This window comes from Calliopsis andreniformis, chromosome 1 (assembly GCF_051401765.1).
Source record: "Calliopsis andreniformis isolate RMS-2024a chromosome 1, iyCalAndr_principal, whole genome shotgun sequence".
In the NCBI taxonomy this organism is placed as follows: Eukaryota; Metazoa; Arthropoda; class Insecta; order Hymenoptera; family Andrenidae; genus Calliopsis; species Calliopsis andreniformis.
Window position 1 is genome coordinate 491,451 of NC_135062.1, and position 144,179 is coordinate 635,629.

The 144,179-nt window shown below is 36.1% G+C and overlaps 4 protein-coding genes across 6 annotated transcripts; 2 read left to right on the forward strand and 2 right to left on the reverse strand.

Annotated features, from left to right (window-relative positions):
• The first annotated feature begins 5,406 nt into the window (after positions 1 to 5,406).
• Positions 5,407 to 99,453, forward strand: LOC143186858 (cell division cycle and apoptosis regulator protein 1). Of its 2 annotated transcripts, XM_076390712.1 has the most exons (15): positions 5,407 to 5,542; positions 6,115 to 6,242; positions 47,330 to 47,601; positions 47,675 to 47,950; positions 61,597 to 61,857; positions 62,174 to 62,399; positions 64,304 to 64,581; positions 65,567 to 65,822; positions 68,067 to 68,132; positions 70,330 to 70,533; positions 94,795 to 94,974; positions 96,039 to 96,389; positions 96,478 to 96,841; positions 96,943 to 97,286; positions 97,370 to 99,453. In XM_076390712.1, the coding sequence occupies exons 1-15, from the start codon at positions 5,485 to 5,487 to the stop codon at positions 97,652 to 97,654; spliced, it is 3,549 nt and encodes a 1,182-aa protein (XP_076246827.1). In that variant the 5' UTR covers positions 5,407 to 5,484; the 3' UTR covers positions 97,655 to 99,453. The 2 variants fall into 2 exon arrangements, with proteins under 2 accessions (XP_076246827.1, XP_076246914.1); XM_076390799.1 differs by lacking the exons at positions 5,407 to 5,542; positions 6,115 to 6,242 and having other exon boundaries at positions 47,428 to 47,551.
• Positions 42,894 to 45,362, reverse strand: LOC143180031 (uncharacterized). The gene is made up of 2 exons (XM_076379543.1): positions 45,202 to 45,362; positions 42,894 to 43,686 (listed from the first exon to the last, which is right to left on the reverse strand). The coding sequence occupies exons 1-2, from the start codon at positions 45,360 to 45,362 to the stop codon at positions 42,894 to 42,896; spliced, it is 954 nt and encodes a 317-aa protein (XP_076235658.1).
• Positions 99,454 to 116,577: 17,124 nt separating the features above from the next.
• LOC143180342 (uncharacterized) lies at positions 116,578 to 117,006 on the forward strand. The gene has a single exon (XM_076380005.1). It carries the CDS (start codon positions 116,578 to 116,580, stop codon positions 117,004 to 117,006), a length of 429 nt encoding a protein of 142 aa, XP_076236120.1.
• A 6,865-nt stretch (positions 117,007 to 123,871) lies between these two features.
• Positions 123,872 to 132,773, reverse strand: LOC143178966 (golgin-45). 2 transcript variants are annotated; one of them, XM_076377914.1, is made up of 7 exons: positions 132,546 to 132,773; positions 132,383 to 132,446; positions 128,322 to 128,866; positions 126,531 to 126,730; positions 125,923 to 126,051; positions 125,579 to 125,804; positions 123,872 to 124,940 (listed from the first exon to the last, which is right to left on the reverse strand). In XM_076377914.1, the coding sequence occupies exons 1-7, from the start codon at positions 132,549 to 132,551 to the stop codon at positions 124,782 to 124,784; spliced, it is 1,329 nt and encodes a 442-aa protein (XP_076234029.1). In that variant the 5' UTR covers positions 132,552 to 132,773; the 3' UTR covers positions 123,872 to 124,781. The 2 variants fall into 2 exon arrangements, with proteins under 2 accessions (XP_076234029.1, XP_076234037.1); XM_076377922.1 differs by lacking the exons at positions 132,383 to 132,446; positions 132,546 to 132,773 and adding an exon at positions 128,943 to 129,043.
• Positions 132,774 to 144,179: the final 11,406 nt, after the last annotated feature.

Genomic DNA, 144,179 nt, shown 5'->3' on the forward strand with positions numbered 1-144,179 from the left:
ATAAAGTGTCTTGTAACGCAAATGCGATAGTGCAATACACGTTATAATGCGTATGGATAAGAACGTTATTATAGCATGTACGTAGTTTCGATCCGTTAAGTGAATTGGCTATTTCCTATTTGACGATATACAGAGTGTTTCTAAATTCGTGGGAAAATTTGGAGATGCAGGTAGAAGACAAGAAAATAAACCAAAGACTTCATATGCAATATTCTCGGAAACGCTTAGTTTGTTAGTTATACGCGATTTTGTATTTCGTAAAATACCGATGTATGTAACAGTGACCCATCTCGTTTAAGGTCAGTGTCCGGGCTTCGACGATGCCTCGAGCTTTTGAAAATCTAGGCATTTCTGGGTCTAAGTGAGTCTCTGGCGACTCGCAACGCGTGTCGAGAGATACTTCATCGAATGGGAAAGCATACTTTCTTATTGAAAATACTATTGATATTTATCTACGATTAAGGGGTTGCTTTGGCATTTTTAGAAAGTCGAAAATTTTGCTCTCTCATAAAGGGATAGCTTGTACCTTTTTAAATAACGTGTAAAAAATTTCATACTAAAATATTAAAAATGAAATTCGGTTTGAATGCTCTGTCGGCACGCGCGCATGCAACCTCCCTGATTCGCGGCACGTCCCTCCCCTGCGCAAGCGCTCCAGCCGCTCGGCGTGCTCGCTATGGTCCAGGCGCGTATGCGAAGAGCGGGGCCCCCAGGTTAGGCCGCTCTTCTCCGGCAACGATCCGTATTCCTTCGCATCGTGGAGACTTCCCCAAGACTTCCTGTGGCTCATGCCGCCTGAGCAACGATCTCCGGGCTTGCCTCCACTCTCGCCTTCCTCTTGAGTCATTGCAGAAGGGCAGCACCGCGGGACCATCCCTTAGTTTGCTGTGGGCAGATTTTCCTTCGGCGCCCTGGTCCACCGCAGAAGCGGTAAGTCTTTGAACTCCGAGGGTGGAGGGCCCCTGTACCATCCGGTGTAGATACGGCGCCTGAATCTGGAAACTGCATGGCCAGGGGACGGGGTCGGCCTCAGGGTCCCTCAGGTTTCTTCTACGGCTCCGAAACGTCGTGCGCGTTCGGCACGGAGGCACCCGAAATTAGTGGTGATTCCAAATTCATGATGTTTTCCCCCAGGAGGCGTCTCTCGGCATGTGTTCCGCAAGTGGGCCGTATGGTCCTTCTTTTCACTAACTTCGCGTAATCTCACAAAACGGGGACGGCGCTATGCGCAACGTCACAACGCGTAAAGAAGATAAGGTTAAGATTAGCGGATTCGTGAATTCGGATTGGGTAGGAGATATAACAGATTGAAAGTCTACTACCGATTATATTTTTGATATATAAGGTTGCAGTGTCTCTTGGATTTCTCGTAAACAGAAAACGGTGTCTTTGTTGTCAGCAGAAGCCGAATATATTGCGTTAAGTCAGGCGACAAGCGAAGCATGTTGGCTACAGAATTTGTTTAATTCGTTTGAAACGGGTGTTTAAAATCGTGTGATCACTTTGTACGAAGACAACCAATCGACAATCCTGTTATATCCGGCATTCACCCGGTCCCCTTTTTCGCTGCCAATAAGCGAGAAATGCTGATGCATTTCACAACATTGTTATGCGAGCGGTTATAACCGACACCGCCGAGTTGATGCAACAAATCAATGCGTAAGCGTTTTCCTTTTGGGTATTACGAAGAATGACCCAAAAGGAATATTATAAAGAGAAGGCGAGTCAATCAGTTGTTAGTCTTTCAGTCAGGATCAGTCAATCCGGGATCAGAGCGAATCTCTGACCATCTGTAACACTGTAACAGCGAGGGCGTATCGCGTAGTAACGGTAAATCGCGTGAAGAGTCGAAGGGAATAGCTAATAATTCCGCAAAGTTCATATCCGCCTCCTTTTACCGCGTAGAATAACTCCGCGAAGTACGAAATAGGGAAGTGCGTGAAAGAAAGGAACTCGCGACGCGAAGCATTCCCGAGTGACCAGCGACCGGCTACACTAGCGAGGTAACATCCGTAACTTTGTACTCTCAATTAAGAAGAAGGAGTTGGTATGTAACTTGTGAAATACATATATATAATTGTTAAACCCAAACAAGATATACCAGTTCATTTTCCTCCCTCTCCTTACGTTACATCTCAGAGAAATGTTAATCAAGGTGTGCTTTAGCACTTTAAAAGAGCAAAAAACCCTAAGGTTGATCTCTGCCGCTCGAGACGACCTCCGTCTAGTTAGGGCGTAACAATCTGTATGGCAAAAAACGCGGACAGCCATAAGCGAGCGAAGCATGTGAATATCAGATATCATTTTGTGAGAGATAAAATTAATAAGGGAATTATACAAGTTGTCTACATTTCGACAGAAAACCAAAGAGCAGATCTGTTTACCAAACCATTGACCAAAGGAAAATTGGAAAGTTTGCGTTCTGCGATAGGCGTGCATCGAAGGTAGAATTATTTTTTTAAGATTGAATACTACCATAATATGTTAAGAGTTCCTTAGTTAAGATAGTATTAGATATACTATCATAATATGTTAAGAATTCCTATTAGATATACTATAATGTGATAAGAGTCCCGAACAGAAAGACACAAGCAATCCAAACTCCATTGAGGAAGAGTGTTAAAATCAACGTAGGTTCGATTTAAGGCGCCATGCGCCACATGAGCAAATCGGAACTTCCGATTTGCTAGTTCACAGAAAAAAGACATACAACGAAATTCCGGTTAAATTGAGTGGAAAGCAAGCGTTGCTGCATAACCGTGAAAAAGATGTGGGACTATATTTTATAATTTAACAAAACTCATGTTAACACTCATAAGTGTTCCTTAAAAAATGAACTAATTAAATCATAAACAGTGTTGAATATTTTAACAGAGTGACCCTGTATATACTTTTTCACCAGAGCGGATAATGTAGTTTTTCTACACACAAAGGTAAAAGTTGGACTGATAAAACAGGCACTCTTCTTTTACTGTCAAGCTATATTCGATTGCTACGGTGCGAAGTGTTTCATTCTTTTCTACTGGAATAGATCAAATGGCGCTTGTTCTCGAAGCATAGATTCATGACCCCTCGAAAACACAGAGATTGGGAGTCTTAAAAGCATCTATAATCACTGCTCTAACACAGCTAGGTAATATAGTTCCCATAGACATCATACTAGACTTTACTAGAGTTTACTAGACGTCTGCCGGCGCACGAGCCACTTAATATGCTATTTTTTCTGTAATGCATACACTAATTTCACTAATACTTGCATCAATACGTAGATGAAGGTTCATAGAGTTATAATCAATTAATTTTCGTTGAGAAAAACATTTTCTAAGGTACTTTTGAAAAAGCTCAAAATTTCAAAATCTCTTTCTTGACTTGTGTATATGCAGATAGTCTTGGCGAGAGCCTGTCACCAGTTCATCCCCACCACTCGTGGTGCGAATGTGCTTGTCGCGAATGTACTGCGACTCTTGATGTACAAATATATCAAACAGTATTAGAGATGTGGTTGCAACAGGCCTGCATGCTTCAACATCATAAGGAACTCAGTGATTTGAATAATGAACTTCAGAACGATGAACATATTTGAAGTTTCTATTATAATTTATATGAATTGTAACATCGTACATTATTTTTATTGCATTATATAAATACAATACATATATACAATATATATATATATATATATATATATATATTTGCACTTCAGTAAAATTCAATTTGTTTCAATTACAATAAAAAATTATATTATTAATAAAAAGTATTATTTTCATCCAATATGGTACTAGGTTATAAAAAATTGACTTTTACCATAAGTACATATTTGAATGGATGTTCAAATTTTAGCGCTTCTTTTGCACTTTCTCGCCGTGCATGCGATTTAGTATACAAAATTGGTACATATGTATGTATGTACATAAAAGTTGGGACGCCTCACAGACACGAGTTAGTAGTCTAGTGTATTATACAGGATGTAACAAAAATGTCGCAGTTCCTTAAAAGGGGTGATTCAGGGGGTGATTTGAAACAACTTTTTCCTTAGCAAAAATGTAAGATGAGACTTCGTTAAGGAGTTATTTCCGAAAAACACCGGCCAATGAGAGCGCGAGTTTGCCGCCCGAGCGACCGCGGTAGCGTTGGGTACGCGCGTTAGATGCTACGGTTGTACTCCGAACAAGAAAGTCGTCATACATCGAAGAAAATAGCATTAGTATGAAAACTGAAAGCGACATAATAAATAATACCGAGTCCTTTTTTTGTGTACCACTTGAAGCGAATAATTACTTAAAATCGAGGAAAACTACGCGCAACGTAAAAACACGAATATGTAAATTTCTTATTCGCATAACGTATAAACGAAAAAGCAATACAACGAAAAATAAAGGAAGAAGAGGACAAACTTCACCTGTAATTTGTAAACCTGTGTCACTGGGTCACTGTACCGATCCTGGTCATCGACCGTCGAAATGGTTTATGCTAGGGCACGCGTTTAGGTAATTTATGGCTTTATTGCTTTGGTTTCGAAGGAGACATGATCTCGGAGTGTCCGAACAAGGAAGGTCTGAGGTGCTTAAACTACGTGGGGGGTACAAGAAGCTTCCTTGAAAAAATTCTACCCTACCATAAACCATTTCGACGGTCGATGACCAGTATCGGTACAGTGACCCAGTGACACAGATTTACAAACTACAGATGAATTGCATTTAATTCATTAATGATTATTATTTTTTAAATCTAACGCAGACTACTTTCAACGTTTCTATCTTCAACGTTAATTCTCCAAGTCTCCGTTCATTTCTTTTGTTGCATTGCTTTTTCGTTTATACGTTATGCAAATATTTTCATACGAATGCTATTTCTTTTGACGCATGCCGACTTTCTTGTTCGGAGTGCAACCGTAGCGCCCAGCGCGTACCTAACGCTACCGCAGTCGCTCGGACGGCAAACTCGTGCTCTCATTGGCCGGTGTTTTTCATTAATAACTCGTTAACGAAGCCTCATCTTACATTTTCGCTAAGGAAAAAGTTGTTTCAAATAACTCCCTGAATCACCCCTTTTAAGGAACTGCGACATTTTTGTTACACCCTGTATAGAGTCTGTACCACGGACAATGTCTATTACATTGGAAGACATAGAGTACATAGGGATTAGTAGAAATACTGCTCTTGTGCTATGGTCTGTGCCTGATTGTGCTTACGGCATAATCAAATTAAATTCTAATTTGGCATTTCTTTTATTATTGAAATGTAATTTACAAAATATTAATCACAAATTGTGAAAAATTAATGTGAAGCAAACATGAAAAGTATTTAGAATGTATTTAATTTAAGGGAACTATTTTATTCAAAAATTAAAATTTATTTATTGTGTAAAGATTTTGACTTCAGCAGTCATCGATGAAAAGATGGCGTCCGAACGTAGGACGCTGAATTAAGTGTGTGAGATCTTGTTAAATTTGTATGGTTAATAATATTACATATTACGTAGAAAATGAGTAATCTTTCACCGTTCGGAGGTGGTAAAAATCCACCATGGGTCCGTAATGCAGGTAAATCGATTTTATTGTACTGTATGATTTATTGTCGTTCCGTGTGCAAGAAAACAATGTTGCCAAGTTTCTGTTGTAATTTGGGTGGTTGATAAGATGCTTTTGTGAAATGACCTGAAATAGTATTCCATACGTTGTTAGAACATTAAATAATTTCCAGCTTATTCTATTAGTTACAAAATGTGAAACAGCTTTAAAAATTGTTATTAGATTTATTCGAAATAACGGATATTGAGAAAAATATTTTCTTTTTCTTTCGAAAGAAATTTAATTTTTATGTAAATAAATGTTATACTTATGAATAACATAAGTTTAATATAGAAATGTCAAATAAATATAGAAAAAATATATTCTTGTATTTTCCCTTCTGGAATTTCAAAATAAAAAGGTCATAAATACCACGTACATTTTCATAAATAGCTTGGTACTGTTTGTAGAGTACATTATGTAGTAATGGAATACTTAACAAAATAATTCATAATATAATTTATACAATATCTATTATTATGTAAAAAGTGAAAGATTAATCATCTATAATGCATTCAGCATGTTTTACTTTCATGTTTATATAGGTCAAGGAATTCAAAATATTCAGCAACAAATGTTAGGCCAGGCGATGGGTAGCATTGGCGGACAACCAATGGTTCAATATCAACAGCAGACTCAACAAGTTTATCAACAAAGTTTGGGATTACAACAGGTTAGTAGTCAGCAGGAATCAATAGCGATAAATCAAATGTGAAAATTATAATGCTATTTGTCATTTTAAAGGCTTAGTTTTATATATGTTAATCTTTTCAGTCATTTTACATTTTTTAAGTATTAGTTACATTGATATATAAAATAATATAAACAGGTCAGCTATTAGATGAATATTTTTTAGAAAGAGTCTAGTTTTAATTTTTTCCTTATAGTGCATGTAGACAATAATTTATCTTTATATATTGTTTTGCAAGTCTACTTGGACTGTTGTATTAGAAATAAAAACATCTTAAGTATACAAGGTATCCAATTGTTACATATTGTCCATAACAATTAACAAACTTAGGTTTCATAATTGAAATTGACAGTTTTTTTTTGTCCTTTATTTTCTGTTCTGATGCTTCTTACAAATTGACAAGATTCGAACGTTTGACTTTGGAAATGCTAACATCTTCCTGGAGGTGTAGTTTAAGTGTAGAAAGGGAAGTCTAGGCATAGGAGGGATAATTCCATTTTACTATAAGAGAGGAAAATGGTTCTTGTAAGAATCCTCTCAACTTCTAATATTAGTACTAATGGTTAACAACAAGCGTGTTAATAATAGTAGTAGTAGTACTATTAATAATACTATAACTACTACTACTACTACTACTACTACTACTACTATTACAATGGTGATGATGATGATGATGATAATAGTGTTAATAGTGATAATAATAATGATAATAATAATGATAATAATAGATACTATGTTACAAGATAGTGAGTTCCTAATATCCATATTTTTTGTGTTCTATAAATAATACATTGACTGTCATGTCACCCATAAGTAACAGTTTTTATATGAATGTGTATAACAATAAGTTACACAATTATAAACGATAGTAATATACAAAATTCTGACAACAGATAATACAAGAGGGAGAATTATAAGAATAATTTTTTCTGAAGGTGGAATCACTGCTAAAGTGATAGAATTTTTAGCGAATTCAATGTGGTACAATTAGTGTAGTAAAAATAAAACTAAAATGTCTTAACAAAATGTCCATAAACGCTTTTGTTAAGTTGTAACAAAGATATAAAATATGAAAAATATAATCCTGTATAATAACATGAGAGCTGAAATTTTTGATTGAATATGAATTATATCTGTATGACTAAGAACTTATTGTAATTTGCATTGTTTACAAATTAGTGATTATTTTTTTAAGGTATATACAGGCTGTAACATGTATACATTTCAATATTTTAAGGGATGGTAAGATGCTTTAATTGGACCACAAAATGTCCTAGAACATAATGTCCAATTTACTATTGTTTTGCAGTAATAACACTTCAAAGTTAGCACTATATTTTGAAACAAAGAGTAGTTTGTGCATATTGGTGAAACAGACACATAGAAAGAGTCCGTTAATAAAGAAAATTCAGTTGTTTCAGAAGGTTGCGTTATTTTGGAAGACCCTGAACATGTGTTACGACTGTCATAGACGTAAGTCCCTCAACGAGACTCCTATTGTAAACAGTCCCTGCTTTGTCAATCATTGAGTCAATCTTATACAGCTGACTGTTGGCAGCTTTGGGTTTACACTACATCTGTGTGTATTACCTACGTTCTTTTCCGCAAGTATTTTTGATATTTAAGTCTTTATAAAAATTAAACTCAGAAATACAAGAAAATGTATAAACATTTTTTTCTTCTATTGCTTCTTAATATATCTACAAGATTAGAAAGTCCTCCGACTCGTGGTTTATTCGTACAGACTAGGGTGGACCTTAGCTATACTTGACAAAAGTTATTTTGCTAGATTCTTTTAGTCTCACCCCTCAGAATTGTGACACTTGCTAGGAAAATGATCTGGAAAAAATTTGGGGTCAATTGGAGCATGAGAAATGGACGCGCATCAAATTTGAAAATTTTTTAATTTTAACATAAATATATGTTGTGATATATCGTTGAATTTGCCTTTTTTTCTCTTTAAAGATACACAGATAACATAAACAGTTATTAATAGAAAAAACACCCGTGACCTTGAAAACTCGAAAAAGTGACCTTGAAAAAATTTTTTTTTGTCATTATATTCATATTCTTATATCCTACAACTTTTGCTTAAAGAGTTTTTTAATATATTCATAACTAACAGAGATATTAAATTAATTAATTAATGCGCACCAAAAGAAAAAGAGTTCCAAGATCGAAAATAAGAAATTATTATAGACATTATGGAAAATATGAAAAGAGATGACATCAAAGTATTTCGTCCAAGATTTGCTGACGAACTCGTCAGTAGGGCCAGCATATCCTGTCTTAATTCTTGATACAACGTCTTACGTTGCTTGCTTGGAATTGAAGGCATCATGTAAGTTTTTAAATTATGTATACAAATGTAGTAAGCGTTTCGTCCCAGATCTGCTTGTGGACGTTCGGTAAGACCATGCAGGTCCTGCTCTAGACGCGACTGTGTTAACCCTTTGAAATAAATTACAAAAAAAAGTGTAATGCATACATCAACAATAGCTTAAAAACCCTAGTGAGACATATCTCGCTGATCACGAAAAGGTTAACAAGCAATCTTCAATGCGTCTCAAAAATTCAATTAGTCACGGAGGGATTGATCAGGCGTTTGTATGTATTAAAAATGCTTTAGAAATCTTTTGACAAATTTTGCTTTGTGATGTCAGGATAGTGTTTTCGGTATTCCATCACATTTTGTAATATGCATTGTTTCTCCTCTTCGTTTTTAGATAATATTTTATTATATTCTTCCATAAGTTTAACGCCCCGCTCAGCGGTGTCATTGACAACCTTAATGCCTTTAACAATGTTTAACCCAATTTTGAAATCAGTGTCATCATTCAGAAGGGTCTTTTTCCAAAAATGTTGTCGGTATTAAAAATCTTTGGAAGAATCGTTTAGAATTTGGAGAAATAAAACATTCCATTTTTTGGAAAGGATTTTATATTTTTTAATGCATTCTTTATCGTCACTATATGTACTGGCATTTTTTATTGCCTCTACCATTTGCACTTTCGTTTCATATGGTACGGTACTATCGAAAAATGACAATGCAGCCGTTTCTGGTGCCAAGTACCATAAATGGTTAATTAATTTGTTCATCGCAGTACGGCTTATTGTATCATCAATTTGACGATAAGCGTACAAATTTTGTAAAAATTCTAAATTTTGTCGCAGAGCTTCTACTGCGATTGGAGCTTGCATCCACGCTTTTAAGTATAAATTGACAAGGAAAATACAAATGTCCCGAATCCCAGTGGTCTCTTCGCTAGTCAAAGTAAATTCTTCTCTGAATAAATATATTTTTAAATAATATATTGCCTTGGCCATCCATCGAGCGTGATGAAAAGCTCCCGGAGCTCGAAAAGCATAATTTTTTGCAAAATTTTCGCCTAAGAAAATAATTGTGAGTTCCAAAAATTCTCGGTAATCTTCCCGTGGTTGGTGTTCGTGTTTTAAAGTTTGCATTGCAAACTCACATTTCAATATATTTACGAATTAAGCATTTAAGGAACAAATTTGATGCGCGTCCATTTCCCATGATCCAATTGACCCCAAATTTTTTCCAGATCATTTTCTCAACAAGTGTTACAATTCTGGGGGGTGAGATTGAAAAAATTTTTTGGTCCAAAAATAAGGTCCACCCTAGTACAGACATGTTAACTTTCAAGCATTATTACTGCAAAACGGAAGAAAATCGAACACTATGTTATGGGAAATTGTAACCCACTTGGAATCCCCTATCACCCTTTAAAACATTGAAATGTATACATGTCACACTCTGTATATATTTCATTAGACAACAGTTGGAAGAAAATTTAATTAATTAATTAATTTATTTATTTAGGGATATTTCTTTGTAGTATACAATAAAAAAGTAAAAATACAAATTAATAGATAGACAGGACATTAAGAATATTACGTCTGTAAGTAGATTCGGAACTAAATAAATTAATCGATTCACAATATTTGTTGACGTGTAATATAATACGATTTATGCAGTTATATTCACCGAAAAGTGTGCAGTGAGTTTCGCGACCAATAAAAATTGGATTCCAAGTTGAAGACAGAAGGTTTTAATTTGAAGTATGTTAAAATTTCGTTACAGATAATAGTAGACTGGGGAAGTTGGAATTTTCATAAAAAACTAATCTTAGTCGTTTGTCCACGATTTGTCCAGATTTGTTCAACAAAAATTTTCGTTTGTCCACCCTCCAAAAAAAAGTTCTGACGAAATTAAAAAATCCGACAATAACAATCGCGAACATTTTCCAAATGTTTCTTAGTGCAAAACGATTGTTTATGTATCGTAAACGTTTGTCCACCCCTCAAAAAAAAAGTTAATATTGAAATGTTTTTTTAAATTTGATTGTAAATTCCATCGATCATTTCTAACACAAAAATTTAAAGTATCTGATGATAATTTGTCAGAAATTTGTATGGCTACTTCTTTTCATACTTTATCCGAGCGACTTCTTAATTTTTTATTGTCGTTGAAAACTTCACATGTTCGAAGTACGTCTAAAATAATTCCACTGCATGCAAGAGCCTGTCTAGGCATTTTTCGCACACTTCGAAAATAAAATTGGGAGACAATAAAAATAGTCTGAATTGTTCAACACTGTTCAACATGTATCTGATTCTATAAACTTCAAAAAACATTTCTTATCAATTTCCACATGTTGAATACGAATCTGCAAACCTTTTTTTGCCAGAATGTACAGTTTTTGAAGGAAAAAGAATTGAAAAAAAAAAATGACAAATTTTCAAGTTTGGAAGTATTTTGTGCTTTTATAGTAATAGTTATTGAGTTGCTCTTGACGCGAAATGATTATGTAGACTCGCCTGAATAAAATGATGTAAATAGTTATTAGATTATACACATCGAAATATGTTTAAATAATACTTAAAGTGATAAGGACAGCTAAAACGCACCTATTTTTGCTGATATTTTTCACTTTATTTCAAAAAGTAAGGGTCTAAGAGTAAATCTGATCATACCACGCGATAGAGCAAACCTTTCTACTAAGGAAAGCATCAAGCGAATGTTCAAAATTATTTTTGTTTTCAATATAGAAATAAAATAGTTTGGCGAAACGCGCGACGGCGACAGTGGTACTCAATGACAGCGGAGCGCGCGGAAGACGTTTCGCCTACCGCCTGCCGTTCAGCGGTCCCTATACGCATTGACGTCATTGAGTATCTGTCTCCGTCGCGCGTTTCGCCAAACCATTTTATTTCTATATTGAAAACAAAAATAATTTTGGACATTTACCTGATGCTTTCCTTAGTACAAAGGTTTGCTCTATCGCATGGTATAGTCATATTTTCTCCTAGACCCTTACTTTTTAAAATAAAGTGAAAAATATCAGCGAAAATGGGTGCGTCTTGGGTGTCCTTTTCACTTTAATTGTTATTTAAACCTATTTCGATGTTTATAATCTAATAACTATTTATATTATTTTATTCGGGAGAGTCCACAGAATGATTTCGTGCAAAGAGCAACTAAATAACTCACTACGGTAAAAGCAGAAAAAAATCCCAAAGTTGAAAATTTGTCATTTTTTTTCAAAATTGATTTTTTCAAAAACTGTACGTTCTGGGAAAAAACGGTTTGCAGATTCGTAATCAGCACGTCGAAATCTATAAGAAATGTTTATTCACGCTTAAAAAATCGAAAAAAAGTCAAAATTTGTCGAACAGTGTAATTGGTCAAGGCTTAATGAGTAGGGCGCGCATTGCATGGGAGAAGTACCATTCACGAGCTAGAGTAGTGACAACCTCGCAAGTAAAAGGACCAGGCCACCAAGTCTCAACTTTAGAAAATCGGATTGTAAGCTTTGCAAGAATCTAGCTTTGGGGGAATAATGCTCATTAAAGTCGCTGTCTGCATGGAGTGCTATAGAATTTCATTGCAATTATATGAAGGAAATGCCTCTATGTCTGTAAATACGATAGCCTTTACATTCCATAAATATTTATATTATAAATATACTGATGATTTGCTCATCAATGGACTCAAAGGCAATAAAACTGCTTAAACGCTGTGGAAATAGTTTTATATATGTGTACGTGAATTCAAAGTGAAAGTTTGTTGACAAATCACATATGTAGAACGTTCCAAAACTGATGGTACAAGCGGAAAGGAAGTGATTCTACCTAAAAAAAGAAGTCGAAAATATAGAGAAAAATTTTTTGGGCTGCTCGTACAGGAATGATCTTTCGACCGTTTTTTAGCCGTGAGGATGCCTTCGTCAGTATCACCCTTTTCTGTGTTGCACAAGAACAGCGTCACCCATATTTGGGTGACAGGGCCCCTATGGAAGCATACCCACCCGTCACCCAGATATGGGTGGCGACGAACGTGCTAAATATTTTACCGATACTTCATTCCTTTCCAATAAGTTTTTACATTTACTCCAAAATGCAAATAATTTGATGTATTCATCTTCTCCATGCCATTCATTAGCCCTACTCTTAGCTGTTTTGAAGAGTTCTAAGGTATTTCTATCTATATTGCTTTCTATAAATTGTAGCATATCTTTTTTATTTGTTTCAACTATTGATTGTGTCTGTGTTATGTTCTGTTGATTTTCTTCCTGTGTTACATGCTCATGGGTTAATAATTTTGTATAGTCAAGTGCGTCTGCTGTGAATAGTAAAAGACCACAAGCAGTAAAACCATTTAATAAACATTTGTCTGGATGGATTGAATCAATAGCTTTTTATAAAACTCCAGCAAAATCGCACTTTTATAAAGATGCTCCATTATTTTCAATTCTCCATTTTGTGACTGCATTTTTTCATGCATGTTTCAAAGGCCGAAATAATGCAACATCCATGGGTTGTGTTAAATATGTAGTATTGGGATATAATGAAATCAATTCTATTTTGTGAAATATTCAAAAATTACTAAGTGCCATAGTGGCATGGGAAGAGTGTCCATCCACATATAAAATAATGGGGAACTGTAGCTCATTTATGAGGCACCACGGATAGAATATATTTGATATATATTCGAAAAATGACTCCCCAGTCATCCATCCAGTTTCAGATCTGCCCATGCTCCAAACATGTGGTGTTTTTTCTGTGATTACGGTTGGGAATCTCTTATATGAAAACATCACCATAGGTTCCAGCATTTAACCAGCTGCATTGCCTTTATATTTAATGAATTCAAGAAGTTTTTTATAATTAGCTACAATTAATACATATATTACTACACATATACATATACTCATCATATGTTATATTACCTGTAATTAATACGATCAAGCATTCTTTATCATCAGATCCTACTAAATTATATACAGATTTGGACTTTTTGTGAACAATGACCTTATTTTCCTTGGGATTTAGAAGAAAGGCAGATTCATCACAGTTGAATATCCCAGACCTATAAGTATCTAACAAATTTTTTGCCTTTAAGTAGTCTCCTACATTATCGATACCATCCTTTAAGCCTTAAGCTGTTCCTCAGTAATGTGTGCTCTTCGCTTATTTAAATTTTGAGGTGCCCTAATTGATAACTGTGGGTGGCGCTTTAAAAAACTTTCAAACCAATGTTGTCTAGGCCTGTTTCAGTGAATGGATTTTTTCTTTTTAATTCTTTCATTAATGACTGTACACTGTCCAAAAGCCTGGTTTTTGTTAAAGGAAAACCTTTACTGCCCACACAAAGTATCCAATGAACTAAGCGTTGTTCTTCTAAGTCTGTTAATATTGTACTTGGACCACTTCTCTTTCCAATAGGATATATTCCTTTAGATTTAAAATATTGATAAATAACAAACTAAATACTTTTAAATAGAAATAGAGGATACACTATACATTGAATTTTGAGGTTACTTTACTAAAATTTTAATGAGTAGAAATACGGACATGACGGTAATTTACTTGTCCCTAATCCTACTCACCTGTTTTTTATTTTAAAAATATACAATGATAAAAAATATAAATTTAGAGCAAAGTTTAGTGAATGTTCCTACTATTAAATACGAGTTGACGATGACCTCACGTGTACTTTTCCCGATTTTCGAAATAACTAAAGTTGCCGTTCCTTAGCCCAAGCATTAAGAATGCGATCAAAACGAGATAGGTTTCTTGATTTTACTTTTTTTCATTGCATATGTTGCATTTTGTTTGTAAAAAAACTGTGTATAATACTCGCGTAAATATTCAAATAATTTATAATAATTTGTTCATATCTATAGTATAAACATAACATTTCTATAATAAGAAGAAAAATACAAAATGAGTAGAAATTGAGACATTCACCTTACACGGTCAACATTCAAACTTGATTTTCCCGAAAATGAAGCGTGATAGCAAAAATTTGTATTTTACATTTTTGCTTTATTTTTTCATGTAGAATTATCCCCTGTCCGTTTGTACCATCAGTTCTGGGACACCCTGTATAGTTAAGGTGTTATCGCCACTTTATTAAGACATCGACGGTACTACCTTTGAGTCCACTGGCAGCAGAATCACTCTGTAGTTAATAAGTGGAAGCTCAAATACAATTTTGTTATCCTTGATTTTTGTCTTATTTGGTGATCTACAGTTATATTCTAAATTGTTTCCCATCTATTGTCAAACACCGTCTGTATAGAGCGTAAACTATACATGAGATACTTCAAACCGTCGACGCGAGGGGAGGGTGGAAATGAAAGTGTAGCGAAGCTACCGTACGTACAGGGAGGAGAACCAAATAGGCAGGCGATATTAGAAGACTGTATTTTTATTACCACGTAATTTTATTAATTAACGAACTAACTCGATACATTCGTCGTTTTTTCCATGTCGCTCACTGCGTACCACGCTGCCTCTTTTTCGACGCCAGCGCCTTATGCTGCGCGCTCATTGGTCGCCGCCATTGGGCGGCTTTTTATGGGGACTCGGCCTGCTCGGCTTCGTCCCTACAAAATAATTTCAAGTTTAACTGTTTTAGCATCACGCAGCGCGATCGCACTGTTCGCGTACTGTGGTGAAATGTGCCGCGATGTTTTGTCACGATCGTCAATTCGCAATGCGCTCGGTTCCGAATGTAGCTCGTCGCGAGTCATATCAGAGTTTGTTCTGATATGCCTGATGAAACGAAGCGCGAGCGCGGCGAGCGGCATGTTTCGACGAAAAAAAGGAACAGCGCGATCGCGACGATCGGCATTACTCGCAGATAAATGAACGAAGCGTTGTCGCGCTGCATGGCACAATCCGACACGGATTTTTAAAAACCCCTGGCATTAAAACGGTTAAACAGACTAGGAAAATCATATCACAGGCGGAAAACGAACAAATTAATCACAATGTGTCTCAATGTTTGTTATTTTATTCAGATTTCATTAAGAGTAATTATTGGTGTTCTTAATGAATGAAGAAACTTTACGTAAAACTGATAATGCTACGACTAAACTTCTGACCTGATGATCTAAAATTTGAATGGCTAAAATAATATGAAAAAATTACCAATAAGGTAATTGTCTATTATAAGAACTCCATCTTTGATTTTGATGATTTTCTAATATGTTATAAAGGGCATTATTTTGAACAACTTTTTCATTTGAAAAAATTTTTGGACGGTTTTAATTTCCGAGATATTTGCAAAAACTATTGTTATTACTGCAGCGACTTCTGCCTGTACATGCACGTCCGCGGCAACGTATGCGTAAGCCCGATGCCATCGCTTATCTATTGTTTCTATGAATACGTCGTGACAATCGGCAGGCAGCTTGTACAGGGTGTAACAGATATACGTTTTAATATTTTAAGGAAGGGTAAGGGACCCTAAATGGGTTAAAAAATGTCCTATGACATAGTGTCCAATCTGTTTCCGTTTTGCAGTAATAATAGTGCCGTAAAGTTTACATACGTATATGCTAAACTAATAGGAACAAAGATCTATATGTTAACATATGTAGCATATAACATATGTAGCATATGTTAGATATTTTCGCAAACTGTTGCTAATAAGATATGATGTATATGTATGCAGAAAACAGTAATGTACATGAAACGAAAAATAATTTAAAATTACGATAATTATTGTACTATATTATATATTATCGTTATTCATGCCTATAATCGAAAGCATCTTGACATGCTTAGGCTGGAGCATAGCTCTCTTTGCTGACAATATTTCACCAGCGTTAGAAAACACCCGTTCACTAGGAACTGATGTCGCTGGTATAGATAAATATTTAAATGCTAACGTTTTTAGCTTTGAAAATTGATTTCCTTCTGTACTTCACCAGGCGAAAGGATCGCGTGTGCGTTCTAATAACGGCGTTTTGAAATATCTGTAAAAAATGATATGCATAGTATAAGTAACTATTTTAGCTGTAAGGGAATTATTATAAATGTAATGATGAACATGTGTTCAACCGTTTTAATTCTGTTTTAATGGAGGACAACGAATTTTTTTTTAGGCCTCCTTTTTTCACTTTATAATCAAATAAAGCCCAGAGGTCATCATCTGCAGTTGATAGGTCTTCGTTGTTAGGTGATGCAGTATATATGTTGTCATTCTCATTTTCTTCATAAAACAGAATAATTTTGTGTTTGACCATTTCGAAATAAACAGAAGACTCAAATGGAACACTTTTATAACGTGGATCCAGAATGATTGAAACAGAATAAACAGAATTAGCTTCCAAGTGTTCAAATCTTTTTTTAATTTCAGCTAATAAATTATTTCGCAATTTCGCTACACCTGGTACATCAGAGCCATGTTCAATACAGGATACCACACAGTGAACAATAGGAATCACTTTAGCTGCTGTTACATAACCTTCTCCAGACATTTCTTTTGCGGCTAAAAATAAAGGTTTCAGAATATTTCGAATATGTTGCAGTAATTCTAAATCCTCAAACGTAAAAACAGGTGTATTCTTCCGTTTCAAATTTACGAGCACAGATGGAAGTATTTCACGAAGTTCTAATACGCGATCAATCATTAAATAAATCGAATTCTATCATGTTGGCACATCTTTTTTCAGACTGAGTGGTTTTTCAATGCCGTCAATGATTTGTTAATCTCGCAAAGCTTCTGTTGTTACATTACTACTTTCGAAAACATGTACAATATTTCGAACTTTTGAAATTATGTTTAACATTTGTTCTACTTTTAAAGCAGCATGTGCAATAAGGTGAAGTGTGTGTGCAAAAGCAAGATAATTGTTTCCACGGACTACGATTAATAGCTGCAACTATGTTAGCACCATTATCGGTTACTATAAAACGAACCTTCGAATAAATTTCCTAAGCATTTATCGTATGTATAAAAGCCTCGTTCAAATTATCTGCAGTATATTGCTGTGGAAAATATTCAACGTTAAGGGCGACATGGTGCAATTTGCCATTCGTAATATAATGTGCTGCAACTTCCATATGACATTTGACGATATGTGTTAGACCACAGATCAGTCGTAAGGTGTACATGTTCAGCTTCTTGCAAATGTCCCTTTCTATTCGAATAAACTTCTGTATACATAATTAAGCAGTTTTACTGAAAGATATTTTCTCGGTATTTCGTATTTATTATTTAGAGTATTCACAAATTTACCATACTCTTTTTTTCTCTATCATTTTAAATGGTTGTACATCTACTGCGATCATTTCCAGCAAGACTTCATTTATTTCTTTTGCTCGTTTCGAGTCTGTAGGGTACTTTTTTTTGTTTTTGAGAAAGAGATGCCTGACCGGAACCATGTCTAATATCTTGATGCGAAGACAATTGATTAGATGAAGGTCCTGCAGTTGCTTCAGGAACTATTTTATTTACTACTGAATTTTTTAGTCGTTTTTCTAATGGTGTATCTAATTCTTCAACAGATAAATCACTTTCTAAACACAATGGATGTTTGATTTTAAGATGAGACCACATATTTGACGTATTTCCACTGCTAGGTATGAATAGATTACAAATATTGCATTTCACGTGGAAATTATTGTTATTGCCAGCTGTATAATACGATCATACCACACTTCGTTTAGCACGCGTTCTTTTTGAAGCCATATTCAATTAATTGTTCAAAAGCACAAATGTAAATCGTACGGTACTCTTCAACACTCAAACACAAACTACTGGGTTAATACTGATAGTATAACGGCACTATTGACGTACAATAGAATAGAGACCAACGCAGATACGAATAAAGTAAATACCAACAGCTCCTATCGCTGTATGTAAACATGCGTACGAAATATTGTTATTGATAATCTACTAATTTTTTAATCTTTTTAAAATTTTAATCTTTCGTGTTAAATATCTTCTTTTTGTCTAATGATGAGTTACTTCTTTCTGTATAAAGATAAGTATAATTTCTGTTAAAGTCATTTAGTAAGTACGAATATTGTATTTAAAATTTATTTATAACTCAATTTGTGGTTTCGAATATGAAATTTAATTGGTTAAAGGGAACAAAAATTCTGTGTGCACCCAGGGGAATCGAACCCTTGGTCATCAGCGTGGTAGTTTCGGACATTAATGTCGAGTCATGCTGACTGTTGAAAATTCTCTTCGCTAACATTGTGTTTTAGGTAATGCTGAAACTTTAAATCCAAATATCTCAAAAACTATTGAGTGTCTGACCCTATAATGCTATATTTTCATAAACAAGATGACTATATCTACCACTATGCAAAGTTTCAACCAAATCGGTGACCCGATGACCTTGCGTTCTCCCTGTACGGGACAAGTGCACGGTAAGGTATCGTAAAAACACGGTTCCTTCACCTTCTTGAAGAAAATCATTTAAAACCATATCACATTGGAGATATGGATACTATTTTTTTATGGCACCTAATATGAGCTTTATCGAAAACTCAAATGTATTATCCTATATCGTATCATTATAAGAGTGACTTCTATAGGTTGGTGATGTTTTCCTGATTAAAATGATACCAAACTTAATATAAGTTCAACAATTCTTATGAAAATAATTTCTACATATTGAAAATTAGCTTTTTACGTAATATTCTTAAGCACAGTCTAAATTATATCCTTTTTGATGTCATTATCACAAAATCACAAGCAAGTATCATTACGCTGAAGATATCATGAGAAATAGAGAATTTAGCACTTTTTCATTAGGGTCGCTCCATACAAAATTGATCATCTTTTGGAGTAACATTTGTATTCTTGTTCAAATTTTAATACGATATTGTTAACTTCAATTAACCTTCATAGAGCCAATTTTAAAATATTCATATTTTTAAAAAGCTGTCCGTAATGAGCACGATTGGGGCTATATTCTCACTTTTTCGAATTTTTAAATTCGTGCCAGCTACAAAAGAATCGCATTTGTTTAATTTATTTGCAAGAAATATAATTAAAAACTATTTTTTTAAAAACAAATTTTTATTCAGTACTTTAATTTCCTCGCTGAAAGCATACACAAGTTGATTCTCATGCGTTTATTAATTCAAGACATATACATTTTTGAAAAAATGTTAACACTACTTCCAATAGAAGTGCAAAGTATAATATGGTTAGGAACTCTCATTTGCTAACCATCTGAGGAATTCCGGAAATAAAATATGACCGGTGACGGATGTAAGGAAGGGCTTCTTTGTTTGAAGTGAAATTTCCAGGAAAGTCGGAGTGAAATATCGCTTTAAATTCTAAAATTAATTATTCGTGATTGTCAAGAAGACTTCAGTTATAGAGATGTTGCCAAAAAATCCGTATTTCGAAGAGTTCTGTTGCAAGAGTTTGGAAGAAATATACAAAGTTTAATACTGTAGCGGAAAAGGTTGTGCGATGTACGATATCGTAGTAGTAACATACCGCGGAGGTTTTCGAATCGAGAATATGTTGATATTCACTTTATTTATGGTTTCACAAACGAAAGTTTGTCTATCAATAAATGAAAAGGAACGAAGAGGAAATTCACAACGTAGAACGTTTAATTTTTCATAGTTAACAATTCTATATTTTCAAAAACCAACTACACATTGAAATGGAAATAACGTAATATTTCCAATCAGTCTATTGTAATTTCGTATCTTTCATCTAATTTTTTAATAAAGCATTTTTTAACCTATGTCTATATGACATTTTTTTCTTATTTTCGCTGGTAGACTATACCGCCACCGTTTGACCGAAAAAACTTGGGACGCCGTATACAGGGTGTAACAAAAATATTGTAATTCTTTGAAAGGGGTGATTTGAAACAACTTTTTCCTTAGCAAAAATCCTAGATGAGGCTTGGTTAACGAGTTATTAACCAAAAACACCGGTCAAAGAGAGCGCGAATTTGCCGCCCGAGCGGCCGTGGTAGCATTGGGTACGCGCTAGGTGCTACGGTTGTATTCCGAACAAGAAAGTTGGTATGCATCGAAGGAAGTAGCATTAGTATGAAAACTGAAAGCGACATAACAAATAATACCGAATCCTTTTCTTGTTTATCACTTGAAAACTACGTGCAACGTAAACACGAGAATAATAATTACTTGATGTGAGAGGACAAGAAATACGTAAATTTCCTATTCACATAACGTATAAACGAAAAAACAATGCAATAAAAAAATGAACGGAGAATTGGAGAATTAACGTTGAAGACTAATTAACGTTTTTTCTTTGGAAAATTTCTACCCTAGTATAAACCATTTCAACGATCGATGACCAGCGTCGGTACAGTGACCCAGTGACACAGGTTTACAAACTACGGGTGAATTGCATTTAATTCATTAATGATTATTATTTTTTAAATCTAACGTAGACTATTTTGAACGTTCTTATCTTGAACGTTAATTCTCTAATTCTCCGTTCATTTGTTTGTTGCGTTGATTTTTCGTTGATACGCTATGCGAATATTTTCATACTAATGCCATTTCCTTCGATGCATGCTGACTTTCTTGTTCGGAGTACAACAGTTGCGCCTATCTCGTATCCAACGATACTGCTGTTGCTCAGGCGGTAAATTCGCACTCTCATTGGCCGGTGTTTTTCGTTACTAACTCGTTAACAAAGTCTTAACTAACATTTTCGCTAAGGAAAAAGTTGTTTCAAATCACTCCCTGAATCACCCCTTTCAAGGAACTACATCATTTTTATTACACCCTGTATGTACCTGGGTATCTGACGGGTACCTGGATCCGTGTACCTGCGTAGATTCGGATCCAAATAACCGTGTAGTACGGTTCGTGTATTTCGATACACGTGTACCCGTGTACTATGGCAGAATTAATTTCAACAGGCGGCTCAGGGTCACTCAGACCCTCATGCGCCTTTCTGGTGGGTTTCCCCACCGCGGCAGTTCCCCGTGCGCGTGGACGCACTTGCCGCGCGTATGGAATATCCTGTGAGCTCACTCCTCTGTCCCACCAGAAAGGCGCGTGAGGGGCTGAGTAACCCTGAGCCGCTTGTTGAAATTAATTCTGCCATAGTATACGGGTACACGTGTATCGAAATACGCGGTGGGGAAACCCACCAGAAAGGCGCGTGAGGGGCTGAGTAACCCTGAGTCGCCTGTTGAAATTAATTCTACCATAAACACTACACGGATTCATACACGGATATTTTAATTTCACATGTACATGTGTTTTTAATTTCACAAAATTACACGTGAACTGGGGACCACTAGTACATATCAATTGTCACAAATCAATCATATCTTGCAGAAACAAGGAATGCTGACGGTTCGCCTAATAATGTTTTTTATGTGAAAGATATAGCGAACATATTAAAAATCCGAATGAAGTCGGGGCACATAAATAAAAGATATATCGATGTTTTATAGAATATGTGCCTAATAGTATTGAGATTTCGGATGGGATTGGGATGTTTCTCGTTATGCATGCGATCGCGCTAACGGAAGACGCATAGTTGGCTACTGTTTGCACATCGATGCTATTATATATATATTTATTTATTTATTCGTAAACAAGAAAAAAAATAATTAGTTTACATAGTTAAGGAAGTTACAATATTCTTGAAATAGATCTACCAAATACAAATAAAGAAATCGCAAATAGGTCAATTATTTGACAGTAATTATTAGCAAAAGTGGTAATACGAGGTATTGGGCCTGTACAGTAATGTTGCGGACGAGAGCCGCTCTCGGGTCTGGTCGCGACTCTCGTCCGCGACTGGTAGTCGATTCGGCTTCCTTTGCTCTCGGTCGCCGAGATAATTGGTACACGACCGGAGAAGCAAAAAAAAGGGTCTCGCTCGAGCTCGATGCCCGAAATCAATGACGTCAGAAAAGACAAGGATAGCATTAGGGATTTAATAGGAAAAATTGAAGTTCCTTATTTGCAAACAGATTTTCACGCAAGTAACACCAATCGATTCCTTGTGCTCTCCAGATAAAATTGATATCAAATACGACATGATTCCTATTATTTATAATAAAGATATTTAAATAATAAACGTTAGAACCCTGCGACGGTTACGGAGAATCGTCAAAGTTACTTTTCTATCAATTCTTTACGAGCTAAAAATGACATAAACAGAATTTATGTATATTATATTTAATCGATGTCGGAAAGAAGATATTAAAAATAAAAAAATAAAAATTTCTAAACATTTAAAACGGAACTTATATACATACTTTTTGTATTACGCTTTCATTTTCTTAATAATTTCAGTCATTAAATAATTAAACACAAAAATATGAGGGAATGCATAATAGGGAGTTAGCCCTACGACGAGAGCCGCGTTCGTCGAATCGACTACCACTCGCGAGCGAGAGTCGCGCTCGGGTCTAGTCGTGCCTTAGAATCGACTACCATTCACGGACGAGAGCAGCGCTTGGGACTGGTCGTGCTTAAAATCAACTACCACTCGCGGACGAGAGTCGCGCCCGGGTCTGTTTACGAGCATGACCTTTCGTTCTACAAACTAAGTTTTATGTATCTTTGTTAAAAATAATCGGAATCATGTCGTGTTTGACATCATTTTAATCGGGAGAGCACAAGGAATCGATTGGTGTTACTTGCGTGAAAATCCGTTTGCGAATAAGAAACTTCAATTTTTCCTATTTAAATCCCTAATGCTATCGTTGTTTTTTATGACGTCCTTGTTCTCGGGCGTCGAGCTCGAACGCGATGGTTCCAAGAATTGGTTTCTCGGCGGCACGTATCAAACGAGGTAGTGGGGATAAACCACGGCTCTCGTCCGTGTAGACGATACGGCTCTCGTCCGCAACATTACTGTATTACCAAAGTGAGACTTAAAGCAGAGGGGACGGAATGCACGTGTAACTTAAAAATTCTTAGTGATACATAAACATCAATAGCACATAAAAGAGTAGGACCTTTAGTATGACAGTTAAGATCTTAGAAAGAAATAAGAGATCAGCAGACGCTCTTCTGGATGTTAAGGGCTTAGGATAGTCACGTGACTTTACGAGATTTCCTGGTCGGTATCTGCCGTTACAGTTTTCTTTACAGAAATAAAATTATCCACAGACATGTGGCTGCCTAATGAATGCGAGATGGAGCCACACTATGATTCCCCCTCCACTATACACACTACTATACGAGCCGTATGTACGTGAATTCGGCCCTTCGGATTACTTCGGATAGCTTCGGAAAGTCGAGAGAGAAGGCAAATGTCAAATCTTACTCTCGCGTTTCTAAAACGCTATTGTACTTTGGCCCAAGTCGCCCGCAAGCGACATTGAGCGGCCGAGTCATTCGTAAAATATTTCGAGTGGAAACTCTGGTTTATCTGCAAAACTAAATCAGTTTAATAAAAATTACTTTTCGAGTTTATGTAACTTGAATGTAAAAGATGATATACTTACAAGTTTTACACTTTCTACGTTCTTGATACCAGCCTTTAAAAAACAATTAAAACAAGTTCATGATGATTTCATATTAATTTACTTACAAACACTAACAGTAAACGAATTTTAGTTATCTTTTTGTATATGTGGCGAATTATTTCCTATTCGTTTTTCCTTCCGGTTTGGTCTGGGTTAGGTCAGGGTTAGCTCTGGGTATATACAAAATAAGAGGAGACGTTGCTAAAAATACAGTAATTTAATATATTTATAATCATCAGAATCACGGTTGCCGCTGCGACCCCGACCGTGGCTTCTCCCATACTTTCATTTACGGACTTTCTTTTTAAAATCCCAGAACTGTAATATGAAAAATAGGCACATGTTATTCACGAAATTTACTTCGTTCTTGAACAAAAAATGAATAGATAAATTACTTAGCGCTTTAGCATAAGATCGCCTATGATCTACGTATCTTTTGTCGTCATGCCTCCTCTAAAGCTAGCGCCGACGCCGACGCCCACACCAACGCCGACTCCGACGCCGACAAATTACTGATTCTTACACAGATAATACAAATAAGTCTATAATTCCTGTGGGGACTTGGGTTGGGTTTTCCGTATGAAATCACTGATCATTAACTATTGATAGTATTTTAATAATATTGAAATTGATAGACATATTCTCATACGCGGTGCAGCCATTTACGCTATGTTTCGTACCGCAACAAAAGAAGTTCGCATGCGCATTCGCCCGTTCGCTTTCTCTCTCTCTCTCTCTTTTTCATCATAGCCTCACTCTTACTCACATACACACATTTTTCAATAAAAACAACTTCACACACAATTCCTTACATCGGCTGGATCATTTATTTTGAAAATAGGGGAAACTAGACTAAATCTCTAAGCAGCAGGGATGTCCTACTTTAAATGACATATTAAAGGTAATCCATTAATCCAAAGCGACATTCCTTGAGGACAACAGGGTGAATGCTATCAATTCCTGGTCCTTTGGACAGAGAAAAGTTATTAATTTAAAAAAAAATGTTACTTATATCAAATCTGGATAAATCTATCGTATTATCAAAACGTGTTCGGAGGGTTAGCTAATAAAATAGAGGAATAACCAGAACCAAAATATGACGCAAACTACTCACCAATCTCTTGCGAAGTGTCCTTAGTAGTATTGTTATAATACATTTCATTTAGTAATTTACTATCTCTACGCAAATTGTTTATAAAATACCAAAAGAGTTTACAATTGTTTGCAGAAATCATCAATTCTTCGATCCGATTGCCAAACTGTTTATACAAGCTAGATACCAAGGATTTACGCTGAGAGCATAGAGCAGAAAAATGCAGATGATCATCATAATTTCTACATTGTCTGAATCTTTGATGTGCACATTTTTTAGTTTTTGTAAGTTGGATAAGCTGTGGAGAACATCAGTTAGAAAACGAATTAAACGAATAATTTTAGGAACGTAAAGACTTATGGCAGAAAACAAATGATGGTATAACAACTCAATTGCTTGATCCAAGCTTTTACATCACACAGCACATCATCCCAACAAATTGAATTCAAGTAATCACGCATACCAGAGTAATTATTATTCATAAAATCATACCTGTAAGTCACAGGATTGTGCATGAAAGGACAAAAATCAATTCCATGGAAAAGGTTAATGCAAAGAGCTGGGTGATAACTAATACAGGGCATCAAAGGAGAGATTGATGGTTAGGCCTTGATCGATGGGAAAGGTCAGCCAAACAAAAATTCATGTACAAGCTTTCATAAACCAAGGTCTCATTCTGGCCGCAACTAAAACTAGGAGCAGAGAAATCATCACAGGAAACGTGTGGCAGGTTGAAATCTCCAAATAGGTGTAGATAATCACACTGAAACTGATCAACTATAATTCAGTTACAATATTTGAAAAGTCAGTATAAAGAAAAAGATGTGATACAGATGAAAGATGATAGACTGCTGCGAAAATAGGGACTGTTAGAATCGCTTATAATAAGGGATTTAACGAGGTTTCGGAAAATGTGTGAGAGAGGGTTTTCAAAGAAGCTACTACGTTGGTTTAGTTTAAGTCGGCCCTTAAGAGGGCTTATATACGACGTTTATTTCAAATTCGTTAATACTTTGGGGCGCGAGGCTCCTGGTCCTTTGTGGACGTACGTCGTCCCGAGGGAGTGTGAGGCCCTCTGGTCGGCGTCGCCGGTCAGCGACGCCTGGTGTCTGAAAACAGAAGATTGCGGTGGAACCGCACCTGTAAGCGAGAGTGTAAATTAAATTCGCGCTGTACCGAAGACTGCCGACTCCAGGCTTTGATAACAAGCCTATGTGGAGGGGATAGCAATACCTTGCCTGTAAAGCGAAGGTAGTGCAGTGGACTGTATGATCGACTTTCCTTTGCAATTAAAGGAATCGTCGACAGGCGAATGCACAGAGAGGAGGAGACCTCTTCTCTACGTCTTATGCACCTTATAGAAAGGCTTGCTTCGTGCGAATCACTGCGAGAGCAGGAATTCGCGAGCCTGGAGATGCACTGTCCCTAGCTGGTGCTAGGTTCGGAGGCTGGTGACGGCCAGAGGCTCCACGACGCCGTTCACCTCACCGTGTGCATCTATTCGTCACGCGGGGGTTGCTCCTAAACGGGTAGTAAAGCGCGAGTAACGCAGAGGTGATAAGCACTTACGTTTACTCTATCTGGATTTACCCGTCAAACAATGCTCCGGAGCAGTGGGCTCGATGCTCTTCCGGCAATAAGCAAACTCAGAGAATCGTGAAAATCACCGATTCCAAGGGTGCATTCAATCGCTACAGCAATCTCTTTTTTGCAGGCTGATTCGTCTGTCGCACGTATAATACGTCTTAACCGAACAGACGAATAGATTAAGCCGCAAGAGAAAATCGTTCGGTCAATGAAGATTCTGCTCTTCGAGTACTTCGAGCTTGTTGGAGAAACCAAGAAGTTCGAAGTAATCCCGAAATAGCTATACTTCTGCTGATCGAACTGTTTCCTGTCAAAGACTGGAACAAGACTGACTGCGAGACTCGCGCGTGTCTCCGCGAATGCGCGGAATACGCTAATTAGCCGCTACGCGGCGCTCGCTTATCATACTTTATCTTTTTCCAATATTCGACAACCTTCTCTCGCTCTCTTCCAGGCTCGACGTTCCCACTCGACGTCGGGCCTGAAATTCGAACAGCTGACACAGGTCGTTCACCTGTTCGAGTTCAACTGTAATTGTCTAAAAACGAGTCCTTCAAATTCACCGTGTTTGTTATTAGTGACACTGAATCTCCAACCGAAGGCGACCTTCGGTTGGTCACGTAGATCACTACACAACGGTTTTCGCGAACGAAATAGAGTTCTCATTATATTAAAGCTTTTTTAAACACTATACAATATAGCATGTCTATGTGACTTTTTCTTACTTATTATGCATTGTGTGTATGTATTGTGATATGTTTGCTAAGGTAAATATATAAACGTCTTTGGCGTCTTTAAATCGTGTCTGATTCTAATATATCAGCAGAATGTGTTAGGAACGTGTTAACCGTTTAGAAACTAACGGTACTGCCGAAAATCTTCTGAGAGCAGGACGGCTAAGGAAAACAGTGCGACAGGGTCGCATGATATTGAGAGAGGTGCTCAAAACCCGCAACATTTCTTCGAAACAACTGAAACCTGAATTGAATCTTTCTATCGAAGAGATAAATCCGTATGAGAATAACGAAAGCAGAATATCATGACAGAGTACCGAGAAAGCGACCACTTATCAGTAAATCTAACGCACGGAGACAATTAGCATTTGCTAAGCAATTTGTGAGTAAACAAATTGACTTTTGGAAAAATATTATATTCACGGATGAGTTGAAGTTTAAACTTCGAACAAAAGAAGACAGTTGGTGTGGCGAAAAGTGGAAGAAAGTTTTAAACATTTTTTAATTACTCCATCCGTAAAAAAACACGGAGATGGGGCTGTTTCTCAGCAGCTAGTGTAGGCAATTTACAGTTTAAAGAAGGAATATTAACAGGAGAAAAATATGTTAACATTTTGTAGCAGAACTTGACAGATTCGGCAGAAAAAATGAACATCCGAGATTCTTTTATTTTACAAATCTACAATAATCCTAAACACGTTTGTAAAGTAGCAGGAAAGTACTATAATAAAAATAATATTCATTTATTGCCATAACCAGTTCAGAGCCCCGATCTGAACCCTATTGAGCATCTGTGGGACCATTTGCACAGAAATGTACCTGAGCATTGTAGAAATAATAAACAATTTTTTAAAAGAACGTTATTAAAAACATAGTATAAATTAATAGAAAGTATGCCAAAAAGACTTCAAGAGGTTATAAATAATCGAGGTTACGAAACTTCATATTAAATGTGTACTTTTTGTTATTACAAACTTTGTTCTTTTATATAATCGGTTCTTGTCAACTTATTTTCTGCACACGATTCTTATGAATAACTGATTGTTTTATAATTATAGTATTAAATATCTCGAATAGCTTATCGCTAAATACATATTTTGTAAGACACTGTTAATTAATACGTATCAATTATTTACTCCATTCACCTTAAAATGTTCGATTTGGTTGCGAAAAACTACATTTTAGGTGCTTGTCAACATAGTTTCCGCGGCGAGTGTAGTTCGGCGAAGGTTAAAAGCCGCATATTGGTGAGACAACACTAATGCCTGAGCAAACATTTTTTATTTGTGGTTCTTTTTTTACGCAATTTTTTTATCATATTCGTGACATTTTTTTTTATTAAAACGATACCAAACACGATATAATTTGGGTTATATTTACTTATGTTATATAATTCTAGGAAACCATATGTTTTACGTACGCCTTCCTCATTCCGTAACTAGATATGAGGTGATATACGTGGGGAATAATGCGTTTGTACATATATAAAATAGTTTTTATTCAAAACGATCTGGAGCTATTATAGAAACAGTGCTCGTACATAAATGATTCGACACGTCGCGTCGTTTCATAAGGGCACTTATTTTATTATAATTAACATTTTGTCAAAAGTTTCTTTGCCCGGTATGTACATATTGGGACTTTTAATTTTCTGAGGGTGAGTATGGCACAGCTCAGAGATAAACTGGGAGTCAGCTCTCTGTTTGTGTTGTATTTCATAACTCACGACACCATTGTTGGTGAGAAAATCATAAAGGGCCTAGCAGGATAAGGGGGTCAAAAGTGCCCTTGAGCCGATTTTGATCGGGTATGTGGCATTCGATAGGGTATCAAAAGAAAACATTCTGTGCCAATTTTCAACCCCCTACCTCAATCGGGCGGGTAGTTATAGGGAAAATTAAAAATACCGGTTTTTGCCCCATTGTCCCTATTTAACAGAATGCAAAAATTCTGTAAAACTAGTATGACATGGATGATATGGTGGTACACGTTGGAGAATTTGTTTAGATTTTTCGGTTGCGAATGCTAAGCATGAAAAATGAAAAACTGAAAAAAATACTGATTTTGTAGTGAAGTTTAAAAATGACCACTCTTTCATTTTTACAGTAACAACATAATGGTACGACTATTCTTCTCAATTTTTTTCAAATTTTTCGGCAGGGTGCGCCGTAGTTAAAAATATCAAAAAGCGAATTTTTCGGGGTATTTCGGGCAAAACCGTGATAAATATATTTGATTTTTACATCGTCTTTACACAGTAAGTGTATTATGTGATTTTTAACATTTTACATTATAAAAAATAATGGATAAGTTTGAGAGTTTTTTAAATGGCTTAATTAATCACACATGTGGGCGCCTCGTATTAAGAAAAATCAGGTACTTTTTCAACGGTCGCCGTGGCGCAGTGAGTAAAGTGTCTGACTAAGGAACCGCTACATACTTTTTTAACGCGTGTTCGCGCACCACAGAGTTCAGATTTTTTTTTATCATTAACTACATGACAGCAAATAATACTCATTTAAAAATGTTTTACAAACACCTTTAAAATATTCTATCACGAAATGAGTTTAAAAACTATTACGGATGCTGTTTGATATTTTATACTTTGATTGATATTTTAACCTGTGTACCTGTAAAGCCTTTACGGTGTACCGCACATGATCATCTCCCGCCTGTTCATAAAAAATACAGGATGATTCTCTTGCTAGGGGACACAAAGGAAGGCCCTTTTTCAAAGGATCGCAGCGGTAACATCGTCACTGAAAAGGCCCAAACTATTGGTGGGCTATTAAGAAGTTGATGACCAAAGACTTAGTAGTCCTTTTTAGTAACACGGGGGTTTTAGTGTGTAAAAATTCCACCCTCCCCCGATCACCTCTCGAAGGTGGTGAGGTGTCTTCGAAAGATTTCCCGCACGTAAATAAATAAATAAAAAATCAGAACTCTGTAGGGCGCGAACACGCGTTAAAAAAGTATGCAGCGGTTCCCCAGTCAGAGACTTTAGTCACTTACGAAAGTATATTTGTGTTTCTTATTACTAAGGCATCTTTGGCTTAGGTATTTTTCTTTTTGTGTTTAGTATAGGAAAGTACACGAAAACTATACCCTCTTTTAGGATGTAAGTGGGTGTGTGTATATAAGCTTATATGCTAATCGTTTCGTATTTGATATTTTTTACAGTAAGATACTTAGTAGGAACTTTTCGTTTCTGTCTGTTAAAACTTAGATTATATTTCATTTATTACATTACATATATACATTGCACTCATACTTGCACTCATACTATACATATTTATACGCACTCATACTATACATACATATGCGCACTCATACACATATAATATACTTATGATTAGAGTGTTATCACTTTAGATTCTATTATTTCAACCACCAGTATTTTTTGCACCTGTTTCGGCTGCTTTTCATATCGGTTTTAGATAGTTTGTAAATAAATCTGTAGTTTGTGTTATTTCTGGTTTTGTTTGTGTTGTACAGGATTTTTTTGTTGGTGTATATTACTGGTATATTATCCTTGTCTTGGATAAATCCCATGCTGTCTAGGAACGGCTTTGGTGGTGGTGGTGGTGGTGGTGGTGGTGGTGGTGGCGGTGGTTGGGGGGGGGGGGGGGGGGGGGGGGGGTAACATGTGTTTCTACATTTTTCGTAGTGTAGTGGGTTGGGATATAGTGAATGCATGATTAGTGAGTTGTTTGTTACTTTGTCTATGGCAGTCCAGTGGTTTCTACATAAGGTTAGGATAAATAGGCCGATTCTTATTAATTTTGCTTCCTCATGCAGTCTGTTGTTACTAACAAAATTCGTATAGTTTGATTCGGGTGTTCTATATTTACTTAGGCACGCTCTTATGCATTTTCTTTCAAATAGCCTCAATTTCTCCATGGTGCCCGCGCTTAAATTAAACCAAATTTGGCAACCGTAGCTTATTATAGGACGGATTAGTGACTTGTAGCAGAGTAGCTTGACTTCTTTGTTTAGGTCTTTGGAGTAAAACAGTTTTTTGTGAGTAAAGAAGGCTTTACGTGCTTTTTCTAATTGTATATCAATGTGGTAGTTATAGTTGAGTTTAAAGTCAATATTTGTGCCTAAATATTTAATTATTTTTTTGTGAGGTAGCTTTGTGTTGTTTTGCGTTACTTTTATGTGGAAGTTTTGTGCGTTTTTTCTTACGTCTGTATTTGCGTTGGATGTTTTTGAGATATATGACCTAAATAAAATTGTTTCGCATTTAGCTTCATTAACTTTTAGTTTCCATATGTGACAATAGTCTATTGTTTTTGTTGTAGGTTCGTTGTAGCTGTTTTTGTATTGTAGATGGGTTCTTTCCATTAATGTAAAAAATCAGGTCATCTGCAAACGCTAGCGCATGTTTCTTTTTGTTATTGTTTAGATCAAATAGGTGTAATAGGTCGCTTAAGAATATACTAAACAGGATGGGGTGTTTACTGTGCCTTGTTGTAATCCGTTTCCTATTTTGAACGATTGTGTGGAGTTCAAGCCGTCTCCCGACACGTAGAACTGTTTATCATGCAATGAGTCCCATATCATTCTGATCAAATGCATGGGAAATTTTTTTTTTATTAGTTCGTAAAACAATCCGTCAAGCCACACCGTGTCGAAAGCTTTTTCTAGATCTACCAAACACGCACCGACGCACTCCTCTGCGTTTCTGTACTAGCATATGTCTGCTATGAATTTAGATATAGCATGGACTAAGGAGTGTTTGTGTTTGAAGCCGAATTGTTATTCTGGAATTATGTTATGCTCTCTGCAGTGATCATTTATCGCTGTGTTCACTATGGTTTCGAAAACTTTGCTTATATTGGGCAATAGACTTATGGGTCTATAATAATCAGCTGGGTTACTGCCGGTTTTTTTTTTTTTTTTGTGATTAATTTTGCTGTTTTCCATTGGTTTGGAAAATACATTAAGTTTAGACAGTTGTTAGATATTGTTGTGTAGAATCTGATGTAAAACAGGGGTAGATTTTTTAAACAGATGTTTCGTATTTCGTCAAAGCTAGAGGATTTTTTGTTATTTAACTTTTTAAAAGTTTTGGTTAGTCTGTGGAAATTTGTATAGTAGTTTGCGATTGTTTGTTCTGTAGCTGGGTTATCGGCGGTGTTATTAGTTGAAAATGAGCATATGGTTAGGTTGTTCTTTTTATTATTGTCTATTTCTTCTTTTAATTCCTCTGTTTTCAGTTTTATAATGTTGTTTAGTTTCTGTTTCCCGAGTGAGTCATTTTTTGTGTGAACAGCTTGGAAGTGAGCTCCTACTAGGTTTAATTTCTCCGATGGATTTTTTATATAAAAATTGTTGTCAGTGTCTGTTTCTAGAGCGGTATGATCTATTTCTGCCTCCTGTAGTAGATCTTTGGAGTTGGTGGGAATTTTTAATGTTTCGATGGAACTACTTTCTTTTCTTCTAAAGTGTCTATTTATGTTAGGAAAGAGATTCTTACTGTCTTTGATTTGTATTTTTTCTATTTCTGTTCTCCAATATTTATTTACATTTCCTTGAAATGTTATTTTGATTTGATAGCGAATTCTTTTAAGGATTTTTTTTTAGTGACTTTATTATGTTTACGTTATGGGTTGAATTATCGTTTATGTTTGTTAGTTTATTTATGAGTATTATTATGAAGCTTTTTTGTTTTCGCAATTTTGATTTCGGGTGATAGGTATTTGTCTGTAAGGTTTCTATTAGTGTTTGTAACGGGTACCGCGTGGTCAGTAGCTTTGACTATGTTTTCGTTTAGTAGGCTGATATATGTGTTAATTTCATTGATAGTTAGATTTCTGTTATTGGGGATTTCGAAGTCTGTGTTTTCACATAGGAATTTTTTGAATTTTTCCCAATTGGCTTTATGAAAGTTTTTTTTTGGTTTCATGTCTGATTTTTCGAAATGTAAGAGTGGGAGGAGGTCGATAGAGGCGGTTATTTGTAAGGCTTTATGATCGCTGTCATAATTTATGCATTTTATTTTATTGTCTATTAGGTTTTCTATAGATATTCTACTGTCCATTAAGCATATGTCTATGAATGCATTGCTTCTCGGATATGATGGTAAGAAGGTACTTTTGAGCGCAATTTTAAAGGGAATTTGATTTTGGAGGTACCATGTGTAGAGGGAAGTTCCTCTACCATTCTTTGTTTCGTTACCCCACCATGCGTGCTTGGCATTTAGATCGCCCGCTATTAGGTAATAATTGTTGAGGTTTTCTAGTTTTAGGTCCTTGAAGAGGTGGTTTAGTTCGCTAATAAATTCTTTCTTGCAATTGCAAGGTGCGTATGCTGCGATAGAATAGAATTTATTATTGTTTGTTAGTTTTGTTTCTATGATTGTATATTCAAGTGATACGTTGTTTTGTTTGTTGCTTATAAATATCTCTCTGTACTTAAAGTCTTTCCTGATGAGCACTGCTATTCCCCCGCCCTGTTTAGAATATGGCCTGTCTGTTCTTATGTTATAATCTTTAAATCCTATTGTGTGGTTTGGATTTGTCTTAGTTTCGCAAAGCAGAACTAGGTCAGGTGAGTGGGTTTCTAGAAACTCGGCTAGCGAAGCTCTTCTTTCATTTGTTATGATGGAGTTGACATTAATGAAAAATATTTTTACATTTTGTAATGATATTTTTTCTGTTTTACGACGGCATTAGTTAATGTCAAGTAATTCTGAGATAATTTTAATTTGATTTGAGTTTGCTTTAACTTGTTCTGCTAGTTTGTTAAATTGCAGATTTATTGTTTCTATTATTGTGGATTTTATATCTTCCAGTGTACTATTTTGTGTTGTGATGTTGTAAGTGGATGTCGTTGTCTTTTTTGTGTTTGTAAGATGGTTAGCTGGTGTTGAGATTGAGACTATAGTATTATTCCCTTTTGTTATTTGACTGTATGACTTGTTAGGAACAACAGTGTTGTTTATATGGTGAATTCGTTTTAGTTTTTGTGCTAGAATTATTTCTTTTTTTTTCTGTTATTTGTTGCTTCCATTGAAGTAGTTTTGTTCTACTATATATACTACTATAGTGTGGTTCTTCAGAGGTGTCTCTAGTGTTTTTTTTTATTTAACGGGGTTAATTTGCATTCGCCTGGGTTGTGTTTTTCGCTACATTTTACGCATCTATATTCTAAGTTACAGTTTACCGCTGAGTGACCAATGCGTTGGCGTCTCCTACATTGTATATTGTCTTTTTTGTTTATTTTTTTCCATTTAATGACTGAGAATAATACTGTTGTTATATTTTTTAGATTGTCGGCTACGCTGTTTGGGTCTAATTTTACTATATACATTGGAAGTGTTTTATTAAGATTAATTGAATTTCGTGTACTGAATTTTTTGACTTTTACAAAATTTAGATTTGGGATGTTTTTTTGTTTTAGATCATATAAAACTTCTTCCTCTTCAAAGTTTCCGTCAAGTCCTTTGAGTAGTACTATTATGTTTTTTTCGCTTTTGAGGCTGTAGGTATAGAATGAGATGTTATTCTCTTTGAGAATGGAGGTTGTTTTTTTGAAAGTTTCTACTGACGATACGTGCAGGAGATGTTTAGATGCATTGATTTTTTTAATAGTGAAATTTTCTGTGATATCTGCTGTTTTGAGTATTTCTATTATATTCTTCGCCAAGTTGTTCAGTATGTTAATAGGTGGTGGTTTCTCTCCAGCGTTGGTTGTGCTCTTGGGGTTGGTGTCCTCTTCGTTAGGGGGTGCATAGTCTCTGTTTTGACTTAATGAAGCTGCGTTTCCTTTCGTCTTTCCTTTGTGTACATAGTCATCACTTGTTAGTTGTCTTTTGACTCCTGTTGTGCGATCTTCTTTCTTGAGTTGTGAAGCTTTGGGTTTGTCGATGGTGTGAGTGACTTTGCTGTGTACCATTTCAAATCTGTTGCTGATGGGGAGATTGTTCTTATTCTTATTACGCTCCTCTTCTAGTTCTTTGGCAAGTTTGTGGATTGTTTGTGTCAGGTTTTCGATAATGGTTTTGAGGTAAGTATCAGAATTTTGATTTAATTCCATATTAGGCTTTTGTTGCTCAACTTCCATTTGGGTACTACTGGTTAATGGGGGGTTGAGTTTATTTCCTCATTCTCTTGTAGTGTCCTTTTTTCCTTGGTCATGGGGGTTTGTAGTTTTCTGTATATTAGGTACTACCGTTTTTTTTTGTGTAGTTTTGGTTTCATTATTTGTTTGATTGTGTTGGATATTTTTTCATTATTTTCTATGTCGTTTCTGCTGAGTTTTAACATCTGTTTTATTTGTAGTGTGGATTTTATATCGCATTGCGACCTAGATTTATGCGTTGTAACTTTAGAGGTTATCTTACTTTTTTCCTGTCTGTCGTCGATGTTAGGCGGATTTTGAACTTCATTTTCTGTCCGAGAGTTCGAGATCTCTGTCTGCTCTGCTGCTGTTTGGTCAAGTTTGAATTTTAAACGTTCAGACTTACGTATACTTCAAATGAAGACTTATATGGTAACTCACGCCACGTGGCGACCACGCCGTGGATTTGTGAGCTTCTTTATTTGTTGGTTAAATTGATTTTGCGGTGTTTTTTTTTCTATTTGTACAGTGTTACCTTATTGGTTGCACGCCAGTTTGTATTATTTTTATCTTCAGAAAGCTTAATTTGTTGCTTTTAGAATATAACCTGCACCTTCGTGCTTTGAGGTTAGAATCGCACGATCTTCTCGACACTTTAGTCACTGTACCACGGCGACTGATGAAAAAGTGACTGATGTTTCTGAATACGAGGCGCCCACAAGTGTGATTAATTAAGCCATTTAAAAAATTCTCATAATTATCCATTATTCTTTACAATGTAAAATGTTAAAAATCACATAATACACTTATTGTGTAAAGATGATGTAAAAATCAAATGTATTTATCACAGTTTTGCCCGAAATACCCCGAAAAATTCGGTTTTTGATTTTTTTAACTACTGCGCACCCCGCCGAAAAATCTGAAAAAAATTAAGAAGAATAGTCGTACCATTATAATGTTGTTACTGTAAGAATAAAAAAGTGATCATTTTTAAACTTCACTACAAAGTCTGCATTTTTCAGCATTTTTTTCAGTTTTTCATTTTTCATGCTTAGCATTCGCAACCGAAAAATCTAAAAAAATGCTTCAACGTGTACCACCATATCATCCATGTTATAGAATTTTTTCAGATTTTTCGTATTGTGTTCAATAGGGAAAATGGGGCAAAAACCGGTATTTTTAATTTTGCCCGATTGAGGTAGGGGGTTGAAAATTGGCACAGAATGTTTTCTTTTGATACCCTATCGAATGCCACACACATCCCAGCCGATATAGTGCCAAAAAGAGAAAGAATCCAAAAATTTTCCTATTCTCAACGTAACACCTATGTACAGTACCGGACAAATGTATTCGGACAAATGATTTCTCTTAGTTTTTGTGAATAAGTCACGATATTAATATAAAATGAATTGAGCAGTTTATGAAAGTCAGGGTGATAAATAATGTATGTAAACCAATTTAGCAAATTGTAACATAAAATATATATTTTGAACAATAAACAAAAATTTGATTGACAAAAGTATTCGGACAAAACTTATATCTTGAAAAAATTATAATATAAACGAATGTTATTCATGAAAATAAAAGAATAAATTAATATTTAGTAGAATAACCTCTAGAATCAATAACTGCCTGCATTCTTTTGGGCATAGATTTCAAAAGACTATTTAATGTAGCAGGAGTAATGTTTTGCCATTTTTGACAAAAAGTGTTGTACAATTTAGCAGTATTTAGAAATTTTTCATTTTTTATGGATAGTTTCAAATGTTCCCAAAGATGTTCTATCGGATTTAGGTCCGGACTTTGCGATGGCCACTTAAGAACGTTCACATTATTTACACGAATCCAATTTTTCACGGCACAAGAGGTGTGTTTTGGATCATTATCATGTTGGAATATCCAATTTTCGTCCATGATTTCCCTTGCATGAGGCAACATGTCTGTCTCTAATATTTCTATGTACTGTTCCTTCTTCATTATACCTTTAATTTGCCGCAATGGACCAACGCCGTGACCGGAAAAGCACCCCCAAACCATAATGCTTCCTCCTCCATGTTTTACTGTGGGAATTTGATAACGCACGTTGAATCTTTGACCTTTTGGTCGACGTACCCACTGAATTCCATCAGATCCAAATAATTTAAATTTACTTTCGTCGCTGAAAAGTACATTGGACCAGTCTGCTATTGACCAATGAAGGTGTTCCCGAGCAAATTTAAGTCGGGCCATCCTATTCTTTTTCGAAATCAATGGTTTCTTTACTCCATGTCGTCCAGGTAACCCAAAAGACATTAGACGACGTCGTACTGTACGCACACTAACGTCCAAGTCGTCAGTTTCGATTAAACTTTTATGGATCTCTACTGCAGTCCTCCTGGGATCAGCAATTGACAGACGTCGTATTTGACTGTCTTGTCTAATCGAGGTCTTTTTCGGACGGCCAGACTTCAATTTATTTTCTAAGTGTCCTCGTTCTTGAAATCGCTTTTGAATGCAGTACACGGTTTGTTTTGCGATGTTAAAGCGTCGGGAAACGTCAGATATGGATTCACCATTTTGTAAAGCATTTACAACCTGTTCCTTCATATACAGGGTGTAACAAAAATTTCGCAGTTCCTTAAAAGGGGTGATTCAGGGGGTTATTTGAAACAACTTTTTCCTTAGCGAAAATGTAAGATGAGGCTTCGTTAACGAGTTATTAATGAAAAAGACCGGCCAATGAGAGCGCGAGTTTGCCGTCCGAGCGACTGCGGTAGCGTTGGGTACGTGCTGGGCGCTACGGTTGTACTCCGAACAAGAAAGTCGGCATGCGTCGAAGGAAATAGCATTCGTATGAAAATATTTGCATAACGTATAAACGAAAAAGCAATGCAACAAAAGAAATGAACGGAGACTTGGAGAATTAACGTTGAAGATAGAAACGTTGAAAGTAGTCTGCGTTAGATTTAAAAAATAATAATCATTAATGAATTAAATGCAATTCATCTGTAGGTTGTAAATCTGTGTCACTGGGTCACTGTACCGATACTGGTCATCGACCGTCGAAATGGTTTATGGTAGGGTAGAATTTTTTCAAGGAAGCTCCTTGTACCCCCCACGTAGTTTAAGCACCTCAGACCTTCCTTGTTCGGACACTCCGAGATCATGTCTCCTTCGAAACCAAAGCAATAAAGCCATAAATTACCTAAACGCGTGCCCTAGCATAAACCATTTCGACGGTCGATGACCAGGATCGGTACAGTGACCCAGTGACACAGGTTTACAAACTACAGGTGAAGTTTGTCCTCTTCTTCCTTTATTTTTCGTTGTATTGCTTTTTCGTTTATACGTTATGCGAATAAGAAATTTACATATTCGTGTTTTTACGTTGCACGTAGTTTTCCTCGATTTTAAGTAATTATTCGCTTCAAGTGATACACAAAAAAAGGACTCGGTGTTATTTATTATGTCGCTTTCAGTTTTCATATTAATTCTATTTTCTTCGATGTATGACGACTTTCTTGTTCGGAGTACAACTGTAGCATCTAGCGCGCATACCCAACGCTACCGCGGTCGCTCGGGCGGCAAACTCGCGCTCTCATTGGCCGGTGTTTTTCGTAAATAACTCGTTAATGAAGCCTCATCTTACATTTTCGCTAAGGAAAAGGTTGTTTCAAATCACCCCCTGAATCACCCCTTTTAAGGAACTGCGACATTTTTGTTACACCCTGTATTTCGGTAAACTTTGTCCTCGCACCATCTTCGTAAGAATAGAATAAAAGCACAAAAAAAGAATTTAACAAATATATCAGTATTAAAAAATAAATTACACGCATAAATGAAACGTCCGAATACTTTTGTCTAAGCAAATTCGAATAAAACCTATCTTATACGTAATATAGAGTAAGTATCTACCTCTAACTTCCTCGTGAGCTAGCTTTCAACTAATAGAAAACAAAACACAGAGTGGCCTTCTCCCACCAACAATGTCATAGTGTAGGGAAACAAAAATATTTTTGTCCGAATTCATTTGTCCGGTACTGTATATACTATAATAAACGTGACTAATATACAGAATGTCCCAGAACTGGTGATACAAACAGAATGGAGGGAGGGGATTCTACATGCAAAAATATGTCGAAAATATAGAATAAACTTTTTTAATATTATTGCATGTGAGTTTTTCAAACATCTCTTCGGAGTTGAAATCAAAGATTTATTGTTAATATCGGTATGATTTACGCCGAAAACGGTATATTGAAACCGATATTGTTACCGTTATGGTATCGAAACCAATATACATATGTTCAAGAACCGAAATAAATACTGGTATTATTTCGGTATTCCCATTGTAGAAGTGGTCGGTAAATTAGAACATTTTGTTTCTATAATTAAGAATAGTAGCGATAAGTACATATATTTAATAATTTCGACTTACTCGACTTCTGAGTATTAAAATATCATTAAGAATATTATCACATAGGTTGTACCATAAACATGATAATATATATTTCATTGAAGAGGACAGTCTCTCAACACTGACTTGTGCAAGCGGTACAGCTAAAACTATTTCAGCTAAAGAATACAGTTCAGGTACATTATTTCTTTGTTTCTGCCAGAATTCTAAAATATTTTCTTTTGAATACAAACGGAGATAGACTAAAAAATGTCAACACACTGATAACACTTAGTGATGGCGTGGAATTACTTTGACTCTCTTTTATTCTCTAATTCCGTCAACATTCTTACGACATCGTCTATGTTAGTTTCACTCTTATTTACATTTATAAAGAGGCTGACGCATAATTGTCATGAAACGGTCTATGTTTTGGGATGATTTTTTCTTTATACTGCCAGATAGTTGAAAGACAATTACGGGCTCGTATATTTTGTTCGATGTTTAATAGTATATTAAACCGTACATTATGAACTCTCGTACATTTGATAAATTTACATCGTACATTAAGGAAGATACATACCTGCCAAAAACCAGTCATTGTCAAAGAGCTTTTTTTTCGTACTTTCATAGGATCAACGAGTTGGTCTCCTAATGTTGTTTTTAGTTTACTCGTTTGCTGGATATATTGCGATTAAGTACGACAGAAATTTCCGATAAGCAATTGCTCTTCTCGCAACTTCTTGGTTGTAACGTTAAAGAATGCACAATAATTTCAATTTCTGCCCATGTTTCAAGAGATAAATACTAATCTCTATTATTACTGTTACAGTATTTTTTATATTCCAAATGACGCTCCAGCATGTCTAGCGTTGAGTGCTACCGTGTTGGGCAATCTATAATAGGTTTTTTTATTTATTGCCTTCAATAAGGCTGTAACAACCGGTGTAATACTGCCAGCTGTAGTGTGTAAGCAGCACACCGACTGACCTAATCTTATGTCTTCTTTTTTCCGTATTTCTACTTCTTTCTTCAATGTTCGAATTTATTTCTTCAATATCTGACAGTGATACTTCTAATTCTTCAATATCATTTATGTTATTATTACATTGTGATTCTTCTTGATCCTACCCAAGAAGCTCAACCAGTTTTACCATATTGGACCCATTGTCTGCTGTAATTGAATAAATCTGCCTCACAGATATTCCGTATTTTAAAAGTACATTTGTTAGAAGAGTTAAAGTAGATCTAACGTCGGTCCGAATTAGGTGAGGTGGATTATACGAAAAAGAAATTGTACACGTGTAATTCTCTTTGTGTGCCCTGAGAAGGACAGACGTTTATTAATTTAAATATTATCCAGGATTTGGAGGAGGTCGTCCTTTGTAGTCGTCCTGAGTTGGTGGTCCAGTGTGCTCTGCTCAGCGTCGTTCACATCTAGGACAAAAAACAGTGAAACCGCACCGTTTAAGTACGAATAAATCGCACCGTTTTTGTTGCGATTTAGTAATATGTTTAATTCTTCTTTATGTTGTATTACACTCCTCGTATTCCAGAAAAGTACACGTACGTTGGAGGAGTTATAATTTCTTTAAAGTGAAGAGGCCATTGTTATTCGGCAGAGTTGTAGTCTTCACTTGAGTAAAGCTCTTTGTCCGTGTTCTCCAATTTCTTGATCATTTTGTTAATCCGGCTCTTGAGGCTTCTTTGTGTAATACGTAATTGTATGTTTCTTAACATAAGAGCAGGAAGGTGATCTGTGAATTTTAAAGCTACACTCCTTGTTCGAGAGTTACCAAAACTTTCTTCCAGGAATTGTAACAGATTGTCATATCCAAGAGACAAATTATGTGTTAGTTCGGTAATATATTCTTTCGCGGGTTCTAATTGATCGTTTATGTTAAGCGGAGGTTGTAATAGAACTTTTATTCTCTTATTACTTGTCTTTTTGATGTTTGTGATTTGAGTTTCTATGTTCTTATCTCCTTTAGCTGTAGAGATGTTACTAATAATTGCTTGTTGTATACCTTTGCTTGAAGATGTGGTGGTGGAGAGAGCCCGCTTTATTCCGGCGCCCGTTGGTAACTTAAAGTCTGTAGTTTCTTGATTCAGTAATTGTTTTTCTTGATTAATATTGACGCTCTGAATTTTTTCTCGAGGAGATGAGGCTGTAGATGTTTGTGGAGAAGGTCCTTCTTGATGAGGAGTATTTGAAACTTCTTGATTGTTAGTCTCTATATTTTTGCAAAATTTGGCAAGGTGCCCTTCTTCTTTGCAAAGAAATCAGGACAATTTCTCCTTAGACGTATTCTCGAAATTAATCTATATAACTTCCGGTAGTTTGTTGACATCCTCTGGTTCGATATAGACCTGTCTTCTAAAGCTCAGTACGTGCGAGTAACGTGGTTCGGATATCCCCGCTCTTATAGAGGATATCTGTGACTTTCTTGTAACGTTTAATTCAGCGAGTTTTTCCTCAATTAAATGGTGCGGTATTATTGGGCATACATTAGATAAAATTATTCGTTTAGCTTTGGACACTAAGGGTCGAGCTGCAAGGTGTGATTGTTTATATTTATAACCTTGTGAGTTTCGAGAAGCTTGTCGACTGTTTCCTGGTTACTGAGATATAAACAGACTCTACTGTGTGATATTCTTGAGACAAAACGAATATTACTGGGTCCTATTATGTTTCCAATAGCCATCGTGTATTCTTGTACTGTGATACCTTCTATAGCCTCAGTGACTATTGCTTGCTCTTTTTTAGGAAACATATTTCTAGCTTTCTTTGTTGACGCTGCAGTTGCACGGGTCACTATATACGTGACTGTCCTCAGAGGCAGCCCATCGATGGGCATTCAACCCACAGTTGATTTCCATTGCTTGCATTATTTTTAAAAGAGATGAAGCCCTCAGTATTAGAAGTACATGCAGCAATGTTAGCAGCAATTTGCACTATATTCAATCCACAATGAACTTCTTTAGGTGAAATTTTCCAAATCAAGTTATTTAATCTTTGACAGTTAAGACTTCGGAAGCAAGCATATAAGTGTGTGTGTACGTATGAAGCTTTTCCTCTGCTTTTGCTTTGTACCAAGTGCACCAAGAGTCGATTCCATCGGGACAAAATTGGTGATTTGGATGTTCGTCTGTTGAGCTATAATGATTGAATGTAGCCCAAATAGCTTTCTTCATCTCCTCTACTGAATTACAATTTTTTCTCATAGATAAACCATAATAAATAGTCAATTTATCAATTAATTTTCCCGTCAACTTTTTCCGTCCTCTGATGCCTTTATTTTTTTTAACACACTGCCTAAGCCTTTTACTCATCCGTTTCTGAATGTCTCCAATACACTCTTTTTTTTTTATTTCAGCATCTTCATACGGCTTAGAATCGACCAGTCCTTTATAAGTTTTGGAGTCGTCATCGCCAATGTAATTTGTGTACATAATGCCGTAACGTTCCATAGTTCTTGCAAATATTTCTTTCATTACTTCCACCTCCATTTTCCCTGCAGATCCTTCATGATTTATACAGCAAGTTTCTTGATGCTCGCTTTTCCATTCTTTATACTCAGTGGATTCTGTTCTTGATGCCCAATACTCACAAGATTTATAAAAACTTGATTTCTCCTCAATATCGAGAACTTTTCCGCTGAACCATCCGATAAGGGTTGACACACCAAATAATGACGTAAATCCTCGTTTTTTCCAAGTTCCGTCCCAAGAAACAGTGAGCTTATTGCCATCGTCAAGATTATTTTTTAGTGTCAATTCTTGTTCTTCCTTTACGGCGTCCCTAAATAAGAACTCAAGTACTGTCCAAGAAGCTCTATGAATATTACTATTTTATCATATGAACGTTGTTCAGTAGGAGGAGGCAAGTCCATTATCCTACAAAATTTTTTCGCATCATTTAAACCAATTCCTAGTAGTCGTCACGCATAGAAAAACACATCTATTGAGTTCATAAACACTACCAATATACGGGTAAGACGGAATTAAAACGGGGCTGCATGCCGAACACACGACCATTATTTTAAATTCGAGTTCACGAGTACTTTCGCATTTAAATTTTATGTCACCATCACAATTTTTGCATTTAACAGTTTGCGAAATACAGTAATGTTGCGGACGAGAGCCGCTCTCGGGTCTCGTCGCGACTCTCGTCCGCGACTGGTAGTCGATTCGGCTTCCTTTGCTCTCGGTCGCCGAGATAATTGGTACACGACCGGAGAAGCAAAAAAAAGGGTCTCGCTCGATCTTTGATGCTCGAGCTCGATGCCCGAAATCAATGACGTCAGAAAAGACAAGGATAGCATTAGGGATTTAATAGGAAAAATTGAAGTTCCTTATTTGCAAACAGATTTTCACGCAAGTAACACCAATCGATTCCTTGTGCTCTCCCGATAAAAATGATATCAAATACGACATGATTCCTATTATTTATAATAAAGATATTTAAATAATAAACGTTGGAACCCTGCGACGGTTACGGAGAATCGTCAAAGTTACTTTTCTATCAGTTCTTTACGAGCTAAAAATGACAGTAAATGAAGATTTGGCTAACAGAATTTATGTATATTATATTTAATTGATGTCGGAAAAAAGATATTGAAAATAAAAAAATAAAAATTTCTAAACATTTAAAACGGAACTTATATACTTTTTGTGTTATGCTTTCATTTTCTTAATAATTTCAGTCATTAAATAATTAAACACAAAAATATGAGGGAATAATAGGGAGTTAGCCCTACGACGAGAGCCGCGTTCGTCGAATCGACAACCACTCGCGAGCGAGAGTCGCGCTCGGGTCTGTTTACATAACGCGATGAGCATGACCTTTCGTTCTACAAACCAAGTTTTATGTATCTTTGTTAAAAATAATCGGAATCATGTCGTGTTTGACATCATTTTAATCGGGAGAGCACAAGGAATCGATTGGTGTTACTTGCGTGAAAATCCGTTTGCGAATAAGAAACTTCAATTTTTTCTATTTAAATCCCAAATGCTATCGTTGTTTTTTATGACGTTCTTGTTCTCGGACGTCGAGCTCGAACGCGATGGTTCCAAGAATTGGTTTCTCGGCGGCACGTATCAAACGAGGTAGTGGTAATAAACCACAGCTCTCGTCCGTGTAGAGTGTAGACGAAACGGCTCTCGTCCGCAACATTACTGTATTCTGTTAATTTATTCATGTATTTATTGTACGTAATTTTCACAATAATGAAACTCTTCGTAAACATGTTTAAAGCAGAAGTATTTTTTACATCAAGCACAACGAAAAATTGCAATTTCTCTGCATATGTGATACCTATAAATTTCGATATCTTGTTTCCCGAAACAATAATCAACTGGATTCTCGTAACGATCTGGGCGATTTTCGAGGTATCCACTTTTAAACCATGAATGTTTAAACATATTATGAAATCTAGGCGAAGACAGCTGATTGTGAGTAAGAGATTGTAACTTCATAATGTTATTTCTCTGATGCAAATTGACGTCGTAATTACGCAATATTATATAGTCAGATAAAGTTTTTACGAAATTCTTCCAAATTCGAAAACCAAGAACATCTAAAGGTTGTAGCTGCCCTGTTGTCTTTTTATTGTAAGAATAATTACTTCCTTACCATGAGGTACAAGCTGTTGTGCGTGATTTGGGCAATGTCCATTCCAAGAATCCAAAGGTCAGAAAATAAGGTTTGTTATTATTGTCGGGGCATTGTAACGAACAACGATAATGGCAACACCCGAAAATCAGAATAAAAAATTTAATAATTGAATATTTACTTCGATTCACCGTACCAATAACGGCGAATATTACACTACGCAGAAATGATGCGGCGTTTTTGTATACAAGAAACGGAATAATTGTATATTGCTATACAATGCTGAATTCACAACAAAAAGCTCTTTATTTATCTGCAATAAAAACATTTTTTGTTACAAAAAAGAGGGGGGGGATTGAATTTTTATAAACAATTCGTTTTTACAAAATTTTTTTAAAGCCATTGTATAGGTCTTGAAAACCAGTAAAACTTTTGTATGAAACATTTTTTTATAGCGCTTATACTTTGCGAACTATAAGCACCAAAAAGAAAAGGGCGATTTGGAATAAAGGGGTAGTTTCTCCCTTAAAAGTGCGTATGGGCAGCTACTTTGTACGGCAAAATTCTTAGGTAGGACCATAGAATAATTGTACAAAGTTTCATTAAAATCGGCGATTAACACTTCGCAAAATTCCCTTGTCAGTTGACCTGAACTTTTTTAGTTTCTAAATTGGAATTGTTAATTTACCCTAAGGCTACTCAGCATTTGCTACACCGATCTAAGATGTTTTTAAATTTAAGATGCTAACACCTTCACTCGTCCAAATTACATGGCAACACTTAGGTATAATGCGGTTATTACTCGGTTATAATGTATCGAAATGTAACAATCGCTGATATCTGTATTTTTTTATGAATGTTGTGAAAATGAACTACTTTCAATTTTTCCTGTGATAGATAATTTTTTTTTACTGTTTGCCTGCTACAAATTGTACTTTTTGAATTTGATAGATTCTTATTTCACTTCTTAATATTAGTAATTTAAAAAAAATGATTGAAAATTATAGTTTACGCATATTCAGATGGGCGGCATCTTTAATATTGTTCAAAAATAGCGCGGGCCCCTACGCATATGAATATCTTAAAAATGGGCAAATTTCGGCAACATTTTTTTACTGAATATCATAGCTGACATGTAATTTCAAGTCAGAAAAAAGATCCCGTCACGCAGTTCGACAAATGACATAACTATTTTCCTCCCGCTTTCTTAAAATACGGTTATGATTTATTAAAAATACGGGACTCAATTTTAAGAAAGGTTTAACTTTATATTTTAAGAAACTGCTTCTTAGTTTTGTTATTATTCAGTAGTAAAATAAAATACCACTGCTAAATAAGTAAAATTATTTACTGCTTATCTTGTTATCGCCTGAGTTTCTGCTAATTTTAATTACAGTTTTCTTAGTTGTTTTTCTGAAATGGTAAGCGTTAATTTAAAGGCCGACACGAGTATAAAAATATTTAAAAAATATTTATTAAAATGTCTATTTTTAGGCAGATTTCATCTAGAAAATATTCATTTAATATCTGACCACGTTGTGTAAAGATTATATGGCATTTAGTAGTTTTAATAGACTCTTAAAATAGTATTCATTAACTAGTTATTAAATAGTTATTCATAAACCTTTTATTAACACTTTAACATTAAATAAAATATACATATACGGAGATATTTGTTATGTAGCCTAGACAATGAATATCTGAAGAGTAGTGAACGTGTTAAATTATTCAAAGTGTTATTTCATATCCTTTGGTAGAGTATATTTACTTGACATATGTGTATATAAATATTTACTGATACTTGTTAAATAATATGTACTTTGTAATATAGCCCAACATAACAATGGCTTCAATGGCAACACTTGGCTCAAACTTACCATCGGGTATAGCTGGACAATTATACCCTCAAGTGGCTACGGTTTCTTATCCAACACCAAGAACATTGAATACAAATGCATTTCAAGCTTCCGTAGCTAGTGTACCGCAGCAAGTACAACAAAATGTATCTTCATCGTCTACCAAGCAGAGAGTTTTTACTGGCACAGTAACTCAAGTATATGATAATTTTGGTTTCGTAGACGAAGATGTGTTTTTTCAAACAAAGTAATAAAATTTAAATACAATTTATTATGTTGTAACATATAACTTTTAGTGTGTAATTTTATTTTTATTTTAGTGCATGTGTCAAAGGGTCTAATCCTGTAGTAGGTGATCGTGTCCTTGTGGAAGCATCATATAATCCATCCATGCCATTCAAATGGAGTGCTACAAGAATACAAGTGCTTCCTATGGGCAATAATAATAATAACAGTAATACACAACAAAGTAATCAGAACACGCGTCAACAACAACAGCAGCAACAACAGCAACAGCAACAGCAGCCACCACAACAAAGTCGATCTTCAGGAACATATAATGCTGTGCCTCCACCAGTTGAAAATGCTAATAATAGGTAAGGTGATATAAATCTATGTCATGTAAATGTTAAATTATACGTGCGGTACTTTTTTAAGGTTAACTTGCTATAAATTAATAAAAAAAAATTGTATCCGTTAATGTTTACAAGGAGAGATCTGGCCTTGGTATGTCTTATTTCAAGTTCATTTTTTTATTTGCAAGTTCTGTGTCCGGTTAAAAAAAATTGTTTGTTAGTATTAAGAATGTATTTCGAATCTCCACAAAAGAATAGGTAAAAATATATATTGTTGACACCGAAACATCAAACTTTATACGTGTATAAAAGTTTGTTCAAATATCAATGAAGGTCTTGGGGAATTGTTCTTGTTTGTAGTAGGACCTTTCGTAGTAATCTTCTTCATTAATCCTCAAAAGTTAAATAGTTTAGAACTAAAGGCCGCGTTGACGACTGCCTGCAGAGGCGGCTACAGGCTTATTTTGCTCTTCATTTTCATCTCTTCATTGTTCCTATATTTGCTCTTCTTTTTCGTTTGCTCTTCAAATGTCTACAATTGTACTTTAGTATACTCGTCCTTGGTTAAAATTCAACATCAATTTTTTCGAAAATGAAGCATGATGTTAACAAATTTTATTGTATATTTTTTACTTTTATTTTTATGTGGAATCATTAGCCTTTTACTTGTACCACTAATTTTAGGATATCCTGGATCTATCCATATATACAGGATTTAACAAGTATACATTTCAATATTTTAAGCAATAGTAGGGGATACCCCAATTGAATCACAAAATGTCATGTGGCATATTGATTGATCTGCTTTAGTTTTGCACTAATAACGCCTTATGAAGGGTTATGCCACCCTAGCGTTGTCGAAATAGGCAATTTTACAGTCTTGTTGTAACGACACTATGCACTTTACTCAACTGAATTTTTTGGCACGTACTCTAAAATTTTAAGCAATGTCTAGATTAGATGTCTAGAAAAATTTTGTTTTATCTAAAAAGGGAGGGATGCTCCAAATTTCTGAACATTTAAAACCGGTTCTGTGTGTGCAAATGAATGCTTGAAAAGAGGTTATGAAAGGGAGCTATCTGGAGAAGCGAAATATACTATGGCGAATGCGAGCAGAATATGTTTGATTTTTCAAATCCATTTATTTTTTATATACAGAGTGTACAGCGAACAATGTACATGGTTCGAAGGGGCCAATTTATTAGCGAAGGCGAATTTTTTATAACATTACTATTACATGAGCTATGATGGTCAAGTTTGGTTTTTTAAATGGAACTATATACTTTTTTACAGATCGCTTGATAGTGTGTTTTAAGACGAATCCAGTGACGTCTAATTTATATACTTTTTTAAATTAATTTTTGAGATATTGCACCTACAAATTTAGTGATTTCGTCGGAAAAGAACCTTTCTGACCAGCAGGTACTGCGGACGGTCTATTGTTCCCTCCCTTAGTTTTGTTTATGGTAAATAAACGTACTCCTATATCTTCTTGGTTTTATAATACGTGTATTATTTCAATATACATATATACGTGCAAACACAGAATGTTTAATTTTGATGAACAGAATGATACAACATGAAGTCTCTCAACTCAACTCCCATTCTACCGCACTACGTTACCCAGGGTAGCCACACTCACACATATACACAGTCCTATGTAAGTCATTACATATTAACACCCTCTCTTAATGACTTGCATATACACATTTATATTGTGAATTAAACTTATATCATACTATATTATATGTATTCTACATAGATCGCCACCTTCTCTAATTATTATTGGCATTTACTAAACCCAACTCACTTCTCAATTTGTGAAACTGATTATTTGGTAGACCCTTCGTCAATATATCCGCCTGTTGGTTTTCCGTGTTTATATACTGAACTATTATACTTCCCTTCTTCATTTCATCTACAATGTAATTGTACTTCAAGTCTATGTGCTTAACCCTGTGATTATTTTCTGGGCTCTTAAGCAATGAAATACAACAATGAACAACTATGTTCATATCTGTTAATAGTTTTCTAAACCAGATACTATCCTGCACTGCATTACATAATGCTACTAATTCTGCTTCTGTGGTCGACAACGCTACACATTTTGTTTCCTTGTCACCCATGCCACTGTGTTGTCGAACACTTTTATCAGGTACCCAGTGACAGATTTTCTGTTATATACAGGGTGTAACAAAAATGTCGCAGTTCCTTAAAAGGGGTGATTTGAAACAACTTTTTCCTTAGCGAAAATGTAAGATAAGGCTTCGTTAACGAGTTATTAATGAAAAACACCGGCCAATGAGAGCGCGAGTTTGCCGTCCGAGCGACTGCGGTAGCGTTGGGTACGCGCTGGTCGCTACGGTTGTACTCCGAACAAGAAAGTCGACATGCGTCGAAGGAAATAGCATTAGTGTGAAAATATTTGCATAATGTATAAACGAAAAAGCAATGCAACAAAAGAAATAAACGGAGAATTGGAGAATTAACGTTGAAGATAGAAACGTTGAAAGTAGTCTGCGTTAGATTTAAAAAATAATAATCATTAATGAATTAAATGCAATTCATCTGTAGTTTGTAAATCTGTGTCACTGGGTCACTGTACCGATACTGGTCATCGACCTCTGGAATGGTTTATGGCAGGGTAGAATTTTTCTAAAGAAGCTCCTTGTACCCCCCACGTAGTTTAAGCACCTCAGACCTTCCTTGTTCGGACACTCCGAGATCATGTCTCCTTCGAAACCAAAGCAATAAAGCCATAAATTACCTAAACGCGTGCCCTAGCATAAACCATTTCGACGGTCGATGACCAGGATCGGTACAGTGACCCAGTGACACAGGTTTACAAACTACAGGTGAAGTTTGTCCTCTTCTTCCTTTATTTTTCGTTGTATTGCTTTTACGTTTATACGTTATGCGAATAAGAGATTTACATATTCGTATTTTTACGTTGCACGTAGTTTTCCTCGATTTTAAGTAATTATTCACTTCAAGTGATAAACAAAAAAAGGACTCGGTGTTATTTATTATGTCGCTTTCAGTTTTCATATTAATTCTATTTTCTTCGATGTATGACGACTTTCTTGTTCGGAGACTTTCTTGTACAACTGTAGCATCTAGCGCGCATACCCAACGCTACCGCGGCCGCTCGGGCGGCAAACTCGCGCTCTCATTGGCCGGTGTTTTTCGTTAATAACTCGTTAACGAAGCCTCATCTTACATTTTCGCTAAGGAAAAAGTTATTTCAAATCACCCCCTGAATCACCCCTTTTAAGGAACTGCGACATTTTTGTTACACCCTGTATATAGTCTCATTTACTTTACTATTCAAGAATGCCATTGTTACATCTAATTGTACGAAATGGTAATTGTATTCATTCCCTATTGCCAGTAGTGTTCTTATGGTGGCCATCTTTACGACCGGTGAGTATATTTTACATAGTTAAATATTTTTTCTTGAGCAAATCCCCTAACTACTAGCCTCGCTTTATATTTGTTTCTTTCTTCTTTCTCATGTGGTTTAAAGGAATAAACCCATTTTGTGTACAAGACTTCGGCACTATGTTCTACTTTGATTGATTCCCAGGTTCTATTTTTATTTATTGAATCCAATTGTCTTTCCATCGCTTCTTTCCATAAATGCTCATCATGTCTTCCATGAAGTTCTTCGACACTGGCTGGACATTGTTCTACGAAAGCCACTGCATCGAATGCCATGTACATTTCGAAATCGTCATATTTTGAAGGTAACTTTCTTGTCCTCTTATGCATTCCATCCATGTCTTTGTTGTATGACTCTTCACTTCCTATTTCCACAGCTTCATCTACATGATCTTCACTATTAATTTCCGTTTCAGTCATCGCTTCTTCTTCTTTAGATTCATCCATTGTATCTTCATCTCTGCCTTGTTCATTAACTTGTTCCTTTCTATAATAGAATGACTTCTCATTAAACACAACGTCTCTTGCTATTATTAATTTTTTCTTTTCTACATTCCACAATCTCTATACCCGGTATATGAATGGCCTACCATAATACACTTCTCAACTTTTGAGTCTAGTTTATCTCATAGTTCCTTAGGAACATGTGCATAGGCTATTGAACCAAATACTCTTAAATTTTTGACATCTGGTTTTCTATTATACCACAGTTCAGCAGGCGTAACATCATCTAAAGTTGCACTAGGCCTCCTATTTAAAAGGTATGCTGCTGTCCTAATAGCTTCGATCCAAAGCTCTTTGGGAATGTTCGATTCGTCCATCATTGTCCTTGCCATATCCACAAGACTTCGATTAAACCTCTCCGCTTTACCATTTTGTTGTGGTGTATAAGTTACTGTATAATCAATGATAATGTCATTCTCTCTACAGTAGTTCCTAAATTCATGCGATGAATATTCCTTGGCATTGTCACTCCTTATTGTCAGTATCTTCTGTCCAAGCCTAGACTGTGCCATCTGCATATATTCTTTGAAACAGCTAAATAAATCACTTTTATTCTTCACTAAATAAATACAAACAAAGCTTGAGTAATCATTAACAAATGTTATAAAATATTTATAGCCATCATATGAAACTGGATTAATAGGTCCGGATATACCTGAACAAACTATTTCCAGTAATCTACTTTTATTTCGTTGTCCAAATTTTAATCTGGTCATTTTTCTATATACACAGGATTCACAAAATTGGATTTTGTTCATTTTCAAATTGTTTAAACCGTCTACCATATGATTCTTTATAAGCCTTTCTAAGCTCGGATAGCAAACATGACCATACCTTCTGTGCCATAACCTTACATTATCATTTTCGACTTCTACGTTTAAACAGTCATTATTTAGTATTTCAAACTTAATCTCATACAGATTATTCCTATTCCCAATACTTATTAAATCAAAACCATTAAATAGTCTCACTTGGCCCTTTTTAAACACTACCTTAATGTTCGACATCTCTAACCTTTTAACAGATAGAAGGTTTTTCTTTAAGCTAGGTACATAAAATACGTTTTTAACAGTACAGTCGATTACTTCACCGTTTACATAGCTTAATACTTTAATATTGCCTTAAATTTGAAAAATATTCCTTTCTATTAACTAAATGATCTGTACAACCTGAGTCCAAGAAGAATGTAATCTCATCCCTCTGTACGTCTTGCACTTCCGGCCCACAGTCACTCATGAAGCAGATACTCTTGTCATTTTTAGTACCGCTTGGCTCGCATTTCTCTGCGCAATTTCCTCCTTTCAGCTGCTCCTTCCGTTGCTCCCAGTGCTACTTGTGTTCATTCGGCCTATTCCATGTTCGATCCACATTATTGTTGAATCTTCGTGTGATGCCTTGTCCATCTCCACTTCTACGTACCCGTAGTTGATTGTTCCCGTACTGTCCTTTATTAATTTCTGACCGCTCGCTATTACAGCCTTATCTCTTCCGATCATCCCTTAGTCTTCTACAGTCTCTTTTATAATGACCTTGTTCACCGCAGTCATAACATACTCCTGGCTTATTCGATATGAACGCTGCTGATTTCGAATACTCTTCTGAACTAGTTCCTCTGGTCAGCTTCCGCTTCTCTACTTCACTCTTGAGTCGTGACTTTACAACGTCCAGATTCAAATCTTTAACCGGCATATTTTCCAATACTGCCACTACCATCTCGAATGACATTGGCATTATGACAATTAAAGTGAAAAGGACACCGAAAACGCACCCATTTTTGCTGATATTTTTCACTTTATTTCAAAAAGTAAGGGTCTAGGAGAAAATTTGACTATACCACGCGATAGAGCAAGCCTTTCTACTAAGGAAAGCATGAAGCGAATGTCCAAAATTATTTTTGTTTTCAATATAGAAATAAAATAGTTTGACGAAACGCACGGCGGCGACAGTGGTACTTAATTGTTATTTAAACCTATTTGGATGTTTGTAATCTAAGAACTATTTATATTATTTTATTCGGGAGAGTCCACAGAATCATTTCGTCCAAAGAGCAACTAAATAACTACTACGGTAAAAGCAGAAAAAAATCCCAAAGTTGAAAATTTGTCAGTTTTTTCAAAATTGATTTTTTCAAAAACTGTACATTCTGGAAAAAAACGGTTTGCAGATTCGTAATCAGCACGTCGAAATCTACAAGAAATGTTTATTCACGCTTACAAAATCAGACCCGTGTTGAACAGTGTTATCATCAACACACTGAACGATTATAGACTTGCATTTGCTGTCTTTCCTTTTAGCCTCCTCTCGTTTTTTCTCGTCAGTGTAGTTCGAACTTATAAATTCGGTTTCAATCATACCTTCAACACCTTGTTCAGCTAACAGCGTTCCGATTCTAAATTTCCACGTGTGGTAATTTTTGCCGTTCAGTGGATCAATATTGAACGTATCTTTTGAAGTCGAAGTCATTATGTGTTTCGCCTCGTGTTATAACCTTAAAATATTGTATCCAAGTTAATCAACCAATTACTGGGCCCATAACCTTTTGTTTATGGTAAATAAACGTACTCCTGTATCTTCTTGGTTTTATAATACGTGTATTATTTCAATATACATATATACGTGCAAACACAGAATGTTTAATTTTGACGAACAGAATGATACAACATGAAGTCTCTCAAGTCAACTCCCACTCTACCGCACTCCGTTATCCAGGGTAGCCACACTCACACATATACACAGTCCTATGTAAGTCATTACATATTAACACTTAGTATCGGTTTTAAAGGGGTAATGCCTAACACGCGCCATCGGGAGGGAGCAATAGACCGCCCACAGTACCTGCTGGTTAGAAAGGTTCTCTTCCGACGAAAATCACTAAACTTGTAGGCGCAATATCTCAAAAATTAATTTAAAAAAGTATATAAATTAGACGTCGTTGGATTCCTCTTGAAACACACTATCAACTGATCTGTAAAAAATATATGGTTCCATTTAAAAAACCAAACTTGACCATTATATCTCATGTAATAGTAATGTTATAAAAAATTCGCCTTCGCTAATAAATTGGCCCCTTCGAACCATGCAATCCTGTATGAACAATTTTTGTTACCTCTAATATTTTGGGAAATAACGCACTGTACAGTGTTTGCTGGGACACCCTGTATATTAAATATACATATTTAGTGAAGAAAGGTGAAATTGGTTGGTGTTCTCGCATCCACCTGCATAGACACATTACTTGTCTGCGTGGTGTGTTATCCTGTTTAAAGTCCTACTAGGCCCAGAGATATTCCAGCATTTTAGATGAACTGCGCGCGGTCATGAATCTTAAAGAAAGCGTCACGCTGTATACAATGTAAAACAGCATACAACTAAAAAACTAAACATTTTCGGACATATATATACATCAACTTTTTTCATTGTCTTCATATTTAGAATCTATCTAGAAATGTCTCACATGTTAAGAGAACACGATGTATACAGGGTTGTTCTATTGTCTGTATTTTGAAAGAAGATCTCTGTTAGTCGGGGTCTCTAATTCGCGGTGTTATCACTTTCCTGATTTGTATGTGGTATTTCTCCCACGCGGTATGCACCGTTCTCAATGGGTTCTAATCAATTACTTCCGACTGTTTACTTGTAAAACCTGATCTACTCTCTGTCTTTGTCTGGCGTCTATTATTTTTTCTTTTTCGCAAACATCCCGAACGGCCTTTCTGTGGCCGCTGAGGAAAGTGTCGAATTCTATTGGTAATTTAGAAAGGCTCGTGTCACACGGAAGAAATGGTGGACAACTCGAAAAATGTCTTTTCATGAGGCGATTCGATTTATGCAATTCTGTGCAACGGAAATACATATACTGCAAATATTTCTATGTAATAGTCACTTAAATAATTCTTAAGAATTAAATTAATATTATATTATGGTTTGGTATTGTTCGAATATGCCGCGTATATTCTTCTCGAACGTTCCATGTTCGTGCTACTGATTTCGACAGCGTCGCGAATTTTCGCGAACCGGTGTTCCGGTGCCGATCCTCCAGTCGCGCTACTGTAAGCATACTAAAAGGACGCATTAAAAGTAATTGTATCTCTATCGCCAATTCTGAGTCTTGTGTTTCACACCCAGTACGACGATCTGTTTCACTTGCTAATACTGATTCCCTAACCTTCTGACGCCTGACTTCCACAATTTTGGACGACCATTGGCTCCCCGTTCAAGCCGTGCTACGAAAAGTAGCAAAATCGAACAGGTATATTGTTTTAGAAATAAAAAAGAAACTACAGGTAATAAGTAGTAAGTAAGAAGATAATATGAAAGAAGAGGAATCACAGTGATAGGGAGAAACTGTAAACTTTGCAGATTTAAATAACTGTTACATAAAATAAATATATTTTTATCACATACAACAGGATAATATGCAGTAGAATTTATTTGAGTGCACATAATATTGCATCGTGATCATAATTCCTTGTAGTTGTCGAAAAAGTGACTAATAGTCATAATTCAAATTTTATAAAAGTGAGGTCGTTGATTTCACACAGGCGCCAATACATTGAGTTATTTGCAGATAGAGAAATTTACTTTATCGGATCTGTGAGAGAAACAAATTTGCTCATAAAGACAGAAAGAGAGATCCAATCACCTATACAGTTTGACAACGTTACGGGAAATGTGCATCTGGCGTTGGATCCCTTCCGAACCGAGCGTCAGTCGCTTGGCACGTCTCAGGGATCTTCTTGCGAAATACAAACTAGTAATTTGGATCGACTACATCTCTATTCCAAGTGAAGCTAGAAAAAAATGGTAGAGAAAAATTTTGTACTGTTTAACAGACTTCATCGTACTAATGTACAATTGTTTCCACAGATGCACATTTTTTTTTACTAAAACTCTACAATTTATTTATAGATAGTATTCGTCATTACATTATACAATATCAGGTGTTCTCCCCGCGTCGAGCTGCCGTGTGCTCGAGATAGGGGTGCCTCGTTGTATGCGCCCCACAAGTCGCTCAGAAAAGGGACAGTCGTTCAAAAAGGGACCAGGCACTTTCGTGCCGAGTAACAAAAAATCCGAAAAGTACGCGATCCTTGCGACGTAGGTACGGCGGAAACTTCGGCTAAGTCGTGGGTCGGAAACGCGTGGAGGAATCTAGTCTTTGTGGCAAGGCAAAGTATCGAAATCAAATAATAAATCCAAGTACATTAGCTTATTATAGTTTATCTGAATAGGTGAATCTGTGCTTTAAGAAATTTCTCACATAAGCATCACTTAAGGAGTCATACACAAATTGAAAAATTAAACTTAAAACGTACTTGGCGGGCCCTTCTACGAAGAAAATATTTTTACCAGGCCTAAATTGAGGAGGGAGAAGGGACTATGAGAGACTAGACAGGCTATAACTTCCAGCTAGTATATCAAGAGTCTCGGTAGAAATTCGTGCCAAGTACACTCGCACTATGAGTCGTGGGGATGAATCAATTTATACGTCAAATAAGCAATCCTACCAACCATAATAAATTTAAACACTAGCGGCGACTGAGTCAGCAATTCAGAACTGCATTTTTAGCAGAGTTGGCACAAGCTTATTCAAAACAATTTGCATTCTCTGGATCTAGTTCTGATAGAATTAATGGGAGTCTGTATACGTGTGTAATGGATGCGCACATATATATGTCGTTTTGCAACAATATAACAATATAACTGATATACAGATACTACTTAAACTTGTTCAAAAACCTGTTTATTCTTAATTGAGCTGTTGTGGACTATGATTTCGATGCAATAGGGCCTGCCAAGTACATTTTAAGTTTAATTTTTCAATTTGTATATAACTTCTAAAGCGATGCTTGTCTCGCAATTTTTTTAGAGCGCATATTGTGTATGAATCCTAAAGTGATGCTTATGTGGAAAATTTTTTAAAGCACACGTTCAACTATTCAGATGAACTACAGAAAGCTAATGTACTTGGCTTTATTATTTGATGTCGATACTCTACAAGATCGGAATAATCACGATTTTTGTGGATGTACTTGGTGCATATTTTTACACTGACAGTGTTTTTGTTGGAATTTAGTTATTTTTTGCAAAGTTTACCCCCTTCATCTAGTTAACACGCTAATATGTATATGTATATAAATTTGTCGCTAGTATTTATTTGTATAGGTATTTAATACAATCATACTTCGACTTAATAATTTCCGATATGTTACCTAATGATAAATTTCGTAGTATTATGCTTATTATAACGCTCTTAAAATATGCAACTCTTCTACTTCGAACAACTCTCCAAGAAAAATATATCAGCGTTTTTGGCACCTCTAGGCCATTTTTCTTCAGTTACAAAGGCATCGTCAACGTGTAACCAAGTAGAAATCCCGACTCTTAACGTATCTATAATGACCCTCGTATACATCATTTCTGTGATGAAACACTGCACTTACAACTTTATAAGGTTTTTCATTTATATGTATTTTGGTAATAGGCACAGTATTTATACTGTATCTCTTAAGTTTAACAAAATCTGAAATTATTTCCGTTTTTACAATTCTTTGAGATTCTTTGCAACCATAACATTTGCCATTTTTACGTCAGTCCGAAAATTCTTCTTCAAGCAGTTTTAGTAAAGATAAATTTGTTTTGTTAATACAAGAAATTATAGGGAGCTGAATTGTGCAATTACGTTGCAAAGTGACATCAGGACAGTTGCAATTTTTACAGAAGACAGTTATGAACATCTCATGCTCAACTTTACTTTTAAGGTATTCCAGTGTAGTATATAAAGCCACAAAAAATTCGGAAACATTCCACTGTACATTTCAAAAAAATTTTCCTCCGTCGAAATATCTAATGGTTTTAATATCTAAACTTTTATTAATCGGCCAAATACGAAATAGCTAGTCCACTCAACGGATTGGAACTGTGTATCTGCCATAACAACGTTCTTATTGATACGCATTGTAACATGTATTGCACTATCACATTTGCGTAACGAGACACTTTATCCAGATTCAAAAATCCACGAACATTCCACTTCATATCATTCTGAATGTTCTCTTCATCAGATCTTTCTTGTACACGTAAAATCGCGTTACTCGTAGTCAACGTGATATCCGCAACTTTAGATATTCGTTTTTTCGTAACTTTCATAATCGATAAATTAGATTTGCAATTTCGTTTCATTTGATGAAATGCCAAAATTTCCGGTTAATTGGCTTTTATAGCGTGAGGATCGAAAGTAATCAGGCGAAGACCATTCAGCGTTACGAGAAAGCGCAACGTAAACCTGTTCGCAAGTAAAAACGCTGTTTCCAACATCCACAATAGCATTATCGGGACTAAATCCTTGACTTTTATAAATAGTAATTTCATAACTGAGCGGTAGTAGGGTGAACTGTTTTCGAAATATAAGAGCTGTGTCTATTATTTCAAATTTCACGGTGATCCTTTCAATCGTACATTCCGATCCCGAAGGTAAAACAATTTTTATCGATTCAACGTTGTTCGTATCAATAGATCGAAAAACAAACGACACCACGCCAATAGTACCATTAATAAGACCTTTAGTAACGTCATTGTTTCATCTGATCATCACTTTTGCTCCAATTTTGACATCTATATGCCTAGAAAGCCCAGCCATGCGACAAGTGTCCTCGTAAGTTTTAACCACGAGTCGCGATACTTTTCGCTTCAAATAAGGTACACAGTCTACCATATCTTCAGCTTCAAGCATAATTTCGTCCGACAGTATTGTCTTAAACATTTCTGTATTTAAAGTATCGCACATGTGATAGGTAGGTAATAAACAAACCGTATCGAATGGCAGTTTCTTTATATAATCGCACAATTCTTGCAAACGTCCGGTACGATTCGATGAAGTAAATTCTAGTTTTCTGGACATCAAACATTTCGAACGCGAATTCTAGAAAGTATTTCACGATATCGCGTATGAGACTGTTGTCGCGTATTTATAATTAATTCATCATAAGCAGACAAAGTTTACAAATTAATAGTCCTTAAAGAACCAAGAATTCTTTTGACATTCTCTCTTGCTAATTGCACGAAAGTCGCGTTTGACCTACACACGGACATTACTTACTATTGCTACAACTATAACTATAACTGTAACTTATGTAGTTATAAGTTATACTTATATAGTTATAAGTACAAGAAGCTTCTAATTTGATTATGATTTCGAGTAAAAAATATCAATTAATTTCCTAGACAACGTATTCATAGAATCATGAAATCATTTGTTTGTAATGATTAACACATGTAAAGATCTAAAAGTATTATAGTGGTCATTCCACGCCAAATTGCGTGGAATGACTTTTTTGACCTTAGTATCAGGAATTTTGTTCAAAATTGAATATGATGGGGTGAAATTACACATGAAATTATGAAGGGTGAAGTCATCATTTTGCTGTTTTCGAATTTATTTAAAAAATACAGGCCGTCAAAGTTTTCAATTTTTGTCTATTTTTGTAAAACCGGAGTGTATTTAGGAATTTTTATCCTGGGAACTATTCGTCGTATTAAGTTGATTCTCTTTTCATTTTAATCGGCAAGGTTTGGCCTATTTTAATGATATATTTCTTAATTGGAAACTCCTTTTTGTAATATGTAAAATTATAAACAAACTTTTTTTTCGTAGAGATATATTTCTTTTTCTTAGAGGGTCGGAGGTCAAAAATTAATAAAAAAATATGACCATATTCCTTGAACTTCAGCCAACAAAACAAGCTATTGCTGAAAATGGAACTCGTAAAGTTAACTGTGCACTTATCGTGCAGTTACAAGGAGTGGTGCGCGCTGCTTCAGGTAAGCAACCCGCACACCCGGAGATTACGGTCGCCCGACCAGACCTCTCGCACCCCATATTGTTTGACTGAGGTGTAAAAACAATATCGACAGGACGCGTATCAGTCTTAATGATGCTATTTATACCTGAAGGGTGGTTTTATATTCTCTTTTATATGTATTTAAACAAGGGCTGTATCAAAAAAGTCTTTTGGCACATAACGTTTTCTTTCAAGAATTGGTAAAATTCTATCATTAAGACTGATACGCGACCTGTCGATAATAAGCTATTGTTATAAGCTCTTTCGATCCTCTTATCCGGCTAAATCCAACTTTGAAACAAGTGAGAGCTACATTTGAGACGGTAAGGATAGATATATTTCTAAAGTATATAGTAATAAGTGTGTTAGTTGGTACACGGACGAAATTGATACGAGATTAATGAGCTTTTGAGATTATTGTAAATGTGGACGAATCTGACGTTAACTTAGAAAGCCTCTGAAGATTGATGTGCGTACGGACGAAGCTAACCCATCATGAGTAAACTGCAGGAGGGTGATCTTCATGAACGCACTCAATGCAAAATTAGGGAATCATTAGGATAAGATAGCTGGTGGATGGATTAACTTCCGTGGATGAATTCGAATGAATTAAGGAGCTGTTAGGTTGGATACAATTTTCTTATAAAAATTAAATAATAAGATAAAGGAAAAGATGGAGGTGTTAGGACGTTTTCCTTCACCAGAGACAGAGACTCGAATATTTGGGAGAGTAACGGAAAATGTTCCTCGTATGTAACAGTACAGATAAATTAAAATAATAGTAAAATAATTTAACATTCGTCAAGCTATGGTTAATTGCTAATTACTAGTTCGTATTGTGGGACCATTTTTTCATTATAAGCACGTATTTACTGTTACTAGATTTGCAAGCGTGACAACTACAAATACTGTTAGTAATCGCACTAAAGTTGGAAGAGTAAGAGAAAGATCGCCTCGAGAACGAAAAAATGAAGAGGATGAAATTGAAAGAAAGCGACGTCGTGAAGAAAGAATTAGAGAAAGAGAGAAAAAGGAGGAACGCAGTCCGTCTAGAACCAGGAGGAGTAAATCTCCGAGACCACGACGACGTACTAGAGTTGTCCCACGTTATATGGTACAAATACCAAAAATAGCGCTTGATTTGTAAGTATTTGTCTCATATATCCTAACATGTGTACTTCTATGTACAGGGTGTTTCTGAACTGCATGGCATAACTTTAAAAGGTAATTCTAAACATTAAAATAAGACAAAAATCAAGAATGAACTTGAAGAAATCAGAAAGCTGATTTCTCCACCAAATTTTTAGATGCTTATAACTAACAAACGAAGTTTCAAGCGCGAAATCGTTATTCTTAATTTTCGTCTTATTTTAATGTTTAGAGTCACTCCATAAAATTATGCCGTGCTGTTCAGGAACACTCTGTATATATGAAAATTCATTATTGTTTCTTATTTTAGACCAGAGGCAGATGTACTTGAAATAAGACGACGTTACCAAAATATGTATATTCCTAGTGATTTCTTTTCTACAAATTTTCGGTGGGTTGATGCTTTTCCACCACATATGCCGTTCGCTCTTAACAAACCATGCTCTTTCCATGTCATGCATAAAGATGTTGATCCTTGTATTGAAAATACTGCAATGTTAGAGCCTTCAGATGCTGATTACCTTTTTTCTGCAAAGGTCTGTTGTAATTATAACTTTTCTAAAAAGTTTCGTAAATTCAAAGTGAAAAAATTGACTCATAAATAACTTCCACTATAGGTAGAGATAGTTTACTCTTTTTGAAAAATTTATGTGACTTATCCCAAGTAATATTTTTTCGTAATTTTATAGATAATAAGAATTCATTATTTTCTGATCAGTAATTAAAAGTTCAACCGGGTCTGGCAAGGCATTAATCGGGACTGATTGTATTGAAACCCGAGAGTTTATAATGTTCAGATATCCGAAGTTGAAATCAGGTTGGATCAAAATTCCAAAGGTTTGTAAATTTTGGGTATCCGAATTTAAAGTCGAGCCGAGTAGAGGTTATAAATATAGAAACTTTTTAGCGACATAAATATCACATTTCTTTAAGATTTTTCAGCGAAACTTTAAAATTTGGAAATGTTATTATGATGTATAATGTAATAAGATGTGAAAGTGCCCAAGAAAGAGAATCAGTTCATTACATAAATGCTGAAAATTATTTTACTTCAAACTGGGCTGAATAAAGCATAATTGTTCTACTTTTTCTGGTATTAATTTTGTTCTCTGATGCTGACAATATTGTTACAGTCTAATTGGAAGTAAAATAATTTTCACACTTTATATCATGAACTGTTCTTCTTCTTTGGTGATTTTGCATCTGATTATACTATAGAATACAATAACACTTCCGAATCTGAAAATTTTACTGAAAAACTCGATTGAAAAATTATGAAGAAGCATTACATTTATGTCGTTATAAGTTTTTTAAATCTATGATCACAGCTCGATCCGACTTTAGATTCGGGTACCTGAAATTTACAAACTTTCAGAATTCTGACCTTTCTGAACTTTCAAAATATGTTCCATAATACATTGAAGGATGATAAAAATAAGTAAACTGTGTCTAAAACGTCTTCATTGTATGAAGAAAGAAATTCATTGGGGTATTGTATACGGTGTATCAGAAAATGTGGTATATTTCTGTAGGGTAGCTTCTGTATAGACAATGAAAAAAGTTCACGTGCCCATATACCTAAAAACGCTTTCTTTTTTAAGTATGCACTATTTTGTATTGCGTAAAACGCTGGCCCACAACCCGTAAAAACTTTTTTGAAGGTTCTAGGTAGAGAGTCATTGAAAAAAGTTCAATTACATACATATATATCCGAAAGCACATCGTTTTTTTAGTTACACGCTATTTTGTAATACGTAAAACACTGATCCACTATTTACGTGCATGAAGTGCTATCGCCTTTAAGGTTTTGCTAGGCCCAGAGATATTTTGTCCCTTCAAATGAGTGGTGCGTAGTCATAGACTTTAAAGACAGTATCACATTGTATGTAATATATAATATAACATATAACTAAAAAATTAAGCATTCATGTGGCACATGTGCATATGAATTTTGTTCATTGCTTTGCGTGTAGAATCTATCTTCCAAAAATGTTCTACATTTTCTGACACATCCTCTATACTTTGAATTTTCAAATTTTCAATCGAAACATTTTATGTAGAAGCATACTTTCAGTGATACAGTGCTGATAATACGGAACCACATGTTGCAAAACTCATACAATAACATATTTTGGAACTTGAATAGTTAACTTTTTACTACAGCAATTATATTTAATCGATGTCAGAAAATACTACAGTTCGTTAAATATTTTTTTGAGTCAAAATTTGCTAATTTTAATATACACACGACTGATAAATTGCTAGAGAAACGACAAAAGATTACCAATAACAAGAAGAAATACATAATAGACTAATATAAAATTTAAGATGTTGGATAATAGCTAACGCGTAGAGAGAAAAACGGATGTTATTTATGATTTAATCGAAGAGTACAAATAGGATTATATTTAATATTTCATTTAATTATATCATATTTTAGGTTATGTTGATATCTATGCCTGCTATGGAAGAAATATATAAACGATGTTGTGGCGTTTCTGAGGATAGGGATCCAGATCGTGATTATGTACATCCCACACGCTTGATAAACTTCTTAGTGGGTTTACGAGGTAAAAATGAAACAATGGCAATCGGTGGACCATGGAGTCCTTCTTTGGATGGTCCTAACCCAGAAAAAGATCCATCAGTTCTGATTAGGACAGCAGTGAGGACGTGCAAAGCGCTTACGGGGATAGATTTATCCAGTTGCACTCAGTGGTACGGTTCTTCAAATATCGATGGTTTACTTTTATTTTCATTTTTTAAATTGACTTTGGAATCGACTAATGTCATTTAATTTCTCTAATTGTAATTATTTTGTTCTTTACTGATACATTATCAAATTATTTTAGCAAAAATGTTAATACGAAAATTTTATATTGCTAACTTTCGGAAATCTTCGACTTATCGGCTCTATTCACTATCACATGTTGTATAAATGTATTTTATGCACATTCTTGGTGATTTAATTTTAATTTCATTACGTTTTAAATATGAGATAAAATGTCATAGCAACAACGAAATATAAGAGTGGACCAATCATCCAATGTATTTGTATGTCCCCTATTTTTGATTCCTTAAACGTCTATTATTATTTTGATATTATTTAAAATGTTACCAGTGAATTGCAGAGAGACTGCGAAATTTTGAAAACAGTTTTAATAAATGCTATATATATTTTTAAATATATTTTTCTTAAAAATATTTGTAACGGTATTAAAGTTAATAAACTTCTAGATTAATGGGGGTCGTGAAAGTCCATAAGGTATGAATCTTCTCTTATATCTCAGTTGTGGTTATAACATTATAATCTAGCAGGTATATCATTCACAAAAAAAAGTAACTTCTAATACAAGTTCTGACTTGATAAACTAAGGTTGTAGCTCAGCCTTTACAGTGGAGGTATGTATCTTTACTATACACGATCAACTGTTGGAGATTGCTGCACTGGATCCTGTATCGAGCACCCAGACGATCATGTACAAGAAGTCGTGGCAGACAGATCATCATTATTATTTTATTACTCAGACATGCTTTTATCAAATGGTCTACATTGTACGTTATGTGTGGCTTTGTATGCAGTGCGTGGGGTTTACGAACAAACGAACGAACGAACGAACGAACAAACACTTAGCATATAAGACAGAGCTAAGCGGGATTAATCTCAGTTGACGTTTGGGTATTGTTTTTCCTTGCGGCACAGGTACCGCTTCCTGGAACTCTACTACAGACGTGCAGAAACGACCCACAAGTCGGGGCGAGTGGTGCCCTCTCGCGTTGAAACCGTCATACTATTTCTCCCAGATGTTTGGAGCTGTGTACCTACCAGATTGGAATGGGATGGCCTGCAACTCAGCTATAAGAAACAACTGGAAAGAAAATTGCTGCGTACTGCTGCTAACCCCGACGATTCGGATGCTGCCAATGACACTGATGAGGCTGCCGCCGCTGATCAAAAGGCACTGCCAACATCATCCCATATTACTTTTACCTTTTTATTACATTATATAATCGTGCAACTGTGTCCCCATTACTAAACTGGATTTTCAATAGGCTCTACTTACTCATTGATCTTGTATTCAATTATTTTCTTACGATTGGGAACTTAATTGTTTACTGATAAATTAGGTAGTTTGTATTTTCTTCTTTTTTTTAATATTTAAACGTATGGATAATGTTTTGGTTTGTAATCCCATTTCAATTATTGTAGCAAACTTCAAGGTCCATTCCACTTTTCCAGTTCAGAAAGTGGTCTATATTCAGGTTTTTTTCAACAACCAATTAACGTTTAATTAATATTCTTACTCATTACGATTTTTTATTCTGTAAGATTATGTTCTTGTTATTATATATCGGTGGAATTGGTTGTGAATTTTGGCTCTTTGTAAAAAGAGACTACTGTGAAAGTTTTCTTCTATTGTAAGGTTCTTTTTAAAGCGATAAAACTAGAATAATTCTGTCCTATGGGAATGCGCACATAAAGTGGTCTGGAATTATTGATTTATAAATAGTATGTGCCAACTGATGTTCTTGTGTACGATAGATTTCAATTTCCGACCTATTTCTTGTTCTTTTTTTGTTTTGTGGATGAAACAAAAATACTTTTTCGTATTTGGATAGCTATAAACTACCTTGTGGAGACAAGTCTGTTATATGTTGTGTTAACATTAAAAAGCAATAATTTCCTTTTAATCACTTCTGCAAACTTGAAATGCGTAGTTTGAGGAAAATGCATTTAATGAGGATTATGATCTACAGCCAATATAATTACTTTTGATTAATTAGTTATGTTCTCGACTTTCTTGAGCGGTCACTATTTTTTTCATCCACTTTGATAGTTTTTGCTCTCGAGACTAGTTTCACACTTTATGCTCAGCAACTTTCATGGGCATTTCAAGGTAACCTTTCGCCAATACTTGCACGTCAAATAATTTTGATCTACATTGGATTTAATATTTGTAATAATGATGCATAATCTCTTTAAAATATGCATGTAAAAGCTAAAAACGTCTGAGACAATAAGCAGGTATTACTGTGAGCTGAAAACGGTGACGTCCGCATAACGAAATTGTGTATATTTATTGCATGTCTAACATTATGTGTATACACACCTCTGACTCGCCGACTTCAATAATCTGAACAGAGTCTCGAAGGTTGGATCATGGTCTATTCCTTTCAAATTCAATATCGAATAAACTTCTTTGCAGCAAGGACGTCAAGAAGTATCTTCAGAATCGTTTTCAAAATTTCTTGTCAAAATAAGGGACTTATTGGGAAGTAGGTAAACCGCACAGGAAATGTGGCTGAATACACCAAAGTATTTGTGACGCTTCCGAATTGGAGTAATATTCAATGTCTCTAGTGCCTCTATACCTTGGAAAATGATCAAAATGAGATTTAGGGGCCATATTTTTCATTCGTTAGGTTGTCAAATTAGATAAAAAAATTGGCTGCTTGAATCGTATCCAGTAGAATGGACCCTCGACAAACAATCAGAGCACAAACGTTCTAGATAATATTTCAAAGTGAATTTAGATATAATAACTAATTACTCTAAAAAAATAACTCTAATAGTATAATTATTCGTATTTCACAATATGTAGAATTTATACAGGATTTTTAACAATTCAATTACTTTTACATTGTTGTGCAATAATATTTCATACCTAATGTTGTACAGAGATCATAAAAATATAACTCTTTCACCGCGTCTGTAACATTCAAACTATCTATAAACACATTTGGACTCCTAAAACAAAGATCAGTGAGTAATGTATTGCAAGTATTTTCTTAGCTACTGGCAGTCACATTGCATTAACAAGAGAAGCAAGCAAGCCTAGCTCGGAGAAGAGCACAGCTGAGCCATTCCCTTTCCTGAAACCTTGATCATCATTGATAAATCATTCAAAAGTTTCATTTGATAATCGTTATATACAACAGTATTGATATAATTCATAACGTATCAATCACACAGACACCAGAGCCAGGACACTATGAGAATCTAGCAGTTACTTAAGTCATACATGAAGGTCATCGTGAATGAAGAACCGTGTATGTCATTGTAATGTGAGAGAGAGGTGGTAAAATATAGAGCGATGAAAGAATGAAGAGGGAGTGGTTTCATTTCGTTATAGGGGCTGCTTCTGTTTTGTAGTTTTTTATCTTGTTCGTTACTTCTGTCATAATGTATGATTTGTTTTCAGGATGATGCAATACCAGAAGGAAAGGATCCTACCCATTATTCTGAGTTGGACCCAAAATCTATGAATGTTAGTGTCTCACATGTGTACTTATCAATAGATTGTGGATGTTTATGTTGGTATAAGATGCTGAAATACCCAGAATATATATAATGTATATGCTACATATGTGCATTATGCAGTGTGAATCATTTGAAATTAGAACTCAAAATATTTTGGAAATTATTAATTTTATCGGAAAATATTTTAGATAAAAGTATATGTTTTTAAAACGATAATATATAATACAAAATAATATTCTTTATACATATTATAAATCTCTCTCTCTCTCTCTCTCTCTCTCTCTCTCTCTCTCTCTCTCTCTCTCTCTCTCTCTCTTTCTCTTTCTCTCTCTCTTTCTCTTTCTCTCTCTCTTTTTAATTTTGCTTACAAACAGTCGATTTTGATTATTATTGCCATTACTATAATCTGAAATTACAGTAGCTCTGTTGCATACATCGATATTTTGTATTATTATTTACATGTTGCCTTACTAATAATTTTTTATATCAGATTAATTTATTGCGTATTTTACAATATAAACTTCCTGCGTGTACAATGACATACTTGTCTTTTACAAATGTCATTCAATTATTTTCTGTGGCGTGCGGGTCATTCCACGCGAAATCGGGCACGTTTCGGAGCAAGTTCTTATAATTTGCTCAAATTTGAATATGGTGTAGTCCTTAACGATATTTAAACGTACCCCAAAGGATTTTTCAAAATTTTGAAAATTGTAGATTTTATAGCTGTTTGAAGTTAAGTGCTACCATTTTTTTTAAAAATTATAGCTATTGAACTAGTAAGCGGATGGAGATAAGCTTTACGGTGCTTTTAGAGAAAACATTGAAGTTTGTAAAAAAAATTATTTCATTTAAAAAAAATTGCTTTTTAATCATCTTTTTTGCAATTATTTTAAACAAATGCAGGTTTTTAAGATGATGCGCGATTTTGAAAATCTGAAAAAAAAGGAGAATATAGTTTGATCCTTCCCCTTGATGGACAAACTTTCAAAAAGATGGACATTTTAAAATTGGTCCTGTGAAAATTGCCGAAAGTTGACGCTGCGTCGAGTCGCACTGCTGTGGCGGGCGCGTCGTCGCTGGCAGCCTACTCGACTCCAGCGGGCGAACGTGCGTTTTTATTTGCAATCAAGGCGGCTTCATCCAACATTATTCTACATTATCACCGAGCATTTGCAAGGTTTAATGTAATCAATAAATATTGGTAACTCACTCTTCGTCTTATTCTTGAAAACATAAATATAATTTCTTAAATCCTAGCTTTCATTTCGAAGATTTTGGTATTAATGCAGAATGGCACTTTTCTGCAACTTCACATGGCAAAAATGAATGTGAACTTGTCAATAAGTATCACTGATAAAGAGTGAGTTACCAATATTTGTCGCCTTGATCGCAAATAATAACGCTCGTTCGCCCGCTGGAGTCGAGTAGGCTGCCAGCCACGACGCGCCCGCCACGGCAGTGCGACTCGACGCAGCGTCAACTTTCGGCAATTTTCACAGGACCAATTTTAAAATGTCCATCTTTTTGAAAGTTGGTCCATCAAGGGGAAGGATCAAACTATATTCTCCTTTTTTTCAGATTTTTAAAATCGCGCATCATCTTAAAAACCTGCATTTGTTTAAAATAATTGCAAAAAAGATGATTAAAAAACAATTTTTTTTTAATGAAATCATTTTTTTATAAACTTCAATGTTTTCTCTATAAGCACCGTAAAACTTATCTCCATCCGCTTACTAGTTCAATAGCTATAATTTTTTAAAAAAAAGGTAGCACTTAACTTCAAACAGCTGCAAAATCGACAATTTTCAAAATTTTGAAAAATCCTTTGGGGTACGTTTAAATATCGTTAAAGACTACACCATATTCAAATTTGAGCAAATTACAAGAACTTGCTCCGAAACGTGCCCGATTTCGCGTGGAATGACCCGTGCAATACATTCAATCTAGACCCTAAATCCAATTTCAATTTTTTTGTGATTCAATACTGATTGTGGGTAATAATCACTAGACTGCACATAGAATATGCGTAATGTGCAAAATAAGAAATATCTTTTTAATTCTCTAATGACAAAACACATCTTTGTTCAAATTCAATTATTTCCTATGAAAGTATATATTTGTATAAACGTCCTTAATCTACATATCAGTGCTTCATTATCGTTTTCATGTACTTACATATATGTGTAATTAATCTGGTACAGGTGAATGAACTACGACAGGAATTAGCTGCCCGTAATTTAAACTGTAAAGGTCTGAAATCTCAATTACTTGCAAGACTTACAAAAGCGATAATGTCTGAACAAGCTAAAGAAGAAGGAAAACAAGATGACACTGAAGAAAATGAGAAAGATATTTCACCATCACCGAAAGATGAAGAGGATAAGAAGTTTAGAGATAATAAGGAGGTACGATTTTTTTTTTGTATTATAGAGAGTATCCCATAATTTATAAAAAGCTTGTTCTAACCCAGACTGTAAAATTTCAACGTTTTCAATTAGTGTTGCGTACATAACAGATGTAAAGTGATTCAAAAAGTAAAAATCCAATGAATTTAAATCCGGGGAATGAGGTAGCGACACAATTAGGCGACGACATCTCATATATTTATTTGAAAAGCATTTGTTTAGAAATTGTCTAATTACTCGGTTAAAATGCGGCGGAGCATAATCATACATAAATCACGTGCGAAATCTGATATCACAGGAAATCTCTAATATCTCGTTTAAACACGTGTAGAAGAAATTGACATACAGTAATGCGTGCTGTAGCGTTCGCGTTTTCGTTTAGTTTTAACGACCGTTGCCATTCCTACCAATTGCTGGAACCGTATTAACGAAGTGAGATCCAAACTACAAAAAAGAACCGCAAGCTCAAAGTCAGTTTCAATAAGTTCTTATAATCGTACAATTGTTTTCGTAAAATTCCCGACACAATCATGCATAATGTATTCTCCCTTCTTGCGGTTTTTTGAACACCATCTTCATTATTTCTTTTAATATGCCAGATTTATTTTTCAAGATTACTACTTCAATTTTTCGATCTACCAATGTCTGAAGCTGTTCTTTGTAAGGAACCAATCTCTTATAGGGGGTCTTATATGTATACTTCGAAAAATTTGTTTGTTTGGTGTACACCAATTAATTGGGAAAATGTTCCAAGTTTAAGCATGTTGCTTGATTCAAAATTTGAGAAGTGCTGTATCAGTATTTCGTTTTGTTGAATATTTCTATGGTCTTTAGAAATGAGCAAAAATACGAAAATATTGGAGTCAAGACACAATGGAAAACATTTTCATCATCAGATCGTCATTTTAAATATATAATATATACATATATTTCGTCATGGGTTTTTGAAAATTTCAAAATTATCGGGAATTTCGACAATTCGAATTTCGTTTGAAGCTTAATTGTGGAATACACTTTCCTCTACTCATACCGAATATTGAAATCTCGAAATTTTCATGTTCTGTCACGTTTCTATTGATTTTGGATTTTTAATGTTTTCAAAAGCAATCTCGCAAAAATTACTTCTTTATTTAACTATTTAGCTAATAGTATAACGTAAGAAAATGATTATACAGGTGGAAATTATAAAGCGTGTTACAGACGAATATCTCCAAAAATATTGATTATACCCAAAAATGTTTCAGATGAAAATTGTTCAGCACCGTGGGAAATATGTGGTGGGACTTTTATTTTTTCCGGTGAACGCGCAAAGGTGAGGTGAAGGTTACATCCATTTTTTCAAATGGAACCATAGTTTTATTTTTTACTAGTATTGTAGTTTATTTTAAGACGAATTTAAAAACTATCTATAGAAGGTCATTCAAGGTCAAACTTGCACGGAAATGCCGAAAAGGTGAATAAAATAAATGTATTGATAATTTAACGTAATTGCGTTTTATTTGTACTTTAATGAGTGTTCGAAGTGATTACGTTGTACTTCAATGCACATAACAATTCTTTGTTGAAATGATTGTCTAACCTTGCGCAAGATTTCAACGTTTGTCTTAGCACAAGCTTCGCATATTCCAACTTTCATGGTTTCACGCGTCGTAGGCTTAATGTTCATTGCGCAGTTTTTAATGTAACCCTATAGTAACTAGTCGAGTGGTATTAAATTTGTCGAACGGGGAAACCAGGCTATAGGACCTTCTCGACCTACCCACCTTTCTGGAAAGATTTCGCTTATTGCTGTTCGAGAACATAGTGCATAATGCAGAGGTGCACCGCCATGTTTTATCCACATAACGCGTCGTGTATTTAAAGGTACTTCCTCACATAATTGGGGTAGTAAATTGCATAGGAGGTTAACATAAACTTGCCCAGTTAAACGTCCTTCGAAAAAGTACGGGCTAATAACAAAATTTCCAATAATGCCGCAACAAACGTTCAGGGTCCATGGATGTTGAAACGCCGTTGTCCTTATCCTATACGGATTTTGAGGTGTCCAGTAGTGCATGTTATGCCTGTTTACATTGCCAGTATTTGTAAATCTTGCTTTACCAGAAAACAGAACGTTAGGTAAAAACATCTTCAACTATCTTCTGACGAATCCAATTGTAGAAGTTCAATCGTTTAACGAAATCGTCTCCGTATAAATCCTGATATAATGTTATGCAGTATGGATGGAATTTATAATAATGTTAAATGTTCAATCGTCGTACAGTCGTATGACATATTCCACATTCTCTTGCAATTGTTCTACTGCTTGCATGAGATTTCACGTTAACCAGTGCCAATACATCAGTAACAACATTATCTGTAGCTACATTTCGAGATCGATTTCTTTTCACTTGTAAAGTACGCTAGACTAAAACGCTGTTCTGGTCTCTTAACACGTTGACTGCCACTTTCACTTCATTAAAAATTCTATCATTTTGGCTGTGATTCCAACTTTAAAGAAAATTGTTTTTAATTCTTTTTCATGATTATTTGAAAATGTTTTGTCTCTTTTACTAAGTGTCGCTGAAATTCTGTATATTACTATTATTCATGATTATGTAACTTACCATTATTCACAATCATGTAAAAATTGTCACCCACATATGGGTGACATGGCAGTCAACGTGTTAAATGCCACGTGCGATTTAGTTGGTCAATCTGGGCAGTGTCGTGCATAAAAATTTGTAGCCATTCTGTAATTTTTCCTGTGCTCTCCTAGTACCATAAACATATCGAAGAAATTTTGAAACATTTCCAATTTTACAACAAATTTAAGAAATACTACGGTTCGGCGAAGGATAACTTAGCTCAATGATTACATAAATACGTTTGTTTTTATTTCATTGATAATAACTTTGATGTTGTCCTTAGTACTACTGATATTGAACACATGTTATTGTTTCAGTGTGAAAGTTCGAAGGCACGAAACGTGTGAATGAAATAAATATACAATAAACTTATAAAGCAAAAGTCAAATTATTTTTCGGTCAAATTATTGTTGAAATAAATTGAACAAAGCATTGTTAAGTGCATTGTATATATTTATTTCAATCACCTTTTCGGCAAGTTTGACCTTGAATGGCCTTCTGTAGATAGTTTTCAAATTCGTGTTAAAATAAGCTACAATACTAGCAAAAAATGAAAGCGTGATTACATTTGAAAAACAGGTTGTAACATGATATTATCCTCGGTGCCAAACAACTTTCATCTAAAACATTTTTGTATGTAATCAATATTTTTGGAGATATTCGTCTGTAACACTTCATAATTTTCAAGCTATATAAACCAAGCATATGATGACACAAGTTAAATTTTATATCTAAGCAATGAATGGTCAGCGGTAAATAGCACTCCACAAATCGTGAACTTCACCCATCAATAGTGAAGGATAAAACTGTGTCCACAAGTTTCGTGAAAGGAAGTTTCATAGAAATTCAGTAACCAATAACAGAGTATACAAGTAACAAGAAGTAATAACCGATATACAGGGTGTCCCAAAATAAGGGAACAATCCGAAACATACTTATTGTTCATGCAAAAAAAAATCGAAAAGTTCCTTAAGCTCCTTTGAAGTTTCGTTTCCAAGATGTTAGCAGTTGAAAATTGGAAGTTCGGTTGTTCGCGCAGCGACATGCGTTCATAGTTTGTAATATCACAGAAGAGACCCGCGTAGATGTACGCTCACACAAAGTTTACAGTTGACTGTACACATTCATAGTTTTTTAATCCACTTACACTTAAGCTATAGTTTGTAATACACTTAATCGTCTAATGGTTCAAAAAAAAAGTTCCAACACATCTGTTGACGCATCTTCATACTACTTAAATTTACTACAAAAAACCTAGTATTTTTATAAAAAGTGTTCAAAGACATCTCCTTGCACTTCTACACATTTTTGCAATCTTCTCAACAATGACTCACGTACACGACCGCATACATCTTCAGTCTTTATTTCGTCGAACGTGTTAGAGCGTAGATCACGCACGAGAGGGTAGTAGTGTATCGATTTGGTATCCAGAACAACACGTTATATGTAATAACGTCTCGCATCGCGTTGCGTACAATACAAAAGGTGAAGAACGCGGCGATTTTTAGGTTAAGGTAACAAAAGACAAAAACCGAGCGACACTAGCGTCTCGAACGGGGGACTGCTAGAGGTCGGAATACGAAGGGCGCGAATTGTGAGCCTCAACAGAACGCATTCGATATACATTGCCGTAGTACTTGTTCACTGTCAATTTGACAGCGTATACTTTGTATCTTACATAGCCCCATAGGAAAAAATCGAATGGCGTAAGATCTGGTGAACGGAGTATCCAATGTATTGGACCTCCTTGTCCTATCCACTGGTTTTCATATTTCTCTGTTAAAGATCTTACGTATTGATCAAAATGGGCAGGAGCACCATCTTGTTGATAAATCATTTGTGTTCTAATAGACAACGGAAAATCTTCTAATAATTCGGGTAGTTTGTTAATCAAAAAATCTAAATACGTTTCTGCGGACAGTCTGTGAAGAAGGAAGAACGGTCCCACAATTTTGCCGCTAATTATCCCTGCCCACACATTGACAGTCCATCGATATTGGAAGTTATTTGTGTGGGTTTCGTGTGGGTTAACATAACTCCACATGTGCGAATTTCGGGAGTTAAACGCACCACTTCTCGTGAATGTGCTTTCGTCTGTCCACAAAATCTTATTTAATATGTTTTGATCATTCTGGTACGTAGTTAACAGCCACCAATAAAATTCAAACTAGCTAAAAATAAGATCTGTTGAATGTAAAAGTAATTATAATTCTCATAACTAAATATATCTAAACTGTTATGTTGCCACTCACCCGTCTGCTCCCGAAAGCAAGCGTGCTCTACCTCCGATCGCCGTCAGGTGAGAAGGAGATAGGATGTTTTGGGTCCTTGGCCAGGTTAAAGAGTTGCAACTCACTGAGAACTTTACTACTTTTATTCAAACACTAATTAGCTCTGGTACTATCGTAATGTGTATCGTTAGACAAGCTATGCAGATCGTTCCGACGATCCGCGCTCTTTTCGGAGGCAAAACGGGGGGGTCGGAGTCGTCACGTTTTGCCGACTCTTTTGGAATTCGCTAACTCGGCACGAAGATATTCAGCTCCGCGGTTTCTACGACTAAGCGCACGTGTACCTACTCGAGCTATAACAATTATAAATACCAAAATTTTAAGTAAAACAGGGAATTTGAACATTAATAGCTAATAACCCAGATGATTATTTCTTATGTTAGTCAAACCAAAAGCATCGGTATCGGAAAAGTAGTACAGTTTCAATGGCTACTACTGTATGCAAAGCATAGCCGGCACAGTCGTACGTATTTACTGGAATTTTGCACGTGGATACCTTTAATCGTAAATATCATTTGATCCGTAACTCAGTTCTAAAATTCAATGGTATTATCTTAATATAATGTTCGTATGATCTTTAGATTAAGCTTAGTCTCATCAAAATCAGTGCATCTGTTACGTTCCGGTTAACTATGTGTTAGCGTCAACGTATTTTAAGAGAGAGTTTGGGACGGTTAGCCAAACGAAGACGTGTCGTTGAGGGATTTATGATAGGGTCTTAGTTTACGAATGGCTGATTGAGGGTGCATGAGACTAAACAGTCCCGCCGGCGACCGATGGCTGATGGCTACGTTGGGCCTCCCAGCTATCGGTTATTGTGTGACTGTTTAGAAGAAGAGCGAGTGTTTGGAAAAAGGCAAGCGGTCCGACACCGTATTGCTAAAGAATGGGAATATTGTTCCTAAAGGATCTGGCCACGGAGTGGGGAAGGCTATGCCTTTTGGTAAGAGGACTGTGATGAACCCCACGGCACTTACCCCAGAACCGTCTACGGAACATTTTCTGATTCTTCGCGTGTTTTTCCTGACATATGACATCATAATTTCGCATAATATTTCGACATGAGCGTTGCACCGAATCCGTATGTCCCTGTAACCTGGTATTTTGGCAGAATCATCAGTTCAGTCGCCGGGCAGGTGTCAAATATGTGTTGATGACTGACCTAGTATACATTTCGCGTTTTATACCATAGATAGTTTACGGAGAAGTAGGAAGACTAAACTGCGTTCTCGCGGATACTTTACTTGAGGACACTAAAATTATCATTTCCCAAGTTAATTAAAATTACAGATAATAGCCTCGCGATTATAGAACACGTACTGTAAGTTTCGCAGGAGTTAGCGTCAATTGCGACAGGTTATTCGATCTCGCTATTCAGATAAATTCCAATCAAATCCTTTATTAACTGTAACAATTTTTGGCTTGGTATTCTTTTGAACTCAAGTATCGAGTACTAAGTAAGTGGAGTGCATGGTTGTTAGTTAGTGCCCCACGCTACGAGAGAACTATGGAACGAGAAGAGACATCTTTGTAAATTTCCTAATACCGAGACATTAGGGTCCTTCTCTCTCGTAAGCTACTTTTAAGGTAATCAAATACAATCAATTATTCTATACTAGATTTTGTATCTCCGAAAAGAAACATCTTGTAACTAAACTATATTTCGTATTTCCGAAAAGAGATAGAATGGTAATAATGTGTCTACATTATCTCCGAAGAGATATAATTAAATAAATTGCCTATACCCTCATATGCATGCACTTAAGTGACGACCAGTCCAACAAATTCCTAATCACGAATGCGCCGACGATCCTGAGGAAGGTAGTAGTAGTTGAAACCTCATATATTATACTGTTATTTATCCTCGGTAGCGTGGCTGGGACGTAACCGAGTTGTTCTCCTTTCTACTTGTGTACAGGCTTAAAGAAAGTAATAATATTAAACAAATTATGTATTACTTTCATGGCAATAATGATCACTTTTCCATTGTAAACCAGTTGTATACATTCAATGTTGTAGCATATGTACTAGTTTAACACAAATCAATACTTAATCTATTTACACATAAGGACAAAGGAAGATGTATTTATTTTGCAGTTTTTTATGAAATTAATAAGTTATTGACAACTACGTACTTTGTAACTCTTCAATTTCTGTTCTTTTAATTTTAATGTTTATATGACATATTTTTCTTATTTTCACTTGTGGAATATACTGACATCATTTGGCTGAAAAACCTGGGACACCCTGTATAGCTCTTAGTGTTATTTTTCTTTTGTATGACACTTCTTTCATTATTTGCCGTCGCACCAACAATCTCACTGTCACTATTACCGGACATTTTTTTAAGCTCTTGTTTGCACACGTACCTTCGTGGTACGAAACTTTACGTGTAATCACACACTCCGACTTAACTTTGTGTGGACAGGTTAGTTATATAGACTAGTTCTCGGATAAATGTACAATTCCTTTATTGAACGAGTGCTGTAGGCTTGACTCTCTAAGCTGATCCGGGTCTTCTTCGATCTTCTCTAATAAGGAAAACTTCCAAACCCTTACATTTGATAGAGCTGGACAATCGTAGTAGAAAGGGGATTGCACGGTCAACTAACATTTTAAAAAAATCTGCAAGGCACCGAAGGACCTACGGTAATAACTTCGATCGTGAATGAGGTATTCAAAATATGTCCTAACAGCCCTCTTGTCACCAAGTGAATTTAACGAATGTTCTGAATTAAGTCTTAGCTTCACAAACTCAATCGGCGGGGGGGGGGGGGGGGGGGGGGGTAGTTATAGGGAAAATTAAAAATATCGGTTTTTGCCCCATTTTCCCTATTGAACACAATACGAAAAACCTGAAAAAATTCTATAACATGGGTGATATGGTGGTACATGTTCGAGAATTTTTTTAGATTTTTCGGTTGCGAATGCTAAGCATAATAAGTGAAAAACTGAAAAAAATACTGAAAAATGCAGATTTTGTAGTGAAGTTTAAAAATGACCACTTTTATATTTTTACAGTAACAACATAATGGAACGACTATTATTCTCAATTTTTTCAGATTTTTTGGCAGGGTGCGCCGTAGTTCAAAAAATCAAAAACCGAATTTTTCAGGGTTTTTCGGACAAAACTGTGATAAATACAGTTGATTTTTACATAATCTTTACACAGTAAGTGTATTATGTGATTTTTAACATTTTACATTGTAAAGAATAATTAAATTAATAATGTTTATTATTAGGGTATGAGTACAGTCTTACATTGGATGATGAGAATAAACATTTGAAAAGAAACCATACGATAATAATTGAGAGTAGCATGTATAAACGCATTTATAACTTAGAAACTAGTAATAACAGTTTGGGGAAGACTCAGTATGCGAGAATGTATCTTAATAAAAGGATGCCCATATTAGTTTTTGCAACGTGAGGAAAAATTACCCAGGTAGAAAAAAAAACCTCTGTAACAGTATTAATTTATATATACGACTTACTAACTAAATTATATGCTACCTTATAAACTAAAACTTATGAACTAATGGAAATTTATATACAATGGGCATATCCCTACTATATTATCCCAGCATGTAAAGGAACTTAGATTGTCATTGTAATGCTACTAAGTATTTGTACTTGTTAAGGATTTGGTAAAGCTTGTTTACGTTCATCTAGTTCGGGCATAAAGGTACAGGTTCGGTCTAGCCATCAATATTTCTCGTGGTCGAGGCGTTGGAAGTCTAAAAAGTCTCTTTTTGGGATTTTAATCGAGTACTTGAACCGATCCCTATTTTGAATGAAATCGCAGTGGGAGAATGCAATACGCTTGTCGGCTTTATTTCGGCACCAATGATAAATTAATGATATGTTCGCGTCATTTTGGATTATTCCTGTTCTGTCACAGTAGATAAAAGATCGTGGTGGAATATAACCAGAATTAGATTGTCTTTAGAAATCAATGTTGTCTAGTATTATCAGCTCTTTGATGATGCTGTTGTTTATGAGTGGAATTTTACTGAAACAATCCCTTACTAGTTTAATGATAAATATGTCTATAACTCGATGTTTCATTGGGATTTTTACCCTTTTTTAGAATGGGCAGAACTTTTGCACATTTCCAGATTTTCGGGAAGTAAAAAGAATTGATTGCGTTGTTGAATAGTATCGTTAGAGATCATATATCACGTTTGGCGGTAAGTGTTTTAGGATTATGGGCGGGATACCATCGAGACCACTAGAACATTTGTTTGGTAGTTTTTTAAGGATGGATAATAACGAGTTTGGGCTACTGAAAGATTGTCGATCAATATCTGGGATAGTAGAATCTGTTGCTGTGTTGTTAGTTAATCTGTTGCTATTTCTTTAATACGGGTATTATTGTTGAGATAGCGTGGTGAATTTATGGATTCGTAGTATGCTCCAATGATATTCAGCTTATCCAAGTTAGACGTAAAGACATATTTGCTATTAACTAAATTGGTGTGCGCTAAGTCGCAATTACTTCTGTTAAGTATATCAATGTTCAATGAGTCAATGTGTAAGTCCTTGATACCGGAAAATTACTTAGGGCGAAAAATAGCGTTGATTTTGGGGAAAAAATTATCGGTTATTCTATGATCGATACTTTTCATTAGATTAGTCCAGTGTTTCTCTATTGATATGCTAAACTCGATCTGTATAGATTTAACTAATCTTTTGTGTATTTCTTTAATGTTTTTTGTAATGGGGAGTCTAGAATAAGGGTCGGTTATGTGTAGTTCGTGTAACTTTGAACCTATGAATTGTTTGATTTTTTGTAGTTTGATTGTGAAATATTATTTACTATTGAACTCATATTTGATTAGAGAAAATTGAGTTGAGAATAAATTCTATTTTTTTAGAGTTCTCTGTGATTCGCATCGCCAGGTTATGAAATTGGATATTAACTAGTGTTGCTATTTCGCTTTTAAGGTCTGCAATCCAGGCTGGAGGATTAGAGCTGTTTTCCTGGACGTTGGATGATAAGTGTCCTGCGTTTGATGAGGTTGTGAAAGTCCTTCTTGGCTTGTCCGCTTCTGAAGATTGTAGGATGCTCGAAGGAGGTTCAGGCAATGGCTTTTGCCGGCTGTTGCGTGTGCATAAGAGACATTGTCCCTTATGCCTGATGAAAGACTGTACAGTTTATTTGAGATATGCTTGACTTTTTGAGCCTTGGCCTCTTTCTTCTTTGCCAGAGCAAATTTAATCTATGGACAACCTTTATAAGAGGCTGAATGTACTTTTTGTCCACAATTAATACATATAAGGAGATTCTTATCGCCATTTTGTAACATATCACACTTGCCTGGGCCATGGGATTCACCACATTTGACACATCTGAACATTAATTGGCAGTTTTTACTGGAATGACCAAGGTTTTGACATTTACGACATTGAAATATATCTGGTTTTCTAAGATATTCAAATCTAACCTTTTGATAGGCTAGATTTTTAACTTTAAATAAGTTTGTAGTTTTACTGTTGTTAGAAATTTGTATTAAATGATGATATTTGTCTGGTTGAGATTTGTTGTAGACGAACTTCGATATATTCAAGATGCTTAAGTTAGGTAGGTTCAGGTCTTGAAGTTCTTGTTTAATTTCTTCCACAAAAAAATTACCCTTAATATCTTTCAGTACAATAGATTTCGGTTTTAGGTTTTTTGAAGTATATGTGAAGCACTGCACGTTACTCGTTGTTAGTAGATTCGTGATGTTGTAGTGAGTGGTACTATTGATGTATAAGATGTGCTTATCACCTTCGAGTTCTTTAATTAAGAATGCAGATTTTGGGGTGTTTGATCCCTTAATTAAATTGATCAAATCATTGATGTTTGTCTGCGTTGTATATATAGGGGGTGGTTTAGATGTTTTAACATTAGTTTCTTCCGGTGGTGTAGGGGGTTTGATAGCGTTCTCAGTTTCCATGTCACTATCGTCGTAAAGGCTGAGGAAAACTTATTTTTATCAAGTTCAGATTCCTTGTTGCTTTCCATTTTTTTGGAACGTATTTTTGTCGTTTTTTTGGTGTTTCCCAAACACCTGTTGCCGATGTGGTAGATTGAGTCACATTTTGATTGCTTGAAGAAGCTGCGTCCATAGATGGAGTCGTACCTTTTCGTTTCCTCGAAACATTGAGGTTAGGTTGGAGTGTGGTTTTGTTATATCCATGTTTTTCTTTTAAGAATTCTTTATACATTTTATTCAATTGTAGCGAATTCAGGTTTGGCGTCTTGGCTGCGTCTTGGCTCCTTCCGGGCGCACATTTTCTTTGTCAGATGCATCTGGGGCTACACCATGTTTAGTGCCTTGTGGATTGGGGTTAGAAGACATCTGATCCGATAACGTGCGGATTATCCGCAACGTTATAACGTAACCCGAAACCCAATTACACAATGATTTTATGCACGCTGTTGAACTGTTTATGAACTAGTACTCTTTTGAAGAAATATTCTTGTTATCGCAATTAAGACTCTCCATCCGCCAGTCTAGACTTAAGCGCTGCCTACTCGTCTGATGCTCTCCCAGTCAGACACCTTACTCACTGCGCCAAGGCGGCTGTTGAAGAAATGACTGATTTTCCTGAATATGAAACGCCCACATGTGTCATTAATTGAACCATTTAAAAAATGTTCATACTTATCCATTATTCTTTACAATGTAAAATGTTAAGAATCACATAATACACTTACTGTGTAAAGATTAAGAAAAACCCTGAAAAATTCGGTTTTAGATTTTTTGAACTACGGCGCACCCTGCAAAAAATCTGAAAAAATTGAGAATAATAGTCGTTCCATTATGTTGTTACTGTAAAAATATAAAAGTGGTCATTTTTAAACTTCACTACAAAATCTGCATTTTTCAGTATTTTTTTCAGTTTTTCACTTATTATGCTTAGCATTCGCAACCGAAAAATCTAAAAAAATTCTCGAACATGTACCACCATATCACCCATGTTATAGAATTTTTTCAGGTTTTTCGTATTGTGTTCAATAGGGAAAATGGGGCAAAAACCGGTATTTTTAATTTTCCCTATAACTACCCCCCCTCCCCCCCTGATTGAGGTAGGGGGTTAAAAATTGGCACAGAATGTTTTCTTTTGATACCCTATCGAATGCCACATACCCGATCAAAATCGGCTCAAGGGCACTTTTGACCGCCTTATCCTGCTAGGCCCTTTATAACATATATATAATTGGCATCTTTTTAGTGATAAATATATCATCAACAATAAAGTATTTATAGCAATTTGAAGGAACTAATATGTATGTACGCACGTAAAATGTTTATTTCATTAATATACATTTTATGTAAATTGTAATGTGATTAATTGTAAACAATAATGTTCATTGTATAATAATCACAAAAATATAGAAAAAGAAAAAAGTTAGTAGTAGAAATATTTAAAAGATAGTAAGTTTCTATATCATGTCAATAGATAGAGAAGCGGCAGCGTTTTGCTCCAAGTACAGTTGAATGACGCGTGGCGCTTGCAGTGTATCTTTCCTGTGACCAAAACGTCCAAACACTTTGATAGCAATTTATTTTTTTAACACAGCGTGTAATGGATTTTAACGATTGCCACATTGTTAAGTATCATCGTGCGTGTAAAATAAGCTTTCACACATGTAAATTGGAATACGAAGAGCTGAGATATGGAGATATTAATTTTACTTGCAGGAGTAATTTAACATGCTCAGTTTCGTCCGACGGGGATACCTCTTTCTGGCTTTCACATTTTTGCAGCAAGATGGCTTTCTAGTTTTCATATTTTTGCTGCTAGATGGCTTCAGCTAGGTAGCTAAGAAGCTGTCAAAATCGGCGAAATTGGTGAAAGGGCCAATGGATAGGAAAATAAAGTCATAAATCTACTTAATTATTAACATAGTAAAAACAAGTTACCATTTAAATTCCTAGTTATAATTTTTTAATGATTAGTAATTAAGTACCCCAAAGTTAAAAAGAAATATTGCTTTATGTGCAAGGATCATAACCTAAACACAATGCATCGAATAGACTTCAAGTACTTATAATTATAATAAATATGGAAGTTCATGAGGAATTCGATTTAAGACCCTATGATAGATTTAAAGAGAAAACAGCAATCAAATACATCGGGAAATGATACAGTATCTCGCAACAAAATACAAAAAGCACGTACAGCTATCGATGACTCAACTGTTACATACGGACAATATTTTTCGTTACTCTCCCAAATATTCGAGTCTCTGCCTGTTAAAAGAAAACGCCCTAGCACTTTCGTTTTTTGTTATCTTAATGGGAACGCGACTCCTAGCAGCTGGATAGCAACCACAACGCTGTACCAACCGTGAAGAATTTCCGTATATGGTAATTTCTAACGAATCCTCCCTCATTTTTCGGCCTATATAATCCCCGAAATTTTAGCCCTAACGGGTTCAGAGCAATACCGTCACGTTGATAGTCAAGTTCGTCAGAGTTGGTTGCTATTCAGTTAGATCGGGCTAAAGTTTCCTTTCGAGTCTACAGTTTAACCTCATAGAATCCGCAAGTCGGCATAAATTCTATCTGGCAATTTCTATGACCACTCTGTAAGTCTCCGCATCGCCAGTGCGTTAACACCGAACATTAAAATCATATACTTTACGCGACAACACTACACTATACAGGGTGTCCCAAACTAAGTGCGGGAGCCGGAAACGGGAGATTCCTGGGGTGATTCTAAACAACATTTTCCTTTGCAAAAATATCCTCCGAAGCTTTGTTAACGAGTTATTAACGAAAAACCCCGACCAATCAGAGAGCGCGAATAGCGAGCGCTCGGCCGACCAGCGACAGGGCACAAGCTACGCGGAGCGTTTGTTATTCACCGTGCTCGAAGCTTGTACAAGAAATTCAAAATGTTTACGTCAATGCTCAATTTCTCCTAAACTATTGGATGAAAAATTATGAAAAAAATTAGGACCACGTTAACTATTGGGACATCTATTATAGAATTTTTTCAGATTTTTAAATTAATTATCCAAGTTGTAAAAAATAAGAAACGAGAAGAAAGAATTTTAAAATGCCGATTTAGTAAAGTAATACTATAGTAAAAAAAATAAAAAGCAATGTTTTCGTAGTTCCTACGGATTGTACGTTATTTTACTGTGTATTAAAACATTGAAAACTCTACAAGAATACTTTTTTCATGATGAATGAACAAAAATTGGACGTATTAGTTGCTGTAATCGGTAAAAAGTACGGAAACATTGATTTTTATTTTTTTAATTATCACGGACCAAAGGAAAAAATGTTTAAATAAATTGAGATTAATAATATGACTATAGTAATACGAGTAATTACTATCGGTAAAACTCACCCATTCGGAGAGGAATTCACCGGCTGCTTGAACACTTGCTCCATTAGGTCGTTGTGCCGATCCCGATCATTGGGGGATGATGCCCAGGTAGCGCTGATCGCAGGTATCCAAGACCACAAGAAGACACCTTACATTTACAACACTTCGCGGTCACTAACACTGATCACTTCACTAAACGAACACTTGACCTTTTAATGACCGACAACCGATTACTTTGAAACGTGGCATTCCGTAAATAAAAACAAGATGTTATACAGTTCGGCGGCGAAATTACGATCGACACTGGCGATTTTTTCCGAAGTCTCTTTCCTCGTGCCCTCGCATCCCTCCAGCGCGACTTCTCGGGGTGTAGCTTCGTCGAAATACTCGAATTTGATTTGCTAGTTGACACCAATGGGATTGGATCTTCCTCGGTTACTTTTTTCAGTGGAGGTGGTAGTCTCTTCTTCGAGTCGAAAAAGTCGCAAGCAAATTCATGGGGAAAAGCGAAGGCCGTAACGAGTGTCTCGCAGATGCGGCCGTTTATGATCACAGGTATTGCCCTGCAAGTTCGAAGGAGCTATCGGTACCCGAGACTGAAGACCGCAAGGGTCGTGTCGCGTTTACCATGGAAGTCCTTTCGAAGTTACAAGGTTTACTATCATTTCCTGTGGCTCTCTGATCCTACATCAGATTCGTCCGCATGCCCTTACTTCCAAAGAAAACTGTATACAACCTAGTACTTTAGTATAGTGACTCCTCGATTTATTCAAGTTCGTCCGCGATAGTTAACTTATTCAGCAGCTATCTGATTTTACATCAGATTCGTCTATTTCTTACAGCTACCTGTAACACCAGGTTCGTCTGTACGTTATCCAATCTCCTTACAGCACCTTGATTTTGCATCAGGTTCATCCTTGTCTATAATAATCCCAACGGCTCACTGATCTCACATCAGTTTCGTCTGTTGTACCAGCTAACACTTCAACCACTATATTCTTTGAAAATATATTTATGAAAGATATACTTACTAAGATTATATGGACATGTGACAAGGAATGCATTAATTTCAAGTTAAATAAAGAAATTCAATTGTATATGGCATACAACAATGCTAATGTATATCGAGCAAGAAAAGTTATACAGCAGAAGAAGGAATATATAAAGCTTAATAAAAAACACAAAAACGTATACTAAAGTACTAATTACAAAAGAACAATTCCCTCCAATAAAAAACATAGGTTACAAAAAAGCTCATAATTTAAAGAAATGGGAGGCTCAACTATGCCACAAGATAACAAAAATAATAAATGACGCAGCAACCAAATTAGTAACGTCATGAAAGATTACCTCAGTTTAGCGGCCCCCACATCAGCCATGAAACCCGTGAAACAAATTGAGATAAGAGACAATCTAGCAAAATACAAAAAAAATTGCAAGTAACATCATCCATAATAGGGAATTTGATATAAAAAAAAATAATCAGGGTTTAGTCCTCAACTATAAGTCTGATACGGAGTAAAATGAAGTCCAACATCTCGGTAATATATCATCTTCAAATGAGGGAACTTGCCATATGAAAGGAAAGACCCATAGAAGCACTGTCACGAAGTCCCTGTATGCCTCCTAAGCATGTCAACAAGATCCTATAAATATGATATATGAGGATATTTCTACTAAAAACAAATCATCTAGTAAATATTCAAGAAAGACCTGCTGCATTATTAAATCTAACAGCAGAACATAATTATAATGCCTCATAACAAAAAAATTCAACTTCGTAGACCATAAAGGTCACCTTATGGGGAACTGTAGACGCATTAAAAGCAGAAAAGTAGAAATTCAAGAACTATCAAAAGAAACTGATATAACAGTGTGTATCGAAACATGACTTAAGCCAGAAATCGGTTTCAACATACCTGGTTTTAACTCGTATGGAAAAGATAGATTAGGTAAAAAAAAGGAGTTATACTAATCCTCACTGCCAAACATCTCAATTATGAAATAAACGAAGATATAATAACAGATGGTTCAATATCAGAAACCTGTTGTATACAAATCCATACAAATAAAAAGAATTTAAATATACAGTAGTTGATCGATCGAGAGCCATTTCAGGCACCACGATCGAGAGCTGCAGCTATCCCTACTACTTCATTTGATACGTGCCGCGGCGTAATCAATTTTTGGGAACTTTCGCACTTGAGCTTCACGCCCGAAAACAGTGGGGCCGTAAAAGACAAGGATAGTATTAGGGATTAAGAATAGGAAAAATTAATGTTTCTTATTTGCAAATGGATTTTCATGCAAGTAACACTAATCGATTTCTTCTATTCTCCCGATGAAAATGATATCAAACACGACATGATTCTGATTATTTATAATAAAGATACATAAAACTTGGTATGTAGACAGAAAGGTCGTGCTTGCCTGCATATAAAATGCTATGAAAAGTATTCTAATTTACTAATTTCCTATTATTCACTCTTTTGCTTAAACAAACAGTTTTTGAAAATGAAATAAGTTACAAGCTATTATAGTTTCAAGAACTATTCGAAATATGTAGCAAGTATGTATGTATAGTAGTAAATATCCCGGTTGAAGTTGACAGACTATCCTTATTAAAATTTATTTAGGATCAATGATATATATGACGAATTAGTAAATCGGAGCATGGACGAGTAAGTTCTTTCTTTTCACAAATTAAATTATTAAGTATCTTTGTTATAAATAATCAGAATAATGTCGTGTTTGATATCGTTTTCATCGGGAGAGCACAAGGAATCGATTGGCGTTACTTGTGTGAACATCCGTTTGCAAATAAGAAACTCCAATTTTTCCTATTCTTGATTCTTAGTGCTATCTTTGTTTTGTATGGCGTCGTTGATTTTGGATGGTAAGATCGAGCATCGACGGTCGAGTGAGACTCCTTTGTTTTATTTCTGCTGTCGTGTACCAATTATCTTCGCCGCCGCTCTCGATCGAGCAACTACTGTAGTTCTATGTTATAGGACTTCAGGTACTAAGCTGAAGTCACATAAGTGGGAAACCTCCCTAGATAATATTACAGAACTGGACAAGTACCTAATTCTGGGAGACTTCTACTTAGGGCAGACTTCGTGTCGCAGACGGTTGACAAAGTATCATTATGTGCAGACTTGATGTCACAAACGGCTAAAAAAGAGTTTCTCATAGCAGGTTTTATTTTCATTTTATTACAGCCTGTTTTACAATCTATATTATTACTCTCTATGAACTTCTTCTGTGTTTCTTGATTTTGTGTATCGCAAACCTTACCAAAGGGCCTACGCGAATAAGGAGGTCAAAAGTGCCTCCAAACCAAATTCGACTTGTGATGAGTCATTCGGTAGCTTATCACAAAAAACAAAAAAATTAAAAACGCTGTAAACTGTAAACTGTAAAAATATTTTTACAGTAAATACATATTGTTGTTATTAGTATCCTTAATTTTTTTCAGATTTTTCGGTTTGGTTCGCCATAGTCAAAAAAATCAAATACCGATGTTTTCGGCATTTCTTTCGCGTCAGAGTAACATATACGTCGAATTTTCGTACATTCTTTAAAAGACAAGTGTTTTGTTCAATGTTCAAAACTTCTACACTCAGGAAAATAACATAACAATTACAGAAAGTAAATAAACTCGTCCGATGAAAACTGCCGAGCTCGTTATGTTCCGAAGTGTCGATACAACGTTTTCAGCAGCGTCAATGGCGCAGCGATAAAGCGTCTACCTGCCAATCCGCTACATACTTTTCAACCACAGGCTCGAGCCCCTCTTTGGCCTCATCACTTTTTTATAGTCATTATTATATTTTTTTTCAATGCCTATCCGTGTAATCGGTGTAAACCGATCAACATTTACTTTCAAATGTTTTTTGAAAACATTTCAAAATGTTCACTTATAATACTTTTTCCACAAATAAGTAACGAACAATCAAACATGTACTTCAAAATGTAATTATTGTAAAAAATTGTTATTGGCCAAGAGTGGGCTAGTAGATCTAGAGTGGAATGATTCTTACAGCTTCTTCCGTTAGATACTAAAGCTGTGGTGAACACCTTCTTAGAATCGCTTATAATAAGGAATCTAACGAGGTTCCGGAGAAGGTGTAAGAGAGAGGTTGTTTTAAAGAAACTGTACAATCAGTCAAATTTATGTCGGTCCTTAAAAGGGCTTAGATACGACGTTTATTTGTATCTTTTCCAAACGAGATAGGGGCTCATCCGTGGCGGGCGTCCATGCTGCTGTAGGAGTGGGGTCCCTGGTCCGTACGACGCCGGTCAGCGACGCTGGCGTCTGGAAAAAAAGAATAGCGGTGGAACCGCACCGATAAGTGAGAGTATGGCTATCACGCTATACCTAGTCTTCCCGACTCCAGGCTTCGATAACGAGCCTATCTAGAGGGGGGAGCAATGCCTTGCCGTAACACAAGGTAATGCAGTGGACTGTATTATCGACGTTCCTACGCTAGGAAGAAATTGTCGAGGGGCGAGTGGATAGAGAGGAGGGGGGCCTCTTCTCTTCGCTTTTGCACCTTATAGGAAGGCTCGCTTCGTACGAATCCCGATGAAAGCGGTGATTCGCGAGCGGGGGGACACGCTATAGCTAGCAATTGCTAATTCTGGTGGCTGATGACAGCCAGAGGCTCTACGACGTGCCGTTCACCTCACCGTGTGCATCAATTCGTCACACAGAGGTTGCTGCTAAACGGGGTGGTAGAGCGCGAGTAACGCAGAGGTGATAAGCACGTACATTAACTCTCCCTATTGTATGCCGTCACTCAGTGATCAACCCGGGTGCGCCCTTGTTGTTCCTTGACAAGAACGCAAATCTCTATGAAATGTCACCTTTTGGCGAACTAGGTGCTGTGTCGTACATATAATACGTATTAAATCGAGCAGAGCTGCTCACTAGTCGCACGGAACTGACGTTCAGCTATAATGCAAGTGTAGAATTTCAAGCGTCTGGCGACCAAACTACTTGAAATCGTGAAAACTGGCAATGCTGATGTTGCTTAACGACTTGGCGAATTGACTGGCGCAAGACTCACTACCGAAAGACGTCTGCTGTGGGAACCGCGCGTGTCTCCGCAAAACGCGAAACACGCTGATTTTGCCGCTACGCGGTGCTCGCCAATTATTTTTTGTACCTTTCTAATGTGATACGATTCACTTTCTCTCTCCTTCAGGATCCGATGTCCCCACTCGACGTCGGGCCTAGAGTTCAAAACCGTTGCTCGACAAGGCTCACCTTGTTTGAACTTCAATTGTAATGATTAAAAACGAGTCATACGACAATTTACCGTGTTTGTTATTAGTGCAACGGAATGTCCTACCGAAGGCAACCTTTGGTCGGTCAAATATGCTAACAGACCTCGAATCTCACGGACGAGCCAAATTTGTCGAGCCACATTTTTCGAAGAGAGCTGGAGAGAAAGAGAAAGATTGATTTAAAAGAACACTAGAAATAACAGCAAAATATACAATTAAGGTTGTAATTCGATCATAATGTATGTGATATGAATTTAAGTGACAATATATATGACAAGAAAAACGGAATCGTGAAAAAAACTCCAAACTATTTTTATAGATGTTTCAGATTAAAATATTTTAAAATGTTTTTAAAAAACATATAAAAGTAAATGTTGATCATTATTAGATGATTAGGTATTAAAAATATGTATAATAATGAGTATAAAAAATGATGAGGCCAAAGAAAGGCCCCAAACCTGTGCCTGAAAAGTATGCATTGGTCTACAAGGTAGACGCTTTGTCGCTGCGCCATTGACGCTGTTGGAAACGTTGTATCGACACTTCGGAACATACCGAGCTCGGCAGTTTTCATCGGACGAGTTTATTTACTTTCTGTAATTGTTGTTATTTTCCTGAGTGTAGAAGTTTTGAACATTGAACAAAACACTTGTCTTTTAAAGAATGTTCGAAAATTCGACGTATATGTTACTCTGACGTGACAGAAATGACGAAAATGTCGGTTTTTGATTATTTTGACTATGACGCATCAAACCGAAAAATCTGAAAAAATCAGAGTCACTAGTGAGGTAAATGACGTGGAGATTAATAATTAAACACTATGTACCTATCACTAATATTTATTTATACTATTTACAAGATGATTCAAATAGAATCTATGAAAAGTAATGTTACTTTTCATGAACCGACCCTTGCGTTAAGGGCAGCGCAGTCGAATCGTTTGGTGTTTGACTCTCGAAAGGCAACGACGGAATGCCCACTCTGGTCCGCAATCCTTGTCTCCGTAAGGAAAAACCATGTCGTAAACCAGAGTGAGACTTTCCAGACCCGAGAAACAATTTTTTCCCAAACATCTTGACTGATCCTTGCACATGGCTGCAAGCACTTCAAGGCCCAAGGCCTTTCCTTTAGCAATTCGTAGGCCCTAAATGGCTAACAGCCGTGCGCGTTCGCTCGACCCAACTACCTGGTCGAGTACGCCACACTAGTAACAACAATATGTATTTACTGTAAAAATATGATTGTAGTTCTGAGATTGCTTCAATGCGAAATCCGCATTTTTTGGCATTTTTTCCCGTTTTCTATTTTTCACGGCTTCAATTATCGATTTAAAAATCTTAAAAAGTTCTACAACATGTATGTTGGTGTCTGAAATATCTCTGATTTTTTGTCGAATTTTTTATTCAATAGGGAACATGTAATTTCCAAAAAACCTGATTTTCTATTTACCCACATTACTACCCCCCAGGTTGAGATAGAGGGTTGAAAATTGGCACAAACTAGTTTTTTGGGATAAGCTATCGAATGGCTCATCCCAAATCGAATTTGGTTTGGAGACACTTTTGACCTCCTTATACCGCTAGGCCCTTTCATAAAAAATTTTGAGGATCTCGCCGAAAAGTCACCTTCCGAGTTAGAAAGTGAAAATATCTAATACTCAAAAGACTGCGTGTGGCTCGTGCCGTTTGCCGTTGACTTGGACCTTGGACCTAAACGTTGCAAGTTTCCTTCCGAAGCGGCCCGAACCACCGAGATCACTTACTGTTCGAGCCTCACAATTTCGCTCGGAACTACATTTTACGGGACTTCTTGAGGAACATGAACGACACATGCGGCTCGCATGATAGCATATTATAGTGGATGGGCAAATTCTCAATAATTCACATGCCATCTGAATGTCACGGGCCTCCTGATCAATCGTCGTCTGCTATGCACCAGCAGAACTAAACTTGTCACTTTTTTACCCTGTTTTATCCCTAACCTGACAAAAAGTATTGCCGACGCGGGAATACACTTTCTGTTTTTATATTAAAAGATTACGAGCTGGGAAAGGGCTTATTCGATAGAGGAAGGTTCAATCGAGAGCGCCCGAGTCATGATTTAGCTCTGAACAATCTTTAAATTACCTAAAAATGAACCTAAGAATTCCCTAAAAATTACCTGGTCTTTGATTTCATGTATGTGAATTGTCGATTTTTACTTTTACTTTGAACACTCATATTACTGAATATCAGTAGAATCTGGCTAAGTCATGACTAGAACAATCTCGACTGAACCGTTCTCTATCGAGTGAACTCTTTCGGAGCTCAACATTTTTGAATATAAGGACGGAAAGTGTAGTTCCATAAACCGCTGTTTTTATCTAATTTTGTCGTTAATATCACCACTCTGACATATCCGGGTCTACACCCTTAACACTTTCACGTCCGAATGGTGAGCAAAAATTTTCTTCTGTGTCGCCGGAACGTGGCGCGAATTGGCACTACGTTAATGTCAACGACAAATAACAACCGGTTGGTCAATAAAATATAATAAGTTCCGATTTTATAAGTAAATATAATTCGAATTATATCATATTTGATATAATTTTAATCAGAAAAATTTCAGGAATATGTTAACAACAATTGCGTGCAAAAAGAACCAAAAATAATACATTTTCAGACCACGGGGCACGTGGTCACCGGGCGGATAGTGAAGGAGGTGCCGACTCAGTCGAATGCCGAGTTCGATAATAGAATAAGGGAAGCCAGGCGGTTATTAATAATGAATTTATTGTTTCTCCTGTACGGCGTAACGTGAGGGGGCGTGGTGGGGCGGATGTCGGAGACGATGCTCCACACTCCACGGTTTAGTACAATTCGTAGCGAAGGGAGAACGGCAGAATCAGAGTTGGTAGTGGCGCTGCAGGTTCACGCCGGTTACACCACCTGTTTGGCCTTGGCTGAGGAGCCCGTCGCCCGTGATCCATCGGAATACTCCGCGTGGGTAATCACGAAGGCTCAAGGATGGTCAACGCGGAGATTGCTCTCCTGTTAGGACCGGCGATTAAACGGGTATTCCGTCATTGAGCGGTATACGTGACCTTAACGAACCCCGTGGAGGAGTTAGGGTTACATACAAAAAACAGAGAGAGAGAGAGAGAGATCTAATTCATAATGCTCGGTTCGATTATCGGTCGCTATGTGTTCGCTAAGGCAACTGGAAGCTCTCCCCGTTCGGCGCTCTCGCTGCGCCTTATATGGTCTAAGTGTCGTGAGTTTCAACATTTTTGCCGTTGCATTAGTATTGTCTCTCACAGATAGTCATTTCCGGCCCATATTTACGCTGTTCGGCGGTCGAACCTTTGTGTCGCAACTGCCGCCGCTTTAATCACTTCAATGGCTCCAAAATTAATTATCTTCGTGGTGGAGATAAAACTTTCACATTTAACGCATAGGATTTTTTCACATTTATCGAGAAAATATTGTACCTCTGATTAAGGTTAGTTGCATTAGACTGCGAATATTGATGAAAATTCCTATTTTCATAAGCACAATTAGAGAAATGGAACCTAATGACAAATTTATTTCACCCTCCAGATATTACAGGTTATATAGAACTTTCGATATTTTCTACATTTTTTTTTTGCATATTATATAAATACAATAAATTTACCATAAATGCATGAAGATCTACAGTCTACTTATAATTGTCTTAAAAACTAAAATTTCTTTGTCCTAATCATACCGAAGTAAAAGTGAAATTAACGGAGTTTTTCATTTTTCCGATTAAAGTGGCATAAAATAATATGAAATCCGGACTACTCCCAATAAAGTTGGCTTTAAATTATGAAAATCTGTTTTTGTTTTTATATAATATCTTGAGGTACAAATAGATTGAGTTGTGTACAGTGCTCACGCAAGAAGAAAGCTAGCTGGGAGAATAGGGGTCAGAAGGGGTCTCATTATTTTGAAAATGTAATCGAAAAGAAGCAAATATTTGAAAATTTCAAGAGAATTTGATAAGTTTATTTTTTTCGATTTTCTATTTTTTATGTCATTTGGTACCTAAGACTGAATATTTTAATTATCCAAAGCGAAAGGGGAGAATTCTTGATAGATTTCGAAATGTAAGCGTTTTTGTAAAACGTGTACAAAGAAATAACTTCACAAGTCCGTGAGAAATACGCGAATAACGTGATAAATCCGCGAGAAATTTTTAAGATTTACAAGATTTAAAAATGTTTTGCAGCCCAGCAGCTGAAGACTATTTCGAGAAACTTCTGTACAGAAAGAGTCTTAATATATAAGTAATATATACTGGTAATATTAAAATCTGTTATTATTATTTTCGCATTGTTAATATTACCCTTTCATTTCAACCGTTTAACATCTTCTGTTTTTGTTTGATATTTTTACAAATAAAATGTTTTATTTTAAATAGTAACTTTATTTTTGTCTATAAGTCGTTTGAATACAAAGTTATTATAGTACTTACTGCATTAAGTTACGGCGTCAAATTGTCCGTATTATCAATAAAATCTCTGTATAAACCGAAAATCAAATATCAAAACAATTTTATAAATATGAGATCGATTTAAAACGTTCCAAACTTTGAAATCGGTCTCTTATAAAATTACGAAAATGTGACTTATCAAATTCCTCCTCTGGGATCTTCAATTTCTATTTGTTACATTACTTTCAAATGTTTTATATTAATTAATATAAAAAAATTTACAGTACGATGAAGATAGAAGGAAGCTTTGTGAACGTGAACGTGTTACTCTCGAAAAACGATACACATTACCAGAATCATCTCATATTATTGTCCATCCTTCTAGAATGGCTAAAAGTGGAAAGTTTGACTGCACTGTCATGTCTTTGAGCGTACTTTTAGATTACAGACCAGAAGATACAAAGGTATATTGATATCTATCTATGTTCTACTACACATGTAACTATGCATTTAAATATACATCTGCTCGGTTAAATTTGAATCACAAAGAACCATTCAAATGTAATAATTATCAGGTTAATGCTTCTGTTTATATTAAATATTGTTCATAAGGAAATGCCACTTCATGAATAAATTATAAATTTATGTCATATAAATGTTTACCTATACTTCAATGCGTAGATAAAAATCTGTTAAAGTTCATTTTTTGACATCTCTGAGTAAACATTCAATGTAGATAAAAATTGATTCAGCTTTGCTATCTGAGTTACTATTTGATTATTTGTTATCTGACTATTAAATGAAACGTTCTAGATTTGTAGCGTAACCAAAAATATTCCATATATATATTTTTCATCGACAATTATCCACATTAAAGGGCCGATATTCGCATTTAAACAGGCTTGTCGGTAAGTCGAAACAAGCCATGTAACACGCAAACACATATAGCATACTTGCGTATGTCTTATTACTTATTTTAAAAATAATTAATATGTAAATATTTGTTTACGCAGATATACGATGAGCGTTAATAGTACTTATGTGTAACGATGAAATTGACGGGAAACAAACCACTGAACGTACATGTTCGACAGTAGACATACTTGATTTAGATGTGGATTTAAATTCAATTGAAATGAATCTAATTTTATGCACTTTGAAATATTCTTCATTGGAAAAATTTTACCAATGTATTGATTGTATTTTTCTAAAGATATTGTAAAAATTTTACCAATGTATTGATTGTATTTTTCTAAAGATATTGTAAAAATTAAGAAAATTAATTGCTATCTTAAACGATACATCGTGACGCACGTAGTATTTCGCCTAATTGTAAGTATTAAGTTTCGACGTCACGCTCGATTATCATAGTGTCTTTATTTCGAGTATTTTCATTATAAGTATTCATTCTCTTTGTTAATTGTTTGAAGAAAATTTTCAAAAAGTGATAATGTTATTCAAATCTAACCAAGCAGATAAGTGTCAAGTTTCAACGGAATACATTTGTAATTGTTGATTCATTCTTTAGGAACATTCCTTTGAGGTATCACTATTCGCAGAACTTTTTAATGAGATGCTGATGCGAGATTTTGGTTTTCGCATTTATCGAGCATTATGCAGTCTTCCTGAAAAACCTAAAGAAAAGGATGAAGATAAGAAGAAGGATAAAAAAGATGATAGAAGGGATGAAAAGAAAGATGATAAGAGGAAAGATGATGAAAAGAAGTGTACTAGAAAAGATGAAAAGAGAGATGATAGGAGAAGGGAAGGAAGTAAAGATAAGAAGGACGAAAAGGACATAAAAAATAGAACTGACGACAGAGATCGAGACAAAGAAAAAAATGATGAAGACGATGATGACGAGGAAGAGGAATCTGATGTAATTACATACTTGTTCATGTAGATATGAGTACACTAGACAGGAGTTTAAATTTTTAACACTTTACTGTGATAATTTTATTTTCTAGGATGATGACTCAGTTAAAGATGGTAAAAAGGATAGAGAACGGGATGGAAGGAAAAGGAAAACAAAATTGTATACCCATGATCCTTACCTACTATTGTCCTTTGTTTATTTCGATCAAACTCATTGCGGATATATATTTGACAAAGATATAGAAGAACTTATTTATACTTTAGGATTGAATTTATCTAGAGCTCAAGTTCGTAAACTAGTACAAAAGGTTGTTACAAGGGATTCTTTGCATTATCGTAAATTAACAGATAAATCAAAAGAAGATGATTCAAAAGAAGAGAAAAAAGATGAAATTGATAAAGGTGATTCTGTAAAAGCAGAAAACGAAGAAGAAATATTACGTTCATTAGCACTTGGTACATTATAAAGTTTCAATAATTTAAGCATTTTTATATGAATATATAATAAAAAGAAATAAATAGATAAATAGAAATAAATTTTTTTTCTTCTTTTTAAGGAAATAAGAAGTTATTACCTGTTTTTGTTGGAAGTGGACCACCATCAAAAAGAGCTCGACGGGAAGATACGATCGCAGAACAATCTGAAGAACCAATTGTACCAGAAGGTTTCATCATGTACAAAGGTTCTTTACTAGACGTGGAAAAACTGATTAATCAGTTGAAAAGGTCAGAAAAGGCTCGTTTAGATACAGAAGAGCGCATGATGGAGTTACAACATGAATTAGTAATAGTAACTGAAAAATCTACAAAACAATCAAATAACGTTAAAGCTCTTTCTGAAGATTTAAAGATGTACAAAGACAAATTAAGGAATACAGATGAAAAATTGAAAAAAGTATCCGTGAGTGTCACTTTTTTCTTCTTTTTTTGAAAAAATAAAATAAAATTAAAAGATATGACTGTGATATTCCTTTTTCTTTTTAGACTGAATGCCATACTTACTTTACGGCAGTAAAAAGTATATATCATATAGCTGCAAAAATGATACAATCGGATACAAAAAAAGTAGAGGTTGTAGAAATACAAGATGAAAAAATTGGCGAAGTAAATGGATCCGAAATTGAAAACAAATTCAAAGGAGATACAAGATGGGGTGAGAACAAAGTTACAGTAAAGAAAGAATTTCCAGAAATAGATAAAGATAAGAAATGTGACAATAAAGTCACAGTTAAGAAAGAGGACACAGAAACTGATAAAGAAAGGAAATAAGAAAATATGTTCTTTATCTACTGTAAGAGATACGAACACACCGATATAGAATTTAAATTGTTTTATTAAGAAGGAAACATGTGCTTAAAAGCGATGCTATAAACCAGTGATGTTCACGAAAAGTGTCCATGGGCGCTTGGCAATGCCCGAAACCGCTCGCGAGTGACCTCCTAGCCCGAGTGACTCCCCCACTTTTTGAGGAACAGCCTAAGAATACTTTCGACGGCTCCCTTCTCTGCTGCTGAAGTCGGCCTTGAAACTGTTCGCGATCGATTTCGGGCATTTTCAGCTGCTTTTGCGCCTGTCTCATAGGTATTTGAGCATCGCTGCTATAGACAGTGGATGGAAAGAAGATTACCCAAGTGGAAGTAAACGACTTTGAAGACTCTGGTTTTATAACTTTTTTCACTCAGTGACAATATGTGGTCAACTTGTGTCTATGTGTATTACGTTAGAGAAAAATTATACGTTTAACTAGTATAAAAATAAGTGATAAAAATAATACAAAATAATACAGATATTATAACGTATCATAACATCGCAATTTTTCGTACGAATTTATCAAATTTTATGAAAATTGACAACACTCTTAACAATTTTTGAGATATCTAATAGGTGACTTTGATCTGCCATGAAGTGCCAGACATTAATAGACAGTAGGTAATCGTAATTTCGAAATAAGTATATTTTACAACATTACTATTATTTGACCAGTGAAAATACTTTCAAGGTATCACATTTTTAGAATAAATTCAATCATCACCAACCTGATAACATAAATCACATAAACTGTGATTTACAAAAAAGGAACACTTTGCATTGAAATCTTTCTCTTCAAATATTTAACATTTATAACTATGGTATCATTGTTTTTTTGCATGGATTATTAATTTTTGAACTTATAATCCTTAAGTGACCTTAGATAAATTTTATTTATCATGGGTACATTTTATATGAGACATCAATCGACACATTCTACAGTAGCGATGATTTTGTATTATGTTGTAAATGTATTTATTGTCTTGTACACAAGAGACAGTATGAAGAAATAAAACCTTTACGCAATATGCATACATATAATATCAGTCATAAAATATACAATATTTTAGAAGTTATTGCTAGCATTATTTACTTGAGCTAAGTACAAAATGAGACCGTTATCTATTTTACGTTTCCTATATTGCTGTAAATACCATCATAAAAACAGTACCTAAGAGTAATTTCAACACCAAAGTATTTCTAGATGATTTAATTGCAAGTGAGTAGCAGTAATGTTATTAAAAAATTGTAAAACCAGCCATCATGTGTGTACGTATTCATTTGTATAATTAACAAGTATAATTTTCATTGACGTTATTTGTCTCAGCATAAATTTTACAGGGTTTTACATATTAATAATAACTTAAAATAAACATCCTAGAAAGACGAGTGCTCATGATGATTCCCATATTAACTATATCGTTGCTCATTACACGTTCCGAATATTAACATAAAAAATATTTTGCAAAAGGAGGCATTCTGCGACATTAATTGTCTCAAGTGTTCTGTTGTCAAAAAATGTACTATATACTATTTTTTATTATAACGACATGCGACGTAGTGGTGTTTTTCCAACATATTATTAGAAAATTATATTGTTGTCACAAAACAAGCCGTTAATATACTAAGACTAAATTTATAAACACGAAACGTTGATGTACGTAAAGTAGAAATGATGAAAATTGTAAAATTCTTGTCTTTGCAAATATAAATTTAAAATATGAGGGTATATACGTATACAAAATAAATTTTAAACAGTCTGCATGATTTTTGTTTACACCTTTATACATATATATATTACATTAAAATATACATAACTATTCTTTTAATAGTCATAAAATTATACATCTATTACAGAAAAATCTAATTCCGTAATATTAATATTAAGCCGTTCATTAAGTTCTGCGGATGTACTGTACTTATAATTTATAACGATTGTGGATTGTTTCTCATAGATTGGCTATCCTCTTATAAGAAAACGTTCTGAGCCTCAGTCTGTCAGTGAGAAGCATTCAGTTGTTTTAATTAAAAACAGGAAAAGAAGCATGTTCGGAATTGCATTGTGCTGGCTTTTAATTTGAAAGAAAAAGTGATGGCAGGTACAAAATGATTTACTGAAGATGTTCATAATGAGCGCACTACTATATCTGCAGATATGTGCGACAGGTGGTTTAAGTGAACGACCAGCAGAAATAAAAACAGGTGATTTGTTACTATAGTTGAAAGACGACCCTAGTCACCCAGTGAGCTTACAAAGCAGAGCTCTTAAAAAAGTGCAATTTTGAATTGATACAGAACAAATTGTGAACGTATTAGTTTCAAACAAACTTTAATATAAAATTCGCAGATCTTAATAAAGAACCTAATATTAATGTGTACACGATTTCTAAAGTTGGAATCAGCGACATATGTTGATGACGATCATCTTTTTTTCTCGCGCAGATTTTCCTTCCACGTTGCTTCACGTGAACGCCATACAGCATACAGAACTGGATTTTAAATTGCATTTGTCGTAATCTAACAAAATAATGAAACTACCACAAAGCATGAATCATTTGAAAAAAACAATTTAAGATATTAGGGGCAACAATCTATTGAAATCATTGGCAAACGCTAAGTGCAGGAATTTAATCTTCTGCCAAAACTTTGTCAATAGTGTGGTCCCAACAAATATCACTTCTAATCTTATTTCTACCACTATAGTGTATCTCCTGTATTTTTGACGCTACTTGCACATGCTACACGAAAATCATTTCACCCTATGAAGTGCGTCTTCATTTTATGACAAGAAATAAATTGACAAAAATTATATGCTGCAGTTAGTAGTTTTTTTTAGCTAAAAAGTACTTTTAGTGGACTCTTCCATAATGAAATTCAATTATTCTAAACACAGGGTTATTACTGTAGGCAATTTAGAAAGTAAGGGGAAACTTAGGTTACGACAGAGGTGCGATGGCTAGATTGGGGAGCAGATGTAAATTTATGAGGAGAACGTGACTCCCGATAAATTTAAGAATTCGGGAACGATTTATGCGTTTAGCGTTTTATTATGAAGGATATTCGAATTTGGCGGGGTCCGTTAGACTGCTCATAAAACATCTACATCCCAGGCAGGGCCTTAGGTAGCCGACGGGAGTCCGGGTGGATGTACCCCACGCGATCGACGTTCCTTCACTCCACCCACTCCGGAGGGCGAATATTTCTGGAAAAAAAGATTTGATTGGGTGTCGGAAAGACAACGCTTTCAAACAAGTGAGAATAAGAACCGTAGCTCGTCGGCGTCGGGAAGCAATTTGAATTTTCCCAAGTATTGCGATAAAAAAATCTATAGAGAGTTGCGTCCCACAGTTTGATCCGTAACCATTGTACGCCCTATTTTAATATATTTTGTTTTAATACTATCTTCTTCAACAACAAGTGTAATTTCGAAGATCCCCTCTCCATCCCTACACTACAGAAAAATTAGGGACACTTTTCATATTTTATACAAACTGAACTATTATAGGTATAAATAAACAGATATTTTGCGTGGTTTTGTGGTCAATGTCTTTAAATTTATTGTTTAGGAAAGAGTAATTCAAACATTCCGCTATTCTGCCATGAAGGTGGCGCAGTGTGATGAGTGAGCTAGTCGGTTCGGGAACTTCCGGTGTGTGAATGAGGCATGTGAAAAGAGGCAGAGTGCAGGTGTACGCAAAAGACTGTATAATCTTAAGTTTTAATGTTAAGTTTTTCCTTACTGTTAGTGCGGAGAATAAGTTGTCTTTTTTAAGCTAAGTAAGAACAATATATCAACATTTATATTAGCCAGTTATAGATGCTCTATGGATACATCGAGGGTGCAAATGTCAATGCGATAGTTGCACTTCGACAAAGGTGATAAACTGGCGGCTCGTGGTCCCGTTCATTACACGTAGACTGCAGCAGAGCGACCGCGGTAGAGAAGAATTCGTCGCCCTTGACTGTCATCACTGTTATAAGAGAATTGTCTTGTCATTGTTATGATTGAATTGCTTTTCAAAAGGGTCCACCATGCATTTTTAGTCAAAAAAGCTACTAATTGCAACATAAGCAATGTGTTTAAAAATGCGATGATATAACGAGCACTTTATCTTGCTCGTGAAAACCGTTGTCTGTTGATATACGTGACCAACCGAAGGTCGCCTTCGGTAGGAGATTCCGTTGCGCTAATAACAAACACGGTGAATTTGGAATATGACTCGTTTTTAGCTATTACAGTTGAACTCGACAGGAGAACGACCTGTGTCAGCTGATCGAATTTCAGGCCCGACGTCGAGTGGGGACGTCAAGCGAGAGAGAGAACGGTCGAATATTGGGTAAAGTTAAAATATGATAAGCGAGCGCCGCGTAGCGGTTAATTAGCGTATTCCGCGCATTTGCGGAGACACGCATGAGCAAGACTGACTGTGAGACTCGCGCGTCTTGCGCCAGTCCTTCCATAGATAGCAATAAATCATCAGCATTATAGCCATTTCCAGCCTACTTCAATAACAGCTTCTTGGTTTCTCCAAAAACGCTCGAAGTCCTCGAAGCGCTAGAATTCTAGCTGTCTGATCAATTTCTCTTGCGGTTTGATATATTCGTCTGTTCGGCTATCACGTATTATACGTGCGACAGATGGATCAGCTCGCAGTAAAGAGATTTCTTGGCGAATTAATGTACTCTTGGAATCGGTAATTGTCACGATTTTCTGAGTTTGCTAGTCGTCAAAAGAGCATCGAGACCACTGCTTAGGAGCATTGATTGACGGGTACATCCGGACAGAGTTAACGTAAGTGCTTAGCACCTCTACGTTACTTCGCGCTCTACCACACGTTTAGTAGCAACCCCCGTGTGACGAATAGATGCACACTTGCACACGGTGAGGTGAACGGCGTCGAACGGAGAGGGCACCACAGTCCCCCGTCGCGACAACGCCCAGACCAACCAGGCCCCCGCCACAGAACCTTGCAAATTTTAATAAACGTCGTAATTAGGCCCTTTTCAGGACCAACTTAAATTTGATTAAGCGTACTGGTTTTCTTCCAAAACCCTAACTCTCACCTTTTCCGGACCCTTTGTTAGATCACTTATTATAAATGATTCTAACACAATCATTTTTTTAAGTTAATTTTTTCTCATAAAAATGAAGACGGATTCTATAGGATAGATTTTTCGTGGGAACGCAAATACTTGGTGTGCTTTTGTTTACCTTTTTAAGGTTTTTTGGTGGGATTTCACATTTTTTTGTGACATTGAATAAAGGTTTGATTACTGTTAGTCAAGCTGATTTTTGCCTAAAGAAGAAGTGCTGCACACATTTTGAATTAAACAACTTATTTAATAATGTAAGAAATAGTTTAATTTGATACATGAAATTCTGTAACATATTCTTGAATGAGAAGAGCATTCAATATTGCTAGTTATAAATGGATCATTTTACGAGAAATTGGACACTTAGTAACAACTCGGATTTTGTTCAAATTTGGATACGTTGTAGTCTTTAGTCTACAAAATTTTTTACATTTTAAAAATCCTTTTAAAGGATTTTTCAAAATTTTGAAAATTATTGATTTTACAGGTACGCAAAGTACAATGCTATTTTTTTTTTCTTTTTTTTTTTTTTTTTTCAAAAAATTGGAACTCTTGAACCACTAAACGCACGAGAGTATGCACACAGTACACTTCGACGCGACACAGCGTGACCTGCAGTCAATTTTCATTTGGTCAATTTCCAAATGTCCATACTTTTTAAAATATGTCTGTAAAGAGGACGAATAGGACTACATCCTCATTTTTAAAAATTTTTAAAATTGTGTCCAGCACTAAAACATTGCATTTGTTTAAAACAATCATAGAAAAAGTGTTTGAAAAAAACTTTCTAAACGGAAACAATGTTCTTTAGTACTCTTATGTATTCACTATAACTACCCAGAAGCATATGAAGAAGTTTGAAGATTATTGTAAACCAAAGAAAAATATTCTGCACGAACGATTCGTTTTATAATAAACGTCAAGCAGAAGGAAAGCCCTTTGATAATTTTGTCACTGAAGTAAAAACTAATTCAAGGATGTGAGATTACACATCTAGATGAAATGTTACGAGATAAAATTGTCTTATTTTCAAGTAATAAGGAGATAAGGGACAAAATAATAAAAATGGGAATGATACAGCTCTCCGATATAATACAACAGTTCCAGTTAGCTGAAATACAACATACTCAATTAAAGCAGATGGAGTCCAGTCAGGTTCGAGAAATTGCACAGTTGGGTATGAATCGAATCAATCAGCAAGATTCATCGAGTTAACACAAAGGTGATCGCAGTAGCAGCAAAGGTTCCAGGGAGGTACGGTACAAGGACGATGCAAGTAGGAATTTTTACAGCAAAGGCAATAATTCAAAACATAATCAAGTACAAAACCTATGTGTGAAATGTGGCTCAAGACATGTGGCCAAAGAACGATGTTCTGCTCAAGATAGAGTGTGTTACAAATGTAAAAAACCAAACCATTTTAGTAATTTATGTAGGTTGAAAGTTCAAACGATTTTATGCGAATTAAACAATAGGATATCCAGTATGTCACAGGATTATTTTCATAATCAATTAACAGTTAATATTTTGGGTCTATCTAAAGGATCCAGAGAAAAGATCCAGGTAGAGAATTTTTTTGTTAATTTTAGATTGGATACAGGTGCGGATGTGAATGTAATTCCTGAGACAGAATGGAATAGAATAAAAGGAGAATCGAATAAGTATCTTAAAATGTATAAAAGTGCTTTGCATTTGAAGGCTTACAATGAATCAAATATTAAAATAATAGGACAAGTTTATTTGAATGTTAGCGTAAGAGAGGTTAAACAATTGATAAAGTTTATGCTAGTGAAAAGTAATCTAAATCCTGTTTTAGGAGTAGAAACTTGCAAAAATTTGGGTTTAGTGATTAGAAATGAGATAAATGAGATTAAGTTAAAATTCACCAAAGAACAAATTATCAATAATTTTAAAGATGTTTTCGAAGGGATTGGTTGTTTTCCCAATGTTGTCTCGATTCAATTAAAAAAGGATACAATTCCTACAACAAAGTCACCATCTAGAGTGCCTCTTAAATTGCAAGAAGTTTTAAGAAAAGAATTGGAAAATGAAAAATATCTAAAAAAATTGGCCTTGTGAAAATTGACCAAAGTTGACGCTGTGTCGAGCCGCACCGCCTTGTCGGGTGCAGCCGCCTTGATCGCAAATAATAACGCACGTTCGCCAGCTGGAGTCGTCCAGGCTGCTAGCGACGACGTGCTCGCCAGGATCAAATTATATTCTTCTTTTTTTTCAGATTTTTAAAATCGCGCATAATTAAAATCGCGAAATAATTTTTTTTACAAATTTCAATGTTTTCTCTATAAGCACCGTAAAGCTCATCTCCATCCGCTTACTAGTTCAATAGCTATAATTTTTTTAAAAAAAGTTAGCACTTAACTGTAAACAGCTGTAAAATCGACAATTTTCAAAATTTTGAAAAATACTTTGGGGTACGTTTAAATATCATGAAAGACTACAACATTTTCAAATTCGAGCAATCTACAAAAACTTACTTCAAAACGTGCCCGATTTCGCGTGGAATAACCCTATAGTTAGACAGTATATCTCCATACCCAAATTACAAGAAATGTCATCTAGGCTAAGCAAAACGAGACATTTCAGTGTTTTAGACCTTCAGGTCTATCCTTCAGGGTAGTTTTTGGCATATCCGTCTAGATGCAAAATGCTCTAAATATTATACTTTTGGTATTATTTTTGCTACTTATAAATTTAATAGGTTACCATTTGGATTGAATATATCAGCAGAGATATTTTCCCAAGAAAACTATAAAGTTTTTGGTGATATTAAAAATATACTTATATATATAGATGATTTGTTGGTATATGCGAAGACTGACGAACAGATTAATAAGACTTTATTGACTGTGTTAGAGCGTGCGAGGAAGTTTAATGTTAAGTAAATTCGAATATAATGTCAATTCGTCGAGACCAGATAAATCGAGAATTGATGCAATTTTAAACTACAAAATATCAAAGGATAAAAAAGAAGTACAGAGATTTTTAAGTATGGTTAACTATTTGCGTGACTACATTCCGAATATGGTAAGAATATTACAACCTTTGCGAGATCTTAAGGGATCAGTACGGGTTTATCGTACATATTTTCAAGAATTTTTTTTTCGTACTAACATTTAGTTTTATATTTCCATCTTTTTATAGTTAAAAATACAGGTTTTAAAGTAGTAGAAAAAATTTTTATTTGATGTTTTTATCGATTTATCTTGGTGATCTGACTGTTTGAAGTGAGCCTTGCTTGTTTCTTGCCAACATATAATATCAGGATTTAGGAACATCCGAAAGCAAAAAATCTAGTAGTTTATTAAAAAGTAGAGTTATCGCTATGGTTGGAAGTAACATTTTTCACTTCCGATGTAAAATAACAAAATGGCGGACATTTGAATTTTTTGACCCTGTTTTTACAACTTGAATTGTTTAAAAATATGGTTAAATATAAAGGAATATTTATAATTGTACTTCGGACTGAAACTATGCATATTCAGAATAATCCCTGAAAATTTGAACCGAATCGGTACGTAACTTTTTTACAAAACGTGTCGGCGTGGTCGAAAAATGTTGTTTTCAGAAAACCACGTTTAAAGTTTTTTTCCCTGAAAATGTACATAAAATCGTAAAAAAAGCGTCTTACGATCAATCAGCGACGCCTTCTCCATACATTATTCCTTTAGCTTCTTCGTACGTATCATTTTCTTGCAATCTGTCGTTTCTAATTGCTGTTCTGCGCTCTTTAGAAGCTTCGGAACTACAACGATCGGCTGTAGCAATACGTGCATCGTTTTGTCGCTGCGCGAGATCTGCTGCTGCCTTGCCAATTGTAACGCCCATGACTTCCATAATTTTTAATAATGGCTTAAAGCCTTCATTGAAAGTACATGCAGAACACTATGCTGCAATTTCAACGACTTTTTTCACCGCAAATATGTGCTTTGGAACAAAATTCCAAATATAATGGTTGAAACTTTTGTTGTTGTTTTGAGTATTTGCTCCTAAACATTTTTGCAACAAGTCGTTTGAAGTAAGGACTTCATAAACAAAGTCGTGGAGCTTGGTCCTTGCACACTCTTAGAATCAGAAGGTCGCAAGTTTTTCGAATCAATGCTATATACGTTAAAAGCGCCCGAGGCACTTTTATTGTATCGCATTTTAAAGCCTCTTTTCGACCGCTTTGACTTAAATAACGGTCCCTACTGTATTTCTACATGTATAAAGTATACAAAACTGATGTTTTCAGAAAATAAAATTTTTGAAAAAATAAACCCGTACTGATCTCTTAAAAAGTCAAATGAGTTTGTGTGATTAAATCATCAAAATGAATCTTTTGAAAGATTGAAACAAACCAAAGTAACTTCTCCTGTTTTGCAAAATTTTGATAGGGACAAGTAAATAGTCATACAGACAGTAGTAAAGATACGATAGAGTGTGTATTGTTACAAGAAGGTAAACTAGTATGCTATGAAAGAATATTTGGTTATTTTCTTTTGTTGTAAAAAATTCCATCAATATATTTATGGAAACAAATTTACAGTTCAGACAGATCACTTAGCATTGATAAATATAATGAAAAAAGACATAAACAGCATACCATCCAGGAGATTACAGTGTATTATATGAGTATATGAGTTTGACCTTCAGTTTGTACTAGGGAAGAAAATGTTAATTGCAGATGCTATTAGTAGAGCATGTACGAAAGAAAATACAAAAAGTTGTAGAATTTGTTAATAATAATACTTGGTGTAAAAACAAAAAAGCTATACTACAGGAATTTAAATTCTACTACAACGTTAGAGATCAGTTAATATAGAGGTGTGCGGGTTCCCGACTTTACGGGATCGGGACGGGATGGAAAATTTCGGGCGGGATAGCAAGACCTTTGCGTGTCTCGAGACTAGGCGAGATCTCGAGATTCGTGCCTGCTCGGAATCCCGAGACTCGATTCGGGATGTAAGCACGAGTCGGACCGACGCGAATTTAATTTCGAATCAAATGCGATCGGTTTGAGAGAAAGAAATGCAGGATGCAGGTACATATTAAGAGATGGAAAGGAGATGCAATTATTTGAAACATAAATACCATGCTTCAAACTTAGGAGAAACCTACTTGTATAATGAATTTAAAATAAAAATAAAAATAAAAAGGTAGAAATAACTGGAAACACACTGTTTTAAAATATATTGAAACAAATGTTTTATTGCCTTAAATTATTGTGCAAGAATCATAATTGTTCAATATTTTCACACAACAATCTTGGTCTGTTATTGGTAACGATGTTTCCAGTCGTAGGAAATAAACGTTCGCTTGTTGTTTGTGTTGCGGGAATCGCAAGTATGTATGTTACAGCGAATTGTAAAAGCGGATATCTATTAGAATTACATTTCCACCATTCCATAATATTACTTTATCTTGATTCAGTTGCTTCAGAGAAGTAACTTTGAATACCTCGGTTTTTACGGAAAGCAAAGGTTTCATTTTCTCGTGCCGTTCCTAATTTTTCTTCAAAAAATGTGGCTATTTTTGATTTTCTAGTATCTAATCAGTAAAAATTAAAAAATACATTAAAAATTGATCAATGTAATCTGATTCACTTATGAAAATTTACCATTCTGATTACTGGGAATATTTTTGGAATTGCTACAATCATATTGTAAATTATTTCCAGCTTCTTTTTGTATTTCATCTATTTTTTTTTCTAAGTACTTCTATAGCCGTACGTTGCGCTTCATGTTGTAATAAACAGTCTTTATATATAGGATCTAAGAGCATAGTGTAACGAATCGTGCGTCGTAGTACATAAAACGTTCACAGATAGAGCGGCTTACCTGTGAACAGGGAGTAGGATTCGTGTGGCATAGACTACGATTTCTCTTTTAAAATAAAACGTGAAATGATTTATTAGCCTAAATGTTTTACACTATTAAAGTAGTTAATTCTATTCTTATGATTATACAAACTTCAATCTTTGGTGAGATTGATCCTTGTTGATCTATGAATCGACAGCTGTCACGAGGTTCTATCTCGACAGAATATTAATTACTTATAATCTGAGCAGATGGCAGTGATGATCAATGTCAATGCCAATCAAGGAAAGGCCAAGGAGCTGGGTAAAGCTGCCTCGGTCGGCAATCAAGGAGCTGGTCAAAGCTGCCGCGATTTGGAGGATCCAAGAAGCTGGTTAGAGCTGCCTCGGTTAAGAGTGATCCAGGAGCTAGCTAAAGCTGCCTAGACCGAAGGAACCAAGGAGCTGGTTACAGTTGTCTCGGTTAGGAGTGATCTAGGAGCTAGCTAAAGCTACCTAGACCGAAGGAACCAAGGAGCTGGTTAAAGCAGTCTCGGTATGGATTTGGAAGTTTGGAGAAAACTGTACTTCTAACTCTTGTTATCTTCGTCTCTTTGCTGGTGCTGGCGCTGCCCTATTTATATGGGAAATTTGCCTCCCTCGTTTGGGCCCAATGACTGTCCTCACTGTAGTGGTAGCATCGTGTTGCGCCTGCGCATTCAGGAGTCATTGCAGGATACGTGCTCCCAATTGGTTCCGAGGTTTTGGCGCATGCGTCTGGTAGTGTTTGTGCCGGCGTATAGGGAGCATTGCTTGTTAATTGGCTCGTACTGTCATCATCCGGTCGTCATCCTGTCGTCAACGTGTACTCTATCGGACGCTATAGGATGTCGCTCTGGTGACGTACTGTATAGGCTCCTCGCCACAGGCGGCGCCGCGCACATGCGCGAAGTACGCGAGAGAGTGGGGAGCAAGCAGAGAAGAAAAAGCTTTTCCTCCGGCACTCGACGCGGGCACAGCACGGTACACAAATATACAGTATTATTTTCCCCAACATAGTATCGTTCATTCTGCCCGTGAAAGTCGGTAACAGCAGGTTAATAGGCCTGCTACGATTACCCGTATACCAAAGCCTATTTTGATGACGCCGACGTGATCGTGTTAGCGTCGTTTGCGACGTGAACAGTTTTCGGGTAATTACGCAACGACGCAGTACGTTACAACCGACACGTGTTCGTCGCGTTTGACGAAAAAGGTAGTTTCGACTACTTGGGTCTGTGCTGGAGAGTCAAGAGTCGATTTCTGATTGTGAGGACTGCTGCGGAGAAGCTGTATCTTGTGACGTGACACGTCCACGCACGTTCTCCTTCAACGGCAGTGTCGCGTTCAGCGCGCTGGATTTCTGCGGGATTCATCCAGGCTGCAACCAGTGCAGGTAGCCGCTTCACCGTCGGCGCGCTACATCGCTTGTCAGCAGCACGTGGTCTTACATTGACCGGTGCAACACGTGGCCAGCACAACGAATGGTAGGACGTCGCCAGCGGTGTTTTTCACCAGTGAGGTCTTCCAGCAGCGCAGCATGTCAGTATGCTTCACAGCGTTCCTCCGTGAGGTATTTTTGTGGATGTTCTGCGGCATAGAGACATTAAGTGATGAACGGTGCAGTTAAGATGCTTTGAAGTTCAAACGCGTAGCCATATGTTGTATATGCAACAGTTCAGTGTCGCGAATTAGGCGCCATGTTGTCGGGTGTTAGCGAATGCTTCTGCGCATGCGTCGTGTTTGAATCGAATCAGCGTGCATTTAGTTGGCGTGTTCTGTGCGATCAGTGCGTAATGTTTGGAATGCCTGCGTTAACGGTTTCTGTTATTGTGCGGTGCCGTAGTCCACCACAGCGTTTCTAAGCTTTCGTGTGTCTGTTCCAAGTGGCTGCGTCCCAGGCGTCTCGTACGTACTGGCGGGAACTCACCCTAGGGATTCGTCCCTGTAAAAGTCCTCGAGCAGAACCTGGGACCATTACGCTGCGGAAGGAGGGGCGGACGTGGCAGGAGCCATTCTCGCACAAAGAGAGCGTTGTTATTGTATGTATGTTCGTATATGTATGGATGAACTGTGAACCACCGTGGCCCCCCACTAATCAATTGTTGCGTACGCCGGTTAGGCCGACTTCTCCGCGGAAAACGCATAGCGGGAAGGAGTACGATCTCACGATGGGGAATCCGTCTAATGATGCGGCGGTTGCCGCTGAAGGTGTGGAAGGCCACGACGAACAGACTCGCGACGCGGAAGTTCGGGCTAATCGGACCACGGCGCAAGTGGCTGATCCGGTAACGCGACGGGAATTTTCCGAAATGCAAAATTTAATAAGCAACATCGCGCGGTTGCTCAAGGAGAGGTTGACTGTCGGCGCACCTAGGGAGGTTAGGACTGTTCTTCCGATAACGGACAACGCGGCAGCTGTGCGCGTAGTGAGCAATGAGTCCCTGGAAACGAATTCGATTTTAAATCCGACCGCTCAGAGCTTTCCATTCCCTGATCCGTTAGAGGTGAATCGACGGAACGCGAATTTACTTGATGTTTCTACGGGAGAGCTTCCTCCCGTAGTTCAGCCGTCGCAAACAAGCGATTTCCTCGCTCGCTCTCATTTTCCATCCCCTAGCACGATGTTTCACGACATAAAGTTCCAATCGTTTTGGAAAAGAGAACCTCCCGTCTGGTTTTCCACTCTCGAAGCCCAGTTCGAGGTTAGGGGTATTGTTGATGATGAGAACAGGTATTGGAACCTGATGAGAAATTTAGGAGGCAACGCGACTCGCGAGGTTACGGACGTGCTGAGAACGTTAACCCCAGGATCGAAATATACCGCAGTTAAAGACGTGCTGTTAAAGAAATTTACGGAAACTCAACAGCAGAAGCTCGATCGATTGTTTAAAGACGCTTCAATGGGAGACCGGAAACCGTTCGTTTTTTTTAACGATATGATGGCATTAGGTAACTGCAAAGTGCAGCGTCAAACGATTTTGACTGTGTGGAAAGAACGATTGCCGTTAGATATCCTAATGGTTCTTTCCGAGGACATTGATTGCCAGAACGAGGTTAAGATCGTACAGCAGGCGGATAGGTTGCATGAACTCCTACGTAGGAACTCGCGTACACTAAATGCGGTTGAACACGAATCAACGCGTGACGCGCGAAACACGGAAGATTCCAAATTTTTAGCGCGCATTAACGTGTTAAAAAGACGCTTGAATAGATCGGACAAACGTCCCGGATCCAAGCGCATTTATCGCGAATCGTCGCCAGGCCGCAAGGGAACTGCGCGTCGGAAATACGTACGCGCGCGATCCCCAAGTCAAAATAGACGCGATTCCTCTTCTGAACGTAAGAAGTATTTCTGTTTTTATCATAAGCGATTCGGGCCGCGAGTTCACAGGTGCAATAAACCCTGTACTTGGGTTGACGACAAAGCTCAGCCGTAGCGACAATGACAATCTCTCATCGGGAAACGGGTAGTGCCAGTTGTCGCGGAGACAGGCAAGTTAAAGACACGTCTCCAAGTTAAAGACCGAATTTCTGGTCAGTGGTTTTTAGTAGACACGGGAGTCGAAGTCTCTCTTATCCCGACCCCCATTAAATTGAAAGGGGCACCAGTCGAGTTGGGATTATTCACGGCTAACAATACGCATATTAACACTTACGGTTCTGCACACCTCAAGCTGGACTTCGGCTTTCCCCAGCCTTTCGCATGGAATTTCATCATTGCGGATGTTCCTTACGCAATCCTCGGCGGCGACGCCTTACGATATTTTCATCTGCTTCCTGATTTGAAAATGCGCAGGATAATCAATGGAAGTACATTTGTGTTTACCCCGGCGGTTCCTAAGTCAGTCGCGGATCTTTCCATTTCTGTCGTCGATCCAAACCATAAATACGCGCATATTCTGGTGAATTTTCCACAAGTGATCGGGATAGAACAACCTACCCCCATTTCTGAACGCGGTGTGTTTCATCATATAAAAACTAAGGACCCACCCTTAGCGCAGCGAACCTGTCGTCTGGCCCCCGATAAACTTAAAGCTGTCAAGGCTGAGTTCAAGCAATTGTGTGAATTGGGATTTTGCAGACCCTCAAGCAGCTCGTGGGCAAGTCCCATTCACCTTGTGCCGAAGAAAGACTGGGAATGGCGTATTTGCAGCGATTACCGCCTTTTAAATTCCGTCACAACGCCTGATAGGTACCCAGTACCCCATCTCCACGATCTTCCCGCGTTCCTCCACGGGAAAACAACTTTTACGTCACTTGATCTTCATAAAGCATTTCACCAAATTCCGATAGCGCCCAAATACGTGCCCAAAACGGCAGTAATTACGCCGATAGATCTATTTGAATACCTAGTTATGAGTTTCGGTTTCAGAAACGCCGCGCAAACATTCCAGCGCTATACAAATAAGGCATTAGGCGATCTAGATTTCATGTTTTTTCATGTTTATTGATTTCATGAGCGTTATTTGAGAATCGCTGCATTCGAAAAATCGAAAACCGATTTAGCTGATGTCACCCTCATGGCATTCAAAGGACGAATCCGCAGAGATCCGCGTTGTAACCGACGCGTCCGATACAGCAATGGGTGCAGCGTAGGAGCAGCGTTCTAAAGACGCATGGCGTCCGCTTGCCTTCTTTTCGCGCAAATTTACGTCGGCTCAGTTGAAATATTCAACGTGCGAGCGCGAGCTCACCGCGATCTTTGAGGCCTTGCGATACTTTTACTATTATTTAGAAGGCGCGCAGTTCAAGATCTTCACAGATCATGAACCTCTGGTATACTCTATGCCGCAAAGTCCAGAGAAGTCCTTATAGAGGAGAATTCGGTCATTATCGTACATCGCGCAGTTCAACGCGCAGATCTGCCACATATCTGGCAAAGACAACCCAGTCGCGGATTTATTGTCGCGTATCGACTCATTTGCACTTCCGACTATGTTCGACTGGAGTAGTTCCGACCTAGTAGCACAGCCCGACATTAGGCAACTTGGTAATTATTGACAAGTACTTTCTCCTCACCGATTTCTTTGAAACTTTTTTATATCATGTACCTTGATAAGTAGATTAATTTATTTAAATGAAATAATTGTCGCTCTCCTCTCGTTTTCGAGATAAAAATTTTTATATGCACGAAAATGAGGGTCCCGGGTGTCCCTATATTAGTTATACGGTGTTGGCGGAGTGGAAGTTGTACGCATGCGCGTTGTATATGGGTTCACAAGACGCGCATGCGTGTAAAGAAACTTTGAATTTCCCACATTATTTCTACATTATTAGCAACAATAGCTTCCATGATGACTGAATTGTCATTGCTCGATTTCGTAAAAATCTATATACAATCTTATGCGTGATCACGAGATGCGCGGAGATGTCATATTTTTTTGGCCATTATATAGAATCTAGAAAATGGAATAGAAACAGCGATCGGATAAGGCCTGGGCTAGATTAGATATTGCAATCGCCGATGAGGCGGCCGCGATCGCTACTTGAAACGACTTTAATCAGTTATGATCCCCTAAGCGGGGTGTGGGGGCGCAGCTTCCACGCACACCGGGGGACGGGGGCAGAGCCCCCGATGGGGGGTTGGAGGGGCGAGGCCCCCCCACTACACAAAAAGCAAGGGTTCAACTTGGAAAATACTGTCTACCTTCGAAGGTCTGCCACAGAAAAGGAGGATGTTATATTATTTCGCGCGCGAAGCGCGCCATAGAGAAACAACTGACGAAAGAAGCTAGTAAGTTGATTTCAACTAGTTGGCGACACATGTTTATTTGACTACTCGCTCCACCGTGACGCGCTGCGCGCGCGAAAAAAATATAACATCCCCCTTTTCTGTGAAAGACCACCGAAGGTAGACAGTATTTTCCAAGTTGAACCATTGTTTTTTGTGTGGTAGGGGCGCGAAGTCCCCCCAAACTCCCCACCGGGGGCTCTGCCCGGGCCACCAGTGTGCGTGGGGACTGCGCCCCCACACTCCGCTTAAGGTATCTTTACTGATTAAAGTCGTTGCGAGTGGTTACCGCGGCTGCCTCTTCGGCGACCGCAATTTCGAATCTGACCCAGACCTATTCTGATTTCTGTTTATATCCGCTTTTGTAAATAATGGCCCAAATAATATGACATCCCCTTTTCGTGGCAGACTATCGAACGCAGACTGTATTTTCGGTGTCGAAGATTTCATCAAAGACGTAAAATTCGCCCAAAGTCAATGCTATTAAAAAGCATTGCTCCTCAAACTCATACTAGTGAAACGGATCATGGAGAGTACCAAACGAAACATTGGCTTCCTAACTATCGAAACTTACGAAGACCTTTACGATGCATTACGGCAAAACATCTCATTACCAAGCACAGTATCGAATTGCCGTGAAAGACTCCGCAACACAAAACAGGGTAACACTGAAAGCGTACAGTCATATAACCTACGCTTCAGACAACAACTTAACGAACTAACATACGCGTTGCAAAATAAACACACTAAAGCAATTAGTAGACGCATAGTAATAGAAGAAGAAATGGAAGATGCAGTCAAAATTTATACGTTTAACCTACGGGATGATATAGGACAATGTGTAATTCCTAACCAACCTCTTACGTTACTCAAAGCACAAAATCTAGCTTCCGAAATGGAGATGCATCTACGCGAACGACAAGCGAGACGATCAACGACACGAACTGTCACCCAGCAACAACAGCCTCGTCACATTGCAACTACACCGCTATACGCCGCGCTCCGATCAAACTCAACACCAATCGAACAAAGATTCAAAAAGATGGAGATTCATCCGCTCAGTGAACGCGCCCTACTTAAGTGTACCAAATGTGGACGACTTGGCTACACCAGTGACAAGTGCTACGCTCGAAATTTTCCGTTGGCCAGTCAACGCTATCTTCCACCACCGCAACGAGTAAACCAGACCACGGTCAACACAGACGAGACCGACTGGAACGTAATCATGGAAACGGAAGAACCAGAAAAGACATCAAAATCAACTGCACCACTCGAAGAAACTTACTCACCATCGGACTACAACAACCAAGCACTGAAACCATCCGACGAATGCTCGTGGATACCGGAGTAGGAATAAATTTAATCAAAGAAACACAGGTTAACGTTGCTAAAATTAAGTACGATAAATCAATATCTTTTTATATGGGAAATGAAAAACATACGACGAACAGAGTCACTACGATAAAAATACTTAACAAAGACAATACCTTCCACATAGTTCCTGATAACTTCCCTCTCATTAAAGGCGGACTAATAGGACTTCCATTAGTCCAAAATAATCAATACCAAATTACAAACGACAAAATCATACTTGATAACCACCCAATATATTTCCAGAAACCAGCACACCAGCCAATTAACCCTGGCGAAACAGAAATCCATACAGTATACTTACAAGGCAAACCGACACTAGTATGCTTCTTTAACAATGATAAGCGTATCATGTGTAGTGACTCGAACGTTTTAGTTTTCGTTTACGCTAGCGAATGCTAGTGATGCTAACCAGATGTTGGTTAGCAAGCAATGTCTTGGGTAGCAACATGTCGTTGTCGTCCTAGACGTTGCAAAGGAAAACTTTCTTTTTTCCTTGTAACGTTTGGAAAAACCCAACACGTGTTTTACGAGGACCCTTTGGTCAAGAGGTTCTAGAGACCTCAGTCGAGTCCTGATCGCCTATGCGAAAAGTTCATGGTTTGGTTCATACCGTACGCTTGTACAGTATAGTTTTTTATGAGTTGAGTTTTAATAAATTTTATTACTGTTACACAAATAAGGGTATTATTACGTACAGCCGCGACGAATCCCAAATTGGTGACCCCGACGTGATCGATAGGAAAGAGGATATCGTGGGTTGTACGCATTGTGGTGTTTAAAAGTGAAGACTATTACATACACTTTATTTAGTGAACTATCGACTATATTCCGCGGACTAGTGTTTTTATTATGGAGAACCCAGTAATGAAACCAGGATCAGACGACGATTCCCTCGAAGTTAATGTAACCACAGCCGCACCTATCAAAATTCCTGTGTTTTGGCCACAAAAAGTTGCCTTATGGTTTCGGCAACTAGAAGCCCAATTTGTTATTGGGAGTATCACCAGAGACGAAACCAAATTCGGCTATGTGGTGGCTCAACTAGATGGGAAATATGCCGAGGAAGTAGAGGATATTATTTGTAATCCCCCCGAAACAAATAAGTATGAGGCAATTAAGAAGGAATTAATTAAACGTCTGTCGGATTCGGATACACTGCGTGTCCGAAAATTACTGGAAACCGAGGAGATTGGCGATAGGACACCGACTCAATACTGGCGGCGTCTCCGAGAATTGGCAGGTGCAACGGTTAGTGATGAATTTTTAACAGAAATTTAGAAAAATCGGTTGCCCGTGAAAACACAACTGGTCCTGGCAGCAACTTCGGACAAGGAGGGGGCGAAATTGGCCGAAATTGCGGATAGGGTGCACGAAATTCCGTTAGAAAGAGGAAGAATTGCTTCTACTTCCCGTGCATCGGAAGTCGACTTACTGAGGGAGGAACTCAAGCAGATGCGGTTACAATTAAACGCCATAGCGTCTAGTGCGCGCCGACAACGCTGGCAGTCCCCCGGACGGAATCAGAAGCGGAATCGCTCGTCGAGCAGAAATCGTAGGCAAGGTACTGGTGCCAAGCATGACCTGTGTTGGTACCACTATAAATTTGCCGATAAAGCAGCGCGATGCGTTCCTCCATGCAAGTGGTCTGCGAAAAGTGTCGCGGAAAACAAGTGAACGCGACTGATTACGACGGTCCCAAAACCGGCCGCATTTTTATAACGGACCAGAATACAAAAATTAAATTTTTGGTGGACACTGGAGCGGATTTATGTGTGTTTCCGCGGTCGCGGGTAAAAGGTCGTCCATGTAAGAGTGATTATGAACTGTTTGCAGCGAACGGCAGTCATATCGCGACATATGGCACAATTGCCATAAACTTAAATTTATCGTTACGCCGCGATTTCAGTTGGAGTTTTATTATAGCTAACGTGGATGGACCTATTATAGGCATGGACCTTTTGTCACATTATAATTTATTAGTGGATCCGCGAAATAAACGCTTGATAGACGCGACTACAAACTTATTTGTGTGTGGGAAACGCGCCAACTGTGAGGTGGTGTCGGTGAAAACGGTAATCAACGACTCGGCGTATCATCGGATACTTGCCGAATATCCTGATCTTACCAGGCCACCTGTGTTCCGTAAAGAAGCGGTCAAGCACGATGTAATACATTACATCGAGACCATACCAGAACCACCGGTGCACCACAAACCTCGACGCCTAGCTCCGGACAGGTATCAGGCAGCTAAGGCCGAATTTGACCTGATGTTGCGCCAGGGCATCATTCGTCCCTCCAAAAGTCCATGGGCCACACCGCTGCACATGGTAACGAAACAGGATGGGAAGTCTATGCGTCCTTGTGGCGATTATAGGGCATTGAACGCTCGCACCATACCCGACAGGTATACACCCCCCCATATTGAAGATTTTGCCCAACAACTTCAAGCAAGAGTATTTTTTCTAAAATAGATTTGGTAGATTTGGTACATTTAATCAAATTCCAGTTGCACCACGTGATTGTGAGAAGACGGCTATAACTACCCCATTTGGGTTATTTGAATTTGTCTTTATGCCGTTTGGGCTACGGAATGCTGCGCAAACATGCCAGCGTTTCGTAGACCAGATAATTCGTGGGCTGGATTTTGTCTATGCGTATATTGATGATTTTCTTATAGCTTCAGATAACGAGAACGAACATAAGAAATATCTCAGGATACTTTTTGACCGATTGAATCAATATGGCATCGTAGTAAATCCGGCAAAATGTATTTTCGGGGTTAGCGAAATCACTTTCTTGGGGTATACCGTTAGTCAGGATGGTATTAAACCGTTGGCGGAGCGTATTGACGCAATTAAAAATTTTGCATAAATAATGTATGATCAATTTCTATTGTCGTTTCATACGTAGCGCAGCAAACTTGCTGAAACCATTGAACGACCTTTTGAAAGGTTCAAAAAAGGGTAATTCACCCATATCTTGGACTCTGGCAGTGGAAGAAGCTTTTCTTAGTGTAAAGGAGGCGTTAGCAAACGCAACCATACTTTCACATCCAGTTGCGGGTGCCCCCCTTAGTATAACGGTAGATGCATCTGACTATGCAATTGGTGCTGTTTTACAGCAATTTGTAAAAGATGTGTGGCAACCCTTGTCATTTTATACAAGAGCTCTTTCAGCTGCTCAGTGCAAGTATAGCGCGTACGATCGCGAGTTGCTAGCCATCTATATGGCTGTTAAGAAATTTCGGCATTCTGTGGAAGGACGAGATTTTACGATTTATACTGATCATAAACCGCTGACATTTGCATTCAAGCAAAAGTTGGAGAAATGTTCTCTACGTCAGTTTCGGTATTTGGATTATATCGGTCAGTTTTCCACAGATATCCGATATATTAAGGGTATCGAAAATAATGTAGCTGATGTTTTATCGCGAGTCGAATTTTAATAAATTTTATTACTGTTACACAAACAAGGGTATTATTACGTACACCCGCGACGAATCCCAAACATGTTTCTAACAAAATTTATACTGACAAAAAACCACTTGATCAAATCTCGAAATTCAAGCAAATAGTTAGAACAGATCGTATCGAAAGTGCTTTACGAGAACCTATAGAAAAAATCCTTGTCTCATACCTAGACGTGTTCAACCTAGAAACTGACATACTCCCTTGCATTAGACTAACACAACATATCATAACTCTCAAATTCGAAAAACCAATTAATGTTAAAAGTTATAGACCTCCCGAATGTCATAAAAAAGAAATAGAACGCCAAGTAAACGACATGCTTCAGAAAAACATTATAGGAAAATCGGACAGTCCATACAATGCACCTGTCTGGGTCGTGCCATAGAAATTACATGCTTCCGGTAAACAGAAATGGATAATCGTAATAGATTTTAGAAAATTGAACGAACTTACAGACCAAGACGCATATCCTTTACCCAATGTCGATGAAATTCTCGATCAACTCGGAAACATAAAATTCTTTTCTGTACTTGATCTATTTTCAGGCTTTCCCCATGCACCCTGACTCAAAGAAATACACTGCATTTAGTACACCTCAAGGACACTTTCATTATAACAGAATGCCATTTAGACTTAAGAACGCTCCCGCAACATTCCAACGAATGATTGTCACAGCACTTAGAAGTCTAGTCAACAAACATTGTTTCGTATACTTAGACGTCATTATAATATTCGGTTCCACTATTCAAGAACACAATCAAAATTTAGCGATCATACTTCAACGACTTAGAGAATTGGAACTTAAAATACAACCATATCAATGTGAATTTCTGAAACCAGAACTTGGGTATCTCGGACACTTAGTTACTGCAGAAGGAATCAAACCCAATCCTAAAAAATTAGACGCTGTTAGAAATTTCAGAACACCAAGGACCCCTTCACAAATAAAATCATTTCTCGGGCTAGCAGGCTACTACCGAAAATTCATATGGAACTTCAGCAAAATCGCGAAATCCTTGACAGAACTTACAAAGAAAGACATACCATTCCACTGGACAGACGCCCAACAAAACACTTTCGACACACTAAAACAAAAATTATGTGAAGCCCCTGTACTCAAATATCCTGACTTTAAGAAAACCTTCACTCTAACTACAGACGCAAGTAATGAAGGCATAGGCGCGAGACTTTCACAACAAGGACACCCCTGCTGTTACATCTCACGAACGCTGAATGCACCCGAAAAGAATTATAGCACCACAGAAAAAGAACTCCTCGCAATAGTCTGGTCAATTAAAAGACTTATACAACATCTCTTCGAACGTAAATTCATTATCCACACTGACCATCAAGCTCTTAAATGGTTAAAAGATTGTAAAGACCCCTCATCTAGGCTCATGAGATGGAGACTTAAATTAAAAGAATACGAATACGAAATCGAATACAAGAAAGGTAAAGAAAACAAAGCCGCAGACGCACTCTCGCGAATATTCCCTGTTAACACTCTAGAGCCAGATGAACTTCTAAATTCATATTACGAATGGAAAGAAAACCCCACATCTAGAATTCCCCTGATGATCAAACCCAATAAACATCATTTTACTCAACTAACCAAACAGTATCTCGAAACATTTGATGAAAGAGCATGGCTCCACAAGATTAAACAAATCATATCACAAAATCCCGATAACGCCAAACATGGTATAAACGACGACAACATTACGACTCGCGAAATTCTTCACCTACAACTCATGCTACAATTCTTAGCTCAAATCACATCTAATAAACAGATCACCTTTGCAAAAGAGAAACCGCTAGAACTAGCTCGCGAACAGAGAATCACCCCAGGAATCTCCCATTTCCGGTTCCCGCACTTAGTTTGGGACACCCTGTATATGTATATTTTGAGTCAGGTCTGGATTAGGATCGATAGATTTTAAATACAGTAATAATACGATCGAGGGCCGTTTCGTCCACACGAATAAGAGCCGCAATCACACCCGAGCGCAGGATCCGCATCATCACTGTAATGGATTGGAGTACTTTTCGTAGCATTCTGCATATCTCGGCGACCAAGAGCAAAGGAACCCGAATCGTCTACCTGTCATGGACGAGAGCTGCACTCGGGTCTGACTGCAGCTATCGAATCGACTACCGGTCAATCGACTACTCAATAGACTACCTGTAAGATTACTCTATACGTGGATGAACGTGACCTTTCTTTCTTTCTACAAATAAAGTTTTATGTATGTTATAAATAATCGGAATCATGTCGTGTTTGATATCATTTCCATCGGGAGAGCACAAGGAATTGACTGGTATTACTTGCGTGAAAATCCGTTTGCGAATAAGAAACTTCAATTTTTCCTATTTAAATCCCTAATGCTATCCTTGTTTTTTATGGCTTCCTTTTTCTCGGGCGTCGAGCTCGTCCTGATGGTTCCAAGAATTGGTTTCTCGGAGGCACATATCATACGAGGTAATGGGGATAGACTGCGGATCTCGTCCGTGTAGAGTGTAGGTGCAGACGAAACGGCTCTCGTCCGCAACATTACTGTATCTACACATATAGAGGGAAAAATTTATTGGCTACAACAAATTTTCTTTCAAATTATTATTTTCAAAGATATGATAGTCAGGTTCACAGGAAAACCATTTCCAGAATTTGGGCCTACTGTTCCTGCAGCAGACCCTCCCGTATTGGTTTAAAGGAACAATGTATGGCATGTGGCACTTGACGCGTAGGCGAGATTTCCTGCGATGCTCTCTACTCGAGCAGATTTTCCTGTACTGAAAAACACTAAATTTTCGTATCCAATATCTCGAAAACCATTTGAAAACAGATACATAATTTCTATGTCGTTAAATTTATCTTGAAACGCACTACAAAATGATTTGAAAAAAAGTATATAGTTCTATTTAAAAAACTAAACTTGATTATCGTATCTTTGAAAATAATAATCTAAAAGATAATTTGTCATAGCCAATAAATTTTCCCCCTTATACCATGCAAATGACATGTAAACACTTTTTTAATTTTGTGTGTTTTTTTTTTGTGTGTTACGCGGGACACCCTGTATGTATACATAAGTGGTAACGCGCTAGGTTAGGAGCGAGCGATGCGATATACGACACGAGCCGAACATGACCGAGTGTTACTCGAAATCGCAACAGCTAATCGACGGTATTGAGATATTTCAATTCCCTATGCATGTCTGGTGCTGTATCCAAACGCACACGACTGTTTTAAATATACATGTGATCTACTGCATTTACTTCTTCATTATACACAATGTAACTGTGACATCAGACGTGTATAGGATCTCACAATCTCACCTCGTAACCGTAATGAAATGATGAACGTCAAGATGCACGGATCCTATACCTGTCATCTATGTCTTTACCATTGATCGAGTTCGGATCCCATTCAAACCTGCAACTTTTTTTTTGTTCTACAAGTAATTTTAATATACAATTCCAATCTTTATATAAATTTGATTTTATATTATTATGACTCAAATTATTATTTCATTCCATAAAAGACTGGTTGTAAAAAAATGAGAACGATGCAACTGTGTTTTATGGCTATCTGTGTGGCTAAAATATGAATTACATTTTCTACAGTATTTTATAAATGAAGTAATATATGAAGCGAGGAATTCTAAAGTTAAAAAGCTACTAAAAATTATGTATGAAATTAAAAAGTCACAGATTTGAACCTGCATGATAGCAAAAGACGGGCTCAGTATTCTTGTCTTCTCGGGCTTTCGTAAATATGTCTGGACAAATGAAAATATCGCGCGCGGTTTGTGTCGTTTGTCGGCAACTTGGACAGTATTTAAAGAGCGAGAGAGTAAGGTTCACTTTACACTTGCGTTCTCTTTTGACTTTTCGAATATGGCCGGAGTGGCCCGAAGCGCCGAGCTCACGTACACGCGACTCCTAAGGTGGTGTGTGTAGTGGAGGGGGAAATTTTCAGTAACTCGCATCGTTAATTTGGGTATCACAGATTCCGATTCCACATCGGCAGTCTTTCAAATTAGGCGTCGCCTGGTTTGCAAATGCTCAACTAAATTTGTCACATTTTTTGCTCTGTTTTATCGATAACCCAGCCAAAAGCAATACTGTTGTATGGTTTTACGGCCTGACACTTTTCGTCCTTATATGAGAACATTTTGAACTGGGAAAGGGTTCATTCGATAGAAAAAAGTACAACGCAGCGCAGTCAACTCGCGATTTCGATCAAAACATTCTCTAAATTACATAAAATTTTTGCTCTACTTTACAACACTCGTATTACTAAATATCAGTAGAATTTCGTTAAATCGCGAGTTGACTGCGCTGCATTGAACTGTTTTCTTTCGAATGAACCCATTCCCAGTTTAAAATCATCTCATATAAGGACGAAAAGTGTCAGGCCGTAAACCCCTGTTTTTGCCTAATTTTGTCGGTAATGTCGCCGCTCTGACATATCTGATCGTACCCCCTTAAAAAGGAGGAAAAATAACCGTCTGTCCTTTTAGGGACAAACAAAAGAAATTGACGTGTACGCTTTTCTTATGGTTTACCCGCCTTTCTCACCTAATCCGGTCCTGAGTTAGATCCCCTATAGCGATCCTAATAACCAGAATACGACTGAAGAATAATTAAACACAGGGTAATAAAATAATCAGTGTATTTTCTACTGAATTTAGTTTATTATTTTCAGTGTAGCTATTGTTCACAATCTTGTCCGTTTTTACATATGCAAAGTTGTAATCTTTTAATTAGGCTTTTAGGTTTGTAATAAAATCTGCAACATCAGTTATTTATAAAGTTATGACAATTAAATTTAATTTTCTTGAAAAGAAAGCCTCCTACGCAATTTCGTTATTCTTGATTTTCGTCTTATTTCCAGTCATAGACTGTACCTGATACCTGACATGAATTATGAAGCACCCTGCATAAAACTATTGACAAATTTGTTTTAAATTAAATCTTGACTTTATTTTGTATTGTCATTCAATATTATTTATACAAGTAAACATAAAAATAATATAAGTGTTAAGAAGAATGTAGAAGTACATCATTATGTAATTAAATAAGGAAACATAAGTTGTTAATTATGGAAGAATAGTATAATATATATTATATAGTTCAAATAGTTCAAATTAAGTTGAAATGATAACTTTTTGTCATACAAACCTCTACCTACAAATTCTCAGAAGCTTTATAACGTAATGAATTTGACAAAAGAGCAACTATCGATATTATCTGTTTACTAAACAGATGTTCCTTTTGTTATGTGATATATGTGTCCATTGCATCTGATCTTTATTATGCTAATTCACATACGTTAAGAAATTATTGACAGGTAAATATTCATTAAAAAACAAGCTCTAATATAACATTGTATACGGAAACAGTTACAGTAAGTAACTAAGTATATACACACTTTATTTATTTTTAGATTCATTTTTCTACAATAGGAAACATTTCATGACAAAAAGTTATTATTGTATCATGTCGATTTACTTTCAACTATACAATCCCTCACCTTACTTATGATACAAATTATGATTTATACAATATAACGAAAAAATTTTAAATTTGTTTTATTTCACCACTGCAATGAGGACAAGTTATATTTGAATCATTCTGTGAAAGAAATATTTGACCACCAACTGCAACAGCTGCTCCCATCACTGCGCTACAAGCTAGATCTTGTCTTCCTGTCATGAGCATTTTTGGACTCATAAGTAACTGTAAATAAATAGAAAATAGGAAATGTTTAAAACCAAAACGTCTATAACAGCATTAAAACGAAATTGCTTTTATAAACAATTGACCTTACAAATTAACGAAATAAATCTTAAAGAAATTGTAAATAGAAGCCCTCCATTAATACAAAACAAAAATAAGTCAAAAATTTGTTGCAGTTGGAATTTTGTGGTCAAGTACAAATAGGTAAAATGATTCTCATAAGGTCAACTCCATTAAGATTTTAAAGTTAATGCCAACTACGTTTTAAAAGATATACAAGGTAGGTATCCTACTAATAGTCAAACACCGCGATTCATCATATTTTCTGAAAGAATAGATTGCTATTGAACAATTAAAGTTTTTCTTATTATCTCAGAAATAATTATAAGAGCATCACAATGCATCATTGTTCATTTTATATATCACCAACTATGAATTTTGCTTTGAGCATTTATTAGCATACATTCAGGGTTGCTTTAATGTCATGCGACAATCAATGTTCGCCCGTGTTTCACGTAGAAACTAAGATGCTAATAATGGTATCCTGTGGTTTGTCAAGATTCACATGAATTTCTTATTTTATTTTCTGATAGCTGAACATCCTATATAGTACATACTATTAGAAAATAGAAACTTACTTGCTCAGCATGTTTTTCAGCAAATGTTTTCATATCTAGACCAGCAATGTTAATCTCCTTGTTTAAATTAGTATTCTCTACTCCACTCAATAATTGAACCTTAAGAATTTCTGCTAATTGATTACAACCTTGCACTAAATCTATAATATTTGTGCTTGCCAATTCATGTTTTTTACAATAAACTATTCCAGTAGCATCAAAATTATCACGAAGGACACAAAGTGTTCTGTAACAAACCAATATATTTTTATTTCTTATAAACTATGAAAGTACTTATTGATACTCTGGTAAAATAAATAATTTGTTATTTTTTATTTGTTAACTTTTTTACTTGTTAAACGTACCTATATGTTTTAAGAGATAGATCTCGAATTAGATTACGATCTTCTAAAAGTCTTTTTATTGCTTCCTGAAGATCTGTTGTTCTTTGACAAAGAGCTGCTTTCCATTTTGCAAGTTCTTCAATCATTAAACTATCATAAAAATAAATTCAAATTTAATATAATAACTGTAATAATATAAGAAAAAATTGTGAAGAAATAATTGATTACTAAATTACTGAAATGGAAATGTATGATATATGGTATTCTTTGATCAATTAAGATATCTATACCTTTGTATACAGTATATATTCGTTAAATGCTCAAATTCTTCTCGCGGATATATACTCGATGTTATCGCCACCGGAGGCGAAGGTCACTTGAATTCTCACTCCCTTTTCGTCTTTCGCTTACTGTCCTTCTCTACGCCTACAAAGGCTTAATGCGGTTCAAGTTTCGTGTCCCTAGCAGGTACCTGTCCGCGGGTGGACCCGAACTGCGAGCATTTAGCGAATAAATACTGTACTATTTGTAATTGTTAGATATGAAAAATATTACTAAAAGTTTCCAAATAAATAAATTTTAATATTACACATGATATAAATATTTTCATTGAATAATTTTCAATTTACCTACTGGCTAAGAATTTACTCCTCCAAACTTCACATTGACCAGCCAACCACTCAGTTTGTTCTTGATGAGTTGAAAGATGTTGAGCTGAATTTAAAAGAGCCCGAGCAAGTTGTAATTTATCCTCAGTCAGTAGATGAACTTTTGTTTCAAGATCTTCTCCTACAGCAGCTACTAATAAATTCTTTAATTCTCCATTAACCTATTATAAAAAAAAGTAACATATGTTTTAAATTGCGTATAAAATAAAAAAATATAACAAAATACAATGTACATACACTACCTTTATTTCATATAAAATTTTCAACTAAACATCTTGCTGAATCTGCAGATTAGTCACACCACCGCCGATTTTGATGATCTTTGAATATATTGTAGACAAGATTTTGAACAACTTTTTCCTATACACGTAACAAGCAGTAGGCTTTAGCTTTAAAGTTATAAACAAAAATCGAAACCGGTTATGGCGTGAAGAAGTTAACTTAGCGGACAAATCCAAAAAAAAATATCTCAGGCGACCCAACATCTTATAAGGACCCTAAGGTTTAACAGGATCAACTTATAATTAGACCCAGTTAGATTTTTTCTATGTATTCACCGAGTTAACTTATTTGGCTCAGTAAAGGTTTCGAAAACAATGCTCGAGTTCGATAGTTAAAGCTAATTAGTCCACCCTTTATAATATTGGTTGTCGAACCAATGCTTTATTTGTAGAAACAGCAGAAAAGCGGCCGTCGCGTCGCATAGTAACATGTACGCTGTCACAAACACGTACGTATAACCAGAATTCGATGCAGTAGTAGCAACAGCTTTTTTGCAAATATCTCGGAAACTAAGGTCGTCCGCCTATTATGTATATAGAAAAACGTTGTCCAGAATGATGAACTTAATGATATTAGGTCAACGCACACGCTACGGCCACGCAAAGTACAATCTGTTTTCAATAACTTTTTGTTTCTCTACTTTTTGTAAATTACCTATAAAAAGAAACCTTATCTTTGCTTGCTGTCATTTGAGTAGATGAATATACAATTATTAATAGTTTTTGACAGATAAAATGATTGACAGCTTGATAGAGTCGCCTGAAGCTGTCAACAAACCATAATATTGATCTCGAAAAAAGTTTTGTATGAAAAAAATGATAAATACTCCCACTATATCTATGTTAAAGATTTCATGATCGTATATATTCCATAATAAAAATAATTTAAACAATACAAAATAACGCGGCCGAAAACTGAGCATAACTTCCGAAATATTCGATACATCTACGAAACAACCAATCATTAACGCGCAAAACTGAGGACAAAATTTGAAAATTTCGATACAAAATGACACCATCGCTTCTTTAAGATTGGATATCCAAAGATCATTGAAATTGGTGACGGTGTGACTAATCTACAAGTTCACCACCATCTTATAAATTATTTAACACAAACTACAAAATTATAGAAAAAAAAAAAACAAAGTTTATCATAATTATAAACATATTATGTTCTTATTTACATCATGTTTTCATGGGTGTATCAAATGAGATTAAAACGTTTGCAGAAGTGACAAGAAAATGCAAATAGAAAAACAAATTAAAGAAACTATAAAAAATGTATTTTTTTTTTTCTATTTGATCTCTTGTATTACTTTTATAAATATTTCAATATATATGCATAACACCCTATGTAGCAAATAACTTAAGCCAATGAGAATTTGTAAATAGTAGTCATTTCATTAGTTCATTTTTACTATCATAAGAATATTATTTAAAAAAGTGTTTACATATATGCATCTATTAATACCTGTGCTTGAAATTTTAATTGATTTTCAAGTTGACTATTCTCTTCTTTAAGTTTCTGTATTTCTAATTCATATGCTTTTTTCTCCTTTAACCATTCATTATGCAGAAGTTTATCTTCACCTGCTTTTAAAGTATCAGTTGATGGTATATGTCTTTCATGAACTTTTACTGCTGCAACTTGAGAAACTGTCATATTCATGTCTAAACTACTTTTTAATAGCTTTTTACTCTTTTTATCATATGGAATAATTGGATTAACTGCAGCCTTGTATGGTTCATAAGGAATGAACTTTGGTTCTTTTGATTTTAATGAATTTAAAATCTGTTTTTCATTTTTCATGCTAACCACATGTTTTGGTATCAAATTCACTATTGGTCCAGTTGGAGTAACTGGAGGAATTGAACTTGATTGTTTCAAATTTGTTGGATGATAAATAAGTACATCTCCAAGACGATACTTTGTTTGCTTGACTTCAGGTTTTTCCAATGTCACATTTTCCATTCCATCCCCTTGTGTACGTCCAGCGCATTTCATTGTTTGAACATCTTAAATATTAAATACTTTATATTAATGTATAAGATCAAACAAAAGCAATAATATAAGCTAAGATATAGTATGTACATATACAGGTTGGAAATTATAAAACATTACAGACGAATATCTCCAAAAATATTGATTATACACAAAAATGTTTCAGATGAAAGTTGTTCAGCACTGAGGGGAATATCATGTGGGGGCACTTCTATTTTTCCCGGTGGACGCGCAAAGATGAGGTGAAGGTCACGATCATTTTTTCAAATGAAACTATACTTTTATTTTGTGCTAGTATTGTAACTTATTTTAAGACGAATTTGAAAACTATGTACAACAGATCATTTAAGGTCAAACTTGCAGGGAAATGACGAAAAGGTGAATAAAATAAATGTATTGATAATTTAACGTAATTGCGTTTTATTTGTACTTTAATGAGTGTTCGAAGTGATTACGTTGTACTTCAATGCACATAACAATTCTTTGTTGAAATGATTGTCTAACCTTGCGCAAGATTTCAACGTTTGTCTTAGCACAAGCTTCGCATATTCCAACTTTCATGTTTTCACGTGTCGCAGGCTTAATGAACATTACGCAGTCTTTAATATAAGCCTATAGAAAGTAGTCTAGTGCTGTTAAATCCGGCGAATGGGGAGACCAGGCTACAGGACCCTCCTCGACTTACCTACCTTTCTGGGAAGATTTCGTTCATTGCTGTTCGAGAGCATAGTGCATAGTGCGGAGACGCATCGTCATGTTGCATCTACATAACGCGTCGTGTATTTAAGGGTACTTCTTCAGATATTAGAGTAATACATTGCGTAGGAAGTTAACATAAACTTTTATTTCAATCACTTTTTCAGCATTTCCTGCAAGTTTGACCTTAAATGACCTGCTGTACATAGTTTTCAAATTCGTCTTAAAATAAGCTACAATACTAACACAAAATAAAAGTATAGTTTCATTTGAAAAAATGGTCGTGACCTTCACCTCATCTTTGCGCGTCCACCGGGAAAAATAGAAGTCCCCCCACATGATATTGCCCTCAGTGTTGAACAACTTTCATCTGAAACATTTTTGTGTATAATCAATATTTTTGGAGATATTCGTATATAACACTTTATAATTTTCACCTTGTATACATACATACATACATACATACAATAATTTATATACTAAAATATTTAAAGCAATGTTATACAAAATAGGTTTAGATAGCTTTCCCAAATAAAAATTACTTTTGTTTAAAAAGCAAGGTGCTTGAAATACTAAAATGTTGAAGAAGCAGAAAATTGTTGAAGCGATATGCCTACACAGAATATGTATTGATTTATATTCCGATTATTATAGTAATAGTTTCTTAGTATATAATTAGTACATTATAATTATTTAAATTAGATTCCTAATTTAAATTTTTTGCAGTTTGAAAAGGTATACATACATGCAAACACTTGTAATACTTCAAAGGTTGTCTGTAAAAGTATGTATGTTTTGAAAACGAGTTTAAACAATCTTACATCAAGTGTCTTAAGGACAAAGTTGAATGGTTCAATAGAGCTCACACAAAGCCAAAAAATTTGTTGTTTGTTTGTCATTTTTTTAAAGATCACTTCCATTTTTTTAAATGGAATCATCTCCTTTCAAACACCTACAATGATAGTTCCTGTCATTAGGAATTTGGAGACTAATACTATAGTTCATTCAAGGTCATGAACAGAGAAAGCACATAAGATTTTAAATATAAAAATGGAATACCTGTGTTTTATAAATGTTCGAAATGATGGCCGTTTATATCAATACATTACTGTAAATGGGCTCTGAAGGAATGCTGAACTGTGACAAGTATATCTGAGGTGATATTTGCACACGTTATTATGATACACAGATGTATATCTTCAACTGCTGTTGAAGCATTCATGTGCACGTACACTGTCTCTTCTAGAAGACCCCACAAAAAGTGCATAATGAGCAAGTCAGCCGTCATGTTGATACCACATATCATGACAGTTTTGTAAAGAGACATCTTCCAACAAAATTGGCAGATTTTCTCATAAAAATTGAGAATATTTTGGTCCTGTCATCATTCCAGTAATGAAGCGTGGCCCGATTACTTCATTGTTCAAAATACCACACCACACATTTATGCTCCATTGTCTTTGGTGGTCAATTTGTCCAAGTTAGTGCGAATTATCAACAGACTAATAATGAACATTCCATAGATTAATTGAACTAGAGGATATTTGAGAATGTTCAATAACATTGAATATGACCTTAATATGTTTATAAGTCTCACTCATGATAAACGTAATTTGCTTTCATGTTTTATATATAATAGTCACTGAATTCTTAATGAAATGGGCTATCATTGTAGATGTTCAAAAAGAGGTGGTTCCATTTAAAAAGATGAAGGTGACCTTAATACCTCTAAAAAAATGACAAAACACAGCAAAAATTCTTTTGGTATTATATGAACTCCACTAAACCATTCAACTTTCTCCTTGAGACATTTGACATATTTTAAAAAACAACAAAGATATTTGAGGTGCAAATGTTATATGATTCACCCTGTATGTGCTATTCATTGTAACAGTACCTGCTTATTACATTATTTTATTTACATAAACATTCTCACTTACATGTGAATCTATATTATTTCTTATAATTTTATTCTTAGATTTGTGATTATCTTATAAAGATAGAAAATTTCGTAACAAACTTTTTATGTGTAAGTCTAAAAGTTTATGTAAACAAAATAATGTAATATGCAGTTGGAATTACAATGAACAGAATTATTTAAACTTTTTTTCATAAACATCTACAATTTTTAGAGTTTTAATTGTTTAAGATAAAATAAAATACTTTTAAAATCTTTTGTACCATTGTCCCTATTTATTAAACATGTGAAAATATGAATTGGCAAATCTTGTATACATAGTGTACAAGGTGTATTACAAAATGTATACCATGTTATTTTATATAATGTAAAACACTAATCCAATACTTGTCTGTGCACTGTGTTATCCTCATTAAAGTCTTATTAGACTCAAAGATATTCTAGTCTTTTAAATGACCATAATTATCATTCTTCAAAGAGATATACCATAAGCAACATAAAATAGGATATAATTGAAAAACTATACGTTTATGGATATATATGCACATGAACATTTTCTAATATAGCCTGTATATAATGTTCCTACAATATATGCATATTACATTTACATTAACGTTACAGAAAACATTTGTATATCATCATATATGTACAAGTATATGTATACTGAAATCTAGTTCAACTGCAAATATGTATTATATATCCATTTTACATGCGTAATTAAAATTAACATATTATACATGTTCTTATAACAGTAAAAAGGATAAAAACTCTGCACACTATGGAACAACTATAAAACAGTATTAGAGAACTTTTACTTCTTAATATTTATTTATTATACTTATATATTAAACACTTGCATATGTATTAAACTATTGAAAATACTTCATATAAATACAGTACATGAAAACTATCTAACCTTGTAACGTAGCTTCTACTTCATGTTTCACAGATTTTGAGATAGTAGTCATTTTTGTATTACTCTGTTTAAAACAATTTAAAACAATTCTAATTAGAGTTCTCCAAAGAATAAATTACTTTATATCGATCATTGTAAATTTGTCGTTGATATGGTCACCTACAAGCATTCACACTTAGACCGTAGATCATACACACTTATAGACACGGCGTCAGATAATTTCCCTGAAGCAAAACAATCTACGTGACGTCATATATGGACAAGATATATGTATAAACAATGAATACAGCATGTTTGCACGATTTTTAATAATTTATAATGTAAGTTAACACCGTGTCAACCATTTCAAATCATCCTTTGCCCACATATGATCTCAACGCTTTCCACGTTATCTTTGCCTCACTTAATCCCCGATGTTCCTCGTTGTATGCAATTTAAGGATTTTTGGGAATGGGAAATGTTTACGCCTGTGGAGCGCCAAAGCACTCTACTTGCAGAAATAATTTAGACTAGATAATTTTACGACACATAATTGAATGATTATATTTTGTAAAGCAAGAAGTGTGAAAATGCGTCTGATTAGACTGATTAACTGGGTCCAAGTATTACAAAATAATGGCTTTTCTCAAATCAAAACAAATATATCTTGTTGATTTTTCCAAAGAACTTAGTTACTAAAAACCAATAAGAATATTATTTAATAATTAATACATTCCTATTGGTTATCACTGACGTCATCGTTTATTAATCTTTTATCTTACGAGTATATTACATCTCAACAAAAACACTATTAGTGTAAAAATATGCACCAAGTACATTCGCAAAAATCGTGATTATTCCGATCCCAGCAAAAATATTGTCAGTGTATCCCCACGAAAACACTATCAGTGTATCCCAGCAAAAACATTGCCGGTGTAAAAATGTACACCCAGTACATTTGCAAAAATCGTGGTTATTTCGCTCTTACAAAGTACCGAAATGAAATAAAGCCAAGTACACAAGCCTTCTACAGTTTATGTGAATAGTCCAGTGTGCGCTGTAAAAAATTTGCGAGACAAGTATCACTTTAGGAGTCATTCAGAAATTGAAAAAAAAAATAAATAAAACGTACTTGGCGAGCCCTTTTACGAAGGAAATGTTTTAATGGGAAAAACATTCCCATTAATTCTGCCAGAACTAGATCTAGGGGATGGAGAGAGTTTCGAATAAGTTTGTGCCACCTCTGCTAAAAATGCAGTTCTGAAATCCTCGCTCAGTTGTTACCAGTATTTAAATTTATTATAGCTGATGGGATCGCTTATTTGATGTATAATTGATTCATCCCCACCACTCGTAGCGCGAATGTAATGTATTTAGCACAAGTTTCTATCAAAGCTTTTGATATAATAACTAGAGGTTATGTCCTTTCTAATTTCTTCTACTCCCTCTAATCTCTCTTAATCCTTTTTCCTTCCTTAATCCAAGTCTGGTAAAAACATTTCCTTCGTAAAAGGGTCCGCCAACTACGTTTTATTATTTTTTTTTTTTTCACTTTGTGCATGACTCCTAGAGTGATACTTGTCTCGCAAATTTTTTACAGCGCACACTGGACTATTCACATAAACTGTAGAAGGCTTGTGTACTTGACTTTATTTCATTTCGGTACTTTGTAAGAGCGAAATAACCACGATTTTTGCAAATGTACTGGGTGTACATTTTTACACCGACAATGTTTTTGCTGGGATACACTGATAGTGTTTTCGTGGGGATACACTGACAATATTTTTGCTGGGATCGGATTTTTGCGAATGTACTTGATGCATGTTTTTACACTGATAGTGTTTTTGTTGGGATTTAATTATTTTTTGCAAAGTTTACCCCCTTTCTCCATTCAACACAAATGTGCTAATATACACATATCAATTTGTCGCTACTATTTATTTACATAGACATTCAATATTTCGATACTTTTAAGACCGGAATAACCACGATTTTTACAAATGTACTCAGTGTATATTTTTATACAAACAATATTTTTGCTGGAATTACAATTATACAAAATTAGCCCGAGCACAAATTGTTAGGTGCAGGAGGAGAAACACCTTTAAATACCTCTGCAGGTGTTAAAGAAACAATAATTAAGAAAGCAATCCCGTATCTTCTGCCGTGTTATAATTTTGGGAGAAAAAGGAGGAAATACAACCACAGCCGCAACCATTAGAGTCAAAATCACAAAATACAGAAATAAATCCAGAAAAGAAAAGTCGCGAATAAACATGTGATTTATAAGTTATAGTCACACAAATGTAAAATAAAAATCAATATAGAAGCTTCTTATGCTTATAACTATAACTGTAACTTATAACTATATATGTTAATTAACAATATACATGTTTACTTATGATTTTCTTTTTCTATATCTATTTACGGCTGTTGTAACCCTGATAGTTGTGGCTGTTGTGATTGTAGCTGCAAAAAGTAATATTTACTTTCTATAATTAATAAATTTATTAATAAGATACTTTTTGTGTTTTTATTTTTGTCCCTTTTATGATACTATATTTTCTAGTAAAATATGTGTACTTATGATTTTCGTTTCCTGTCCTTTCTACTTATTATTGCTACTGTAACCCTGATAGTTGAGGCTGTTATTCTAATTCCAACTGTGTGTACGATATTTCCATTTCGTTAAAAGAATTTTAATATGTAATTAGTAACTGTATATAACTTACATAGTTTTAAGCACAAAAAGCTTCTAATTTGATTATTAATTGGTGCTTGATTTACAAAAATTTCTACTTGAATTATCTATAAATATAAAAATTGATAAGCGCATAAATAATGCTTATACCTAAATAACTGAAACCATAAAATAAATTTAATTAATAATTTCAACTCAAAACATAAACTTCTTTATTACTTTCATTTAAAGTACACAGTTATAGAGATAACAAAACTCAGATACATAACCTCTATCTCAACAAACTGTCAAACGAAAATCATATAATCATCAAATTTACCTGATTTAAAATAATAATCACAGCAATTTCAAAAAAACCGGTAATCAGTACACGATTACTAAAAATATCACTGCTAGTTTATAAACATTTTATTTATCCAATAAAAATACATTTATTAACAAGAAGATTTCACGATATTATTCATATTATTCATTCGTACTTGGCGCGAATCTCTGCTAAAACTCCTAATATGTTACCAATCACTTCAATCAAACAATGTCGACACACTTTTAAATTGATTTAGGACTAGAAAAATCGCATTTAGCATCTTTCTCTTTCGCGCAAATTTACATAAGTCTATCACACGAGCCGCTTAATATGCTATTTTTTCGATAATGCATACACTAATTTCATTAATATTTGCATCAATACGTAGGTGAAGGATCATAGAGTTATAATTAATCAACTTCCATGAAGAAAACATCTTCTAAGATACTTTTAAAAAGCTCAAAAGTTCCAACATCTCCTCTACAGACCCTCGTGTATAGATAGTTTCGGCGAGCTCTCGCCAGTTATCCCCACCACTCGTAGTGCATATGTACGTGGCGCGAGTCTCTACCGAGACTCCTGATCTTGGCAATGAGTCTATCTTTTTAGAAAGAGAAAAAAAAGATGAAGTTTTTATTTTTAATAAAATGTTTCTAAACAAATACTGATTTATTAATTCGTTACCTGAAATATACTATTTAAAAATCTTCTGAACTAAATCCTAACAAAAAACTTCACAAAAGTAAAAAAATTATGCCAAGTACATGAAAAAGTCCAGGACGAAAAGGGATACCATAAAAAAATAGAAGACCCCACAAAAAAATAGAAAATTACAATATAAAAAAAATATGTGAAATCAACATGAGCTGCAAGTACATATCCCCATAGAAGATTACAGAACAAAAAATATGTGAAATCAAAATGAGCTGCAAGTATATATGATATGAATCATAAAAAATAGAAAATAATAATTACAATACAAAAAAGGATGCGAAATCAAAATGTGTTGCAAGTACATAAATGTGCTTTCCAGCAGCATGCAAAGGCGACAATGTGTAACACAATGTAAGATTCGGTGCTTTCCAACTGCGCTTATTAAGATGACACCACTACATATACACAGATAAAATGCTGTGTTCAACAGTGTTGCGCTCAAACTCTAATGACACTCATGTAAAATGACTGCTCTGCAGTCTAGGGGTGCAATAAAGAAACCAAATAGTGTTCCACCTGCAAATTGAGATTGTGTAACACTGTTCCATACAATGTAGGATCGTGTTCGATGGCTGGAAAGCACTCAATTCTTAAAGAATGAGTAGCATTTCCATCGCAATATTCCAAAAATGCACTCAATACATTCCATTACTCATATCGCTGGCATTTTAATAATACGAAGAAAAAATGTAACATCTAGACATTTGCCTAGATGTCCGCGGCTTGGAAGTCAAATACTTGGCGTAGCCAGGCGAGGTTTAGGTGTCGATGAATAAGAATTATTTAAAAACTACAAACTAATGAAAGTGTACGCAATGTGTCAAAACTGTATTTAAACTAATGAATTTTAGCTATACATCTGTGAAAGGCAAGGTATTGATGTCGATGAATCATCTTATACTTATTTAAAAACGCAGAATAATGAAAATATACTCATATTGTCACAGTTTAAAATTGACAAATTATCTGAAAGCCTGCGAGAGGGTAAGTGTGGGTATTGATGATCTGAGAATACCTTGCCGACGTTCCTGACAGAAGAGACTTTCAAAGGGTGGATCATCGATTCAGTGAACAACCACTGATTGATATTGAAAGAAGTGCAAACCACCGAAGTGCTGGTCGACCAAGAACGCATTAGAGGAAGGAAGAACAAATTATAGTCCTTGCACGGAGCTATCCTTTAATGGGACTCCGTGGAATTGCACGACACGTGAATGTGTCTCACATGACAGTACGCCGCGTAATTCGCGAAGACAACACAACACAAGGATCTGGGCAGAAAGAAATCCACATGCCATGGTGCAGTCATTTAATCAAGGCCGATTCTCCATAAATGTGTGGGCTGGTATCCAGTACAGACTTGGGGGGGGGAGTTCGGGCGACCGCCCGGGCGCCAAATCCATAGGGGCGCCGCTGCCTAATGCCCTCCTTCCCCGCCCCGCTCAATGCCTCTCATGGCGCTCGTGTTCTCCGCTCGAAGCGGATTTTCGTCTGTACTTGTCTGTAGTTACATTTTATTAGATTTAGATTTGTTTTAGACCCGTTAGTTATAAGTCTATTTTGAGTTTGAACTCGCTAAACTACAATTGCTCTCGCGCGTTCGCACTTTCTCACCCTGTGTAGTTTGTCACAAAAGAAAAAGGTAATCATGGCCGGGCAGGGGCGCTACAATAATCTTGCACAGGGGCGCCGGAGGTGCCAGAGCCGGCACTGCTGGTATCATCGGCGACAATATAATTGGCCCTATTTACAGTAATGTTGCGGACGAGAGCCGCTCTCGGGTCTGGTCGCGACTCTCGTCCGCGACTGGTAGTCGATTCGGCTTCCTTTGCTCTCGGTCGCCGAGATAATTGGTACACGACCGGAGAAGCAAAGAAAAGGGACTCGCTCGAACTCGATGCCCGAAATCAATGACGTCAGAAAAGACAAGGATAGCATTAGGGATTTAACAGGAAAAATTAAAGTTCCTTATTTGCAAACAGATTTTCACGCAAGTAACACCAATCGATTCCTTGTGCTCTCCCGATAAAAATGATATCAAATACGACATGATTCCTATTATTTATAATAAAGATATTTAAATAATAAAGGTTGGGACCCTGCGACGGTTACGGAGAATCGTCAAAGTTACTTTTCTATCAGTTCTTTACGAGCTAAAAATGACATAAACAGAATTTATGTATATTATATTTAATCGATGTCGGAAAGAAGATATTAAAAATAAAAAAATAAAAATTTCTAAACATTTAAAACGGAACTTATATACATACTTTTTGTATTACGCTTTCATTTTCTTAATAATTTCAGTCATTAAATAATTAAACACAAAAATATGAGGGAATAATAGGGAGTTAGCTCTACGACGAGAGCCGCGCTCGTCGAATCGAGTACCACTCACGGACGAGAGTCGCGCTCGGGTCTAGTCGTGCCTTAGAATCGACTACCATTCACGGACGAGAGCAGCGCTCGAGACTGGTCGTGCTTAAAATCGACTACCACTCACGGACGAGAGTCGCGCTCGGGTCTGTTTACATAACGCGATGAGCATGACCTTTCGTTCTACAAACCAAGTTTTATGTATCTTTGTTAAAAATAATCGGAATCATGTTGTGTTTGACATCATTTTAATCGGGAGAGTACAAGGAATCGATTGGTGTTACTTGCGTGAAAATCCGTTTGCGAATAAGAAACTTCAGTTTTTCCTATTTAAATCCCTAATGCTATTGTTGTTTTTTATGACATCCTTGTTCTCGGGCGTCGAGCTCGAACGCGATGGTTCTAAGAATTGGTTTCTCGGCGGCACGTATCAAACGAGGTAGTGGGGATAAACCGCGGCTCTCGTCCGTGTAGACGAAACGGCTCTCGTCCGCAACATTACTGTATCTTCCGACGCCGTTGACCAGCAGTATTTATTTAAATTTCCTAAAAAATACTCTGCTAAGAGAATTACATAGAATTGTTCCACGCGTAAGACGGACATGCATATATTTTATGCACGTTGGTGCACCGCCGTATTTCAGCAGGCCAGTCCGGAAACACTTGTTGGAAATGTTTGGATTCCGGTGGATCGGAAGAAGACCTGCTCCGCACTTGCGGCCTTCACGCTCCCCGGATTTAAATCCACTGAACTTTTCCCTGTGGAGAGCGGTCAAAGACATTATCTATAAATCGGGCGCCAAAATTAAAACTTCCGCCGAACTGAAACGGCGTATAAATAACGCGTTCCATATATTACGTAACAAAGAGGATATATTTAATAAAGTGCGTCGGAATTTGAAACATCGTTTACAAAACTGTGTACATTGGTGTGGTGGACATATTGAAGCCGATTGCCAGGCGAGACTACTAAGGGATATTAATGAAAACGGCAGTGTCCTGTGAGGCGCAAAAAATAATTTATGCATCGAACAAGTGACTTTAACAGATCATACATCGAGTAGTGCAAAGTAAAGAAAGTTACTCTATTCCGGCATTAGGTCAATACACCTTGCTAGGCCTTCTGTCCCTTTAAACGTCTTTATTTGGAATACCCACACTACTGTGTTGGGCCTCATCGTTCGGGGTAGCGTTGCCGCGTAACAGAGTAGTGGTATATCCATGCCCCTGTGTGTGACTCTACACAATCAAACCGAAGCCAAATCTTTAACAATTATTCCTGACTAAACGGTTCGTTTTCGGCATATGGTTTCTTTCAGACATTTTCTTTACTAAACGATCTGAATACGATTACGTAATAAAAAGAATTAACATTCATTTCCAATGTTATAAGCAATTTTGCGGCCGGGTTTTTTTACAAATGTCCACCGAGAGGTGTAGATCACCGCCTTCAGTCATGACCATTAATTTTTTTACACCCTGTACATACTCGCGTATACAATATGACTCAAAACACCACCACAACAACCATTATTGTTATTTCACATCACTAACTGAATATTCTTACATGTTATTAATCATTAGGACACATCCCACTAGTGTTTAAATTAAGAATCGATCACAAATTATATCAATAGTCGATGTTCAAGTTACGTCACGCACTACCGTGCTTAAATTAGTTGAGAATTATTGATATTATTTCGTTTTCTTTCAATGTTCGATTATTTAATAAGTTTGAATAAATTATTAATGTTAAGCAGATCCAAATCGTAGATTTCACTCTTTTGCTGCACGTCACACGAACTGCCACTATCCTAAATTCGCGATGAAGCCGCTCTCCTTTTGAAACCTGTTCCTTCCATTTCGCCTAGTGCATTGCAACATTACACTACTAAAAATATAGGGTAAAGATGTACACCCAGTACATTTGTAGAAATCGTGGTTCTTTCAGTCTTACAAAGTATCGAAATCAAATAATAAAGCCAAGTACATTAGCCTTTTGTAGTTTATGTGAATAGTTCAGTGTGCGCTCTAAAAAGTTTGCAAGATAAGCATCACTTTAGCAGCCATACACAATGTGCGCTTCAAAAAATTTGAGAAACAAGTATCGCTTTATTTTGTACATAAATTACAAAATTAAATTTAAAATGTACTCGGCGGGCCCTTTTCGAAGAAACTGCTTTTACGAGGCCTGAATTAAGGAGGGAGAAGAGACTAGGAGAAACTAGAGGGGCTATAACCTCTAGATAGTATATCAACAGTCTCAGTAGAAACCCGCGCCAAGTACACTCACACCACTATGTTAGTTACTTTTTGTAAAGTTTACCCCCTTTTTCAAGTCAACACGAATGTGCTAATATGTATGTATATATGTATAAATTTGTCACTACTATATATTTATATAGGTACTTAATGCAATCATATGTTACGAGTCCAGACGAGTTACGTAAAGTAACTATGAAAGGGCTCGATTCAAAGCTCCTTTCGTTGACACTATAGGAAACTAAATTGTGCAATTACATTGCACAGTGACATCAGTACAGCCGCAATTTTTACAGAGGACAGTTACGAACACCTTATGCTCTACCTTACTTTTAAGATATTCCAATTTAGTACATAAAGCCACAAAAAATTCAGAAGTATTTTGCTGTATATTCCGAGAAAATTTAATAATATTCGTAGTATCTAAGCTTTTATTTATCGCCAAATACGAAATAGTCAATTCACTCAACATATCGGAACTACGTACCTGCCATAAGAACGTTCTTATCGATATGCATTATAACATGCACTACATTATCGCATTTGCATAATAAGACACTTTATCCAGATTCAAAACTCCACATTCCACTTCTTATCAATGTTATTTTCATCAGATCTTTCTTGCACAGGTAAAATCGCGTTACTCGTAGCCCACGTAAGATCCGCAACTTTGGATCTTCGTTTCTTCATAATCTTCACAACCAGTAAATTAGATTTGCAATTTCGTTTCATTTGATTATACTCCAGAATTGCCGGTTCACTGGCTGTTACAGCGTGAGAATCGAAATTAGTCAGACGAAGACCATTCAACGACATAACGCGAGAAAGCGCAACGCAAATCTGTCCGTAACTAAAAACGCTACTTCCAATATCCACAATAGCATTATCGAGATTAAGTCGTTGACTCTTATGAATAGTAATTCCATAACTGAGCGATACTGGAAACTGTTGTTGAAATATAAAAAACGTATCCATTATTTCAAATATCACAGTAATCCTTTGGACCGTACATTCCGATTCCGAAGATAGAACAATTTTTATCGATTCAACCTTGTTCATATCGTCAATAGATCTGGAAACAGACGACACCACACCTTGGCGTGCCATTAATAAGAACTTTAGTAATGTCGAGGTTTCGTCTGATCATCATCTTCGCTCCAATTTTGACAACTATCCGCCTAGAAAGCCCAACCATGCGAGAAGCGTCCTCGTCAGTTTTAGCCAAGAGTCGCGATATTTTCGTTTCAAATAAGGTACCTAACCTCATTACAGATGAGGTAATGAGGACAGGCCTGTCTTCGGGGTGCGGGGCAAGGGGACGAATGAATAGTTCGGTCTCCGAAATGCTAGGAGCACTGCGAAACGAGCCACATTTTTTAACATAGGGCTCTTATAAAACCTTTCGCTGTATCTAATCCTCTATGCAGTGACCCATCCTCTTTAAGCTCAGTGTCCGGGCTTCGACGATGCCTCGAGCTTTTAAAAATCTAGGCATTTCTGGGTCTAAGTGAGTTTCTGGCGACTCGCAACGCGTGTCGAAAGATACTTCATCGAATGGGAAAGCATACTTTCTAATTGAAAATACTATTGATATTTATCTACGATTAAGTGGTTGCTTTGGCATTTTTAGAAAGTCGAAAATTTTGCTCTCTCATAAAAGAATAGCTTGTATTTTTTTAAATAACGTGGAAAATATTTCGTACTAGAATATTAAAAATGAAATTCGGTTTGAATGCCCTGTCATGTCTCAAAATGTTTCTGAAAATTCAGCAATCCTTTCGGAAAAGCCTAGAGATATATTTGCGTGAGGGTGGCGGCTATTCCGAACATCGATTATAAACCTAGGGTAAGTCCTTATTATTCACACATAACGTTCTTCTTTAATACTTTAGTCGAAGTGGCATTAAAAGTTTACATGTAAAAATACATTTTGAAACATTTTGAGAAATGACAGGGCATTTAAACCGAATTTCATTTTTAATATTTTAGTATGAAATCTTTTGCACGTTATTTAAAAAGATTCAACCTGTCCCTTTATGAGAAAGCAAAATTTTCGACTTTTTAAAAATGCCAAAGCAACCGCTTAATCATACATAAATATCAATAGTATTTTCAATTAGAAAGTATGCTTTCCCATTCGATGAGGTATCTCTCGACACGCGTTGCGAGTCGCCAGAAGCTCACTTAGGCCCAGAAATGCTTAGATCTTTAAAAGCTCGAGGACTCGTCGAAGCTCGGACACTGACCTTAAAGGAGATGGGTCACTGTTACATCAGTATTAGAATCGCTTAAAATAAGTGATCTAACGGAGGTCCGGATAAGGTGAGAGTGAGGGTATAAAGAAAGAAACAGTTAGACAAATTCAATTTGAAGTCGGCCTTGAAGAGGACTTAGTAACGACCTTTATTAAATATTTGTCAACTTGTACAGCGGGCGGGGGCTCCTCAGTTTCTCGGCGTCGGGCTCCTTGGTCCTCGGCGTCGAGCTCCTATGGCTAGAGATGGAGCGGAGGGCCTGGTGGTCTTGGCGACTCCAGCGTTTTCCCGGTCAGCGACGTTGGCGTCTGAAAACGAGAAATAGCGGCGGAACCACGGTGGTAAGCGAGAGTGTAAATTAAGGGCCTAGGATCAGATATGTCAGGGCGGTGACATTACCGACAAAATTAGGCAAAAACAGAGGTTTACGCGCTGACGCTTTACGTCCTTATATTGAAAGATTTTGAGATGGAAAAGGACTCATTCGATAGAGGAAGGTTCAATCTAGCCCGCGCTGGTCATTATTTAATCAGATTCTGCTGATGTTCAGTAATATGAGTGTTCAAAGTAAAGCAAAAATCGACAAATTCACAGCCATGAAATCTAAGCATTTTTAGCTAATTTAGAGATTGTTCTGAGCGAAATCATGACCAGCGCGGGCTAGATTGATCCTTCCTCTATCAAATGAGCCCTTTTCCAGCTCAAAACCTTCCAATATAAGGACGTAAAGCGTCAGCGCGATTTGACAGTGCTTTTTGCCAGGTTAGAGATAAAACAGAGTAAAAAACTGACAAGTTTAGTTCCGCTTGAACACACCAGGCAGCGCCTAATCAGGAGGCCCGTGCTGCCCTGAGTTGGCACGCGAGTTTCGAGAATTTGACGCACTACTACACATGCAACTATACGAGCTGCGTGTTTCGTTCATGTCCCACAAGAAGTCCCATGAAAAGTCATTCCGAGTGACATTGTGAGGTTCGAACAGAAAGTGAGCTCGGCGGTTCGGACTGCTTCGGACGGCTTCGGAAAGATTCGGAAAGAAGCTTGAAACGCTTAGGTCCAAGTCACCGGCAAGCGCAACACGGCACAAGCAGCCGATATTTTTGATATTATAGATATTCTCACGTTTCGACTCGGAAGGAGATTCTTCGGTGAGATCTTCAAAAATTTTTATGAAATTTTGAGGGATGAGTTTAAAGATCAAAC

Bases quoted from the DNA above. Each gene is read 5' to 3' on its own strand.
- LOC143180342 (XM_076380005.1), top strand. From the start codon at position 116,578: ATGGAGAACCCAGTAATGAAACCAGGATCAGACGACGATTCCCTCGAA.
- LOC143180031 (XM_076379543.1), bottom strand. From the start codon at position 45,362: ATGAAGTTACAATCTCTTACTCACAATCAGCTGTCTTCGCCTAGATTT. The intron at 43,687-45,201 runs GTATCACATATG...GTTCTTATTTAG, and splicing joins CAAGATATCGAAATTTATAG to GGACGCCGTAAAGGAAGAAC.
- LOC143186858 (XM_076390712.1), top strand. From the start codon at position 5,485: ATGAGTAATCTTTCACCGTTCGGAGGTGGTAAAAATCCACCATGGGTC. The intron at 64,582-65,566 runs GTACGGTTCTTC...CTTGCGGCACAG, and splicing joins TTATCCAGTTGCACTCAGTG to GTACCGCTTCCTGGAACTCT. The intron at 65,823-68,066 runs GCACTGCCAACA...ATTTGTTTTCAG, and splicing joins CTGCCGCCGCTGATCAAAAG to GATGATGCAATACCAGAAGG.
- LOC143178966 (XM_076377914.1), bottom strand. The intron at 125,805-125,922 runs GTACGTTTAACA...GGTTTGTTACAG, and splicing joins CTATCTCTTAAAACATATAG to AACACTTTGTGTCCTTCGTG. The intron at 124,941-125,578 runs GTAAGTTTCTAT...ATTTATTTACAG, and splicing joins CTGAAAAACATGCTGAGCAA to TTACTTATGAGTCCAAAAAT.